Below are 121,896 nucleotides of genomic sequence, written 5' to 3'. Positions count from 1 at the left end.
TTTTGACGTATTTTTATTTAATTAAATGTTTTGTCATATCAATAACAAAAGTATTGTTATCGCAAAAATACCATGAAATATCGTGATATTATTTTAAGGACATATCGCCAACCTCTACCTGTAACAGTGATTTTCAAAACTGTTACAATGTGTAATTGTACAGCTGGAACAATTGTTTTAGAATTAAATTAAACAAATTCTCAAAGTTCTGTTACTTTGGGTTTGTAAGATGTTATGATTTTAAACAATTTGCATGACTAATTTAATTTAAATCAGTTTGCAAAGCTGCTTCAACAGCTAGGCCTATTTATGGTTGTGATATTCCTTTAAAAAACGGGACTTCTCTCTGATACTCAGTCAGCTGAGGGATGGATGGTTAGCTTCTACTGTATGTGACACGTAGACCGAGCTCTCCAGCACCGCTAAACCGGTAAGAGTCTTCTGGAGAGGCTAAATTTAAGCTAGACACGGTCTGGAGGCTAAAAACAGCCATAAAGAAACAGGGAGACAAACAATGCTGTTCATTTGAATGGTGAACGCCGTGCTGTGTTGTATAGTGAGGAGGGCGTGACGTCACCAGCTCCCTGGTTCTGGTCAACAGCTCGGCCGTTGTGAGGAGAGAGAGGGAGACGGCGGAGGAAAACACGGAGAAAGAACGCAGAAAGACGGGGGAAATCGGGGAAAACAGGCAAGCCTGGGGACGGAAAAGTAAGACCAGGCTCTTTCCCTTTCAGTATCCGCCCGTTTTGAGCCGTTCTCGGCGTTTTAGAAGGAGTTTAACTGCGCCCGCCCGGAGCTTCGAATCTAGGGCACGTCAGTAGCGGCGAAGGGACTCGAGGCAAGCCGGGAAAATGGAGCTGGAGGACGGCGTGGTGTACCAGGACGACACGGGCACGGCGGCTATGATGTCCGAGCGGGTGTCGGGCCTGGCCAGCTCCATCTACCGCGAGTTCGAGCGCCTCATCGGCAAGTACGACGAGGACGTGGTGAAGGAGCTGATGCCGTTGGTAGTGGCCGTGCTGGAGAACCTGGACTCGGTGTTCGCGGAGAACCAGGAGCACGAAGTGGAGCTGGAGCTGCTGAAGGAGGACAACGAGCAGCTCATCACGCAGTACGAGCGGGAGAAAGCGCTGAGGAAACACGCGGAGGAGGTGAGCGGAGCAGGCCGGGCTATAGTTAACTATAACAGCCCAGAAGCATCCTCCCTTAGCTACCTAACTACCGAGTACTGAGTACTAAATACTGACTGAGTACTGAGCACTGAGTACTGAATACTGACTGAGCACTGAGTACTGTCTAAATACTAACTGAGTCCTGACTAAATACTGAGTACTAAATACTGACTGAGGACTGAGTATTGAATACTGACTGAGTACTGAGTACTGTCTAAATACTAACTAAGTACTGACTAAACACTGAGTACTAAATACTGACTGAGTACTGAGCACTGGGTACTGAATACTGACTGAGTACTGAGTACTGTCTAAATTCTAACTGAGTACTGACTAAATACTGAGTACTAAATACTGACTGAGTACTGGATGCTAAATACTGACTCAGTACTGAGTACTAAATACTGACTGAGTGCTGAGTACTTGATACTGAGTGATTACTGAGTATTGTGTACTGACTGAGTACTGAGTGAGTACTGAGTACTGACTGAATACTGACTGAGTACTGACTGAGCGCTGAGTACTGACCGAATACTGATTACGGACTGAGTATTGACTGAGTACTGACTAAAGGCTAATTTATACTTCTGCGTCTATGCCGTAGCCTTTGCCGTAGCTTGACGTGCACCTCACTGGAAATGTAACTATGTGTCGTGCATGCAGACAGCTGCAGCTGTGATTGGTCTGCCGATCTTCGAGTCCCCTCCCACACATTCCCGCCTTCATGGTTTCAAAATATAGAGCGACGCAGAACCGATGATCCACTCTCGCTGGATGACATGTAGGCTATGGCTTAGGTTTGACGCAAAAGTATAAATTGAGTTTGAGTAGTGAGTACTGACTAAGTACTGGCTGAGTAATAAGTACTGACTGAGTAATGAGTACTGAATGAGTATTGAGTACTTACTGAGTACTGACTGAGTACTGATGCTACTTGCAGCCTGAGCTCAGCCTCATTGTGTTGTTGCTGCAGCTGCTTACTGCCCCCAGCACCCCCATCACCCCCGCCGCCTCCACCTCCTCCAGACCAGGCCTGCTCTCACAAAGCCCCGGCTCTGTGTGGCTCCCTGAGCTTAATTCAGTGTTTACTGGTGTGCAAAAGAAATTCAGCATATATATGTGTGCGATATGGCTCTACAATAATATCACAATATTTTGCAAAAACATTGATATTTAAAAAAATAATAATTTAAAGAATTTACTATTTTAACAAAAAAATAAGAGACCACATCAATTTCTGAATCAGTTTCTCTGATTTTGCTATTTACAGGTAAATGCATGAATAAAATTAACATTTTTGTTTTATTCTATAAACTACAGACAACATTTCTCCCAAATTCCAAATAAAAATATTGTCATTGAGAGCATTTATTTGCAGAAAATGAGAAATGGCTGAAATAAAAAAAAGATGCAGAGCTTTCAGTCCTCAAATAATGCAAAGAAAACAAGATTATATTCATAAAGTTTTAAAAGTTCAGAAATCAATATTTGGTGGAGTAACCCTGGTTTTTAATCACAGTTTTCACGCATCTTGGGATATTCTCCTCCACCAGTCTTACACACTGCTTTTGAAAAACTTTTTGCCACTCCTGATGCAAAGGTTTTTACTTTGGAAAAAATCAGTATTTTTTTTTTCTGACATGTTCAGCAAGACCAGGCTCGAGAGACAGTTTAGGAATGTCCACATCTGTATAAGTTGTGAGGTGTTATCTTGTGAGTGAGGATGAACACTGGCCGTCAAGCTCATGATGGCAAAGTGGTGTAAATTATGAGAGTTTGAGAGAGGCATGACGGTGGGTGCTAGAAGTATTGTACATTCCAACTCCATTCTGAAGTTGTGGGGCATTTATTGTTCCTCCGCCCTCATGCACTTTATTGTTTTATTTAATGTTGCCAACATTACACATAACACTGACCTGCCACATGTCATGAGACAGGAACTGGTATCGTGTACCAAGACTTTTGCTGTGTCCTATGAAAGCTAAAGAATGTTGCACTGATCTGTGGGATATTTGTGTGGGGTCTCCTGTATTAAATATGGATTTTTATGATTTTTGACAGAGTTGCTTGTCTGTTCGCATGGACAGTTTCAGACAGAAGCCACTGGTCACAATCATTACCACTGTGCTGTGGGTGAACTTTTGTGGTGTATTCCCGAAACACACACAACATTGTGGAACTTCAGAAATGAAAAATTGAATCGTCTTGCACCTATTAAGACTGGCAATTGTTTAACCTCACTCACAAGGTAACACCTCACAACCTGTACAGGTGTGGTCGTTCTTAAGTCACCCCCTCATGGGTCAATTCACACCAGATGTCTCTGAATGACTTTGGTTACACTTCAGCGTCTGAATAATGCAGACGTTTAAAAAAATCAATGGATTCCCCTTTAGGACATGTTTCTACACTTCTGCTCATTCAGATGTTTCACTGTTGAATTGGCCTCTCGTATTTGCTCCCTGTTGTGTTGAGATGCACCATCATTAATGTCTTGTTAGGGCTAGACAGTGCAATAGGCTGGGAATCAACTGGTAAACAGTGATAATGTGGTATCATCAGACAGCTGCTACCTCTTTGGGGTAAACAAACCTTCTGCACCTCATTCTGTCTTCACAGTGCGGAGCTTCAGAGAGTCGGACTCAGTGAGAGACGCTTGATGTCTGAGTGCTTTGCCTTTACTGCCTTTACTGCCTTTCAAGCTTCATGGGGCTACCCATCAAAACCATGCTGCCAAAATTTATATAAAAAATTTATATCACAATCTACACTGCCTGGCCAAAAAAAATGGGACACCAAAAAAAGGGGTCACACACAGTTTCTGCAATGTTACAAGGTTTATTTCAATCCAGGGTTGCATTAATTTTTCACCAAGATCTTGCAGCAGCATTGATGATGGTAGAGTCTGACCACTGCACAAGGTCTTCTCCATCCAGCACATCCCAAAGATTCTCAATGAGGTTAAGGTCTGGACTCTGTGGTGAACAATCCATGTGTGAAAATGATGATCTCATGCTCCCTGAATCACTCTTTCACAATTCCAGCCCCATGAATCCTGACATTGTCATCTTGGAATATGCTCGTGCCATCAGGAAAGAAAAAATCCATTGATGGAATAACCTGGTCTATATTCAGTATATTCAGGTAGTCAGCTGACCTCATTCTTTCAGCACATACTGTTGCTGAACCTCCAGATCATTTGCTTACTTAAATCAAGTTGGCGACTTTTATTTTGGCCAGGGAGAGTATTTCTTAATTTTGTTCCATATTGTGTAATTCCAGTATCCATGTAAACAATATTAAAGCTAGAGAAATGTGTTTAAAAATCACACCACACCATTGAATAATTTTATATCACAATATAAATTGATATTAATTATTGATATTGCTAAGTTTAGTCCTAGACAATATTATCTTTGTCTGGATAATATTAATTCCTATATGCACAATAAATTGGATAAACATTTTGGTCCAGGATTATTATGATAAATAATGTTATCGTTCTTAGATTATATTGTGCCACTGATAAACATATTACCATATATTTATTTACTATATATGATTTGCTAAGTGCGGACCACGCCTGATTGAAGTAGAGAAAGGAGGAAGAAAAGGGGAGGGAACTCGGGGGTTTGTTGTTACATAACATCATTAATGGTAAAGAACAGTGTTCTTTAGAATTGGCTAAAGTCATGAGACACAGTGCTAGTCCCTACAGTCTTCCAGTTTTCGTTTGAATGAAGTCCTCATCTCAAATCAAGAAGAGGCACAAGTTTGGCTTGTGCACCTACAATAAGTATCATCTTCATCCTTTAGTTTGTTATGTGATATGTAAGTTATTGTGCACAGCTAAGTCGGACAGTGGACGGAGTGAAGTCGTGGTTATTCTGTACAGTATGTTCCGGCAGGGGCAGTGACTTGGTTAATGCTGGCAGGGCTTTGCTGTCAGGGGCTCATTAAAGTGCTTTGGTGTTAAACTTGTGTAAGACCACACCGTCCACCGTCTGACAGGGTTAGCTGGGTTAGCAAGAGACACATTGTATGCTGTTCATACCTGTACTTTAAATGCAAAATAATGCCAGTTACCATAAACTGTGAACTGTGGCTGTGAACATGCCAGAGAGGACCAGAGTTGTTTAGGAAAGATTTATGAACAGAAGTTGATGTGCATTGTTCTGTTCTTCTCATGTTTTACAACATAAGCCCCTTGTTTGACAGCCTGAGGCTGCTCAGTAGCTTTATCCATTACTGACACTGAACTGGGATTATGCACAGTATGGCTGTCACTTCCTCACAGTTAAGCCAGAGGTTTTTGCTCAGTCACAGCTGAGTTTGTGCTCGTGCAGGGGTAGCTTTACCCACCCAAGTCCTGACTCTTATGCCAGATTCACACTACACAACTTGTTGAGTTGTCAGTCTTGTGCTGTTTACACTACACAACTGCTTGTGCTGTAATCGCGAGTCCTTCAGTTGTTGTAATCGCGAGACCTCACGCTACACGACTAATCGGCGACACGTGGTCACAAATTACACGATTTCTCATCGTGGGAAATCGGCGACTCATCTGGCTGCTCTCCAGAAACACGTTTTATCACGAGAAAACACCTGAATGAACTAAACACACGCCAGAGGATCTCTATAGAAGAGAATACGCACCTCGTTTTGAGTCCAAAATGAATGAGTGCATATGAAGCAACTGAACAATATCATAGTTTTTATGTCTGATCAGCTTTATACTAAAATATGTACTCCTATGTCTAGGGGTGGGCAATATTATATCGTATACAATATATCACGACGCAGAAATATCGTGATATTAAAAATCCATATCGTGATAATAGAGATGTTCTGTCTTAAAAGTAGTCTATTATTTACTGTGAAGCTTTAAGTGTATTTATTGTATAATTGTTTTAGTTTGCAGTTTATATGCATGCACTAAATATTCTGCAGTATTTTTTGCTTCATTTTATTATTTTATGCTATATTATTTATTTTGCCACATTATGATTATGCTGTTATACTCTTATACTATATTCCTAAAATTAATTAATTATTTTTCTGTTTTCCTATATCGCCAAGTATATCCTTATTGCAAAAATACCCTGAAATATCGGGATATTATTTTAGAGCCATATCAACCACCCCTGCTTGTGTCCTCAACACAGAACTATATTAAATGTTTCAGTACTGCAGACATAATTTTCTATCATTTGGAACTCCAGTTATAAGCCCTTTAAACATAGCCTTTTAGCTTTTAGCTCCATTCACCCCATCAATAGAGGACTCATTCTCTGGTTCCCTATATGACAGGTTTGACAGAAAGTGGTTAGACTCTCCATAAACGGCTTTGGTAAAGCAGGAGATGTATTTTAGACCTGTGGTTCTCTCTTTCTGTGATCCCATTGGCTGTATGTACTCCCAGTCGCAGACTGAGTCAGATATTAAACATGTTGAATATTTGCTGGACGTCTGCGCCTCGTCGGCGATCAGTCGGCAACAGGTCAGCGAGCGTTCAGTAGTTCACACTACGCGACTGAGCAAACGCCAAGTGATCCCCGATTGCCTCTGAGCAGAGTTTTTGTTGGCGATCAACGAAAAACTGTCGTCGACTGAAAAACTGGCCCAAAATCGTATAGTGTGAAACAGGCATAAGATACAGTGTGATGTATTGTGATGTAATGTGGCAGTTACTGTATTTTTACAGATAAGATTAGTGGACCACTGTTAATTAGGATACTTAGGCACTCTCTGTAGCTGAAGTGTGGTTGTGGTGAGTCAGTGTAGGAAAGTTTCTTTAGGGGTTTTGTTCTGACCGGTGTGTCTCTGATGCTGGTGTGGCCTGGCGTTTCCTGTGGGAGCCACATGGCCGAGGTCTGGGTGGGGAGTCTGCTGCTGCTGTGTGATTGACTCGAGTGACTCAGCAGTTTGAGTGTCTTTACTGTGTCAGAGTCCCCAACCTCCCTCAGAACAGCAGAGCACACCACTGCCACATCACCCTGTTGAGGAACAGGCGTTTACCACTGTCCACTGTAAATGGAGCTGAGTTTAGATGTTTAGATGTTAGGGCTGGTCAGCTTCAGATATTTATAGTTGATGATCTAGACCACGTTCAGAGTGAGCTGAATACAGGAAACAGACACTTTAGTAAAAGCACAAAGTAAAGGCAGGAACTGGGCCTGTCATAATAAATACAATAGAGCGGAGTGATTAATTGTTTTTATCGATTAATTCGAATTTAGAGTTAAGGATGATGCGTTTCAATAAAACAAATGCTCTCGTTTTTCTCTGAGTTTTAATTACCACCACCCTGTAGGCTCCCATTGTTCAGAGTGAGCTTAGCCCCTCCTTTCCGCACGCACAGTTAATATATTTTTTTGCATAATCAAGGAAAAAGATCATCTTATTTTTTTTACTTATTTTTTAACACTGGCACTTATTCAAAAGCTTTGTTTTGCAAGTTAAAAGGGCAGCGTTTTATTATTTTATTTTTTTTTGAGGGTGTGTTTATTTATTTAATTTTTAAGTTTGAGGGTGCATTGTGTCAGTACCTAAACTATGTAGGAGAAAGCTTTCTAAAAGTTACTGGATGTTCTCTCTGTTTACAATAGTTTTTTGCTTGTTTACGGTTGCACTTTAACCACAAAGGGTAATTTAAGTGAAAACAAAATAAATAAAATCTCTTTGTCATCTGTAGTTTTAGTAGGGAAAAAATCAATTAAAATCGAAAATCGGATAAAAAAACAATACAATACAGTCACAAAAATACAATATCGACTTGTCGTACAATAATATATAAACTTGTTTTTTCATTAAAATGTCCTTTTGAGGTCTCTAGTATACATGAATGCCATGTGAGCGTTTTTTTGTGTATTTTGTGTAATTTTTTTCCTGCTTTAGATCACTGAATTACTGGACTCTGAAGAAAGACCGGATTTTAGCTCTTGCTCATGAATATTCACAAATGCTAACATATCGCCTCTTAAAGATATAGCCTATCAGAAGCAATATGTTTGCATATTGCCTTCTCGCGGTATTGATAACATTTATTTCAGCTAAACTAGGGCTAACTAAACTCTTACCTCAGACTTTGTGATTCGGTGTTTGCTTAGGCAGTTTCACCAGGCCGAAGCCCCAGAGTCCACTCTATATCATAAAATCCGATGTTAACGTCACCTGCTTTGACCAGTGTTCTGTCGAGTTGTGCTACCCTGTCAAACTGTGCTTCACTAGTGTACATTTAAGGTCTTGGTACAATGCGGAATCAACCGGAGATCCAATTTAAACCTGTAGTTGCTTACACAAGATAGCTATGCTGTAAACAGAGCTAGCTGTAAGCTCTTTAGCTAACGAGACAGTGTCTGCTCTGCTGCAGCCCAGGTTCAACTCTGGCTGTGGGCGGTCCAGAGCCAACGTGGGCGAAGCCATGAACTCATGAGTTGACGTAGACGCATGGCCTTTTTCTGATCGACTCGTTTTTCTGAATATTTCTGAATAATTTACTAGCTACTGCAGACAGTGATGCTTCAGGAACAGTTTCATATGCAGCATCATATACAACTCAGAGTGACCTATTGTATTTTACAATAGAACAAGAACAAGAAAAAGTGGATTTTAGCAGAAGAAGACCTTTAATCATTTGTACTGAGCTTAGTGTTGCCCATTAACATTTTTGTAGCAAGGAAATCCCATAAACATAAATGAGCTGATATGTTGATTTTGTCTAAAAACATTTATTTTATTGACTTATGTTGTTTATCTAGGATATTTTAGTTTATTGCTAAAAAAGATGTATTTTTATTATTATGTTATCATACTGTCATTTAGTCTTTAAATGACAATAATACTGTTCATCGCAATTATTTTTGGGACAGTTTATCATCAGTCAAGAAAACCAGGATAAACTCTTTTTAACCGTTTGGTTTCAAAAGGAACAATAAATGAGCAGGTGTCCCAATACTTTTGTCCATATAGATTATTTGTGGACTTTCCAGCAATTCCCATATCTGTACATCCATGCTCTTCATAGAATGGTGCAGATTTATTATTCGAAATGATCAAAGCAGCGTTCCAGGAACGCCTAAAGCTGCTCTGTAGACATGAGATAGAGCTCTTTGAATCCTTATCAATTTTACATCCATCTACTTCCTGAGGATTCTGGTGTTTGATCTCCACCCAGCATTCTTCATGCCGCTAGCTTCACTAGTCATCTAGCTGCTATGACTGTATAAAGCTTAAACAGTGCAAAAATGGCTCTCAAAGGTAAAGCTAGCATAGGTAGACCTTCTCTGTTCACTATTTGAATCATGATGTGAAGCTCTGCACATCTATCCCCATAGCCCATTTTCCATCTCATTTTTACTTTAAAGGACCATTAAGGGTTATATTTCCTGCAGTAACTCATAACATGATCAGGATGTATCATCAGTTATTAAGAAAACATGTTATTGTCAGGCACAGCCAGCTCTTCTTGAAAGCAGAGCTTTAGCCAGTATTTTCCTATTTGAACTGTGTGGTATCTCGCGGTAATCTATGTGGGATGTAGCATTCAAATCTGCCCTCCATCCTTTCCCAGTCCCATTTCCACACCAGGTGTAGACAGCAGCATGCAAACAGAAATGGGTGAGCTGGCTGTTTTTCAGCTGAACAGGTAATCACTGAGCTTCAGTAAGGTTGCTAATCATAGGTATCGGTAGTTAATTTACCACCATCACTAGTGTAGTAGAGACAGGCAATTTTGGACATTGAAACATATACAGCTCTGGAAAAAATTAAGAGAGCACTTCAGTTTCTAAATCAGTCTTACACACTGCTTTTGGATAACTTTATGCCTCTCCTGGTGCAAAAACTCAAGCAGTTCAGCTTGGTTTAATGGCTTCTTATCATCCAGCTTCCTCTTGATTATATTGCGGATTTTTTTAATTTGGTAAAATCAAAGAAACTCATCATTTTAGATGGTCTCCTATTGTTTTTCCAGAGCTGTATTTTCACTGATCAGCTACAGAGTAAGACTCGTCGTCGCTTGCCACTGTGTTTCAGTTACATAGTTGTATTTGAGCTGTCAAACAACTATCTAGTCAGTCATATTATTCTTCGCTTAGGGGATGAGGAGATTTTTTTCTTTGTGCTGTGGATTGATAGTGTAAATTCATTGGTCTCTTTCTGAGTAAATAATAGCTGTTTGCGGTAGTTTTTCTATTTTACTTGGATAAAAATACTCATACAGTGAGGAACAGCAGCAGGAGCTCCTCAGATAAAGTGCTGTTCTCGTTTCTCTCCTGGCGGGACAGAGCCTTTGACTCCACAGAGCTGAGCTTCCATCACTCTGGTGGGTTGGCTTGTTATGATGAACTGGTATACCGCCAGCACTATATAGAAGGGAATGGAACCACTGTGTAGATGCTTATATACAGTCTCAGGCCTTCCTGCTAGTAGTAGTCTTTGACCTGCATGTGTGAATATGTGCATCCTGTGTAAGTATGAGTGAAAGTGAATGTGAATGGAAAGTGACAGGAACCGTCTGCTTGTTTCAGTTCTGCGTTGGGGGCACTGGTGTAGTTTAGTGGAGGCCGTGTGACGGGGACTAAAAGTGACACAGAAAGCAGCACCCTGCCAGCCTCCACTCTCACTGTGCCTGGCTCTCCGGCAGGGCCTTGTCCTCCAGACTGACTGAGGCTGCTGGGAGAGTTTCCCAGTAGGGAGCCACGCTGGGATTCTGTTACTTCCACGTCACATGATCCTTTGTTGTGAGCGGCGGGGCTGAGAGTTTCCCATATGCTGGAGTCTCTGCCTCTGGGTTTTTCCTATTGATGTTCTTCTGCTAGGAGACTTCCCCCGTCCGTTAGAGCTGGGAAGAGGAGGAAGAGGAGGAGGTTCTTGCCCAGAGTTTGTGCATGAGCTTTTTTTTAGTATATTAAGCTTTAATGTGTTTAATTTCTACTATAGCAATTAAAAAAAAAGTTTGATGCTGTTTAAAAAAATGACAATTCATGTAAAAAACAAACAAACATAGAATTTATGCAAACATAAATCACATATTGGATGTTGAAAGTGAGATATTTTATTATTACAATGTATTTACTACTTGATAGTAGCAACAAAAGGATAGAAAAGTAAGTCAAGCTGTAGAACAAAGTGGTCCTCAGCCAGCATGTGTATATTATGTTCAGTTCCGTCAGCAGCTCACCTGATTTACCAAATTTCCCAATTTACCAAACCTGGTGTTGATACGATGAGAACTATAAATAACTTTATTAAACTCAGATGAGGAGAGATTTGGAGATGTTTTAAGGAAAACAGGGAAAATTTAAGGGACAATTGCTTAATAATCACTTACGTCACAGATAAGAAGCTTTTTCTTTACTTAAAATTCCTACAGGTGCCTAAAACATTTGCACAGTACTGTATATTCACTATACGTATGCATTTTTACTAGTGTCGCTTAATGCACCTTATAAACAGGTGCACCTTATTTATGAAAATAGACCAGAAAATAGACACCTTATAGGCATTATACGACATCTTCACTTTTTTTTGGAAGTGTGGTTGTAATATCAGTGGTTTTGGAGAAACCCCTGGTTCGGAATCCTCGGGAGAGATGATGAAATGCTGTGGAGTGGAGCGAGTAGTTCAGGGCAGCTGGCCAGGATGTCCAGTCTTCCCTCCGTTCCGGACACTCCGAGGCCGTGGGTGGAAGCTGACAGTTGAAGCCAAACAATAAGTCTGTCGGAGTCTCTCTATCTTGGGCCTTCCTCAGACTTCCTCTAGCTTACGGCCTGCTTTTCCTGCTCGCGCTTTGTCTAACGTTAGACTGAATATCAAGAATGAGAAGTGTGTGTGTGTGTGTGTGTGTGTGTTTGTCTGTGTGTGTTAATGTGTGTGTGTGTGTTTATGGCAGCCAGTTGGCTGCTCTACTTCTCAGGATTATTTTAGCAGATGACTCTGCAAAGGAGTTTTGAACAGTTTTGCTATTCAAATTTCCTCAACGCTGAATGTGTAGTACTCAAAAAACACTTAATAAGAAATCATTTCAGAATTTCAAATAAAAAAATAGTTTAATTAATAGTGTCATTATTACTTCACAATTTGCATACATTACAATAGAAACTCAAGGCAAAAACAGGTACCACTTTATGAAAAATAAGGCTTCTTTATAAAGGTTTTATAAATAGTTTAAAAAGGAGTTTTATTAATAAAAAATATTAATTAGGTTATAAACCATTCATAAGCAATTACAACAAATACATAGAAAGTGACCTCTCATGTATCAAATAGTGATTCCACATTTGTTTAAAATGTTAAACCTCAGATGTGACTAGAAGCTTATCTTAATTTGTCTTTTCCATCATTTATCATTAACATTTTTGTTAATAACTGTATTCATTTAACTATAATAAAATTTTAAATGACTAAACTGAAATTTTTTATATCATTTTTTTTAGATATGTTAAAAAAGTCATTGCCACTGTTGTTATTTCTTTTATGTGTTGGAAGTAGAGATGGGCGATATAGGAAAAATCATATATCACGATATGGAATTTTTTATATCACAATAACGATATATATCATGATATACCTCATTTAAGTATGTTTTCAGTTATTCTTTAAAAAATATGACAAAATATTATCATTGCTTACTTTTTTCCAACTTTATTTCAAAGTGACATTAAACCCAACTTTTTACAAATGAGAATTACTGCCTTTTAGTGCAGCAATATATATATATGTATCAAATGAAAACAGATGAGGTAGATGCAGTAGCTAATTTTTTCAAAAGAACAATGCGTCTCCATTGTTTAGCTCTCATGAGTTTAATAACAATAACAATAACGTAAAGCAGCGCTGTGTCGCAAAAGATGACTTTATTTTCACTTATATAAACCGAGTTTATGCAAAGTGACCACGCCAATACATTTCATTGTAGCCTACTTTATATTTTTGCATGAATAATTGATGAAATTACTGTAGAATTACTGTACACTTTTTTATCGTCCCCATGATATTTATCGTCATATCGCACAGCACTAGTTGGAAGTGCTTATTAAAGTTTATTAATGTAATGTTAGTATTTACAACTTAATTTATAGAAATGTATAAACTCTTTTATTAACTATGTACAAACCTTTTATAAAGTAGGCTTATTTTAAAGAGCTACCCAAAAAAAAAAACATTTTAAACAGGGACTAAAGGAGGTCAGAGGGAAATAATGGAATAGATGAGTAGACAAGGGGAAGAAGGAAATAAGGTTAGAAGTAGTTAGTGTGTTAGAGGTGTTAGGAGAGTAAGTGCTCTTTGAAGAGCTCTGTCTTCAGGAGTTAATTAAAGGTAGTGAGGGATGTTCCTGATGCTCCTGATCTGGTAGTGGAAGGTAGTTTGTTTCCACCATTGGGGAACTCTGTATGAGAACAGTCTGGATTGATTTGTGTGAATGTTTGGTGAAGCTAAACGACGTTCACTGGCAGAGTGTCATGGTACACAGAAGTCATGGTTTAGCTGGCGCTGTGGTTTGGCGCTGTGTGGATCTCACAGTTTGGTTCAAGTATAATACAGTGGGAAAAAACAATGAAACATTACAGTAATCCAGGTTTCCTTTCACTTTATTTAAATAGACATAGTTATACACTTATAGTTTGTTCCATATGGTGCCATATAGCACCCTACTTGAGGTGGGTAATACAGCTTGTAGTGTCTTAATTAAGCAATAGAACACGAGAGGGTGTGTGTTATCACGAATAACAACACGGCTGTGATTTGGTCGTAGATCATCACAGCCGTGATGTTATTCGTGATAACACACGACCTCGAGTGTTCTATTGCTTTTATACAACAGTTTATTTTTACAAAATGAATAAAGAAAATACATCAAAGAACTTTAGGAAATTAAGAATGAATATGCTTTAATATGGACTGTGCCTTCCGCCAAAAAGTAGTTCCACAACAACTGTAACAGAACTGAAACTTAACTACAAAACGGTGCATGGTTTATACAGACTAACACCACGAAAGTTAGCTTGAAAGCAAAATTGGGAATAAGGGAAGATGGTAACGTTAGGAGCGTGAAATAACGCTAATACTCTTCTCTCCTGCGCCGTGGAGTCGTCTTCAGGTGAACGTTGCGCATTTTTGAGCATTTCTGCTTGTTTTGCTGGGTGATGTTGGTTAGCATGCCGGCTGGACTGTGGCTAGGTTAGCGAGGCTTGCTTCAGCTCAGCATTAGCTTAGCTTAGCCTAGCCTGGCTGGTTAAATTACCATTCTGGCTGTCAGACGGAATTAGCAGAGCGATTTTCCTTCCCTTTTTTCCACAAAAGACAAGCCAGCGCTGCAGGCGAGCGTGCTGTGGCTGAGCGCTAGCCTGTGCTAAGCTAACGCTGCTGCATGTGGAGGTGATGATTCAAAACTGTCCTGTGTATATACGCCGTTACTCGGCAACGCTTCGGCGGAGTGATACAAGTTTAGTGTGAGAAGGCTGTGATGTTATCACAAATATCAGCACGGCTAGAACACTTCTCAACCAATCAGATTGTGAGGTCGGACCTAACTGTTGTATAATCAAACAGCAAAAGTGTTCAAAATCTCATTGTCCTTGTCCAATCCACCATGATTTCATGAGTTCAAATAAGATGTTCTAACCAGAATTACTTGCTTATTTTCAATCGTTTCAAAGTTTCAATATTGAGAGAAAAAAAATAGAGAAAAAAAACAAGTACATGGGTCAGATACGGGGACAAAATTAAGACTATAGTCACCTCAGCCATACTTCTTAACCACTACAGTTTCCACAATACAATGGCAGTTCCATGCACGCTTGTGAAATTACCGTATATACCCTAATTTCAGTATTCGGGTCTGTATTTTTGCTGTGTATAACACTGTGTTTTTTTTGTTTTCTTTGAGCAGAAGTTTATAGAGTTTGAAGACTCTCAGGAGCAGGAGAAGAAGGACCTACAGAACAACGTGGAGAGAATGAACTCCAATTCACGGCAGCTTGAGCTGAAGATCAAGAACTACGCTGACCAGAGTAAGAGATTACACCGTCTCTCTCTCTCTCTCTCTTTCTCTCATTCATCCTCCTGTCATGTGTTTACTGTAGCATTCACAAGTCTTTCGAACATCACTTCAAAGCGTTTTAAAATAAAAGCTATTTTTATACTTATAACAGTCTTTACAACATGTGTAATGCCCTGCTAAGTGCAGTTCAGCCACTGACCTAGTCTTAGAGTCTCTGTAAAACGCCAAATCCACCGGAGATCCTATGTAAACACACAGAGATGGGTAGTCCAGGTGGCTTTTGCATTGAGCCACCCTTAGTGACACCCAATACACAAGCATTTTTGGACAAGCTACTGTTTAAGATACAGTACAGTCACTCAACTGACCTGAAATGAAAGCATGTAAATTAAGGGGATAGGGTCATATTACAGGATTTTGCACCAATACGACTTGGTTACATAGTGTTACATAGTGTCACATATGTAACATCATGAGGGTTGTCCTGCCCACTTCACCAAAGATACATGGTGCAGTTTAGAGCATTCCAAGCCTTAAGAGGCAATGATTTAAATTCTGCCTATCACAAGTTAATGGAGCATCAGAATGATTTAAAGCTAATATTTTAAAGCTAAAATGCTGCATAGTGTTGCTTTAATACACAAAAAATACAGGATTTTTACAGGATAAGAAAAAGCATTTTTAAATTATAATGTAAGTTAGTGAATAATATTACATTGACAGATTTACATTCTGTCAAATTGAGGTTCAAGGCTTTTGCAGGACAACGACAGTTTTTCTTTAATTATTTAATGCCATTGTAAGGACTATCTAAGCACTGTATTCGTGTGATGTGCGCCGCGTTGCTGTGAGATTTGTGAGCTTAGGCTGATTTTAATTGGATTACTGGATTACTGTTATACCCACCCTCTCCCGACTGCACCATCTTAACATGGATTAAGCTATGAAAAGCACTGTCACTTCTACAGCGCCGCATTTGGGACATGAAGAATCAACAAGCTCTCTACACAGAATGAGTCCCATCAAAGCCCACACCCACTGCTGCTCTCCACTCTGCACTCATATGGAAATCATGCTTCAGAATAAAGCAGTCAGGTGCTTCAGCCCTGCTAAATAGTGAATCATTCACAAGGACTCGCATAGAGCTGCAGACTGAACAATAATATTTCCCACTGTGGTCCATAGTTCAAACTAGGGTTTCTTTAGCCTGTACGTCATAGCTGGATAGAATGAGAGGGTTAGGGCCTGGCATTAACAAATACATAATATACAATATATATATTTTTAGTGGTGTCAATCAATTAAAACATTTAATCAAAATAATCACTACAATATTCTGTGTTTAAGATCAACTGCGATTAATCATACTTGTTCTTCCTAAGATGCTTTAAGTTTGTATAGTGGATATTTAAATGTAAATAAAATAATGAATGTATGAAATGTAAGATACAATTATATTTATATTAGTGGTGTCAATTTTAAGTATCTGTTTGAGGGGAGATGGGGCTCTGGAATAATAAAGAATGCAAAATTAGAAAGAAACAAAGAGAGAGACAGAGAGAGACAGAGAGAGACTGAGAGAGAGAGAAAGAGAGAAAAAAATTGAAAAAAAAAATGAATTTGAGAGAGAGAGACTGAGACAGAGAAACAATCAGAGGGAGATGGAGAGAGAGAGACTGAGAGAGAGACAGACAGACAGACATAAAAAACAGAGGGAAATGGAGAGAGACTGAGAGAGAGAGAGAGAGAGCGAGAGAGAGAGAGAGAGACTGCAAGAGAGAGAGAAACAAACAAAGAGAGACTAAGAGAGAGACTGAGAGACAGAGAGAGAGAGAGACTCAGAGAGAGTGAGAGACAGAGTCAGAGAGAGAGAGGCAGAGAGAGAAACAAACAGAGGGAGATGGAGAGAGAGAGACTGAGAGAGAGACAGACAGACAGAAAGAAACAGGGAAATGGATAGAGACTGAGAGACAGAGAGAGAGAGAGAAACAAACAGAGGGAGATGGAGAGAGATACTGAGAGAGAGAGATACTGAGACAAACAGAAAGAAACACAGCAATGGAGAGAGACTGAGAGACAGAGAGAGACTGAGAGAGAGAGAGACACACACACACACACACACACACACACACACACACAGAGAAACAAACAGAGGTAGATGGAGAGAGACTGAGAGAAAGAGAGAGAGAGAAAGAGACACTGAGAGAGATAGAAACAAACAGAGGTAGACGGAGAGAGACTGAGAGAAAGAGAGAGAGAGACACTGAGAGAGATAGAAACAAACAGAGGTATATGGAGAGAGACTGAGAGAAAGAGAGAGAGAGACACAGAGAGATAGAAACAAACAGAGGTAGACGGAGAGACACTGAGAAAGAGAGAGAGAAAGAGAGACTGAAAGAGAGAGAAACAAACAGAGGGAGACGGAGAGAGACACACTAAAAGAAAGAGAGACAGACATTATGGCGTAAGTTGGGGTCAAACTTGGAGGCGTAATTAACTTGTGTTATAAAAATAACAATGCACTACTGATTTCAAAATAATTGCGTGTTAACGCTTCAACATCGACAGCTTAATTTTTTTGGTTTGCATTTGCGATGCATTTTTGATGCTTCTTAAGCTTCCCTCTAGTTTGACTTACTACAGTTACTGGTGGCACTAATTAATTGAATGGGATAGTGGTGGCTCAGTGATTAGTGCACCCACCGGCCATCGACAATGTGAATGTGGGTTCAATACCTGGGTTTGGCTGGCTGCCTCTGTTGGGCCCTTGAGCAAGGCCTTCAACCCTCACTGCTCCCTGGAAACCAAAGCAATGGCTGCCCACATCTCCAGGCATGTGTTCCACAATATCACTGTGTATGTTTTCTGAGTGTACTTCTGTTTAGTGTACTTGTGTACTAGTGTGTTTACTGCGTGGATGGGTTAAATGACGGAGGCCAAAATCCAACTATGCCCTACACAATTATAGTGTATACGGTTGTCTTGTCTTGTATTAAATAGGATAAACCTACAGTGAAAAATATTGGTTGTTAATTTCTGTGAAACTGACACCAATAAATCCATAATTCATGGTATTTGCTTCTATAGGAGTATTTTATCCTCTTCTGTTACACAGATGCTGTGAAGTATCATACACAATTATCTCGTGATATATTTCGAATATTGCATAATTACAGTATCATGACCTCATCATTATCGTGGGCAATAATATTGTGTGATAATATTGTATCATGAGATTAAAACCTTATGCTATCTGTGAAACATGGTGCTGGTAGTATTATGGATTCGGCTTGTTTTGGGCCAGGAGAGGTGGAAATACAATGGCTTGCAAAAGTATTCATACCCCTTGAACTTTTTTTTCCACATTTTGTCACCTTACCTTACGATTTAAAAAAATAAAGATTTTAAATTATAGACAAACAAAGTATTACATAAGTGTGAAGTGGACTGAAAATAAAACATGATCTTCAAAATGTTTTTAAAATACAAATCTAAAAATTGTGACATGCAAAACTTTTCAGCATTGTATCATGTAAAATCTCAATAAAATACACTAAAGTTTGTGGTTGTAAGGTGACAAAATATGGAGAAGTTCAAGGGGTATGAATACTTTTGAAAGCTACTGTAATTATTCCAGCACATTTTGGGGGTTGAGAGCTAAATTTTTCTCTGGTTGAGAGCTAAATTTTAAGAGAATGTGGGCCATGCAGCACGACAACGACCCTAAGAACACAAGTCGTTTTATAAAACAATGGATAATATAGAGTAAAGTTAACTTTTTAAAATAATTTTGGAAGTCAAAGACCTTATCTTAATCCAAGAGATTAAGATTGTAGATCCAGGCTTGTTGCTCCTGGTAATTGGAGCTGTGATTTATTATATTTATTTGTCCATTTATATGCAGACCACAGGAGTCCACCTCCATACATCATACATCATACATGTATTCCACAACCTCAGGGCAACGTCCTCATGCCTCATAGAGGGCAGAATCCGAGACAGTCTCTACAATTAAAATCACAGAGTCATGGTTCAGCTTAGCTTTTTAGCATGCAAACTGTTATTAATTTCAGGCTGAACAGAAGGGAAGTCTAATGCGTCCCCTGGATTAGAGCTCATCCCTGTCTAATCTCAGAGAGTGCGTTTTTTTTTTCTTGTTTTGTTAAATGTAAATGTATAGAGAGAGGTGGTATCTGAACTGATGCGCTGAGTAAGTCACTAGGGAGGAATTAACATGGCGCTCTGAGAGGAAATCCTCTGGGGGAAATGCTGGACTCGGGCGTGTCATTCAGTCCTGACTGCATTAATGTGCTAATAAAGCATTCATATGGACATGGCAGCTCTCCAGTCTTCTTTGCATGCAAATGGAGGGGTTTGTTTAATTGTGGCCCTGCAGCTTCTGAAGTGTAGCTCCAGTGGTGAGTGTGTTGTAGCTGGAGCAGTGTGAACACAGATGCAGATTCAGATTTAGATTGCTGAGTGTTAAAAAGACTGTTTAAAGGAGAACTCTTTACTGGTGTAAAATGGACTTTTGTTGTAGTAAAACATGATTAAAAAGTACTTACCTTTGTTGAATAGCACACCTCCGTTCTCCCACAGCGTTCCGAGACCCAGTATTTTCTGCACTTTGTCCAAACAGGCTTTAGAATGAGATTTAAAAGTGCACAAAAAGCTTATTAACAGCCACTATTTACATCCCATAGAGCAGGTAAATCTCTGGGTTCCACCCTCTTAAATTTAAGTCACAATAAGTCAACCGTTGAGCATGAATAGTAAAACTTTTTGAGTAATGTTTAATTAATTTGTTGTTGGTTCGTTGCATTCTAATATCGGCAGTAACCAGATATTTCCAGCAACAATCTGCTTAACTATCCTACCTATTCTCCCTCTTATTGTTTGACGGTTGAGTTATTGTGGCTTAAATTTAAGATGGCGGCACCCAGAGATTTACCTGCGATATTGGATGTAAACAGTGACTTTTAAACTTCTTGTGCAGTTTTAAAGTTCTAAATGCCTGTTTTTAAATATCAGGACTCTCCAGATTCTACCAATGAAGTGTGGAGCTACTTTGACCCTGGATAACAGTGTAAAAAGCAATTTATCTGCAGGGGTATGATATGCCCCATCTCACTCACTAAAGCCTGTTTGGGCAAAGTGCACAAATTACTGTATCTCAAAAAGCTGTGGGAGAGCGGTGGGGGGCTATTCAACAAAGATAAGTGCTTTTTATCTTGTTTCACTACACCAAAAGTCCATTTTACATTTTAAAACTGTATTTTGCTTAATGCTGCTCTCTCATTCAAACTGTGTGTTTTGTGGGATTTGTGTAGAGATGAACCAATCAGTGATTTTCAGCATCTCATAAGATTAAATGTACTTTACCTTTTAGAATCAGCCACATTAAATACACTGTAGCTACAAACCTTCAGTGTGGAGATCAAATTGTGAACACAAATTCTCATCCATTCTCTAAAAACTCTAAAAAGGATATGAACATTTGGAACATACTAGCTTTCTGGCTGTTACCGTTGCTGGTTTTTGCTGGTGGTTACATGTGACTAGAGCTACTAACTGTGCTGTATTGCTATGCAGTGAGTTGAAGATCACAAAATGTATTGTTCTTTATATTAAAAACTTTAATTTTATTTATGTGTTTATTAGCAGCATATTTACCCAAATCAAATATTTGGTATTTGCTGATAAAGGCAGTTCAGAATTATATAAAACTGGACTGGGACATCCTAATAATCAAGTAAACAAATGATACAAACAGGCTTATCTAAAAATACTTAATATTTTATATTTTAAAAAATTACTAAATATTAGTAGAAATATGATTGTTTATCTGACTGGCAGGAGACTTCATAATTTGTATACACTGCCTGGGCAAAAAAGTCTCCATCTGGATTTAACTAAGCAAATGATGTGGGTTTGATGCTGCAGTTGGTCTGCAGGTCTAGGTTCAGCAACAGTATGTGCTGAAAGAACGAGATCAGCTGACTACCTGAATATACTGAATATAGACCAGGTTATTCCATCAATGGATTTTTTTCCCCTGATGGCACGAGCATATTCCAAGACAACATTGCCAGAATTCATGGGGCTGGAATTGTAAAAGAGTGAATCAGGGAGCATGAGATCATCATTTTCACACATGGATTGTGCAGCAGTCAGACTCTACCATCATCAATGCTACAAGATTGTGGTGAAAAATTAATGCAACACTGGATTGAAATAAATCTTGTGACATTTCAGAAGCTTATCAAAACAATGGCACAGTAAATGCGTGACGCAATCAAAGCTAAAGGCGATCCATCCAAACATTAGAGTGTGACCTGTTTTTTTTAATGGTGGCCAGGCAGTGTATATAGTGCAAATTAGTTTAAAGCTGAAAGTAGACCTTTTTTTAGTCATGGTATCACAGCAACATATCATTACACAGCAGTGTGTTCTTTACTCTGTGAGGATACACTCTGTATGGGCACAGTGTGTCCTGCAGGACCCTCAGAGAGAGTTCTACAGACCCCCAGTGGCTGAACAGAAGCTCTGCAGAAGCTGGAGTGGAGGCCTCTAAGCCATTTTGGCCTGCTCATTTAGACGGGAACTGGCACGATTAACCTCATTATTCTGACCCAGTTTTATTCCCGACTCCATATCTGTGCTTTCATGTAACATCCTGTGGGTGATATGAGGTCACGCAGAGGCTAAATATAGTAGTGTGCTTTTAGGACCACCTTAATAGCAAGGGAACATTTTATAATCCCACACCAATCTGCTTTCTGCCTGTTTTGTTACCCAATGAACACTGAAATAATTACATGGTTTGAAAATGACATTTTTTTGGTTCTTTATATCGGTCATGTGAGTGATTTATATATTTATGTATATATTTTGCTGCTGGTGCTTCAGAATTTTATGATTTGTCATTGAAACAAGGGACAGGAAAGACAGAGATAAAATAAGAGAGAGAATTGTAGACTAAAAAAATTACATTTACAATTGAAAAAAACATTCACAGCGTAATGTAGAGTAATGTAAGTCCACCACTTACAGGTACTGGCACCATCCACAAACACCTGCAGGCACCTCATGTCTCTGAACACTGTTTAATTCCTGCACCACACAGCATATTGACAGTAATACTTTAATATAAAGCCAATCAAAATACAGAAAGCCACTTTAGATCATGATTAATGATCTAATGCAATTTACAAGACATTTTTTGATAAACAAGTTCTAAGTTAACTCAGCTTATCGTACTCTCCTTAGTACACCTAACTAAACAAAACTGTAATTCTTCAAGTAAAACTTTTATTTGGATATTAATCTACACAGATTTCTCTCCTGAAAACTGTTTATTTGGGTGAGTGAAGTGTGTCTGTTTATTTACAATAAGCTTAGAATTTCAGTATTTTGTCAAAGGGTGAGTGCTAGTCGTGATTAGCAAGCAGTTAACCAGCCACGGTTAGCAGCGCTAGCCAGCCGCAGTTAGCAGCGCTAGCCAGCCGCAGTTAGCAGCGCTAGCCAGCCACGGTTAGCAGCGCTAGCCAGCCACTTTTAGCAGCGCTAGTCAGCCACGGTTAGCAGTGCTAGTCAGCCACGGTTAGCAGCGCTAGCCAGCCACTTTTAGCAGCGCTAGCCAGCCACGGTTATCAGTGCTAGCCAGCCACGGTTAGCAGCGCTAGCCAGCCACGGTTAGCAGTGCCAGCCAGCCACAGTTAGCAACGCTAGCCAGCCACGGTTAGCAGTGCTAGCAAGCCACAGTTAGCAGCACTAGCCAGCCACGGTTAGCAGTGCTAGTCAGCCACGGTTAGCAGCGCTAGCCAGCCACGGTTAGCAGAGCTAGCCAATCAAGGTTAGCAGCACTAGCCAGCTACAGTTAGCAACGCTAGCCAGCTGCGGGTGGCAGGAGTAGCAGTAGTAAATGACACCCGATGTGGTAGACTGAGGAACCCTGAGTGTTCTGGTAACCCATGAAGCTACCGATATACTTACCTTTGAATGGTGAAATTCGCTAGCAATGCGATTAGCGGCTAATGCTACTGCACTGAGCGTCAGCTCTGGAGAAACTTTACTGACACTCCAGTATAATGCTGTAATTCAGCTAGTTACTGCTTCTCACAACCTGACTGGTAGAATTCATACATAAGGAACAACGGATTAGAAGGCGCACTGAATATTTAAAATTAAAGGATTTTAAGTGCACTTTATAGTGTGAAAAATACAGTAATTTATGTGTACTGAGTGTAAAAATTAACTTAAACATGAGTTTTATAGGTTTTATTTAGTAATGATCTGATAAGCAATGCTACGCTATATTTTCAGTGGGAGGTGAGAGTGGGCCTTTAACTGTTGCTGTTAAAATAAATAATTGATGAACCAGTGTATATAGAACATACTCCTGACTGACACTCTACTTTTGTCTCTCTCTGGCTGCGTCCAGAAACCCCAAAAGTGTCTCCTTTTTCCTACCGATCCTCCTCCTCTCCTCCGTGACCCGGAAACTGATTTCGTGACGCCATCTTGCTGCCTGTCCGAATACCGTAGGAGACGAAAGAAGCCGCTTAAAATCCACCTGTAGTAGGCTTCCAACGGAGGTTACATCAGTGTATCCTACTCCGGAAGACTTTTAAGGATTTTCCAATGACATCACTGCATCCACGCCCACAGAGCACGCAAAAATGGGGAAGGCAACGCCCAAATATACGTCATAAACATATTAATTAACTAGGTTCCTTATCTAATTAAACAGCCAGTAAAGCAGTAATATAATTTATAGTTTAGATAAACTGTATGCTCAGTAAAACTATATTTATGACCCTATGTGTATCATGTTATACATATAAAAACATATATTATTTATTATATATATATATATATATATATATATATATATATAATTGTAATTAATTCATTTATTTACTTATTTATTTTAACTTAGGGACTGATGAGGAACTGAATCCCTCATAAGGCTGAGGTCATACAGGGCTGCCAGAGTCACTGGCCAGAGATGCGGCCAAAAATGCGGCTGGGAGTAAACAGGATTTTATTGGAATATCTGAATTTTTAGCTGTGTGTGATAGTAATGTTATGAAACGTGCTGAAAGTGAGCGTTGTGATTGGCTCAGTTCAACGGTAGTCAACATCCTATCTAAAAGGGATCAGCTGTCCCATTTCCCCAATTACAGCTCCTTCCCTCCATTCCTCCTCCTCCTCTCCTCTCCTCGATTCCTCCACCTTCTTCCGGGGTAGGAGAGGAGGAGTAGGAAAGGAGGAGTAGGAGAGGAGGAGTAGCAAAAGTTTCTGGACGCAGCCTCTGTCTCTCTTTCTGTCTCTCTCTCTCCCTCTCTCATTGTCTCCCTCACTCTCTCTCTCTCTCTCTCTCTCTCTCTCTCTCTCTCTCTGTCTCCCTCACTCTCTCAGTAAGCCGCTTGGAGGAGCGGGAAGCAGAACTCAAGAAAGAATACAACTCTCTCCATCAGCGACACACAGAGGTAACTCTATTAACAATAACAGTGGTGTTTATCTGACTGTTAGATTGTTTAGAGTTTTTGTCCATTAATATCTGATCCAGAAGAAATACCTTTTAAACTTAGTAATAAAAGGAATAATAAACTTTTTTCAAAAATCCTCCTCTTGTTGTGAAAGTTGTGGTATCCCCCCCTGCTGGAGAGTGTTTCAAAGCCACCACTATTAACAGAAGTTTTTCTATCAGATTTCTGCCAGAGTCAATTGTTTGTTTTTTACAGACAGTTGTAACCAGGTGCTGCAGGCCACAATCATTTACATGCACAGTGTTGTCCGATACTTGGTACCCATGTAGCACTGTGGTTTGTACTGAGGAGTAATAAATGGCTGCACAACTTCAGAAATGGAATGTTCTATAATCCATCTGCACTCTCTATGAGACCTCACTCTAATTTAAGGTGCCTTGCCATGGGCACACTGACCAGTGTTTTGTCTCACTCACAAGATAGCACCTCACAACTAACACAGGTTTGATTTTTTTTCTTCACCCTCTTTGTGTTGAGGAATCACTAGTAATGGGCTAAGTACAGTATCTGCTGACTGGGTGGGACAATTGGGAGAAAAATGGGAGAACATTTTTCGTAGTTATCTAAAATGAACTTCTTTTTACATTGGCCTTAATTAAAGATTAGGATAGTTTTATGTCTCTCCTGTAAATGAGCTGTTTTCGAGATACATGGTTTTTATTGGACTTTGATGCTCTGCTCTTATTACTATATTTGCTCCAACAAATAATTGCTCAAACCAATTTACACAATTACTAGTTACACATAAGAGAACTACTTTAAATTAGAAAAAAAAATTGTGGGACCTTTAAAACACACAGCTAAAAAATTAGGAGAGCACTTTAGTTTCTTTATCAGTTTCTCAGATTTTGCTATTTATAGGTATATGTTTGAGTAAAATGAACATTGTTGTTTTATTATAAAAACTACAGAGAGCATTAGTCCCAAATTCCAAATAAAAATATTGTCTTGTTACTTAGAGCATTTATTTGCAAAAAATGAGAAATTGCTGAAATAATGCACCTCAAATAATGCAAAGAAAAAAAGTTCATATTCATTAAGTTTTAAGAGTTCAGAAATCAATATTTGGTGGAATAACCCTGGTTTTTAATCACAGTTTTCATGCATATTGGCATGTTCTCCTCCACCAGTCTTACACACTGCTTTTGGATAACTTTATGCCACTCCTGGTGGAAAAAAAATCAAGCAGTTCAGCTTGGTTTGATGGCTTGTGATCATCCATTTTCATTTTGATTATATTATATATTTTCCAGAGCTGTTTTCACTGGCTCTGATTTAAAGTTACTCACAAGCGTCACCTGCTGGACAAATAGATCCAGTGCACATTGTGTATGTGCGCTAATAAGCCACCATGCATATACACAGTCATCAATGCCAGTGAAAATAGTCTGTAAAGATGTATTTTATTTGGTATTAATAGTTATCAGTAATCTATGTTTGTTCTCTGCAGATGATTCATAACTACATGGAGCATGTAGAGCGTATTAAACTGCAGCAGATCAGCGGAGGAGAGGCTTCAGACTCTGGAACTCTCGGTCGAGTCAGGTAGGACACACTGGTGTTTGTGGACACAACTGATGTAGAGCTGATTTAATGCTGATGATAAGCAAGCACACGTGATGAGAGATAGAACAGAAGAAGAATTAGCCCAGAGGAGTGCTGTTGGATGCCACAGTGATGTAATGATGTGTTATGCAGATCAGAAGCACATGCTGCTGGTGTGTATGTGTGTGTGCGAGAGACAGAGCTCTAAGTAGACTGCCTGTGTAGATCTGTTTTGTCGTAGCTGTCAGTAGCAGCTTTATTGTGTGTGTGTGTGTGTGTGTGTGTGATTATGTGATGGGGTAATAGTGGTGACATCAACTTCATTCTTTGTGTTGTTGTGGGACTCTCTGACAGTAAGAAGTTTAAAGAATAATGAGAAATGGCTGAAATAACAAAAAATATGCCGAGTTTTTGGTCTCAGATAATGCAAAGAAAACAAGTTCATATTGATAAAGTTTTAAGAGTTCAGAAATCAATATTTGGTGGAATAAGCCTGGTTTTTAGTCACAGATTTCATGCATCTTGGCATGTTCTCCTCCACCAGTCTTACACACTGCTTTTGGATAACTTTATGCCACTCCTGCTGCAAAACATTCAAGCAGTTCAGCTTGAAGGTTTGATGGCTTGTGTTCATCCATCTTCCTCTTGATTATATGCCAGAGGTTTTTTAATTTGGTAAAATTAAAGAAACTCATCATTTTAAGTGATTTCTTTTTTTTCTTCCAGAACTATAGATGTATTACACACAGAGTGATCTATTTTAAAATGTGTCTAAAATAATTAAAATATGATATAAGACCAATTATGATATAAGACCACTTTTGGCAGTGTGGGCAGTGTGCTGGAAAAAGAAATCCGGAAGTGAAGTGCTGTAAGATTTTGCGGGAAAACACTTCTCAAACTTTGGACTTGATAAAACACAGTGGATCAACACCAGCAGATGACATGTCTCTCCAAACCATCACTGATTGTGGAAACTTCACACTAGACCTCGAGCAGTTTGGACTGTGAATCTCTCCACTCTTCTTCCAGACTCTGATCCCTTGATTTGATGGTTTGGATACATTTCTGAGACTTTTGAGACACTGATTTTTGGGTTTTTAAATCCCTGTAAGCCATCAACAAAAATAGCGATATAATATAGGAATTTCACATTTTGAACTGAATTACTGAAATAAATACATTTTTCAATGATATTCAAATTTTTGGGCAGAAGATGTGATCTCTGCATGTGTCTGTCTGTCTATCTGTCTATCCATCAATCCACCCCAGGAAAGAGCGGCCCCTCTCGCTGGGCATCTTCCCCATGTCCGGTGGTGGTGGAAATAACGCCCTGACTCCAGAAATCTTGGGACGGGCAGAGACTCCAGGAACAGAAGGCTGGAGATTTAATGATCTCAGTCAGCCGCGATCCAACACCAGCCTCAAGGTACCTCACCAGTGTCACACACTGTCTACTGAAGAACTTCTACCAGCTGCAGACAGAAGCTCAGTTCTGAGTGATAGTGATGTTGATTTAGACTGTTTGAGTGATAGTGATGTTGATAGACTGTTCGTCTGAGCAGACGCTTGTGGAGATAGATAGAAATTAAGTGAAATGAACTACCACCAGATCTCATAAACTGGCAGATGGCCTGGGGTGCCAGAGCAATGCATTTGGCATTTGTAATGACTTGGCTTTGAAGATGAAGGAGAATAGGAAGAGAGAGGCTGCTCTCTGATGTTTCAGCAGAGCCAGTGAGAGAATTAACACACACACTCTCTGTTTTTAGATTCACAACACCTCCTCATACCAGCCACAGACACACTTACACACAGTTACAGATACACAGATGAGGATGCTTTTTAGAGCTGATGGGTGTGTGTTTATACTTGTGGTTTGGTTCCCTTGGTCCAGACTGAGCAGAAAATGAAACAAATGAGAAGTTTTTACGTTAGTAGGAATGCACTGAAATGAAAAAAAAAAAAAAATCGTCTGAAAAACTAAAAGAAATGAAACATTAGGCTGATGGCCTAATATCAAACACTGTTACAGTGTATCACAAAAGTGAGTACTCCCCTCACATTTCTGCAGATATTTAAGTATATCTTTTCTTGGGACTACACTGACAAAAAACACTTTGACACAATAAAAAGTAGTCTGTGTGCAAATTTATTCTCCCCTTAAAATAACTTAATATACAGCCATCAATGTTTAAAAACCACCAGCAACAAAAGTGTACAGAGTACACCCCTAAATGTCCAAACTGAGCACAGCTTGTCATTTTCCCTTCAAAATGTCATGTTACTCGTTAGTGTTACTAAGTCTCAGGTGTGCACAAGGAGCAGGTGTGGTCATTTTTGAAGTACAGCTCTCACACTCTCTCATACTGGTCACTGAAAATTCCAACATGGCACCTCACGGCAAAGAACTCTCAGAGGATCTTAAAAGACGAATTGTTGCGCTACATAAAGATGTCCAAGGCTACATTAAAAATTACCAACAACTAGGGCTGGGTGATATGGAAAAAATCTTATCATGATATAGTTTTCCATATGAGCCGATATCGATATGTATCACGATATAAATCAAATCACTTTCTGTTACACTTAAAGGTTTCTTATTACTCATAAGTGACAGAATAAGGGAGTTATGGCTAAGCTCACTAGCAGGCTCAGAGTCTTGTGGACAGACACTAGGATGTTCACAACTTGCCAGGTGGGCACAAGGTGCTCAGACAGCTTTTAAATTAAACATGTTTGGCCCTTAAAACAAGTACAAGGGGACAAATATATAAACTCTACAAAAATTCAGACCCTTTACATTATTTGTCTGTTTAAATTAAATTGCAATAGCACTTGGATTTTTAGTAAAATTATATTTATTCAAGGGATTATTCCCCTCCCTGAATGCAGGCAACTACATAAGGCAAAATACAATAGTATATTACAGTGTTCATTTTGAAAGGTGATTTTGATATAGTTTTAGTCTAAGTCTTTTGACTAAAATGTATAATTGTTTTAGTTACATTTTAGTATATCGGATATTGTTAGTGGTACTTGAGCATGTAGCGCGTGCTGCGCCTGTTCGCAGCGCTACTTAAACGGGAAATAGAAAATAAAGTTTATCGAATCCTATTGTCTGGCTTATCATATTTATCGCGATATATAATTTCCTCGATAATTATCGATATTAATAGCTGTATCGCCCAACACTACCAACATCCTAAAACTGAGCTGCAGCACAGCACAGTTCTGGAAAATAATGGTGGCCACACAAAATATTGAAACTTCAGGAACTTTCACTAAGGGGTGTACTCACTTTTGTTGCTGGTGGTTTAGACGTTAATGGCTGTATCTTGAGTCATTTTGAGGGAAGAATAAATTTAGGCTGTCATATAAGCTGCACAAAGACTACTTTTTTTTATTGTGTCAAAGTGTCATTTCGTCAGTGTTGTCCCACGAAATGATATACTTAAATATCTTCAGAAATGGCAGGGGTGTGCTCACTTTTGTGAAACACTGTATTACCCTAGCCCTGTACAGCTCGTAACTTTCAGCTGGAAAGTTTGGCTGTTGTTTAAAGATGCTGGCAAATAATGAAACTGATACCAACCGTGATAAATTATGCTGAATGCTTTATTTCCTTTCATTCGTGGGAGTAGAGCATCATGCATACAGACTTGTTGCATGGATTCTTGAGAATTATTACCTGAGAAGCTTCAATGGAAGTACTTCAAATTTTAAGGGTTCACACTCACTCCCACTGGCTTTGATATGTGTGTCTAAGCTGAACTGATGCCTGAATAAAAATCCATTTACACCTCCATACAGAAGACCCCAGAAAAGAGGCTGTTGAAAATGGCATGATTAAAAATAATGTACAGTACTGTGCAAGTTATAGGCTGATCCCTCAAGAACCAGCATTCAACAACACACCATAGAACCACATAAATAAGAGATTACTGTACTCACCAACAATCTCTACAAAACAGTTACTATATTCGCTAATACCACTTACAACTTTACTGTACACAACACAAGCCTTATATTCACCATATCCAGAAGCTCCGCCCACTTCTCTACTACAATACAGAGTTGCTATATTCACTAATACCACTTACAACTTTACTACTGTACACAACACAAGCCTTATGTTCACCATGTCCAGAAGCTCCGCCCACTTCTCTACTACAATACAGAGTTACTATATATTCACTAATACCACTTACAACTTACAACAAGAGGTCTCCAAATCCCCAAAACTTACAGACAGTTGCTTTAACTAAGCAAATAAACAGCTTAACAAAGATGTTAAGCTTTTGAGCGTAAACCTTTGCACAGTACTGTATATGTGTTTATCTGCACTGATTTTTGATGTACTCAAAATTGCAAACTGCTGACTTCTATATGGAGGCCTGCTGGAGCTTAGAATGCTGTCATATGCATGTTGACTGGCCTTATAAAACAACATGGCTGCTCTCAAACCGGCAAGCCACCAGCGTCCAACAGCAAACAAGTGAGTGAGCGAGCGAACGGACGAACGGCAACCTGAACCTGCTTCACCTGAATTCTCTTCCCCCGTTCGAGCAGCTGGAGGCGGAGGACCCACCGCAGAAAGGCCAGGGTAAAAGCGGGCAGGAGGCTTGGGAGAATTCGCTGGCAGACGACTGCAAGGTAGTTGGCTGTGTGGCGGCCGGAGCGCAGTCCAATTCACCCTTGTGCACGGATGCTGCGCACAGTACCGCAACATCCACATCCCCATCTTCTGCAGTGATGCAGGCTGAATGCAACCACTGAGCTGAGGCTTGAGGTGTAATTACAGTAGGTAGTTGAATTGGAGATTGAATTGCGGTAATAACAACAACAACAAAAAAACAGCTCCTACACAGTGCTAGTGGTTAGATCAGTAAGTGGTTGCATACAGCTTGTTTGTGGTAGTTTCACTGCATGGTGTTTTAGTTGCACAGTTGCTTCATTCTTCATTTCACATTTTGCTTTGCTTCGTATCATTAACATAGACTAGTATCACAACCATCCCGCTCTATTGTACAAGGCTAGTTGCTGTTATTGCTGTAATTGTAGTTCCGTATAGTAGCTATCTTGCTTTATCTGTGTGCTGTTTTTTTTTGTGGAAAAATAAGCTAAAACCGAATTTTTCGTTTTGTCCAAGTATGTAATAGTGATTTGTTTTGGCTGTTGACGTTTACACTACATAAATGTCTTGGCAAGTGAAAACATCTTCACTCTAATCTACAGGTGCACCTTAAAAAAATACAAATATCATTGAAAAGATCATTTATACCAGTAATTCAGTTCAAAACATGAAACTCATATATTATATAGATGTATTACACACAGAGTAATCTATTTTATGCTTTTATTAGAATATTATATAAGACCAATTGGTACTTTTAGCAGTGTGGGCAGTGTGCCAAGTCCTGCTGGAAAATGAAATCTGCATCTCATCGCATAAAAATTGTCAGCAGAGAGAAGCATGAAGTGCTGTAAAATTTTCGAGCAAAAACACTGCACTTTAGACTTGATATAACAGGTCTAATGTGAAGTTTCCACAATCAGTGATGGTTTGGAGAGACATGTCATCTGCTGGTGTTGATCCACTGTGTTATATCAAGTCCAAAGTCAGCGCAGTGTTTTCCTGGAAATGTATGTAGATGTGGATTTCATTTTCCAGCAGGACTTTTCATAGTGCCTACACTGCCAAAACTGCGGTTAGTGGCTAATGGGAGCTGCTGCTCCCAGCCTTAGTGCTGGAGAAACTTTACCAAAAACTCATCCTTAGACAAAATATTGGAAATCTGAGCTTTCTGTAAATAAACTTAAGTGCTTTTCTCACCCAAATAAACTGTTTTCAGGAGAAAAATCAGTATAGAATAACATTTGCCTTTCGTTCGACTTTGAAAGAATTTTTTAAAGGATTACAGTTTTGTTTACTTTAGAAGGGAAACATGGCGACACCCTTGCTCACTTCGATGTAGGCATCCTAACTAGTGTTGCTTAATGTGCCTCATAATCTGGTGCACCTTATTTATGAAAATAGACCAGAAAATAGATGTTCATTGAAAGTGCACCTTATAATCTGGTGCATCATAGAGTCAGAAAAATAGATGTACATCAATCATAAAATAATAAATAATACAAAGATGAGAAAGAAGTTGGATGATTTCTCTTGCCCAGACATAATTTCTTTGCAGTTTTCCCCAGTAAACATTGTATGTGAGTGATGGTCTACTATTTGTGTTGTTTTGTACTGTTTCTGCCTTTCCTGTGTCAGTGTTAGTGATGTAGCTGAGTTAAAGTGGTGTTTCTTGTTTGTCTGTTGCTTCCCTTTGTGTGTGTGGTCCTATATATCAATATTATATACAGTGTTATTATGTATTATTTTACATTTCACATAATGTTCAGACTCTCATATAGAGTATAACTCCCATTCAGAACATGTTTTAGATCTTACTAGTCTCAGTAGTAGTAGCACAGTTCTGTTGTGTTCTGTTGTGCTTGCTGTGTCAGTTCCCTGGTGTTCGTCTGGTGTCTTGTGTTTCTCAGCCTCAGTTTGGGTTGCTCTGGTGGGCAGCGCCACACTGAGGTGGTCTGTAGTGATGCGCTTCCTCCTGAGGTCGGGTCGAGACCTCAGGTTCTGACTGAACTCCACAGTGAAAGTTTGTGATTGGTTGGTTGTTTCAGGACGAGCTCTCGGGCTCCAGGTCCATCACGCCCATGTCCACCACAGCGTCTGACCTGGCTCTGGACTCTCACAGGGAGGACGGTGACGGCTGCAGCAGGAGCGCTGAGGTGCAGGCCGCTCCGGGTACACGCACCATCTCTGTGGGTGAGTCTAGAAACATTTTCTCATTAGGGTATTATTGCTAATGTTTCAGTTTAGACATCTGTGGTCAGCTCAGACGTCCTCTGAGAAAATCACAGGCTGAATTACCTACAGTTTTTCACTGAACTCTGTGGTTCTCCGGTAATTTTAGTCCCGTCTGGATTCATGTCTCTGAGTTTCGTCACCTCACAATTAATAAAATAGCTATTTGTCCACTGCCACGCACCGTAACTACACTTTGGAAGCGTGTTTCCATGGAGATCCACGTAAACACAACAGCAAGTGGAAATGGAGGAGCTACTGAACCCGATGTCACGTGATCGAAAAAGCCTAAAAATTCACTAGTCCTCCTGTTTTTTTCAATTGCAGACCGAATGCAAGAGTTTTATCACTGAGTAGAAGTGTAAAATATTTTTCACAGACCCTGAGAAACTAATCCCGTCTGGATAGGGCTAATGTTGTAAATCTGTGCATAGAAACTGTGTGGAACATTTTTTTTTTATTTTGTATTTTAATGTTGTACACTACTTAGGATGCCTACATCAAAGTAAACAAGGGTGTCGCCATGTTTTTCTGACGTAATCAGTGTACTGATGCCCACACAGGACAAATGCGAGGTCATTTTACACCACTAGGAGCTGCTGGATCCCATAGGCACAGTGCAGAAACGTCTCCAAATGTTTCCAAAAGGTGGCACTGTGTACCACATGACCAGAATTTAATTATAAGGTGCACTGTATATTTTTGAGAAAATGAAAGGATTTTAAGTGTGCCCTACAGTCTGAAAAGGACAGTATTCTCAGGATTCAAATCCCCTATTTTATGACTTCTGTTTTCTCTGGAGCGATATAAAAAAAGCAGAAAGCATTTCTATTTATAAAATCGAAATAAAAGGAAAAACAAATCTTTTTCTACAATGAAAACATTGGGATATATAGACATATCGCAACCCTGTGTACACATTTAGTGGGCGGGGTTTAAAATCAAGCTAGTCTGTATCATGTAGAGACGTTAAAGCTGTATTTTGTATTTTAATGCTGTGTTTAATCTTGTTTGTGTAGGTTTGGTGGAGAATGAGGATAAGTCGGATGTACAAGCTATTATTGATTCTACTCCAGAGCTCCATCTGGAACTCAGCGGCTACCGAGGGTCCAGGTAAAATTCACACCTCGTTCTGAGCTTATAGTGTAATGAAATGTTGACGGTAATATTACAGGATTTAACATGAATATCAGAGTGTCAGAATAGTAGCAGCCAAAGTGGAACTGTTCTCGAAACTAAACCCCCTGGTGTTTGCGGACTCCACCCTCAGCTCAAATTTGGAAAATACAAAAAAAAATGGGAGGGGTAGTTTGGGAGGGGCACTGGATGATGTATGGGTTTAGAGATAGAGCATGAGGGAGAGCTGATTGGCTGAGCTGCAGCAGCAGCAGTGTTCCTTTTATAGTGACCCAGTGAGACCAGTGGGATGTTTGGACGCCAGCAGGAGGGCGGTGCAGAGAGAAAATGACCACAATAAAAGCATTTTTTTAAAGGTTAAGAAATGTTTAATACATTTAAGCAGGACTGGTATATTTTATTACTTCAAATAAACACATTTTTATTTTTGCTATTAATGGAAAAAATATGATTTGGGTTTTAGGGTCTCTGTAAAAAAGTTAGTTTTGTTTGTAAACATTTTAGTACAAAAAAATATTTTAAGGCACATTACTGCTTTAAGATAGTAAGGTCAGATGCTAATATAATAGACAATGTATTATTTTATAATTTTGGACATAATGTATATTCTGTAATTTCCTCTGTTTTTTATTTATTTTTCAGCACACCGAATAAAGGCATCGAGAACAAGGCTTTTAACAGGAACACAGACTCTCTGTTTGAGGAGTTGTCCTCTGCAGGCAGTGGGCTCATTGGAGATGTGGATGAAGGAGCTGATCTACTGGGTAGGTTTTAGTTATCAGATGTGCACAGATGGTTTTCCTTCTAATTTAAAGCAACATTTTGTAAGAATTTGAGAATCCTGAGCTCCCCCTGCAGTTCTGAATTGTAATGCACTTTTACACCACTGCTGTAAATACATACAGTATCATGCTTTAAGCTCCCAACAATGGACAGCTTCATGCTCCAGTGGTGTAGCTTCAACACGAAGCAAAGAAGCAAACATTAGACATCTAAACATCTCATTGGGTCCTATTTTTCTGTGTATAGGCGAGACATCAATCGTGTACCATGTAGCTTGATTTAGGGCTTGTCAGTGTGTCTTTGCTATTGTAACGATGGGAAAAGTATGCCTTGCGTGGCTTGAAAAGTACAAAAGGCATGTACTAATTCTGTCCATCAGTATTTTTTTGAAACAAGACAAAATACATTCACTGTAATTTTTTAGACTATAAGGCACACTTAAAATCTTAATATTGTCCAAAAAATCGGCAGTGCGCCTTATAATCCGGTGCTCCTTATGTATGAATTCTACCAGTCAGGATTTAAGGAGCAGTATAGCCACTCCACTGAAGTACAGCGTTATAAAGGTGAGTTTTTTTAATGAAGTTTCTCCAGCACTAAGGCTGGGTGCAGAAGCATTAGCATTAGCTGCTAGCTAGCCACAGCGCTAGTTCTTTCGTCGTTCAGAGGTGAGTATATTAGACTGTAGTCTGCGTGTTTGTCGTGTTAAAACAAGCTACGTGGGACAAACCGCTAGCTGATAGCGCCCTGGGTTACTGGAGCACTCAAGGTTCCTCAGTGTAGCTTTTTTGGATTAACGTCCTTGCAATAACATCCTGCTAGCGCTGCGGTTAGCGGCTAATGCTAAGGCTGCTGCACCCAGCCTTAGTGCTGAAGAAGCTTAAACAGGAAACTTACCCTTATACAAAATTATTGGAAATCTCAGCTTACTGTAAACGGAAGCACTTTACTCACCCAAATAAACAGTGTTCAGTAGAGAAATTTGTGTAAATTAACATCCAGCACTTGTTTGAAGAAAAGCACTTTCTTTTTTTTATAAGAATTACAGTTTTGTTTACTTGGGCGCTTCCCCCAGCTTTCCTATTAGAAGGCAAACATGGTGACACCCTTGCTCACTTCGTCACTTCGGTGTAGGCATCCTTACAAGTGTCGTTTAATGCGCCTTATAATCCAGTGCACCTTATAGTCCGAAAAATACGTTAAGCTTTATAATTTATGATGTTGCTTACTATGTTCAATAGCTTTTAACTGATTGAGGTTTGTATTGTGAGATTTTCTGTTTCTCTGATCTAACTGCACCTGCTTTAGCATGGGGACAGTCTCTATAGTTTAAATCCAGGCTCTGTATAGCTAACCATGCTCTCTCTCTCCATGCTGTGTCCTCCTGTTCTCTGGCCTTTGTCCCTTATCCCAGTGGAGTACTCTGGTGTGTATAAATCCTTCCCTTCCTTCAGACTCTCCTACTGTCTGTCTGTCTGTCTGTCCATCTGTTTTCTACCTGTCTGATTCTATCCTCATGGTTCCTTATTCCATACCTGCTACAATTTCCTTTTTTTCTAATATTCTGTTTCTCATTAGAGATTTTTTTTTGTGATTTTATAACATGAGGTTAACGTTTTAAAGAGTTTGAAATGTGCTAGTTGTGCTACACTCTTAAAATTAAAGCAGCTATGAGCAACCATGTTTGTAGCCCTGAAGAACTTTTAATAATTTAAAAGGTTCTTCACACGTACTCATCTCTATAACAAACACATGTTGTTCTTTTTTTAAACTCTAAGGGGTTTTCACACCTGTAGTTGGTTTCTATGATCCGGATCAGTTGATGAGTTTGTTAATTTGGAGCGTTTCTCCCTCTGTTTGATTTGGTTTCACACAGGCATAAAAACTTAAACGCACCAAAATGTGCACTAATAAACCACCCAAGCACATTGTGTCCTCTGATTGGTCAGAGCTGCCTGGCGTGGGAGAAAGAAAGTATATGTATGTGCAGTGTAAAGCTGCTATGCCTTTAAATACAGATTTTTCAATGGGACGTGCAGCTGAATGCTGCACAGACCGCTAGTGTAAACAGCATGGATCAGCAGAGACAGAGTTTGTTCATAGCTGTGGTAATTAGTTATATATGGCTAATATATCAGATTAAACCGTGACTTTTAAAAGGAGTATATTTGATAGCTGGGTCAGTTCTTACCACCAGTGACTGGACCAAATAGTGCCGGTGTGACAATGCCAATGTAAATCCCATATAAAAGTGGTTGGTTCTCCTGTAGAATAGCTAAAAGAACCATTTAAAGCACTTTAATTATTAAGAGTGTAGATTACAGGATGGGTAAGGCCACACTGCTTTTTTGTACGTGTTTTAAAACAGCCTGGTTGACCTGTCTGTGCCATTTTCTCAAAGACTATACTCATCCTTCTGTTCTCTCTGCCTAACATGGACTGCATGCTTGTTTAGACCTGAGTTTGCGTGGTAAGACATTCCATTCCATCTGCATCTGACTGCCTGTCTCACTCTCCCTCCTGTGCCCACACTCCACTAATTGGTTTGGTGCCTTTTTCCTAGTTAATTTAATAGATGTGTGTGTGTGTGTGTTTGTGTGTGTTTGTGTGTGTTCTCACTTTTAATAATGTATTGTTTTACACATCCTAACCCATCATGACTGAAAGCAAAATCGCTCCCATCCTACAAAAGAAAGGAGCTAATATTAGATAATTGGAACTAATGGAAAATTGAATAAGACATATCTTTACCAATTCAGTAAAACACAGTCCAGATTGTTTTGTTTGGGATTTAGATTTTTTTTACTTTTTATCTGCTCAATAATATGTATATACAAAAATATTGGTTTAGGTGTACTGTGGCCTATAAATTAGCCTAGTACAGTGAGCATCAGAAGCCTAACTAGATTCCCCTCTCAAGAGTACATCACTTACCCAGTACAGTGAGTATCAGAACACTTTCTCGGAGTTGCACAGATGAGCTATCAGAGCTTTCTCGGAGTTGCACAGATGATTGTTTTGTTTGAGATTTTGAGTTTTAATTTTTATTTACTCAATAATACACAAGTTATGCTGTATATCTGAAGATATTGGTTTAGGTGTGCTGTGGCCTATAAGTTAGGCCAGTACAGTGAGTATCAGAACACTAACTGGATTTCCCTCTTGAGAGTAACAGTTAAAAAATAGCTTTCTGTTAGTTGAATTCATGAAAAACATGTCTACAGTAATTCAGTTAAACACAGTCCAGATTTTTTTTGTTTGAGATTTAGATGTTACTTTTTATTTGCTCAATAATAATCAAGTAATGCTGGATATCTGAAGATGTTGGTTTAGGTGAGTTGTGGCCTATAAATTAGCCTAGTACAGTGAATAACAAAACACTAACTGGATATACCTCTCAAAAGTAACAGATTTTTTTCTTTATGTTAATTAACTTAATGCAATTTTTAACAAGACATATCTACACCAATTCAGTAAAACACAGCTGAGCTGTGGCCTACAAATTAGCCTAGTACTAAGTATCAGAACAGTAACCAGATACCCCTCTTAAGAGTACATCACTTAGCCCAGTACAGTGAGTATCAGAACACAAAAACAGATACTCTTCTCTAGAGTAACAGATAAAAAAATTGCTTTTTGTAGGTGAACTCCTGAAAAAATATATAAGACATGTTTACAGTAATTCAGTAAAACACAGGCAAGACTTTTTTGTTTGATTTTACTTTTATTTACTCAATAATACACATTATGCTATATCTATATTGGTTTAGGTGTGCTGTGGTCATAAGCACAAAGCTATAAATTAGCCTAGGCCAATATAAACAATATAGCATTACTTTAAGTGTATTATTGCAATTATACCACAGTTCTGATATTTTTCACATCAGTCTGACAGGTTCACAAATAGGTTGTCATTTCAAACTATTGCTTACATGTAAATCTACTCATTATCAGTTGTCAGTATTTGCTGATTTGTTCAGACCATAACATTCCTATTGTGCATGTTGTGGCAATGTTGCACAAGTTACAAGACACTGCAGTTCTTCATTCAACTGCTAAGATGACAGTTTGGACCGCACCCCCATCTGCAGGACCTTATTAAATCAGAGTAGAAATCTGCTGAGTTTAATATGTCTTAATTAAAACTCATACACTCTTGAGGAGGAAATAAGGCAAAGACTTTAAAAAACATTAACTACACTAAATATCAGAAAATGAACTGGATACCCCTCTCAAGAGTGCATCTCTCAGCCCAGTACAGCAAGTATCAGAACACTAACAGAAACCCTCCATCAAGAGCCTATTCTGCACTGTGGCCTAGACTTTGGAATGCAGCTATTATATATGATTAGGATATATCTGTGGTATAATTTAGTTTATGAAATGTCACAGTTGACAGCTGATTATCACATCAATTGCACAGCAAAAGCTCTGTTCTACTAAAGCAACTAGAAACTATTAAACATTTGACCATGTTACATTATTATTTATTTGTTTAAATGTACCTATTTATAGTTGATTTATTTGTCTCTTATTGGTCGTTGCTCTCATTTTTTTTTACAGGTATGGGCCGCGAAGTGGAGAATCTCATTCTGGAGAACACACAGCTTCTGGAGACAAAGTAGGCTTGCTTTCTTATTATTATTATTTTTTTTCTCCCAATTTAGCGAGGACAATTCTATCCCCCATCACTTGTGATGCTACAACACAAGGATGAAGAGTGAAGACTCCGCCTCTTTTCTAACTGCTGCTGATTGCCGAGTAGCATCACAGTGCGCTTGGAGAAAAGTGCAGCGACTTGGTTCCGATACATCAGCTCACAGATGGCTTGTGCTGATTGACATCACCCTAGGAGTGATGAATGGAAACCCAGAGAGAGCAAGGCTAATTGTGCTCTCTCAGGGATCCGGCAGCTGATGGCAAGCTGCATGACTGGGATTCGAACCAGCGATCTCCCGATCATAGTGGCAGCTTTAGAAAGCTAGACATGCTTTCTAAAGAAGCTGGAGCTGCTTTATTGCTTAGAACCATGAATTTAATGATGTAACTTTTGTCACAAATATTTTCTTCTAGCATCTTTCTGAAATGGTCTGAAGCTCACAATGTGTGTGTGTGTGTGTGTGTGTACAGGAACGCGCTGAACGTGGTGAAGAATGACCTGATTGTCCGTGTGGATGAGCTCAGTTCTGAGAAGGAGGTTCTTCAGGGGGAGCTGGACTCAGTCCTGCAGACCAAGGCTAAGCTGGAGGAGAAGAACAAAGAGCTGGAGGAGGAGCTGAAGAAGTGCGTCTCACCTTCACACGCCTCACAGTCACAGTCAGATTCTGTTATACAAACTGTCGCGCTGCCCACTGCCTCACAGCAGCACGCCCAGTGTTCCTGAAACTGCAGTGACTCAGTGTGCAGTAAAATGCTGTGAGGGCTGCATGACATGATTGACTTGACTCAGTCTTTTCTGTGAACCAGGAACGTTCATTCACAGCAGGAACCAAAGAACAGTAGGTTCTTTTGGTGATATAGCTCTCTGTGAGGACCATAATCTGCATGAGTTATCTTTGTCCTCTTCTAGAGACTTCTTCTCTGACCTCACCCAATTACTTGATTCAGCTACAGTTACAAAAAACTGTAACACGGAAGAGGAGGCAGGATGCAAACGCAAGTCACTTTAATTTTCCATAATGAAAATAAACAAAAGAACAAAACACTAGGGACAAACTAAAAAGAATAAGGTGACTTAAACAAACACTATAACAAAGGATAAACTAAAAGACTTAAACAAACAAGCAAAATAAGCAAACAAAGAAACACACTAAAGAAAACAAACCAGAACACAGCTGGTCAAAGGCTCAACAAACACATATAAACACAATCCAAACAGAGTAACAGGACGAGGTCAAACAAAAAGCACGACAGAGAACAAAGGAGAACATGGGGTATTTATACACAGGCACACACAAGGGACAACTCTGAACGGTGGGGTTACAAATGAGACAGGAGGGATTACAGATGACAGGGCGGGGCTAAGGCGGAGACAGGACAATAACAAAACAATAGCACATGGCTGGGAACACATGACAGGAGCACAAGGGACAAAATGAGGGAAAAACACAAGACAGACACGGGCTATAGTGTGACACTAACACTTTCTGCATCGTGAAAAGTTCGATTTCATAATAATTTGATACGATTCAGTTTCACAACTTGGATAATTTTGTCCAATCTTTTGTTAATATTAAAAAAAAGCATTCAATTATTTTTTTTAAATAACAATTTACAAGGTGGAACAATGTGGATAATAAAATAACAATATAATAACAAGTAATAAAACACAACAATGCTTTTTGCACAGAAATTTAAAAACAGATTTTTTAAAATTACCTGTAGTGTGATATATGTAACTGATTAAATATATAGTAATTAATTATAATTAATTATAATAGATTGCCTCAAGGAATTTGAGGACACATTCAGTATCATAAATCGGAGGCCATGTATCGCCAAAATGTCAACTTACTGAATAAGGAAAAACATCCTAACTTTGGCTTTCAGTTAACAGCTGTGCTGAACTTGTCAAGATTTGTTTACTTAAATTTCTTGTCTCCTAATGTGTTTGAGAGCATCAGTTGTAAAGTAGTGAAGAGGTAGTGTTGGTATACAGTGAATATCTCTGTTTAAGGAATGTTCTAATCCATATAATGACAAGAACTACTCAACTAAATAAAGAACAGAAAAGAACTTTAAGAATTGAAGGTCAGTCAATCAGAAAAATTCTAAAAACTTTGAAAACATCTTTAAGAGCAGTCGCAAAGACCCTCAAAAACGTTATGATGATGAAACTGGCACTTATCAGGACCGCCCCAGAAAAGGAAGAACAAGAGTTTCCTCTGTTTTACAGGATAAGTTCACCAGAGTTACACCAGATAAGAGCTCCTAAATACTTCAGGAGAATTTATTTTTGGTTTGTTTAACACTTGTGTGAGTCTGGATGACTGGATGTTCTTTTTGCTGCATTTACAGCCTGTTGTATTTGCTCATAAAGGTACATCACTAATCTGTGCATATAAACATGGTAAAGACTGACTAACATTGGCTCTTCATGTGTTTAACAGAGTTCGAGTTGAAATGGAGGAGGTCAAACAGAAGAGCAAAGATGAAGATGAGGTGAGGGTTAAATGGTTTATATGTTGAATTTGTTTGGATGAGGATTGTATACAGTAGACACCCAAACCTCATATGTACTGTTATATGGTCGTCAGAGTGACGTGCCCACGGCTCAGAGACGGCGCTTCACGCGGGTGGAGATGGCGCGGGTGCTGATGGAGAGGAACCAGTATAAGGAGAGACTGATGGAGCTGCAGGAAGCTGTGCGGTGGACTGAGATGATCCGGTAAACTCCTGCTATAAAAAATATACAGTACATATTTCTTCTGACTATTTAAAAAAACAAACAAATAAAACGTTGAAAACCTTCAAAATGTTTTACAATCTTGTTCTTCCACAGAGCTTCCAGAGAAAACCCTGCTCTCACTGAGAAGAAGAAGTCCAGCATCTGGCAGTTGTAAGTGCTTTATCCCCAGCAACTCTCATGATCATGCCTTAATCAGCAACTTCAAAATGAACTGATATGTTCATGTCATATATGTGTGTGTACATCAGCGTATGTAAGTGTATATACTCAATTCTTTATCACTTTCTCTTCTCTTCTGACTTGTTTGTGGTCTTCAGCATGTAGGTGAAACAACCGTATCTGGACAGTTCCTTTCTTGACCTCAGTTCAGACCTGTAAAAAATGTCTATGCAATGTGTAACCATGCTTCAGATTTAGAACTGTCCTAGTGTATTTCCCTTGGGTTGCTCCTACGTGTGATGCCCCTCAGTTTGCCTTGTTATTGCACTTTACTCAATCTTCCTATACTGGTGGTCAGATTAGATGTGGGAAGACACATCATTTTTTTGGATTCATTTCATCGTTTTTCATATTATATTCATATTTTATAGCTCAATTAAAATTGATTACATTTCTTATGCAAAACACAAAGAATAAACTTTCAGTATGTTGTTGGATAAACAGCAAGTGATTCAGAAAGTGAGATACTAAGGGCCCTATCGTACACCCTATGTAAGGCATGTCGCAATGCTAAATGCTACCTTACACCCCGTCATGTAAGCCCAGTTGCAATTAGCTTTTGTTTCGTCCCTTGTAGCTTGTTTTAACACAGTAAACATGCAGACTACAGTCCAATATACTTGCCACTAAGCGGCAAAAAAGCTAGTGCTACGATTAGCGGCTAATGCTAATGCTAATGCTGCTGCACCCAGCCTTAGTGCTGGAGAAACTTAATTGAAAGTCACAGTTATAATTCTGTACTTAATAACAGACTGGTGTTTCTCTCTGGGATCAATAAAGTGTTTATCTATCTATCTATCTATTAGGGGTGTCGAAATTATGTCATGGTCTCGAGCCTCGAAGTCAAAAAGAGGATCGACGATCCCTCCCGCAAATGGCGCAGCATGCTACGCAAATGGCGCAGCGCAGACAAAGAGCAGCCCTTTCTCCAGAGAATGTGGACATTCTCATCTTCTTAAAGAAAAACTTGAAAATATAAAAATAACAGTTTTGTTTTGTCTAGCCTCAAATATGTTAATAGTTTTGGTACCTTAAGGAGCATCTTTCTCTCAGATAAAGTCAATATATCTTTGTTAAAGAAAAAAAACTTGTCATTCTCAGGGACCGAAAAAGTCTTAGTCTTATTTTTCATGTTTAACTGTTATAGTAGGATAAAGTTCTTAAGTAATTAAATTATTTAAATTTGACTATTAGTGCCTAATGTGGTGTATTACAGATCACGTTGCATCACTTATATCAAGCCCACCTTTTGAAATAAGATATTGTAAATTTGATTAATCAAACCAATGACTGACCATAGACTAAAACTGGCATAGGCCTCTCTGCTGTAAAAAAAAGAAAATCGAGAATCGAATCGAATCGTGACCCTAAAATCGGAAATAAAATCGAATCGAGGATTTAGAGAATCGTGATACCCCTACTATCTATCCATCCATCCATCCATCCATCTATAAGGTACACCGGACAATAAGGTGCACTGCCAATTTACCCTGCATAAGGCGCGCTGCAATGCTCTTTGCTACCTTACACCCCGTCATGTAACCCCAGATGTAAATGCTGGCCAGTAGCGCTAGACTGAGTGTTCCGGTAACCCAGGGTGATATCATCTAGTGGTTCGTCCCATTTAGCTTGTTTTAACACAGTAAACACCCACACTACAGCCCAATGTACTCTCTACTAAGCAGCAAAAGAGCTAATGCTAATGCTGCTGCACCCAGCCTTAGTGCCGGAGAAACTTAATTGAAAATCACTCTTATAACGCTGTACTTCACTGGAGTGGCTTTACTGCTCCTTAATAACTGACTGTTACAATTCATACATGAGGTGCACCGGACTATACAGCACACTGTGGATTTTTGGGGAAATTAAAGGATTTTAAGTGGGACGTATAGTCCTAAAAGATACGGTATTCTAATTCTGATCTATCAACACTTGTTGTTTCTGGGTGTACCGTGTAATAATTTCAAAGCATGCATGTGTGGCTGCATGAGTGCGTCCGTTCTGCTGTGTTCCTCGTCCCTGCATCAGTTCTGTGTGTGTGTGTGTGTTATCCCAGCTTCAGCCGCCTGTTCAGCTCCTCGTCCTCCAGCAGCAGCAGCAGCAGTGCGGTGAAGGCCTCCCCCTCCAACGTGAGGTACAACCCACCCAGCGGCATGAGGAAGAGCAGCACCTTCTCCCAGTTCCCCACCGAGAGATCCAAAGCCTTCGACTTCCTCAAAGAAGAGTAAGAACTGCTGCTGTAGTATTCAGTCAATTAGTCAATCAATCAACCTTTATTTTACTCTGCAATACATTGAGGGCAACCCTCATTTTCAGTGCAGTCGAACATTTAAAAAATGAAAGGGACTAAAAAATCAGGTATTTAATCAGGTGAGCTAAAACAGGGTTCCCGCGGGTCCTTAAAAAGTTTGAAAATAAAATCCAGGTAATTAAGGTTAAAGGTAAATTGTCTTAAATTTATTGTAAATTTGCTGTAGGTATAAATTTTTCAGACGGTGTGTTAAATGCCAGTGGGAAAGCTCATACTAATGTTAGCAGCGAGTTGGCTAATGTTACCGGGGAAAGAACTAAGGGTAGCAGAGAGCTAGCTAGCTAACATACCAATATTAGTGGCAAGTTAGCTATGTTACCAGGGAGAGAACTAAGTTTATCAATGAGCTAAATGAACAGACTAACGTTAGCGGCGAGCTAGCTAACATACAAATGTTACGTTAATAGGGAGTGAACTAAGGTTAGCAGAGAGCTAGCTAACATGCTAACATAATAATGTTACCGGAAATTTAGCTACGTTGCCAGGAAGAGAGATTAGTCGATTAAAAAAAATTTATAACATATGGGAAATGTTAAGTTTTGATTTCCAATATAATAAATTACTTTCTACCAAAGAAATTATGACTACATGTTTTGGTCTTAAATTATATTTATTAAAGTCTTAAAAAGGTCTTAAAAAGCACTAAATTTAACTTTTAAAATGGTGCAAGATCCCTGTAAAATAAGGAACTTAATACACAAAAATTAAATGGCAAGCACATTATAAAAACAAGCAAACAATATAAGATTTAAGTTAATTAAGAAGAAATAAAATAATTCAGAATGAAAGGATAAGTGGACAGGCTAAAATGTAAAGCAATAAAGTAAAAAGATAAAAAACAAAAATAATAAAATATAAACATATAAAAAGGGCTAAAATAAAATTCAGTAGCTAAAAATAACACCAAGAAAAGAAGAAAAAAGTAAATGGAGATAGAAGATGAAATAAATAAAAGGACAAAATAAATATAATAAAAAGGTAAAAGGCCAAAAATACAAGAGAATACAAAATAAAAAAATAAAAAAAATGTTAAAAGGTAAAACGACAAAAAAGATAAATAAAAAGACAAAATAAAAAAAAGGTAAAAGAAAACTGAACTAAAACAGTTACAAGCTGTTGAAGGTGGTTAGAAACAAAAAATTTAAAATAATTAAAACAGCAAGTTCAGTTTTAGTGTTTTTGCTGTAGTGAATTCTAGCACACCGCTGATCTGTAGCTAAAAGCAGAAAATTACTGATGTTTATAGTCATGGATGAGATACAAGAGGGCATATGGAGGGAGAGAGAGTTATAAATATATATAAGCCAGTGTGTTTCTGCTAGTGAGGACCAGCCTACTTTTTGGTACAGTCTGCAGTGGTGAGTAGTGTAAGGGTCACCAGTAATGGAGCAGTATTGCAGATCACATTGCACATTGCAGAGATTTTATTTAACTAATGAAGGCATTCATTCACTTCCCCCACCCCTACAAACACACACACATGTTGTATCCACTGTACTGTAAATGGATACGATATTCTATTGTTCGTTAAGATGTGCGTTACTATACTAGTTCCTGTCCCGTGACTTTTGTCATGTCAGTGATATATCATATGTGAGATTTTGATGGGGTTTGTATCTCGTTCTCAGTGTGGACCCGTGCAGTTCTCCGTCCCGTAGAGAGCAGAAGAAGGCTCAGTACCAGCAGGTTAAAGCTCACGTGCAGAAGGAGGACGGGAGGATGACGGCTCACGGCTGGAGTTTACCCAGCAAGTACAAGGTGAGAAACTCCCACTAACGATTGATTACTATTACATCAGATTATTGAATTTCTGTCATAATCAGTGATAAGTGGGTTTTTTGCTAAGCTAAAAATTAGAGATGTGCCGATTTGATACTCAGTATTTGTATTGATACAATACTGTACAAAATCACTATAACATTATACACCATAATCCAGTATGATATAATAACATACACTTCATATAAATGAAAAAAAAAAATAATAATAAAAAAAATAAAAATAAAAAAATAAATAAAAATTAAAAAACTTAGAACCCAAGCCTACATGTGTTCAGGCCTACATGCCAGTATTCATTGCTTCATAGGCAAGTAAAATATACATTTCACGGTTTGAGTGTGATATTAAGGAGAGAAAAAAGATGCAATATCAGTATTGGAATTGGCCATTAAAAAGTGCCACTATTATTAAAATCTAAAAAAAACATATTTTAGAGACTATATGGATGAGAATCACAGAATTAAAAAAAAAAAGAAGTGGGATTTAGATATAAACACGCAATAGACACGGAAATACACAGAATTTGAGAACAGACAGACAAAGCAATTTAGAAAATCCTTATCTCATGTCTTGTTGCTTTCTCTTTACAGGTAGCAAATGGTGGGCAAACGGAGAGCAAGATGAAGAACTTACCTGTGCCCGTGTATCTAAGACCACTGGAACAGAAAGATGCTTCTATGAAGGTCAGCTCATCTCCGTCTTCATTAGTCTACTATATCTAGAACTGATGAAAGCGTTCAGCTACTGTAAGTTGTACCCCATTGCTGACAGTGATGTGCAAATGTAAAATATAATATGAAATTATAATTAAATAAATTACAGCATCATATAGATTGGGGTGGGCAGTGCCGGGCCTGTAGTGTTTTGTGCTTTTCCTGCTCAAGTACACCTGATTCAACTCCCCTGTTTTTTTTTCTTTTGTTACTTATAACAGTACCTTGAATTCAATACCAATACCCAAACAGTACTACCTCGATACCTTTTTCTAAATTGCAAAAACTAAAAAAACTACAAAAAGCTATAATTATTCTCACGCAAACAACGTATTTATTTAACAGCTGACATGAGTAATTTTATTCTCAAACTGTCACCATGAGAAACTCCATCTTTTTGGACCTTGTTGCAACAAACAAACTAAAATAGGGCGCTCAGAGTTTTATATAAAGCTTTAAAAAGCTGAATTATCTGAACTCTAACTGAATCTACGATTTATCTCTGCAGCTGTGGTGTGCAGCGGGGGTTAATCTCTCAGGTGGTCGGCTGCGTGAAGCAGGATCGGGCGTGTTTCCTGACAGCTCTGTGACCGAGAGCGAAAGTTCAAAACAGAGGAAAGGCTCTCAGAGCAGCCTGGACCAGGTGGAGCAGGACACCAAGGTAAGAGGACTAGATGTGGAGCATATTATTTAACTGGATGAAAGCAAAAACAAGAAACACATTCAGAATCATAATCAAAAATTAAACTTTCAAAGCTTTTTAAAGAAAAAGAAAAAATCTCGCAACCTCCTGGGATACCATGACACCTAATCAACCCCATAGCAAACACCAACCTCTCAAGACCTACTGGTTCTGTAAGCACATGGAGGCACTAGATTATGAGTTATTGTGGTATTGCACATACAGTACTATTATGCTATTATGTGTGGTGTATAAACCTAAACATCAACATGGGGTACCACAGCAACCACCTGAGACACTGAAATATCCCCCTGGTAAATAAGTAATTACATGGCAACTGCCTTAAATACCATAGTAATTATCTTTCCATCTAGCATTAACTTTAGCTAGCAACACTAATAAATAGTAACCACCTAGTTTACCATAGCAACCATCTACCCCCCCCCCAACCTCTCAAGGTCCATTGGTTCTGTAAGCACATGGAAGCACTAGATTATTTATTATTATTGTATTGTATGTACAGTATTATCATACTGATGTTGGGTGTGTCAGGAGCAGGAGCGGGAGCCGCTGCAGGTGGAGATGTCCAGCCGGGTTTGGATCTGCACCAGCACCCACTCCTCCACCAAGGTCATGATCCTGGACGCCACACAGCCCTCCGAGCTGCTGGACAGCTTCTACGTCTGCAACTCACATGTGCTGTGTATCGCCAGTGTTCCAGGTCAGTCACACACACACACATGCACACACACCCATGCACACTGCTGGTCTATGCAAAAGCAAATTTAGAGTGCAGCACTAGTGAAATTATTGACACATGAAGTAAAATCTGGTGTCACAGAGGGCCAGCCATAGAAATTGAGAAACCACCCTTTTTGCACAATGTAGTCAAGTTAAGTCAAGTAGTTCTATTGTGAATACTTCATATCATTGGCGTCCAATTAAAAACAAGTATCTCCAAAACATCGACTTTTAAGGAGAAAGGTAAAACTTTAACTTTGAAAGTGTTTCAGGTCATTTCGAAAAAATCCTATTTGACTATTTGGTTAAATTAAATAGAAAACTAAAAATCAACAAAAATGGAGATACTTGTTTTTCATTGAACAGCGACGGCATGGACATATTGATTGACATAAGACTGTATTGATAGTTGGGGGGGGGGTCATAATGCTGAGTGTGTGTGTGCTGGGGGAATGGGGGTAAAGCAAGGTAACCTAGAAGTGAAGCCCCCTTCGATGTGGAGATTTGCGCAAGTGCAGTAGCTATACCAAGCTGAAAAATAATTTTTTTGTGCATTTTTGAGCTTGACATGATGTCTTTCTTTGCATTTTTTAACAATTTAAAATATGTTGTTAAAATGGTTATTTGACCTGCTGTTTTGCATACATCTTGCATGACCTTGGATAGCTTCTTGTGGTCATGGCAAAGGATAAGTAAATTGCAAACCACTGACTGACCTTAAAGGGCCTCTGATATTAGGTATTAATTGGGTCTATACTATGTTTGCCTCAGGAGTCCTGGAGACGGATTACCCTGCTGGAGAAGAAGTTCCTCAGGACTCGGAGCCGGGGCTTGAAGGCTCTTTGACGGGCAGCGTGGCCAGTAACAGTTCACAGGGCAGCGAAGGAGCGCTAAGCGGCATCTCAGCAGTGGGATGCACAGAGGAGGGGCCGGGTTCTGGCAGCACAGGGACCAATGAGCTTCCGGCAGAGCTCAGCCCTGTCAGGGGTAGAGGTGAGATCCTGTTGAGAGTTTATTGTGTATGTGTGTATATATATATATATATATATATATATATATATATATATATATATATATATATATATTCCCAAATGCATCTGAACACTCCTTTTAGTTAATGCATGTAGCTTATTTTAAATTGCACCCATTGCTGAAACTTGTCTAGTCACTGTAAAGATGTACTGCCAGTTGAATAGGACTGGACTCTCTAAAGCAGACACACTTGAACCTATTGGCACCATGCCAATGCCATGCAAGGGCTAGAGGGGTATAAATCCACCAAAATAAAGCTTTCTCTGGACAGTTACTTCAACAAAAGCAAGATAAATTATTTTTAATGTCCCTGTTTTCAGAAGAAACAGTGAATAAACATGTTTAGCTACCATTAAAAATATAGCAGGTCCGGATCTTAAATGAGACATGTAGCGGCTCAGTGGTTTAATACCTGGTGCTAATTGAGATGTTGAAATATTTTTTAATTGGGCGCCAGTTATTAAATTAATTTAATTAGATTAACCAATTAATTAATTAATTAATTAATTAATTAATCAAATTAATTAATAACACAAGACATCTCAGGGTGTGGTTTCTACAGGTGACAGAAATTTTCATAACCAAGTTATCCAGAAAAACACACTGAAATGACAGGTTTTGTAAAATAAAAGTATTTATTAAATCACACAGATATGAGTAAATAATTCATTAAAAAGTCATAAATGTAGCCATTAGCTATCAAATCATAGTGTAGAATGATAAATGAGAAATAAAAGAACAAACACGTTATAATGCTGATATGAAAGGAATAAAGATTAATATAACTATTAAGTGAGTATTTCTAAATAAGGGTCTAAGGCATTTTAAGTCTACGAAACCAATTCTTATTTCCAACCAAGCATGAGTCATCTATACTAAAGAAGACTAAATTAAAGACCCGATCCAAACCATGACCAACAGACACCATCTGCCGAAAGATTAAACCCAGCTCTGCCTTACTCTGAGTTGTTGAAGTGGGCCTTGGTGACGTCCGCCTGGGTTGGTCGTCTGCTGCTTCACCCCGAAAAAGGATCACGTGAGCCTGTCTGCAGGGTGGTTTGACTTCCTGTGTCAGCACGGAGCCCCATGAGAACCCACAGGGAAATCCCTTCGCTCTCAGGTGGCTTGCTGGTGGCCTCCGGACCGCAGATTTCTGGGTTGGATCTGGCGGATCTCTTTTTCAGCTGTACTTTAGCTAAACTTAGATGGAATAATGCTTGGCTTCGTAGATTGTAAAATAACCTTAGATATTTTAACTAGGATAGCTAATATTAATATACTTGAAGATTAAATGCACTAGTCTAAGAAAACTAACTTAAGATGACTAAACTAACAGTCTATCCTTCCTCCATCTCTGGGCTCCCTAACCTCTCTCCTCTAACTGTTTTCCTCAACTCATCTTCTCCAACTCCTTCTCCCACTCCTTCTCTAACTGCTTCTCCTCCAACTGCTCTGACCTGAACTCCCAAAACTCAACTGGCAACTGAACTAAAACTGTGTCTGCCCAGTTTACTATTAGTCTCTGTGGCCTGTTTGGCCCCTGAGCTATGATTGGCCCTGTGGCCCAAATGTCTGTGTTTTGATTGGTCTAGGAGCAATTTCAAACTTTGGTGGGGATTCACAAAGGGCCATAAACCCCCCCTCCTCACATGGTCAACATGCTTCAGCATTTTTCTAATAGATCAAACCAAAAGAAAACTCAATTAAACAGTGGATCAAAATACCTTTTTCAGCATATCAGTTTGTGAGGATAAATTCAGGAAACAAACAATCTTACAATTGAATCACAATAAATGTAATATATATATATTTTGCCCACAAACAGTTTTGTAATACTCAAGATAATCTTAGGAATACAATGATGGATGGTACTCTGTCAGAAAGAGATCAAGAGTCATGTTATTATTTAAACCCAATTAAATCACTTAAAAGATAATACATGGTTAAACCACTGATAACCAAATAAAGCTAAATTATCAAATGCTAGTTAAACCTTGTTGATTCAGACTTGAATGTGTAGGAGAATTTAATCAGGACACATCCAAACACATATACCATATACCAGACACATATACCATTATCTAGTAAACATTCTATAAAACACCTTTTTTATATAGTCAATATATATGTATTTTAAGCAAAATCTTCTCAGTGAGAAATTCCTCTTCTCTGCTGAGTGTTTAGATAAGCGGCTGGTCCTTGCCTGTCTGAATTTACGACGGTGGGGGAGGTTGGTGAACAGAGAGAGAGACACACTTACAAACGGTCAATGGAATTTCCAAGCTTAGAACATTTCTCTTAATTTCATTAATCTTATTTCTAAGTGATTGTAGAAATAACTAGGCACAAACCCCTAAATTGGTATAATATTTGGTGAATTAACAATTTCCAAGGAATTAATTAAGTTTTGACACTCTCTTAAGTCCCGTAGTCCCGTCCTTGTCCTGGTGATTGTGCTGTTGGCAAAACCACAATTGTGCACAGTTCCAGATGTTTAAACATTAACGGTCCTAAATCCAGATTTACGACTGACAGCGTCTGAAGGAATGTCAAAAAAGAATTTAAAAATGTTTACCCTGACTTGCATTTAGGGTTCTCGAGCGAGGCTGAGTGAAGAAATAGTCAGGAAATGTCATTTTGAAATTTAAGGCTGTTTGAAAAAGATAACTCCAAGGCTTTTAGAGTGTTCTGGGGGTTGAAGTGTCCTTATAGGCCGTAAAGTGGGGGTAGTGTGTGTGTCTGTGTGTAAGCAATGAAGAAATCCTCTGGTTAATCCACTACATCCCCCCCCCATCGATCGATGGGCCACTGGACGTTGGGTCATCGGTCGATGTCAACGTGGATTTCTGTAGACAGAGCATGTTAGGGTACATCTTTCATGCAATTGGTGTCTTGTTGGTCATGCTTTCTTAAGACAATCTACTACAAGGTAGCTGACAGAGTTTTTGGTCTAATGGATATACAATTTCTCTGATGATCAGTTTTTTTTTTTTTTTTGTTGTAGCTATTGGCTTTTGGTTCTGAATAGAATAGTTAATTTAATGTGATAGTGTGGCAACAAGCATATGAAAGGGTCACAAATAGTTTGCTAGCTATTTGTTCCTTTATAACTTTATCAAGACAACCTACCCATAAGGTATGCTTCAATAATTAGCCACTACTTAGTCAACAATTGAGAACAATATAGCGGAGCAAACGTAGTCAGAAGGGAAACAAAATATGTTTTGGGCACCTGAAGAGAAGAGAAAAAAAAAATTGGCACCCCCCCTTCTCCATGTATTTATTATACTGCTATGCTAATGGTTTGAAATGGTGATTCAAACACTAGGTTTAACAAAATATCCAATTTGTTGTGAGTTACGCTACTTGGATAGGTGAGTTCCAGACAGTGAATGTGTGGTACGTTCTCAATTTAACAATTGCGTCAGGTCAGAATATGGTGGACAATGAACACTCAGTGTGTCTAGGTATTTAGCCCCGTATTATGATTTAACCTAGGGCATTATTGGTCCCGACTTGTCCCATGGGGCTTTTGCATAGTTTAATTGGGTTACAGTGAACTTGTTTGAGAATCGGTTTAATAAAACACTGACGATGCGGGATTTGGTTCCAGATGCGAGGCAGTTTGTCTGCCCCTGCATGAGGACCAAACCAATGAGACCTGAGCTCGCGAATTGTTTTGCCAGTGCTGTGCTGGGACCTCACCAGTAGCTTGTCAGCAGTGTAGCACAATGGTTGGTATCCAAGCGTGCTTTTTCCCAGTTTTGGGTGTTTCCGCAGTTCTCCGCTAGAACGGTGAGATATACCAACACCTGAGAAAGTGTGGTTCAGCGAAAAAGTTGTGGCCTGAGCCATTTCAATAGGGTCTGGGGGACGTCCCCTCCACCTGGCAAATGCACCTGCCACAGTGATGCGATGTTTGTTCCTTCGAACAAATTTCATGAGTCTTTCGACCCAATCCATTTGTGGAATTGGCCATATACCACACAGATCTTCTGAAGATTGGGGATGAAAACACACTAGCCTTTTTCCAACAAGTGGCAGATATGTCAATTGTGGGAATGCTTGGTGTGTTTCCCCCATCATTTTGTGGTCCACCCATGGGTGATCGAGGGCCTGGGCCAGGCTCTCCCCCCCCATGGCGCTGAGGCACCACGAATGAAGATGAAGCGTGTGTATCTGGGGCATAAACAAACAGGCCCTTGAGCATCCTGAAAGACGCACAGTAAGTGGCAAGTGGATCAAGTTGAAATGCCAGTGTTCTGAAAAAAGTGTTGCCACATGCACCAATTGTCATGTTAACTTTCCATTTGATCTGAGCATTCCGAAAAGCACATCCATCTGTGTAGATGGTGGGAATGTTTTTACATTCATAAGAATCCAAGGGACTGTGTTTGTCTGGAACCACTGGTGCAGGAACAAGAAGAGAACAATCCTTTTGGTGCACGAACAGAGGATCACAGTTAGTCCGTGGCAAGGAACCTGCAGGTGGTCTGTGAACAGCTGACTTGTCAGCCCATGGAACAAAGATTTCACCGTTGACCGTTGTGTTAAGAGTGAATGACTTTCCAGCTTTTGGGTTGTACTCATCTACAGCCGTAGAGGGAGTCAATGCCCATGAACAGGTGTTTTGTTTTAGAATCATGGTAGGGGATTCTGAGGATGGTGGTTTCAGAACCCTGACAGTGAGCTTCTCATTGATTCCCGTGGAATTTGAAGGTTCAATGAGCTTGTGTGGCTCAATGTTGCTAGCAACATGATAGCATTGAACTCTATCCTGTGCCTTAGGACAGGGCAGGGGTTCGCAAACCTGTGCCCAGATTCTACGATGCTGAAAGTCAATCAATGGTTTGAACCGGTCAAGGAGGTCTTTGCCAAAGAGCAATGGGACGTTCTCCAATGGAGAAATGTGAATTGGATGGGTGAGGCTCATTGGACCGATGGCAACGTGCACCAGGGCTGCAGAATGCAGAGTGATACCAGTGTGCGAATATGGTTGAAGGTGAAGAGCACACTTTTTCAGAGGTATCTCTTTGTTGTTTCGGCGGGCTGTCGCCCTCACCTGGTCAAAAAGTGAATTTGACATTAAAGAAATGTCTGACCCCGTGTCCAAAAGAGCATCATACCCGAACACATCTTCCAGCCAGGTGGCTAGGTAGAATTTTGGTGTTGAACCTTTCTTGGTTAAGAAACCCAAGAATTGTTTAGGTGGTGGATCCTCCAGGCTGAGGGAAGGAGCTTCCTCAGTGTGGTTGTCTTCAGCGTCTGGCTGTACAACCAAGGCTGCATTGGAGTGGATGGATTTCGCACCCCCCCAAGCAGGTTGATCTGGAGCATGGACAATTGGCAAGAATTCAGATTCAGCATTGTCCTGCTTGCGTATTTCGTTACGAAATTGTCTGAGCAGACTGCCGTCTTTAGTGCTCAGGTTAGTTGGATATGTCTCATCCTTGTGCCCTTTAGGTGGACACCAACGTTTGTGGTGCTTTGGGCTCTTTCTCCTGAGCGGAGATTGAAGTTTGCTGGAGCTCTGTGCTCGAGCATGGTGCTGTGAGTGTTTGCCATTCCAACTGCGTTTTATCCTACCTTTCCTTCGATAGGAGGGCTTTTGGTCACTTTGCTTGGCCCAATGTAGGGACGAGCGACGCCAAGAGTGGAACACTCTCTGGTTTTTGTGGTTTAACTGGGTCTTAGGTGGCATTGGAGCCTTGTGTGCCCCTTTTTGCTTGACGTGGGAGGACTGCTCATTAATTATCAGGATGTCATTTGACTCTGATTTTTTATTAATGTTTTGTTGGAACTTAGCAAATCCTCTGAGAGCCAAATCACGAAGCTGCCGGCTTGTTAGCGTACGAGGGCAGGCTGCGACTCCAAAAGAGCGACTGGTGGAGGGATGGAGGTTTCTCACGAACAATGTTTTGAAAACTTCCTCTTCCTCCATTCCAGGCTCATTTCTATAGCCGAAATAAGCTAGCCTGAGGCGGTGATAGTACTGTAGGGGTGTTTCCTGGCGTCTCTGCTTAATTGCAAGAGCTGCAGCAAGGCCGGTTTGAACAAGGTGGTTGGAGAACTCATTCTCCAAAGCCTTGCAAAGAGCAGGATAATCTCTCTTAACCTGGGGTGGTTGGCGCTCAATGAAACGTCCAACTTCCCGACTAGAGGACACCTTAATGAGGTAGATTTTATCATCTACCGTGGCCTTGGGGAAACGGCGTAAGAAGAAGTCAATGTCGCGAAGATACTGGTGGACATCATTAGAACCGTCCGGTTCTGGTTCAAAGCGTGGGATGTTACGCGCAATTTTGTCCAAATCTCTATCAGAGGGTGCTTGAGGTTGCACAGAGGTCCCATGTGGCTGGGAAAGCTGAGTGAACCTTGGTTCTACGGGCGCTTCAGCACCTTTAGGGAAGACTAGAGGGAATGTATTTGTGGATGGTTGTTGCTTAAGGTCCGGAACCCCAGGGGTTCCTGATTTACTAGCTGGATTGATGGGGGAGTCTCCCTCCATCATCAGCTCAAATGTTAACTCTGTTTGGTCTCGAGTTAATTTGACTGCATTGTTAGCATGTGCTAATTCAGTTTGTAGCTCAACCTGTCTTGCAATAGCATGTTTTAGTTTTTCCTGTGACTGAGCTGCAAGTTGGGTAGCTATGTTGGCTTCCTTTTGAAGCAGCTGCACTTCGGTTTTGAGGTCTCTTTGGTTCATTTCAGACTGTACAGTTTTGTTCTCTAGGTCTGCAACTCTATCATTTAAAGTCACAATCTCTGCTTGGAGATTTTGAATGGTTTTGGAGGAAGCAGCAAGTTGATCCTGTGACAACAGCAGTTGTTTCCACAGTATTAGGGAAATCGGATCCACTTGTTGCTTGCCCTCAAGGATTTTAGATACACACTCATTGAGGCTTTTGGCAATTAGTGCATGGAGACCCCCACGGTCCGTTTGTTGGACTGGGACGGTAAGTCCTGGGGGTAAACCAGCTGTAAGCTCTAAAAGAGCTTTTTCAGTGACACACATTTTGATTTACGTAAAGCACGTGGAATCAAACAATTTTGATGACAACAAGTTTATTTTATGTTCGAGTCAATTAGCATTGTGCCTTTTCTAAGAAGAAAATCTGTAAAAGTGGGTGACCTAAGGTTACAATTAGTAGATTAATTTTAAAAGAATAGTTAGATTTGTTGTCAGTGGTGCTAGTGAACAGTTTAATAACTGTGGGCCACTATACACAGTATGTCTAAATATGAGTATAGTTATTAACTATGTACAGGATGGGAGAATTTAACTATGTATTAAGCACAGGTGTGCTGGGTATATGGTTGAGTAACTGATAATTGGATACGTTTTTTTTTTTTTTTTTTTTTTTTTTTTAATGGTTAATTAATTAATTAATTTCAATTAGTTATTAATAATTGATCTTAATCGATCAATAATTAATCTTAATTTATTTGAAGATGGTTGAATTAAATTGAAAATAATTAATTAACAAAAATTTTATTAACTTTACTTAATCAAATTGATTAAAATGACCAGTTAATTATTTTATGTTGTGCTTAGTTACTCAATGGAGATAGCTATTTAGCTTGGTTCAATGTAACATAAAGAGTAATGTTTGAGAGAGCAGACCTGAAACTTAAATTTAAATATTTAATATTAACCGATTAAATGAATGCAGTTATTTGTTTACTTATTTACAAACCATTTAACCCAACCACAATGCAAATTCCCTTTATTAACTTAACAAAAAGTTTGTTTGAAATTGGCACCCTCTGGCGACAGAAACTCTAAATGCACTCTACAGGATGATAGCAATTACACAAATACAACACCAGGTGGCGACACAGCTATATGGCTAAGTGGCTCCCTCTGGTGGTCAAACAAATGAAATGCACCTTTCTGCACTGTATGCAGTTAACCAAATCAAACACCAGATGGCGATGTGGCAGTGTACCCCCCCTAGTGGTGAGGGGTAGTAAAACACCCTTTGAGTTTGAGTGTAAATAGTCAGGCTGTCCACCAGATGGTGGCAGAGGCCGACTGGTGGGAGTGGTCACGCCCACTGATGATGCCACGTTAAGGACCGCCCCTTGGGTCTGGGACCTGGTCAGCAGATTTGACTGACTCAGTCGACTGTGAATAGCAGAGGAGAAGGACACGGCTGTCCGAAAGTTTAACACAGCAGCAACACACTTCACAAGATGAGCAAAGAGGATTTACATCCTGGCGTGGTTAGTTTAATCACGCACACAATAAACTTCCTGCCACTCAGGGTGGTGTTACGTAAAAGTTAGCTACTCTTTTACGCACGTGGAAGTGTCCAGTACTGCAGGATTTTACGGATTTCGCGCAAAAACCGTCAGTTTTAACTGGAGCGCGGAGTCGATGAGCCGGAGATCCGCGACTCAGGGCTGCGCGAAGGCCTTATCAGATCAACACTGGCAAAATATGTCTATTTTACCGGAAACAGTTCGAACTTTATGTAAGTACACACGTATATACACGTATATACACCCGGGTTTAAGGTTGCCCACACACGGCGGCGTGTCAACCAAGCTTATTTTACAAATAAGAGTAATGTTTTCAAGAGCGCTCGCATACCACACACATAACTGTACACGTTATACAGACAAACAGGGGACCGTGCGCGCGACGCGCACACACAGCGGGGGACTGGCCAGTCCTGAATTGTAAACAAAAACACGTGTAGCACATGTGCGTGTGTTTCTAACACGCTGGGTTTATGCAGTTAACTCCAGCTAAGCCAGCTAGCCAGCAGCTAACGCATTTAATAATAACAACAAAATACACTTTATTCTGCAACTTACAGCGCTATTTTCTGGAACTGGTTATGAAATGTGTATATATTCTGGTCTCGCGGCGGAGAGCCAATAAGAATATAATCCTGCCCCACGTTGGCGAGCCAATTATGTAGCGGCTCAGTGGTTTAATACCTGGTGCTAATTGAGATGTTGAAATATTTTTTAATTGGGCGCCAGTTATTAAATTAATTTAATTAGATTAACCAATTAATTAATTAATTAATTAATTAATTAATCAAATTAATTAATAACACAAGACATCTCAGGGTGTGGTTTCTACAGGTGACAGAAATTTTCATAACCAAGTTATCCAGAAAAACACACTGAAATGACAGGTTTTGTAAAATAAAAGTATTTATTAAATCACACAGATATGAGTAAATAATTCATTAAAAAGTCATAAATGTAGCCATTAGCTATCAAATCATAGTGTAGAATGATAAATGAGAAATAAAAGAACAAACACGTTATAATGCTGATATGAAAGGAATAAAGATTAATATAACTATTAAGTGAGTATTTCTAAATAAGGGTCTAAGGCATTTTAAGTCTACGAAACCAATTCTTATTTCCAACCAAGCATGAGTCATCTATACTAAAGAAGACTAAATTAAAGACCCGATCCAAACCATGACCAACAGACACCATCTGCCGAAAGATTAAACCCAGCTCTGCCTTACTCTGAGTTGTTGAAGTGGGCCTTGGTGACGTCCGCCTGGGTTGGTCGTCTGCTGCTTCACCCCGAAAAAGGATCACGTGAGCCTGTCTGCAGGGTGGTTTGACTTCCTGTGTCAGCACGGAGCCCCATGAGAACCCACAGGGAAATCCCTTCGCTCTCAGGTGGCTTGCTGGTGGCCTCCGGACCGCAGATTTCTGGGTTGGATCTGGCGGATCTCTTTTTCAGCTGTACTTTAGCTAAACTTAGATGGAATAATGCTTGGCTTCGTAGATTGTAAAATAACCTTAGATATTTTAACTAGGATAGCTAATATTAATATACTTGAAGATTAAATGCACTAGTCTAAGAAAACTAACTTAAGATGACTAAACTAACAGTCTATCCTTCCTCCATCTCTGGGCTCCCTAACCTCTCTCCTCTAACTGTTTTCCTCAACTCATCTTCTCCAACTCCTTCTCCCACTCCTTCTCTAACTGCTTCTCCTCCAACTGCTCTGACCTGAACTCCCAAAACTCAACTGGCAACTGAACTAAAACTGTGTCTGCCCAGTTTACTATTAGTCTCTGTGGCCTGTTTGGCCCCTGAGCTATGATTGGCCCTGTGGCCCAAATGTCTGTGTTTTGATTGGTCTAGGAGCAATTTCAAACTTTGGTGGGGATTCACAAAGGGCCATAAACCCCCCCTCCTCACATGGTCAACATGCTTCAGCATTTTTCTAATAGATCAAACCAAAAGAAAACTCAATTAAACAGTGGATCAAAATACCTTTTTCAGCATATCAGTTTGTGAGGATAAATTCAGGAAACAAACAATCTTACAATTGAATCACAATAAATGTAATATATATATATTTTGCCCACAAACAGTTTTGTAATACTCAAGATAATCTTAGGAATACAATGATGGATGGTACTCTGTCAGAAAGAGATCAAGAGTCATGTTATTATTTAAACCCAATTAAATCACTTAAAAGATAATACATGGTTAAACCACTGATAACCAAATAAAGCTAAATTATCAAATGCTAGTTAAACCTTGTTGATTCAGACTTGAATGTGTAGGAGAATTTAATCAGGACACATCCAAACACATATACCATATACCAGACACATATACCATTATCTAGTAAACATTCTATAAAACACCTTTTTTATATAGTCAATATATATGTATTTTAAGCAAAATCTTCTCAGTGAGAAATTCCTCTTCTCTGCTGAGTGTTTAGATAAGCGGCTGGTCCTTGCCTGTCTGAATTTACGACGGTGGGGGAGGTTGGTGAACAGAGAGAGAGACACACTTACAAACGGTCAATGGAATTTCCAAGCTTAGAACATTTCTCTTAATTTCATTAATCTTATTTCTAAGTGATTGTAGAAATAACTAGGCACAAACCCCTAAATTGGTATAATATTTGGTGAATTAACAATTTCCAAGGAATTAATTAAGTTTTGACACTCTCTTAAGTCCCGTAGTCCCGTCCTTGTCCTGGTGATTGTGCTGTTGGCAAAACCACAATTGTGCACAGTTCCAGATGTTTAAACATTAACGGTCCTAAATCCAGATTTACGACTGACAGCGTCTGAAGGAATGTCAAAAAAGAATTTAAAAATGTTTACCCTGACTTGCATTTAGGGTTCTCGAGCGAGGCTGAGTGAAGAAATAGTCAGGAAATGTCATTTTGAAATTTAAGGCTGTTTGAAAAAGATAACTCCAAGGCTTTTAGAGTGTTCTGGGGGTTGAAGTGTCCTTATAGGCCGTAAAGTGGGGGTAGTGTGTGTGTCTGTGTGTAAGCAATGAAGAAATCCTCTGGTTAATCCACTACAGACATATTATGCAAAACTCACTATTTGCTTGTTTTTTAAATTTTAACTTGTGTCTCAACCGCCCCTGTAATACTCCAAGCATCCGTTTTCTGTGAATCAGTGGAAAGAGTTTGGATGGCTCCCTTACTGTGACGTCACAATAAATGAAAAATATGAATAGAACCACCCTGGCACCACCCCTCACCCATCAACCCCCACCGGAGGCCCACCATTTAGATCGGTTGAATATCAGCCATTTCGGTCATTTTGGTTGGGAACCTCAGTAGAGACAGTATACAACAGGATTAGCCAGCAGACCTCGTCTGAGGGAGGGATCTGTACCTACTGCAAGTCAGCAGAGCCCTTAAACAGAGCCCTTAAACTGCTCATTCTGAAAGTGACTGAAACTGGCAAGAATAGAGCTGGTGAGATCTCTTTATGTCAGAGTGATTTTGTGCAAAGAACTTCATGAACGTGTTTTGTATAAGCCGTAGACTCAAAAAAGGTGTAATATATCTCCTTTAATTACGTGTTTTCTGATTTGATGCTAAAGCATTATGGTTTTGTGTTTGATGATTTAATAATGTGATTAGTTTTAGAAAGTTGTTGATATACTGTATACATCTGAGCAGTGGTTTAGTAAAGCCTGTGTTTGTGCAGTGGACTTTTCGAGAGAACCCAGCCCCAGTGAAGATGGAGTCCCCACAGCGGAGGAAGCCACCGAGGCCACTGAGGAAGGGGAGGAGGGCGTGGGCACGGATGCCAGTCAGCCTGGCATGTACACAGAGCACGTGTTCACAGATCCATTGGGAGCAGGACCCACTGAAACCACCGCTTCCACAGATAGTAGTACAAGGTGAGATTTTTTTTATGATATTTATTTTTTTTATTAAACAGATTGAGTCAAACTACACCAGCAGTGGCTCAGTGGTTAGATTAGGTACACTGCGTTTAATACAGAGGTCTGCTAAGCTACTGCTATTAGGCTCTTAACTGCTCCCACTATGAACACTATGGGCTGTATCGTACCCCTTGCTCATTGCTATCTTACACCCCATCCACAGTCTATTTTCCTTTAAATAGCAGTGGTGCTTGTGAATATATCTACGCTGATGAATGTGGTGGTCTAGAAGTGTGGTCTGATCTGGTACATTTCTGATGTATTGCTATCTTGGCAATGGAAAACACAAGTACACCACTGACTAAAAACAACCTAGACAGATGTCAACCATCAGACATTCATTGCTATCATGGCAGCACCCCCGCTTGTTACGAGAATTAGTACATGCCTTTTGTGTGTTGTGAGCTAGCAAGGTGTCTTTGTCCCGTCGTTATGATAGCGAAGACACACTGACACGCCCTAAATCATGCTGTGCGGTGCATGGTTCACAGCTCACATATAGATTACTAAAACAGAATGTAATAGAATGTAACACTCACAGTGTTTAATCAAAACTGATAATGTTAACACTGGCAAATTTACTGTGTGGTCAATTTACAAACCGACATGTTTATTATTGGTTGACCTTCATTTACTCCTAAACTACAGACTGCAGAGTGACTCTGGCTGATGACTCTGTGTGTTTCAGGGAGTCAGGTCAGGAGAGAGATGGGATGGCGTCTCCAGGCAGTGAGCAGGACCAGGCTGGGGAAGAGATGCAGAGGATGAGCAGCACTCTGCCCACTATGTGGCTGGGAGCCCAAAATGGCTGGTGAGATACATAAGACAGAAACACACACACATATATATATATAACATTTTTCTTTAAAATGTATTTAATTCCTGGTGTAGATGCACTGAAACAGGCTCAAACCATGCTACTACCCACCACCACCATGTTTCACAGAGGGGAGAAGGTTCTTATGTTGGAATACAGAGTTTTTTTTTTCCTCCTAACATAACTCTTTTTAATTAAACCAAAAAAAAAAAATTTTGTCTCATCCGTCCACAAAACATTCTACCAATAGCCCTCTGGCTATTGCCCTCTAAGAATGGCATTAAGCTATAATATTTCTTGGAAATAAATGTTTTCTAGGAAAGAATGGATGAGCTGTTTCGGCTGCCATTTTCACGTATCTGTTCCAGTCTGCTGTGATGCACTTTAGTAGAGTTGGATGCTGTTTTTACAAGGTCACTTTCTGATGCGTCCTTTGCCTCTTTTTCCATTTTTCCTCCAGCTTGTATGTGCACTCGTCTGTGGCCAGGTGGAGGAAGTGCCTCCATGCAGTGAAGCTGAAGGACTCCATTCTCAATATAGTGTAAGTGGAAACCAGGGTTGGATGAGTCAGTGCAAACGGGAACTATTTATGACAGTGTAATTTATTTGAGTGATTTTCCATTAGTAATATTATACACATTATTATATATACAGTACAGGCCAAAAGTTTGGACACACCCTCTCTTTTTCAATGCGTTTTCTTTATTTTCATGACTATTTACAGTGTAGATTCTCACTGAAGGCATCGTCAAAACTATGAATGAACACATGTGGAGTTTTATGTACTTTAAATAAAAGTGAAATAACTGAAAACATGTTTTTTTATATTCTAGTTTCTTCAAAATAGTCACCCTTTGCTCTGATTACTGCTTTGCACACTCTTGGCATCATTCTCTTAATGAGCTTCAAGAGGTGGTCACCTGAAATTTGAGTTTTCCAACAGTCTTGAAGGAAGGAGTTCCCAGAGGTGTTTAGCACCTTTTTCACTCTGTGCTCCAGCTCATCCCAAACCATCAAGATTGGGTTCAGGTCCGGTGACTGTGGAGGCCAGGTCATTTTGTGTTAAGTACATAAAACTCCACATGTGTTCATTCATAGTTTTGATGCCTTCAGTGAGAATCTACAATGTAAATAGTCATGAAAAAAAAAGAAAACGCATTAAATGAGAAGGTGTGTCCAAACTTTTGGCCTGTACTGTACATATTTTCCAGTATTTTACTTTTATCAAACAGTGTTATAAGTTTTGCTTGTAGATGTCATTTTAGCTAATATAGAGACAACTAATATAAGCCTATAGCCCAAGAAATAGCATTAAAACAGAAATTGTCACTCTTGCTCATATAGAATACACTGGCTTAAAACTGCCTTTCAACTCAAGAATGTTGTCATTATCGAATTTTAAATACTCTTGATTTTTTGCAGTTATTGGATTATTAAGTACATGTAAACAATTTGTCTGTTATATGGTGTATAGTTCATGTAAGTACAATGAACAGTAAGAAAGTTACATTTTCAGTAATTTTCTCCATTTTTATGCCTTGTATCTATTTCCACAGTCATGTTAAAGGGCGAGTTCTGGTGGCGTCAGCTGATGGTACACTAGCAATCTTCCACAGAGGTCAAGGTAAGGCCTTAATTTCACTTAGTGCTGGATGGTGTACCAGTTCATTCAGTATACCGCAAGGGTGAACTAGAACTGGTATGTGTTTCTCTCATACTGCCATACCACTAGAGGCGCTGCAGAGCGCCGTACGGAACAGAACCGTCAAAGAAGAGTCAAACGCTGGTCTAACTCCATCCTGCAGATAAATCAGAGCAGCTCATGCTTCTGTTTCTCACTGTATGAGTGTTTTTTATCCCAGTAAAATAGAGCAGTAACTACAGCCCTTTTAAATATATTAATACTGTAGCTTGAGGGATGATTTAAATGTATTTGTTAATTGGAGAAAGATGGGAATTGTAGCTGATTTAAATACTGTAATGACTCTAATGGCTTTTAGAAACAACATATAGTAAATGTATATTAAACTTGAATCTAACTTGTGCAATAGAGCTTTTGAGAAAAATCTCTTTGAAAACTTAAACATTGAGTATTTTAGGTTTGTTTATTGTGTTTATGGAACTATTTATTAAAATATTTAATTTTGTATAGGAAGCCGTGTTAAATTTGTTAGCGTATCTATTTTTAAGGTCTATTGTTTACATTCTTTAGCTGTTTTTCTGATAATAAAGTCTGATTACTTCATATATTGTGTAATTATGTGGGACAAAGTAAACCCAATACTAATCGAAGCCTTAATTTAAAGCCTTAGTGATGTATATTAAATGTACTCCTAACAGTACAGTAACTCACAAACCTATATTAAAGCCCAGTCATGCCAAAAATAATAATAAAAAATAAAAATAAAAATACAGTGATACAATAACGTGAATCCGTCTATAACAAAACAAGGCTTTATTACAAGGCACGTTAACAGATAGCATAGTCAAATAACAGGCGTTGTTCAAAGCCAGAAAGACAACCAACCAAAACATCAGAGCCGAATCACAAACCAAAAACTAAACCATGAGACAAAAGCAGTGTTCAATAAACCAGGAAATCACAATATAAACAGACAAAAAAGGGTAAGGCAGAAACGTAGTCTGAGAAAACAAGGGTCATACACGGGAAATACACGGGAAAATACCTCGCGAAGATCGAGACAAACAGACAGGTATTTATATCTTAACTAAATTACTAACACCTAAACACAATCTAAAATTCCGGTGACGTAGAACGCCCGTGTGAGCCGCGGTTGGCTGAGTCCGAACACGTGATGTTGTCAGGTGCATGCTGGGAGGTGTAGTTCCGGACCGGGGATTTTCCATAGAAGGGAATGGCAGAGTTAGAGATGGGAACTACAGAGTCTGTGGTAGGCGTGACACCGTCAGAATCTTGAAAAATACAGTGAAAGGCAATTTTGGCCAATCCGCCCAGTACTAATTTCACCATAATTAATCTAAATATTAAATATTAAAGCAAGTCTTAGTAGTTTTTTACCTCTCATCACTGATCATATACTGTTTCTGTCCCACTTTACAGACAGCCAGTGGGATTTAACCAACTACCACCTGCTGGACCTGGGCCGGCCTCACCATTCCATCCGCTGCATGACGGTGGTGCATGATAAAGTGTGGTGCGGCTACAGGAACAAGATCTACGTCATCCAGCCCAAAGCTATGAAGATAGAGGTTTATAGACCAGATCATATTTACTGATTTAACACACTGGTTCAGTCTGAACTTATTTGAACCTGTAAACTGTAACTGTTTTTTGTAGAAATCCTTTGACGCTCACCCGCGGAAGGAGAGTCAGGTGCGTCAGCTGGCCTGGGTGGGAGATGGTATCTGGGTGTCTATTCGTCTGGACTCCACCCTGCGTCTCTTCCACGCCCACACGTTCCAGCACCTCCAAGACGTGGACATTGAGCCCTACGTCAGCAAGATGCTGGGTGAGGAAAAAATTAGCATATCACTGAAGAGTTACTTTATTTCAGTAAATTATTATGTAGATGTATTACACACAGAGTGATCTATTTTAAGCGTTTATTTATTTTATTGTTCATGATTATGGTGTATAGCCAATGAAAACCCAGAGAAAATTTTAATATTATTTAAGACCATGTGTTACTTTTGTCAGTGTGGGTAGTGTGCCAAGTCCTGCTGGAAAATGAAATCCACATCTCCATAAAAGTTGTCAGCAGAGGGAAGCATGAAGTGCTGTAAGATTTTGCAGGAAAACACTGCACTGACTTTAGACTTGATATAACACAGTGGATCAACACCAGCAGATGACATGTCTCTCCAAACCATCACTGATCATCAGTAAATTTTACATTTCGTTTGGAAATTAAGGGAGTAGAGTCTGGAGGAAGAGTGGAGAGACACAGTCCAAACTGCTTGAGGTCTAGTGTGAAGTTTCCACCATCAGTGACAACATTTATGGAGATGCGGGTTTCATTTTCCAGCAGGACTTGGCACGCTGCCCTCACTGCGAGAAGTACTTTACTATCTATCTGTCTCTGAGTACTCTTCTCTGTGTCTGACAGGCACAGGCAGGCTGGGCTTCTCCTTCGTAAGGATCACAGCTCTCATGGTCTCCTGTAACCGGCTGTGGGTTGGAACAGGAAACGGTGTCATCATTTCCATCCCCCTATCAGAGTGTGAGTCCATATATATACATTTTATTTGATGTTTCACTGTTCATTTAAAGAAACATTCAGCTGTATATTAATTATCTTCCCATAGCTGTGGGTCTGCAGCATGGACTCCTCAGGTTGAGGGGTGAGTGGGAAATATGCTGCTGTGAAATGAGCTCACTCTGCTGCTATATGCTAGCTTGCGCTTATTACTGCATCTTGGTCAATGTCAGATTAGTTAGTTTCATGTTCTCTCTCTCTCTCTCTCTCTCTCTCTCTCTCTCTCTCTATCTATCTATTTATGTATCTATCTATCTTTCTATCTATGTTAGATTCAGATTTAAATTTAAAGGCTCTTTACTGGCTTGACAGTAATAAGTACTATACTACCACAGCATTACAGCTATAACAGCACAAATAACAGCAGCAAAGAAATGAGCAACATAATTGAAAATAGTAGCAAATATATGTTATAATATACATATTTTTATATATTTTACAGCCTGAGATTATAATAAATGAGAAATATGAGAATAAATATTACTTGAAATTAGAGATGCACAGATACTATTTTTTCCCAACCGAGTTGCAAAAATAAAAAAACCTGACCAGAAGAAGCCTAGCTAACCTAGCTAGCTAAATTAGCCTAGCCAGCTAGGTTCGCTTTAGCTAACTGCTTTTAAGTTCACCCAAAAGCAGCGTGTAAGACTGGTGGAGGAGAGCATGCCAAGATGCAGGAAAACTGTCATTAAAATATTGATTTCTGAACTCCAGATTATGAACTTGATGAGCTTGTTGTCTTTGCATTATTTGAAGTCTGACTATGTCTTATTTTCTGCAAATAAATCTTTCAAACTACATTATTCTCATTTGGAATATGAGAGAAATCTTAGTAGTAGTTTAGTTTATAGAATAAAACAACAATATTCCTTTTACGATTACATTACTATAAATAGTAACATATACCTAAAAATAGTAACATCAGAGAAACTTATCATTTTAAAGTGGTCTCTTATTTTTCTAATGATATATATATATACATATATATATATATGTATATATATATATATATATATATATATATATATATATATATATATATATATATATATATATATATATATATATGTATATGCACTAGGCACACAGTATCAGAACATTGTTTGTGATTGTAAGTAATTGAGCTTGGTATCAGACAGATACCTGATACCAGTATTGATCTTAATGCATCTTTACTTTAAATAGTGCATATTTATTTATAAACTGTAAATAGTATTAGTGAAACAAAATACGAAGTGTGAAATAACCCATAGTTCACCGTCCAGAACGAGGTGATTGTACTGAGCCTTGTTGGTACGATCTTTACAGTTTACAAATTATCCTTAATCTCTTACACCACTAATAAACAGACTAATTTACAGTAATATATATTACTTGGTGTGTCTCTTTCTCTCTACCTCTCTTTTCTTGGTGTGACTCAGTTTAGATGGAGCTTTAACTTTTTAACACGCAGCTCATCTCAGCAGACGCTTCCAGTCCCAGTGTTCAGTCTGTGCATCTCGCTCTGGTTGCACTTTTACACAATGTCGCACTAATGTAGTTAAATGGGAGAGTTTGCTGACAAAATAAATGACATAATTTTCCACTTACCTCAAATATTATTATATTATCTCAGTTATCAAATATTATATTATCATATTATCTCAGCTGAGATGTGTTTTGCTGATGTGGCATAATGTTATGAAGTTATGTAATAGAAGTCTATATGTCATGAATGTTCATGTTATGCATACTGCATGCCAGAAATCACTGCATACATCATACAGTACAGAATATGCGCCTGGCTTCTTATGAGTACCAGTGACAAGTTACTTTTATTTCAGTAATTCAGTTTAAAATGTCAAACTCATATATTATATAGATGTATTAAACACAGAGTGACCTATTTTAAGTGTTTATGTCTTTTATTGCTGATGATTATGGCTTCCAGCCAATGAAAACCCCCCCAAAAAAATAATTGTCTCAGAAAATTTGAATTTTATATAGAACCTATTGGTATTTTTGGCAGTGTGCCAAGTTCTGCTGGAAAATGAAATCTGCATCTTCATAAAAGTTGTCAATAGAGAGAAGCATGAAGTGCTGTAAGACTTTGGACTTGATATAACACACTGCCCACACTGCCGAAAGTACCAATTGGTCTTATATAATATTCTAACTTTCTGAGACTCTCATTTTTGCTTTTTTCATTGGCTGTAAGACATAATAATTAACAATAAAATAAAAAAAACACTTAAAATAGATCACTCTGTGTGTAATACATCTACATAATATATGAGTTTCATATTTTGAACTGAATTACTGAAATAAAGTAACTTTTTAATGATATTCTAATCTACAGTGTATATGTTGCACAGTCTGAACAGTAGCAGCTGTAGCAGCTGTAGTTAAGGCCTGAGTATTGCATTGCTTTAGGCAACATTATGTTACATAGTGTTAGAAACCTAAAATTGGACATGCAGTAGACATGCAGTATCTTGCTTGATTGGCTACATTTGGGGTAAGGGGAAAGGTGTGCAGATTAGATGTAATAAGCTGGAACATAATGCAGATTTATTAACCTCTGTGTCTTATCTTTCACCTGTAGCTAATAAGAGTGTGGGGGCTATAGCTAGCCGACCGGGCGGGGCGGTACGAGTGTTCGGGGACGAGAGTTCGGACACTGGGACCGCGGGCTCCTATGTGCCCTACTGCTCCATGGCCCACGCCCAGCTCTGCTTCCATGGCCACAAAGATGCTGTGAAGTTCTTCGCTGCAGTATCAGGTAACATATCTATTTACAATGTACATACAGTCAAATGCATTAATATATTTGAATATTTGGACAGTGGAAAATTCAAAATTTGGTGATGTCCAGTCCAGAGTTCCAGCCTTAAACTGACAATAGCATTTACTAGTTTAAAATCATTTTCAGTAGTACTTAGTAAATACTTAATAAGTACTAAGTATTAGTACTAGTTGCAATGTTAAAAAAATGTGTCACTGTCCATCTACTTATGAACATGACTCTACACTCAGTGTTACTACATATGTCATATACAGCTCTGGAAAAATTGGAGACCACTTAAAATTGATCAATTTCTTTGACTTTACCAAATTCAAAATGGAATCTAATCAAGAGGAAGATGGATGATCACAAGCCATCAAACCAAGCCGAACTGCTTGAATTTTTGCACCAGGAGTGCCATGAAGTTATCCAAAAGCAGCGTGTAAAACTGGTGGAGGAGAACATGTCAAGATGCATGAAAACTCAGAAACTGAAGTGGCCTCTTAATTTTTTTTCCAGCGCTGTATATTGTATGGCTGGTCAAGTATTAGTGTTATTATTTTATTTATTTATTTACATATTATTGATTGAATTATTTGTCTGTAAACCTGTTTTAGACATATATCATTCCAAAATCAGTTAATATCTGATCACTGAAACCAAAATTACCTGCCATTGTCTGGTGACCACTGTGCCCCTTTCATTGCATTTCACAGCATTATCTTTATCATTTGTGTGACTTTTGCTTGGTGTGTATTTCTAATTTGTTCTAGTGGTTTATGAATAGTGGGACCTAACGAGTATAATAAAACTAAACTTTGTCTGTCATATGGAGACAGTGGTTTACATTTATAAAATAATACTTGCTATTTGGGATCAGAAGGACCCAATTGGTCTAAAACAAATTTTTGGTTTTCTACAGTAAATGCACTAAATAATCTATTTTTTGAAAACCTAAAACTCGATGAGAATTTTTACCTGCCCTTTGTTTCTGTCTGGACTGGCTGTAGAAACCTTTGAATGGGACTCCTGTCATTGCTGTTTTCAATCAGTTAAGTGTAATATTGTCATGTGATGATTAGATGGTGCAGGCAGTGTCTCCATATGAGGCCAAAGAGTCAGTGTTTTAAAAAATGGAAAAAAAAAGTACTCTCCCTGTTTGAGGATGCAAGGTGTTAAAAGGTATATATAATAGAATAGACAGTGGCTTTCTATATAGACAGGATATATGCCATATAATTGCTGCCATTTTAGCTATTAGCCGTGTGTTATTTTACCTAAACACACCTAATTTCGAGACCACTATGCTCATCAGTATAGATATATTTGTACTAGGACGCTTTTTAACTGGTGCAGGTGCAAGGCGTGAAAATAGATTTTTGGCGGATAGATAGAATAGATAGCAATGAGCAATGAGCAACACAGCTTGCGCAGGATGCAAGATAGGACACTTTATTTCTGTAGTTTCACCATGGTGCCTTGGTGAAACTACAGACTTCACGATTCCTTGCTAAATCAGTGTACATGTGTCTGTTCCATCTACAGGTCAAGCAGCAGCACCTGACAGCATGACCCAAGACTCAGAAGCTCCTTCTTCCAGCAGTCCATCACATGAGCAGCAGTCCAGATTCATGCTGGTCATGAGTGGAGGAGAGGGCTACATTGACTTCAGGATGGGTACGAGCTCTAGAAACGTATATAAACTAGCTGTGTTCACATTACCAGCACCGTCATTTGTATTAATCCCTTGACTGGCCTAAAAAAGTTACCTGTTTGTAACTATGTTTATGGCACTGCAGCAGAGTGTTCTTCTTTTGTAGTCAAAAAAAAATTTGCCACTGTTTACCCCACATGGGAGACTGGAAACATGGTTGAGAATTTTATTGGTAGGAGAGTAATACATGTTGCATGCATATAAAAGAACACAGTTTAATTAATGCTGAGCATTAAAAGCTATTTTAGCTTTAAGTGCTCCCCCTAGTGGATATTCTTAGGTCTGCTAAACATGAGTAAGAGTCGGGTAATCAGGTCAGAAAAATGTACCCAAAAATGTACCGTCCTTTACAGACCATAAGGTGCACCGGATTATAAGACGCACTATCAGTGATTGTCTATTTTCTGGTCGCATTTTAAATAACAATAGTAAGGAACAAGGGTGTCGCCATGTTTCCCTTTTAGCAGGTCTCGCCGCTGGGGGCGCCTAAGTAAAAAAAAAATGTAATTCTTAAAAAAAAAAAAAAACATTTTCTGTTAAAGATAAACAAGCACTGGAATGTTAATCTACACAGATTTCTCTCCTAAAAACTGTTTATTTGGCAGAGTAAAATGCTTCCGTTTATTTACTGTAAGCTTAGATTTCCAGTATTTTAGTGCTGTTAGCAGCAGTGCTAGCTACGGTTAGCAGCAGCACTAGCAGCAGTTAGCAGTGCTTAGAGCTAGTAAATGCTGCCCCACAGTGCTACACTGAGGAACCCTGAGTGTTCTGGTAAGTCAGGGCCATATCAGCTAGCAGTTCATCCCACAAAGCTCGCGCAGGCTACAATTAAATATACTCACTTCTGAACAGTTGAAAGAGCTAACGCTGCAATTGGCGACTAAAGCTAATGCTGCTCTGGCCTCAGTGCTGGAGAAACATTACTAAAACACCTGTATAATGCTGTACTTCAGTGGAGTGGCTTTTACTGCTCCTTACAACCTAACATGCTAAATTCTTACATAAGGTTTACCGGATTATAAGATACAGTGTAAATTTTTGGGAAAATAAAAGGATATTAGGTGTTTCTGTACGAAAAATACAGGTACTGTAAACCTGTGTGATGTTCTGATGTCAGGTGATGAAGACGGAGGCGGAGCGGCCGGAGACGATGAGCCACTGGAGCCCACAATCAAGCTGCAGTCAGCTCCCGCCAAACCCGAGCGCAGCCACATCATCGTCTGGCAGGTTGCTGTCGGCGACGAGTGACCGTCCAATCACTGCCTCAGGTTCAACAGAGAGCTCCGCCCCCTTAAGCAACCCAGCTTGGGCCTCCACTACAGAGTTATTTTAATTTCACTTATTATTATTATTATTATGATTATTACGATTCCTGTTATTATTAGTCTTCGACTTACAGTGAGCCACACTGATGTAGGTGATACTTTTATATTTATACATTTCTTTGAGGTCATCATTTTCTAGGAATCTTTCTAGGAATATCTGTTCACGACGAGGCATGAAGGGAAACTGAGAAGGAGGATTGAAGACAGGAAATGAAGGAAATGTAAAAATGTCAGGGAATATAAAGGGAGCAGATGAATCCGTCCAGGATCTTAAGCGGTCCGTCCAAATAATGTCCTGTACTCTACTGGAGTACTGAAACTCACGGAACAGTGAAGGAACCACATGATTGCTTTTATCATTTTACACCATGACCAAGTATATTATTAGCACACATTATACTGTATAAGGGATTATACTGTAATTCAGGTTGAATTTATATGCTGTGTTGTTTTGTTGATTCGGATTAGGCATTATGGAGGACTAGGCACTGAGCAGGCCACTATCTGGCGCTATGACTGTACTGTGGTAGATTATTCTAGAGCATCAGAAAGCTGTTTTTGCCATCTAGCACCTTTAAAGCATGGTGTAGGTAGAGTCAGTGTGTAGGTGTGTCTCTGTCTTCAGTGTATTGGGAGTGGGGTGTGTATCATTGCCTGCATGGATGGATATCAGAGTCCAGTATCTCATTCCTCAGAGCGTGTTAGCAGCTTTATGCTAGAGCTAGCCCGCTGGCACTTTAAAAATAATAATAACCAACGTTCATTTACCCATTTATACAGAGACCAACACGTGACGATGCTTTTTGTTGCATTTTGTTGTTTTATTCTAAAGGAATTGCCCTGTAACCAAAGGACGGACTGTGAAACTGAAGAAGAAGGAATGCTTAACAGCCTGGATATAGTACACAAAATAATAAGTGATCAATTTTTTTATGGGAGTAATTTTAGAATATTTTAGGGTTCTTTGATGGGGAGGGATTTTATCTAAAGCAGTTTGTGTTGCACCTTACGTTTGTTGTTCGTCTCCAAGTGCTAAGCCAGTGTTTTTTTTTTTGCTTGTTTGTTTGTATGTTTGTTTTTTTATGATGTATAATGAATTAAGCAATTTTGTTTTTATAGGACACGTTTTATGAAATATTTTTTGTTCCTTGACAGCTAGGAAATTTTACCTAAAGCAGTTTTTCTGTTGCACCTTATGTTGTTTGTCTGCAAGCGCAAAGCCACTCGTTTTTGTTTGTTTGATTTTTTTATTTTATTTCCTTTTTTTTTTTCATTTTGAAATATTTGTTGATTCTTCACATTTAGGAATTTTGTCCACAGCAGATAGACATTTTTCGTCTGCAATTTCTTAGCCAGTGTCATTCTTTTTTGTTTGTTTATTTGTTTTTGTTTGTTTTACATGGCATTTTATGATGTACACGAAATAAGCGATCAATTTTTTTTAAATAATTTTTGTTCCTTGAAATTTAGGGCTTTTATCTGAAGTGTATATCTAATTTTGTTTGTGTACAAGTGCTAAACCAGTGTTTTTTTGTTTGTTTGTTTGTTTGTTTTGTTTGTTTGTTTTGTTTGTTTGGTTTTTTTAATATTTTTTGTTCCTTGAAAGTTAGGAATTTTTGTCCACAGCAGTTTTTGACATATTTTGTCTGCAAGCGCTTAGCTGTGTCCTACTTTTTGTTTGTTTTTCGTTTTTTTGTTTTGATTTGTTTTACATGGCTTTGTTTTGTGATGTACACAAAATAAGCGCAATTTTTTAATATATTTTTTGTTCCTTGAAATTTTAGGAATTCATCTAGAATTCTTGCATATAATTTTTGCATTTTTGTTTGATTTTGTCTTGACTTAAGAGTTTACGTGTACAGTCCAGGACATGTGGAAACCCGTCAGTGTGTTCTTAGTTCTGATCTTCATTCCGTTTTGCTGTTTTTGTACAATCTGTGTGTGAGACGCTATTGTCTCATAGTTTTCGTTTTTTGGTGGTGTACGTCAAAAATTAACGTTTTTTTTCTTTGTATTTTAAGAAAGAGAAAAAAAAAAATAACCAGCTTGCGGTCGGCGTCATTTTCTTGTTCTTCTTCCGTCTCAGAAACTTATGAAGGGACCTTCATATCGTTGATATTTGCCATTCCAGTATTTATTTTTCATAATGAACTTTGTGGTTCAGAATGTAACTTTATACATGAGAATTCTATTAGTTTGATATAAATTTGTGTGACGTGTGTCCGACGTGCCGCGGGCCGAAAGGTTCGGCGTGCTGTCGCAGATATTGTGAAGAAATCGCATTAATAATGGTTGCTAGGTGTGACATCATGGACTGAATTAGGGGAAAAAATCGACACATTCATCGTACTAAGCTATGCATGTTTTTTAAAGGACACTGCGGCGTATTTGTTCAGATCCCTGTTTATTAACCACCTTTTTGGGTGGACTGGTGCGCGTGTGAGTGTAAGTGTGTGTGAGTGTGAGTGGCTGATGTACAGTTGTGTACTGTAGCTCCACTGGCTGCAGACATATGTACTTGTATGTATCTCTCTGTGAGTGTGTGAGTGTGTAAGTGTGTGTAAGCGTGTGTATGCTGAGTGCATATGGTTCCTCGACCCCTTAAATCTCACAGGATGTGCTGTGGTCGTCACAGCTTGTCATGACTGTGGTTTTTCCTGTTCAATGTTTGCTAAAACAGCATCATAGCCTTATTTTTAACAATCTATTAAACTCAATTTCATGGGGAATCCATGGCTGCTGGTGGTTCTTTCTGCTTTAAGTGCTTCTTTCTTGCAGGATCTGAGGTTGAAAACGCTGGATAAGGTAAAGGTAAGTTTACCTGTAAGTGCTGACAGTTTTATTAGCCAAGAATGAAAAAAAAATCAGCAAGAAACAGCATTCAGGATCCCGTGAGCTTTTGGAAGCTGATTTGTGCTAGCATCAGCACCGAGCTAGCTGATAAATCAAGCTAATGCTAAGCTAACTTGAGAGGAGAGCAAAAATATCTTTATCTGTGTTTGAGTTCTTTAATTTTCTCATTTTACCTCACAGCTGTCTTTTTTAAATTTAAACTGAATTATTTGTTCGTGGGATTGTATTCAGTAAAAATATGAAAGAGCTAAATACGAATAAAACAGGAGCTTTTTTGTTTTTTGTTTTTTTTTCAGCAGTTTTTCCTGTACACCACCAGGTGGCAGTGTGTGGTCACTCTCAGTGTGCAGAGTCTACAGAGGCTGGAGGGATACCTCTTGTGAACTTACATCACAGACCTAGTGTGCCCACTCATCCACACACACACACACACACACCCCGAACAACCGGATCAGACAGCTGCAGTGTGCAGATGCGTCTGCTGACGTCAGACACCACTGCACACACACACTTCATGTATATACATACACAGAGACAGACAAACGTGGAAGGACACTTTAGGAGATGCTCCACTAAAGGCAGAATATTAAATATTTAAAATTAATACACATTTATACAATGATGACTATTAAACATACAAATAAAAACATTGTCATTTAGAGCATTTATTTGCAGAAAATGAGAAATGGCTGAAATAACAAAAAAATGCAGAGCTTTCGATCTCATAAATCCATATTTGGTGGAATAACCCTGGATTTTAATCACAGTTTTCTTGCATTTTGGCATGTTTTCCTCCACCAGTCGTACACACTGCTTTTGGACAACTTTATGCCACTCCTGGTGCAAAGATTCAAACAGTTGGTTTGATGGCTTATGATCATCCTCTTGATTATATTCCAGAGGTTTTCAATTTGGTAAAATCAAAGAAACTCATCATTTCTAAGAGGTCTCTTATTCATTTCCAGAGCTGTATATAGAGCATTCATTATTATTGTACACAATGTGATTGCATTAAAATTCAGTACAATGCAGTTTTGAGATGAACTGGACAGCAGGTGCTAGCTCACCTCACATAATCTATAATAATAATAATATAATAATGATAATGCTGTAGCTCTAAACCAGCATGTATTGACTGTGCTAATGGACGTGTTTTGGTAAACGGTGTGTGTTGTAACAGCTTGTGATGATGACTGCACACAAGTGTGTGTGTACGTGTGTGATGACAGGATTAGCTGGTGGATTTCTGAAACACGAAGAGAGGGAGAGATACAAGCGAAGCCCAGGCCGCCCACGCTCAGAAAAAGAGAGAGAGAGAGAGAAACTGCCTCGTTCTCTCGCTCAGCCCGCCCTGCATGGCTCAGGAGGCAGCACTTACGTAAGCCAGCCAGCTGCTCTATGTCACTGAGGCCGTTGGGTATCTCTGCATGTGTATGAGTATGAGTGTGTGTGTGTGTTTTTGTGTATTTACTCAAGCCCATAACCACAGTCATCTTTCTCAGGGATGTCTGTTTGTACACGGTCTTAATTACGGGTTTTATCGTGTCATGTAAGTGTAATATGGGGTTTAGTGAAAGCACCGTCATACTGTTATTATGGTAATAAACATTATTTGGAGATGGGCCAAGGTCTGACTTTCAGCGTAAGCCCTATGTGGACGGGATTAGTTTTTGGGGGGACATTTGTGAAAAATATTTCATACTTCTACTCAGTAATAAAACTCTTGCATCCGGACTGCAATTTAAAAAGCAGGAGGACCAGTGATTTTTTTTGGGCTTTTTTTAATCAACAGACATCGCATTCAGAAGCTCCTCCATTTCCACTCACTATTGTGTTTACCTGGATCTCTGTGGCAACGCGTTCCCAAAGTGTGCTTACAGTCTGTCCTGGAGTAATTTCTCTTTTATGGGGGGTCCTCTGTGATTTTATTCACGTCTGAAACGACCATGTATGTGTTTTTCTCAGACACCCTCTAGGAAAATTACAGGCTGAATTATCTACTGTTTTTCGTTAGTCCCATTCGAACGCACATCTCTGAGTTTCGTCACTTCGCATTTAATAAAATCGCTATTTGTCCACTGCTACACACCGTAATTACACTTTGGGCGCACGTAAACATAACAGCGAGTGGAAATAGAGGAGCTTCTGAATGCGATGTCATGTGACAGGCAGACCACAGACTGGATAAGAGTGATATAAGTGTTCAGATCCTCTCAGACAGCTGAGCTTATGACAGAACACTCAGCCTCAGATATCAGCAAGACTTTCATCTGGACCATCTGTGGAACATCAGCATCTACACAAAAGCTGTCGCCTGCTGCGTTCTCAGGTGTGTGTGTGTGTGTGTGTGTGTGTTTAGGGTTGTGTGTGGGTGTTAGACCTTGAGATGTAGGTAAGCCCAGACATCTGTTGCAGATTGTCAACATTTACCGTGGTTGTGCGTCAGGCAACGTCAGAGAGAGAAAAAGAGTCCCCCTCTCTCTCTCTCCTCTTTGTAGTACAGCTCCCTCGCTGTCTCTCTTACTTTCTCTCTCTTTTCCTCTGCATCTCTCTGTCTCTCTTTCTCTCCAGTATAATTCTGTCTTCCTCTTATTATCTCTCTCCCTTTTTCTCTTCCTTTTCCCTCTCTCTCTCTCTTTCTCTCCTACACATACCAGTACAGTTACAACAGAACCTGACTTAATTACAGGATTAATTATTATAAAAAAGGAAAATAAAATATAAAAGAATATAAAATTATCTCTCTCTGTCTCTCTCCCCAGTCTGCTACAGCTCACTCTTCCCAGTGGGCACTGATGGTACTGCATGAGGGCTTTGGGCTTCAGTCTTTCTTAATTAAAATTGTATTTGTGGTATAAAATCATTAAATCAATATATTTGTAAGTATGACAAATTTTGTGATTTTCTTTTAGCAAAATCCCATCAAATCAAATCAGGAATCTGCCAGCTACACCACTCTTTTGATAGGAGCAAACTTTGTTTCTGTGGCCCGCACAGTGGTTTGCAGCAGCTTTTACATGCTATCTAGAGATGTAAATATATATATATATATATATATATATATATATATATATATATATATATATATATATATATATATATATATATATATAAAAGTATTGCAATATTTAAAATATAAAATATAAAAAGTATTTTGCAATACTGAACCAAATTTATTGATTTTTAACTACAAGTTTACATGTAAAGACAGTGTGTGATGGTGTGCAGTCTCTGCTCGCACTGCAGCATTGATAAAGTTTCTTTTTTTCACCCTTGTGGCCAAGTGACGCTGAGAGTCTGACGTTAAGCGAAGTTTAAGGGTTAACTTCACCTAGCACTCAGTGCTGTATCTTTATAACTAAGGCTGTATCTCTGAAAACATTTTGTCTTTTGAGTTTTAAAGCTGTAAAATTGACTTTGGGGGTGAAGTGAGCAGGTAGGCTTTCTCTGCTGCAGTGCTGCTAGCCAATCAAAGGGGATATATTTGCATGTATAAATATTCATAAGCAAGAGCCCAAATCTTGTCTTTCTTCAGAGACCACTAATTCAGTAAACTGAAGCAGGGCTAAACAGAAACACCGGAGCACCTTTTTCACAAAAAACGGCTTACATGGCATTCATTTATATTAGAGACCATAACTAGACATTTTAAAATGAATGAAAAAACGATGGAAGGAAACCTTTAATGGCCTTTAATATGTAAGTAGTTTTGAAACCAGTACTTTTACACTTTTACTTAAAGAGTAAAAAGCTTGAGTTGATACTTCAACTTCTACAAAAGTATTTTAAACTCTAGTTTCTATACTTCTACCTACAGAGTAATGAATATCAATGCTTTTCACACATTCGGTTTCAACCTATACTGTAAAGTCCTAAGGTCTGAACCAAACAAGGTAAGTGTGAAAACATCCATAGATCATTTTACCACAACACAACTTACACGTCACCCACCCTTCACCCACCTGTCACCCACCCATTCTTTTCCCAATGGCTCAGCACTGTACAATAACTCTTATTAATTGAAAGTAGTCCTGTTTGTGCCCTTGTCCTGTCTCTGGTGTGTCACAGCCACAGCTGGAATAAGCAGTTCACAGGCCGAGCTTCATCATCAGGAGGAGGAAAGAGCCCTGTCATCAACAGACAGCAGGGTGGGAGGGCGGAGCTATGGTGCCAGTTAGCCAATGAGCTGCCTCTTATGGAGCTACGCAGTGCAATAACAGCAGGTGCTCAGGAGTATTTTTAGGTGAGAGGTGCTGGTGGGCAGGCCTGGTGGTCCTCCTGTGTGTAAGTTTGTGTGTGTGTGTGTGTGTGTGTGTGTGTGTGTGTGTTTGTGTGTGAGGGTCCTACTTGGCCCTGGACATCTATATTTAACCTGCTCATCGACTCTGGTGTCCCGGCAGTACTGGCTGCTGCTACTGTTGTGGGTTTGGTGGCCCATTTTCGAGTGCCCCCACAGAACCCACTTCCTCTTCCTGTCTGAGTCTCTGCCTCTGTTTTTCTCCTCCTTCCTGTGCTCACTTTTCTATTATGTGGTCTTATTTTGCCCATTTTCAACAATAGCTGATAAGGCATATTCTGCTGAATGGCTGCCATTTCTGTCTGCAGGAAATGACATGTATGAATGTGCACACAAAATAACTTTAAAATACATTTTATTAATAAACATAGTGTTTTGTATATTAACATAAATGAAAAAGTAAGATATGCAATTAAAACTTTAATAAAAACTAGTTAGAACACTGAAATAATTTGTTACCTGTCCCCACTCTAACAATAAAATTTACAATAAAAAATAAATAAATAAAATCCTTTAGAGATGTATTTTTTTGCATTGTTGTGTGACTCCAAATCCCATCTATGCTTTAAAAATATTTTTTTCATAATAAATCCAGAATATTTACTTTAAAATACACACTTTAGTTGTGTCCCTGGGTTTCACTCAGTCCTGTTACCGTAAAACATTACCTTATCTGAAACATTCTGCAACAGGAAGTGACATCAGTTGCTTCTTTTGAAAATCATTGGAAAACCAAAATAAAGTTCCCTCATTAGTTTCTCAGTATATCTGATCTTATTATAACACTATGACTGAGGAGCTCCGTCTTAACACTCTGTCCTGTTACATAAATGAATTCTTAGGTCTTATTTGTTTTTTTTATACAAATTTTGGGAAAATCACTAGAATGTGCTCAGTGTCCTCATGCTATTAGCATAGCCGCCATTTAGCTATTTTTTTTTTATGTTTTTGCTAATTCTAAGCTAAAAACTCATTCCTGTTACTTTTAGTCCTGTTACTCAAAACAACAAATAAAAAATAACAGGAATGAGTGCCAGTAACAGTAAAACTTTGTATAAAATGTTCATAAAGTTCTTTGCACAAAATCATTCTCACATAAAGAGATCTCACCAGCTCTATTCTTACCAGTTTCAGTCCCTTTCAGAAAGAGCCATTTTAAGGGCTCTGTCACTTTTATGCAAATTAGCTGTTGCTTTCTTGCCACGGACAGTAGGTACAGATCCCGCCATCAGATGAAGTCTCCCGCCTGATAATCCTGCTGTGTACTCTCTGAGGTTCTCAACCAGCAGACTGAAATGGCATTTCTTCAGCTGATCTAGTGGGTTACCTATATACGACTTTAATCTCATAAAATTAGAAGTTTATTATCAAAATCAACTGGTTTATTTTGTTTAAGAGTGACCCTAAAACGCAGTATTACTTAAATAATAAAAAGGTCTAAGATAGGTGTTAAAACAAGAAAAACAAAGAGGAAGAGCAGACGAGACTAAACTATTAAAATGACAATAGAAAATAACTAACACTATTAAAAGTAATAAATACAAAAAAAAAACTGTGTTAAGATTAGTCTTTGCCATCACTCTGTCTCTACACCTGTACCACCTCGGACCCCCCGTCCCCCACCCCCCCACCTCATACCATCAGCATAAAGCAGCTCCAGCCACAGCACTGCTCCACACAGCTGACTCTGTTATGGCTGACTTTGTCACAGCTTACTGCATTATACAACAGTTCCTCACACACACACACACACACACACACTTCTCCTCTTCCTCTATTCTGTCAGCCTCTCCTGTGGAGTCGGGGCAGTGCTGTGGAGCTATTCTGGAGGATCTGGCTGTGAGACAGACTGATGGATGACAGAGCAGAAATCAGGATTCACATTAAAACAGCATTTTCTTTATCTCCTATTTAAGTGTGTGTGTGAGAGAGAGAGAGAGAGAGAGAGAGAGAGAGTAAGTTAGAGAGATAGAGAGATGGGAGGCAGATTTGCACATCTAATCATTTTTCCTGGCATGGAGACACGTAGCGTGTTAGCTAAAGGACAGCCCTTCAGCGCTCAGATCTGAGTGATAATGTGCAGTGTCACTGCTTTAGCTGCAGCGCTAACTGCTAAACCGCTAAACTGCGTTATGTAAGACAGACAGACTCAGATTCAGAGCTCATACTATTACACTGTTACTACCGAAAAGAGTCCTAAACATACCTCCTGCATTTGAGTCAGCAATGGCTGGACATTTGTGATGATGATAATGGAAAAAAACTGGCTGTCCGATAGTCACTATACACTATAGCAAATTTCAATATTGGTGTACAGATCTGGTGTTGAGTTTATAAAGCCGTCATTGTGTGATAATAGCATTTTTTCGTTTCTGATGAAAGTCAATCCCAGTTGCTGAGCTCTTATCTGCTATGCTGTGCTGTTAACTTAACTCTTGCTATTCCTTTCCTGGGGCGGTCCTGATGAGAGCCAGTTTCATCATAACGTTTTTGATGGCCTTTGTGACTGCACTTGAGGATGCTTTCAAAATTCATGAACTTTCTTTTTTTTTATAATTTTATTAATTTTTTTTCTCCCCATTTTCATTTCAGTTTACACAGGCTTTAGAACATTAGGACTCCCCCTATCACTAGTGATGCCCCAACACCAGGAGGGTGAAGACTAGCACACACCTCCTCCGATACAAGTGAAGTCATTGCCGAGTAGCATCACAGCGCACTCGGAGGAAAGTGCAGCGACTCGGTTCTGATACATCAGCTCACAGATGCCTTGTGATGCTCAACATCACCCTAGGAGGAATGAGGGAAGAGAGTGCCGTCTACCCACCCAGAGAAAGCAGGGCCCATTGGGCTCTCTCAGGGCTCCGGCAGCTGATGGCAAGCTACATAGACAGGATTCGAACTGGCGCACTCCTGATCATGGTGGCAGCTCTTAACCCCTTGAAACCCTTGAGTTGAGTAGTTCTTGCTTCTCATAATATGGATTAGAACATTACTCAAATAGAGCTATTCACTGTATACCTGTAACTCTACCTCTTCACAACTTTACAACTGATGCTCTCAAACGCACTAACTCTTGACCAGTTCAGCACAGCTGAAAGCCTGAATTCCAGGTGACTCTACTTTATATAAAACTGACTGAGAAAATTCAGCCAAGATGTGCAAAACTCATCTAAAAGTCATCTAAGAAAGAGGTGCCTATTTTTTATTTTGGAAGAATGTAAAATACAGAACATATTCTGGTTTAACCCTTTTTTGTTCACTAGGTTTTTTATTCATAGTTTGGATATGTATTAATCTACGATGCAGAATATTTGAAATTTGAAAAAAAAAAACACTGAATTTAAGGTGTGTCCAAACGTCCTACCTCTAAGCTAAAGGCAAGATTTTGATTGGTTCTCTCTCTGCATTTGAAATCGCTCCTCCAGCTAAAACAGAGACTGAAACTTGTAGATTTTCTTCCTCTATTGAGATCATCCTGTATTCAATCAAAAAAAGGGGTGGGGCATTGCTGCAATACTGTAAAACGTTGGGTCAAATGCTCAGTGGTGGGCTCTGAACGATGGGTAATATGATCAATAGTGACAGATATAATCATATTCATACTGCTCTCCACATCAGAAGACATCCAGCCCTAGCTTTGTTGCCAGGTTGCCATGTTGTTCCTCTAATCCCCATGGGACGAGGCAGCATGCAACCTGTTTGATGCGGAAACGGATTGAATTTGTCTGGAGAGCCGTGTCTCCCTGGGGAGAATTCCTGTCTCGGTTGGCCTGTCCCAGGCATCAGAGATGCCAACATACACACACACTCACACAAACACAAACAATACACACACACACACAGATCCCCCCTCCCTCTGCGCATCACGCTGTGTATTACTGCAGCCTTTGATGTGAACCGTTGTATTTGAACAGATTTCAGTGCTTACTAAACCAACACTGTTTATCAGCCTGTTCCCTGTCCTTCACATCATAATCTCAAACACACACACACACACACAATAAACACAATAAGCAGCGGAGAGAAAACATGACCAAAAATGCCAATGAATTAATTTTACATTAGTGAAGTTTGGACTAAATGTGAACTAAATGCTTCGATAAACTTCTGCACTGTCACAAGATTTATTTTAATGCAGAGTTGCATTCATTTTTCACCAAGATCTTACAGCAGCATTGATGATGGTAGAGTCTGACCACTGCACAAAGCCTTCTCCATCCAGCACATCACAAAGATTCTCAATGAGGTTAAGCTCTGGACTCTGTGGTGAACAATCCATGTGTGAAAATGATGATCTCATGCTCCCTGAATCACTCTTTCAATTCCATCCCCATGAATCCTGACATTATCATCTTGGAATATGCTCGTGCCATCAGGGAAGAAAAAAAATCCATTGATGGAATAACCTGGTCTATATTCAGTATATTCAGGTAGTCAGCTGACCTCATTCTTTCAGCACATACTGTTGCTGAACCTAGACCTGCAGACCAACTGCAGCATCAACCCCACATCATTTACTTACTCAAATCCAGATGGCTAGGCAGTGTATTTCATGTTTTATCTGCTCAACTTCATGTAATGTATTAATATACATCCATTCCTGCATTTCAGAGTGCAACACATTGCAAAAATGTTGGTACATGGACAATGTGGGGTGAGAAATTGGGAATAAAACATGATTTGTTCCAAAAGCAGTATTCACAAAAGGTTCTGGGAAGCCCTTGAGAACCAAAGATGTGCAGTGGATCTCCAGTGTCTAACAAAGGTGTGAAAAATGATTGAAAATGATGTTAAAAAACAATGTTCCTCAAAGAAAGATTGTAAGGGATTCACATATGTATCCCTCTACAGCCCATAATATCATTAAACCCTTTAAAGAATCCCTGTATCTCCAATCTGCATTGTTGATTAATTATTACTTAAGTCATCCAAAAGTTAAACATATGGATTTAATTATTAAAAAACAAAAATTAATTAAACACAAACCAGAATGTTTTATATTTTAGATTCTTCAAAGTAGCACCTCTTGCTTAAATGACTTTCGTTTTGAACATCTTGGCTGAATTTTCTCAGTCAGTTTTATGAGGTAGAGTCACCTGGAATTCAGGCTTTCAGTTAACAGCTGTGCTGAACTCATCAAGAGTTAATTACATGTATTTCTTGTCTCTTAATGTGTTTAAGAATAGCTCTATTTGAGTAATGCTCTAATCCATATTCTGAAAAGCAAGAAATACTCAACTAAGTAAAAAAAAAAGACTTTAAGTAGAAATGAAGTCAGTCAGTCAGTCTGAAAAGAAGAATTTCAAGAACTTTGAACGTATCCTCAAATGCAGTCACTGCAAAGACCTTTAAAAACGTTATGATTATGATGATGATGATGATGATGATGAAACTGGCACTCATCAGGACTGACCCAGGAAAGGAAGAGCAAGAGTTTCCTCTGTTGCACAGGATAAGTTCATCAGAGTTACCACCCTAGTGAAAAAAATGTACTTAATTGTACTTAAAATATATTGAGAAATGTCTAAGTATGCTGTAACAGATTTATGTACTTACCTAAAATATATTAAAAGTACTTTAATATTATGCTTTCATCAAATGTGTGAAAGTAAACTTTGATCATACTTTTAAAAAGTACAATATAGTGTATTTACAAAAAATGACTACTATTACTACTATGAAGTTTTTAGTTTAATGTAATTCAATGTACTTTTAAAATACTTATTTACAAATATACTTTTGTACATTTTTTTAGCAGTGTGATAAAAACACTGTTACAGCAGTTCACTTAAAGTAAAATGTATCATGTACCTTTCTTTTTAGAAAATAAATTAAATTACTACTACAAATAAAATAAAAAAAATAAGTAAATTTGTAACACGCTAAAAAATGTAGTAGAGTATATTAAAATATATTTTTTATACCCAACGGAGTATACTAGAAGTGTGCTACGTACAAAAGACAGAATTAAGAAGCATGTTTGTACTCTAATGTAAATAGATCACATATTTACCATCAATTCTTAATACATTTCTAATATACTCAGTGTATAATAAAGATACAGTTGTAATACTCATTAAATGTATTATAATTGTACTGTAAACATATTTAAATTATGAGGTTACTACATGAAGTACTATGTTTAAATGTTACTTAAGTATATTTAAAATAGTTCCATTTTAGTAGAGTTAAGTACACTTTTGTACTATTATTATACAATTAAAGTATAATAAAAACAAAACAAGTTGTTCCATTTTAGCACTCTTAAAATGCACTGATTAATAATAATGTGGCTACAAGAAGATTATTATTAGTGCACTATAGCATAATAATGCTTAGTATACTTTAATCTACTGTTTTTTTCACAAGGGAAGCCTCTGAAACCAGATTAACAGCTCCCCAGATTAGGTTTTGGTCACTTTTACGTTTCTACATGATTAATACTTGAAGTAAACATGAAATATATTGGGATTATTTATCTTTGCAATTGTAATATTTATTATATTAAGTCCCAAAAGTCAGATGTAGACCCTTGTCAGCAGCTACGAGTGTTAATAGTCCTTCCCCACCCTCTCCTGTGATCCTCTCCTGTGATCCTCTCCTGTGATCCTCTCCTATGATCCTCTCCTGTGAGCCGCGGGGTTTATGAGTGGTTATGATTTGTGGTGTTTGGGATTTAAGTGCGTAAGCAGGTGGAAGTATGACTATATAAGGCCAGGTTTGGATTGTACCTCTCGGCCTGCTGGTGGGAAGATAATACGATTTTATTTCTGTATTTTTTTTTATCCGCTTCGTATTGCGATGATGATGATGTGTTTGTTTATGATTTTATTTTTCAGATGACTAATAGCTCAGAAAATGATGGCTGAGTCACGGCCGCTCCGGGACGCTCATTACTATAATGGGAAATGTGTGGAGGTGAAATGTCTCCAGGCTTTTATTCTCGCCTAAACTCATTAGAATAATTTCGCATTCATCAAAGATTTCAGCTGCGCCATCTCTGCACGACACAACCAAGCTGATGGCTTCGTCAAGTAGCAGATCTTTATGCGAAACAGTGACCCTGTAAAGCCGTGCAGCTGAGCTATAGGGAGCTAAATATTTCATCTTTAAAAAGTATAATAAAATGGGCTTTTTGGCTAAGCGTCCCTTAACACTGAATTATTTTAAACTTTTAGTTTCTAATCACCATCAGAAAGCCTGTGGTTGTTTTAAATTATTTTTTTTAATTAGTTTATCGTTTTCTTATTTTAATTTATTTTATTTTATTCAATTTTTTTGTATTTATTCATTGTTACTTTTTTTTATTCTAATGTTTGTTATTTTGATTCTTATGTTTTTAGTTATTACTCATTTTGTAATTTTATATCATTTGTATCATTTTACTTTACTTTTAGTATTATTATCGTTTTCTTTATTTTATGTTATAAATTATTTACTTTTTATGTGTTAATTTGTTTTTAGACTTTTTTCTTTTTTTTCTTTTTACATATACATATTTTATTCATATATATTAAATGTTGATTTAAAATATTAGTATTTCCTTTTCCTATTTATTAATTTTTATTATTTTATTCAGTCCCTTTTTATACTGTAAATGCTTGGCAACATTGTAAATGAGGGTCATCTTCATTGTACTCCGGAGAGACAATAAAGGATGGATGGATGGATGGATGGATGGATGGATGGATGGATGGATGGATGGATGGATGGATAGATAGATAGATAGATAGATAGATAGATAGATAGATAGATAGATAGATAGATAGATAGATAGATAGATAGATAGATAGATAGATAGGAAATTTACCAATATCTGATATTGCATACCTAAATCTTCAGGATTTTTATTCAGGCATTACATAATGAAGTTTTTTATGTTTATGTTGTAATAGACATTATTAAAAAATATTTAAGTAAATCTGCAACTGTCACTAAATACTGAATAAAAATATAAAATGTACGCTTTCCTGAACTTCATTCTAAAATGAAGCAGTTGAATTTATGGCGTGTCTTAGATATCGTATGCAATTTTTTAATTTTGCTCTGTTCAAAACATGCAATAGATGTACTAATGCCCTTAATTATTACTGGGTGTGTTTTTGGGCTTAACATGAAATAAACCAATCAGTGTGCCACTCGTTATTCCCTTTAAGAGCCAGGTGGGTTCTGAGACTTTGGCACGTTCATATCTTAAGAGTACAGCGCCTTTTCTGTTTATTGAGTTAAAAGTCGGGTTTGTGCTCTAAAGGAGGTCGAAAAGGAATAAAAGGATAGAGGAGGAAAGGAGGGGAAGAAGGAAATGAGGTTAGAAGTAGTTATTTAGTTTGTTAGAGGTTTTAGGAGAGTAAGTGCTCTTTGAAGAGCTCTGTCTTCAGGAGTTTATTAAAGACAGTGAGTTCCTGATGCTCCTGATCTGCTAGTGGAAGGTATTTTTTTTCACCATTGGGAAATGAGGTATGAGAACAGCCTGGTTCTCTCATTGCTTTGTGTGAATTGCATCTAAACTCACATAAAATATATTTTCTTAGCATACACAGTTACACAAGCACACACACACACACACACCTAAAACGCACAACATCCAATGACATTTTCAAGGAGAGACTTGCTCATTATATCAAGATGATATTTTCAAGCTTCCCTTGCGCTTCAGAAGAGGACTTCACTGATTTTAAAGCTGTTGTTTTCGAGATACTGATTAGCTGGCATTTTAACCAGCATCTTTATAACATTTTCTGCCCTTTTTATCTCCATCAGATTATGAATATAATGTGTACAAAAACAAAAAAAAAAACATCCCCAGGGCTTTTTCTCTCTCTTTTTAACACAAATCCTGTTTAAATCTAATATTTTTAAAAGAACAATATGTGCTAAAGAAAACAGCAAGCATGTTAAATGGCTAGTAGAGCTGTGCAATCCAATATCAAGTAAATACATGGCCAGTATTGCCGATACCGAAAAAACAATACCGATACTTTTTACTACTACTATCTACTTTTGTGTAGGGGAGAGAGATGTGTTATAATTTATTAAGTGAATGCATCCTCAATATGGATTTTGGATTTTTATGATTTTTATGATTATTTAATTATTATAATTTAATTATTGTATTATAATTTATTAAGTGAATGCATCCTCAATATGGATTTTGGATTTTTATGATTATTTAATTATTTTGTAGGTTTCCTTTAGTTAATCATGATTTTGATGATAATAAAACACAGGACAAAGTTTTCAGGCAAATAAAAATACTTTTATTAGGTAACTCAGAAATATTTATAGAAAACTTTGTGGTGGTAATCTGCATTTGCATTTAACAAATTAAAGATTTTTTTCCTTTGTAATTATTTTCTTCCTTTGACAGTTAACATAAAAGATTTATTCAGCCATATTCATATTTTAAGTATGAGGCATAACTATATCTTTTTGTATAGTTAGCATATCTATTTTTTAGGTCCAGTGAAATAATTAATTTAGTTTTAGAAAAGGGGACGAGAAAAGGGGAGGAGCTAATTGAGCATGAGTGAAGTGAGAGGAGAGCCGTGTTGTTTGGCCAGTCGGTCACTCTGTAAAAGCCTGGAGTCGAACTGAAGAGAAACTGAAACTTAAGAATCGATCTCATCACACAAGTATCGATAAATACCCAATATCAATGTTAGTATCGATACTATCGATATTTTAAATCGATCCGCCCACCCCTAATGGCAAGTATAGTTTAATAAAAAAAAACACTTGAGAGAGAGCTGTCTTTTTGGTCTAATTTTTGGTGAATGTTAATTGTAATGTTTCCATAACACTAATTTTTCTCTAGCTGTGAGCATTAAACGTTCTAATAATGTTGTGATGTGAACCATTATTTCCTGGAACATTAGTAAATAATGTCAAACTTCTTCTAATTAAAATTCCTGCCATACATTTCCATCATGCTTGTTGCTGCCGAAGAAAAAAACAGTTGAGGTCTATCTACACTAATCTGGATCACGTTACCCATCTTAAATACTCACTGCCTTAATAACCCCAGAGCCACAGAAATTTTTACATTTATTAAAATGTCAAGCACTAAGAGCGGTTGTGGTAAATTAGCCAGCTTAGCACACCCTAAAGCTGTCCTTAAAGTTGTGTATTAAGGAGAAAATAAGCAGCTCAGCAGTCGTCTTGTAGTCCTTCTGGGCTCTAAGCTTTCTCCATGTATCAAACGCATTGCCAGTATTTACTGGCATTTTACGCTTTCTCTGTTTATTAATCTCTTTAGTAAGATGTTAAAGCTGCATCATTGCAGCATTTCCCTGCTGTTGGATAATACACGCTGGTTCTTTAAGGAAGAAATGTGAAGAAATTTGAGCAGAGAGAAAAACAGACGAGTATCAAAAGCAATACTGCACTGTCACAGTTTTAGAGCTCAGATAAACACTGTATATTTCCACACTCAGTTTTGTCCTGTTGGTCTGAAGGACGTTCCACAATAAGCCTCATACACTGTGGTTTATAGGGCAAAATTTAAACTTACCTTCTTGCTGAATCAGCAGTGTTCATAGTGCTGATGCATATTCTCTATTGGGCTTCTAAATGCCACAACACCTTCTGAGGTGCACAGTTTATAATTTAGCAATTTAAGCCCCTGGGAACCTAAACCCGAGTCTTCTTTCTAATTATGTTCATCTGACTCCTCAGGGCCGCCAAAGTTAATGCACAAAGTTTGTCATACAAAGTCTAATAAATGTCTGCTTTATTTCACAAGTATTCTGAAATAATGCATAATGAACCAATTAATCAAAGTAGTAAGTAATAGACTGATTATTAGAAGCCACACTGGACTGATTAATCAACGTTGTATGGGGCTGACTAATCTAAGTCTAATGGAACAATTAATAAAAGTTGTAAAAGGATGATTAATTGAAGCTGTAAGGGACCGACTAATCAAAGTCTTAATGGACCTATTAATCGAAGCTGTAAAAGGCTGATTAATCAAAGCTGTAAGGGACTGACCAATCAAAGTTTTAATGGACAGATTAATCAAAGTTGTAACAGACTGATTAATTGAAGCTGTAAAGGACTGACAATTTAATGTTTTAATAGAGCAATTAATTGAAGTTGTCATATACTGATCAATCAAAGTCTTAATAGACTGAATAATCAAAGTTGTAATGGACTAATTTATCAAAGTTGTAATGGACTAATTAATCAAAGCTGTAACAGACTGATTAATCAAAGCTGTAAGGGACTGACTAATCAATGTCTTAATGGAGCAATTAATCGAAGCTGTAACAGACTGATTAATTGAAGCTGTAACAGACTGATTAATTGAAGCTGTAACAGACTGATTAATTGAAGCTGTAACAGACTGCATAATCGAAGCTGTAATGGACAGATTAATCAGTGCTGTAAGGGACTGACTAATCAATGTCTTAATAAACAGATTAATCAAAGTTCTAACAGATTGATTAATTGAAGCTGTAAGGAACTAATCAAAATATTAATGGACAGATTAATCAAAGTTGTAACAGACTGATTAATTGAAGCTGTAAGGGACTGATTAATCAAAGTATTAATGGACCAACAAATCAAAGTTGCAAGAGATGGATTAATCGAAGCTATAAGGAACTAATCAAAGTATTTCAATGGACAGATTAACCACAGTTGTAACAGGCTGATTAATCAAAGCCACAAGGGGCTAATTAATTAAAGTATTAATGGACAGATTAATTGAAGTTGTTACAGACTGATTAATTTAAGCTGTAAGGGACTGATTAATCAAAGTATTAATGGACCGATAATTAAAGTTGTAACAGATTGATTAATCGAAGCTATAAGGAACTAATTGAAGTATTTTAATGGAAAAATATATCACAGTTGTAACAGGCTGATTAATTGAAGCTATACGGGACTGAATAATCAACAAATTAATGGACAGATTAATTAGGTTTTGATTATTAGACAGATGAATCCATTTTGCCTTTAATTAATCAGTGTGTTCCAACTTCAATTAATTGGTCAATTAAGACTTTGATTGGTCAGTCTCTTACAGCTTCGATTAATTAGTCTGTTACAACTTTGATTAATCAATTCATTAACACTTCAAGTAGTCAGTACCTTATAGCCTCAATTAATTAGTCTGTTACAAGATAATTCATGTCTGAAATGCTCGTCATAAGTCATAACTCAAGTCCTAACCGTTAAAGTCACAATAAGGTAATTAACTGATTCCGGGTAGTTGTATGGTTCCTGTTGTTGTTAGTTGTTGTAGTTAGTGAAATAGCTAAGAAGGATGATATTACAGTGTACATGTATATAAAGAGCATAGTGTCAGATAGCAGATAGCAGTGTATGATGGTATTCAGGGAGCTCGGGGGACAGCACAGGTCCAGCTCGGCCTGTTATAATGCATGCACCTGCGCTCACACAGGCCTAAGGTCAGGAAGGGCACACGCCAAAACTGGCAGCATGTGCAGATCTGCCGCGGCTGCTGTAGCCCCGAATTTATTATTAATTGTGTTATGAAACTTCAACCTGTCACTTTCTGACATTCCAGGATTCCAGAACCAATTATGGGATGTTTTCCAGCATGTCCAGACGATGTGTGTATGACTGTGTGTGCATCGGTTTGTTTTGTATTGTTTACTTTTTCGTTTTTAGTCCTGCCACAGGAGGTTTGAGGGGGGTGGGTGTATGAATATAGTATGTTTAAAGAATGGCGTGGCTAACCATCAGTAGACAACTTTGAAAAAAGCCTCTGAGAATACTTTTTTATAGACTAAAAATAATAGACAACCTCTCACATCTGGGACACAAAATCAGCCCTGGCATTTTTGGTTTAGACCGGCCCCTCATAATTAGCGGAGCACAACCGACTTGTAATTTATGTATGTGGGGTTACATAGAAGCATAATGTGTCATCAACATATTAAACATAAGAAGTATATTGTCTATTGTTAACTCCATCTTTTTTATCTGCTTTGTGTAGTTCAATAATCTTTTTTATCCTTTTTATTGAAATCATCTCTAATAGGTATTTTCTGAATTTCTCCGATATAACAGTTTACTTCTAATTCTTCAGGTTAAATGTGCTTCCTCCTTTAAACAGCTATAACATGTATTTGTATCAGGCAAACAGAATTTTAGTTCAGTGACCAGGGTTAAGAAACTGCTTTAAACTACCAACATTACCCAGTGTTGTACTAAATTCTAGCTATCCTCTACATCCGACTTCTAGCTAACCAGTTAGCTAAATGGATTTTCATTCATTATATCTTACACCACTATCACTCGTCTCAGCTACACTGGTAAAATGTGTTACTGCGTTTAAAGCTGGTTGTGGGTAATTCCGCTCTGTTGGGTCAGTGAGGGCAGTTAGTTCATTAGTTGGATCAGCTGTGTGTAAATATATGCTGTAAACATACAAGTTCACTGGTGTTGCGCCGAAAAGAGTCCCCTCCAGATCTCTGAACTAATTTGAGACTCGCTGTGTGACGTCAGCGGTTTCAGAAAGCTCCGTTTTCCCCGTCCGGGGTCTGAACGTCTGAATGTAGCGGACTACGCATGGAGACGGTGGGGCCGCTTTTGTCCTATATCCTGATTGGTTCAGTCCACTGTCTATATTAAAGAATGGCCAATGGGCTGCCCCATCTAAATTATGGGCCGGCCTTTTCTTAGGAAAAAAAAAGGGAAGAAAAAAAAGTCCAACAGCATCGGCCCCTGAGGACTGTCGGCCCACCGGGCAAATGCCCGGTACGCCAGATTACCAGTCCAGCCCTGGTCACAGGCTAAGATTTTGCAAAGACTGCATCTAGATTCTTTCTGAGGTTATTTTATAATTTTTTATTATTAATATTATAAATGGGAAGACACGTCAAAGAGACACTCTTGCTTACTCGACAGCTCTACCAGTTTCTCCTCCTTTTCTACACTCCAGGAGAACCGTGGTTTCCGAGCCTCACCGGAGTGAAGCTGTTGGGTGTTGACATTGTTCACGTCACTATTTGCCTGAGTCAAGTCTCAAGACTTATGATAATAATAAACACTTTTTTTTTTAAGCTGAACGTCAGGATGAGTAAAAAAAAAAGACTGACTTAAACATTCAATCCTAACCACCTTACACTGACCGATCGAGATGACGTGACCGCAACTCGGCTTGGTCAAGGATCTTTCACCAAGAGGTACACTACCCAAAAGCCAGTGATGGGAATAATGGAGTTGAAATAAATGGCGTTACTAATGCTGTTACCTTTTTTTTAGTGACGAGTAATCTAACTAATTACTCTGACTGTAACTATAACGTTGTTACCATTTCCGATACCCCGTTACTGCACGTTACTTAAGCCACTCAGTTAACTTTTTTTTTTTATCTTCGTGCATACATACAGAAGACGCAAGTGTGTGTGTGTGCGTTGTGTGTGAGTCACAAGGGAGGGGAGGATGTGATAACCGCCTAAGCACTGATTGTTGTCTTTGCTGTCGTGCACTCTATTCATCTGGCTTATGAAACACACTCTGAGCAAAGTGGGTTTATGGGGCAAGTAACACAAAAGAAAAGCAATAATTATTTTTACTGGTAACTAGTTACTTTTATAGTGGAGTTACTCAGTTAGTAACTCAGTTACTTTTTTGGAGAAGTAATTAGTAACTATAACTAATCACTGTTTTCAAAGTAATGTGCCCAACACTGCCAAAAGTAGCCTCTCAAAGACTCTCTGTTTTTTCATGAAGCACTGTGGGCAGTGTGCCAAGTCCTGCTGGAAAATGAAATCTGGCTTCATGTCTCTCTAAACCATCACTGATTGGTGGAAACTTCACACTAGACCTCAAGCAGTTTGGACTGTGTCTCTCCACTCTTCCTCCAGACTCTGCTCCCTTGATTTACAAATGAAATGTAAAATTTACTGATGATCAGTGATGGTTTGGAGAGACCACTGTGATCCACTGTGTTTTATTATCAAGTCTAAAGCCAGTGCAGTTTTGTTTTCCCACAAAATCTTACAGCACTTCATGCTTCTTCCCTCTGCTGACAACTTCTATGGAGATGCAGATTTCATTTTCCAGCAGGACTTTTGTTTGACCAATTTGTCTTGTATAACATTTCAAATGTTCTAAGAGACTGATTTTTGGGCTTTCATTGGCTGTAAGCCATAATTAATCCCAATAAAAGAAATAAACACTTAAAATAGATCACTCTGTGTGCAATACATCTATATAATATGAGTTTCAAATTATGAACTGTATTTGAATGATACTTTTTTAATTTTTTAAATACTTTTTTAAGATGCACTATACTAGATAACTGCATGCAAGTTAGAGTTTGCAGCAAAATATTATTATTCAATTTTGAGTATATAATAGAAGTTAATAGACAGTTTGCACCCGTGTGCTACAGGCTAATAAAAATGCCTACATGTCTTATAAACTTAAAATCGAGAGTCCTGTAACCTCACTATCCATCCTCTTTATTACCCAACTACTGTGTATGTATATTCCCTCAGATTTAGAGGAATGGGATCCCTGCAGAAAACACAAGGTCGTATTGAAGGGCAGCATTTATACGATGCGCACGCCGTCAAACTAATGCCTTCATATCTCACCAGCAAGCCGGCGCTTCAGATGCCTTCCAGACAAGCCTTTGATCGTGGTAGAGCAAAACACAGATGAAACAAATCACCAAACAGTGGTGAAATACAGATCATAACACAGTCTTTCTAAAGTCATATTTGAAAAGTATACTAATGATAATAAATTAAAGATCTTTTCGAAAGCCAAGTGCTCTCGACTTTCACTGCATTTACATTATGTATCCATTTTATACACACTGTAGAGGAGAGGGGGGTTAGATTGTAACATCTTAGACTTGGAGGCAGGATGCAAATGCAAGTCATGTAAAAAAAATCTTGGCTTTATCATAGATTTAGATCTAACATTCAATAAACAATCAAGCATTCAATAAAAATGTAACACTCAATTAATTAGAGTCAATCTCATGACTTTTGGCACAACAATGTAAATCATAACCATTATACACTAGCATCATGTAAGCAACTAAGACCTATACCTTATTAAACCTCTAGTAACACCTTAGCAACCTCTTGGCTACACCTTAGCAACTAACAGCCATACCATATCCACCTCCTAGCAACACCTTAGCAACCACCTGGCAACACCTTAGCAACCACCTGGCAACATCTTAGCAACCACCTGTTAACACATTAACAATAAACACATATATTATAGAAACCACCTGGCTATATTATAGTAACCACTTAAAATAACCATAGTAACACTTTAGCAACCACTTGGCAACCCCTTAGGAACCACCTGGCAATTCATTAACAATAAACATCTATATCATAGCAACCACTTGGCAACAACTTAGCAACTAACACCTATATCTTATCAAACCCCTGGTAACACCTAAAAAAACACTTGTCAACATGTCAGCAATAAACACCTATATAATAGCAATCAATCAAAACACCTTAGCATTTAATATCTAAACCGTACCATAGCAACAGCTTAGCAGCTAACACCTATTAAACCCCTAGCAACACCTTAGCAACGACCTGGCAACACCTTAGCAACCACCTGGCAACACCTTAGCAACCACCTGTTAACACATTAACAATAAACACATATATCATTGCAACCACCTGGCAACACATCAGCAATAAACACCTATATTATAGTAACCACTTAAAATAACCATAGTTACACTTTAGCAACCACTTGGCAACCCCTTAGGAACCGCCTGGCAATTCATTAACAATAAACATCTATATCATAGCAACCACTTGGCAACAACTTAGCAACTAACACCTATATCTTATCAAACCCCTGGTAACACATAAAAAACACTTGTCAACATGTCAGCAATAAACACCTATATAATAGCAATCACTCAAAACACCTTAGCATTTAATATCTAAACCGTACCATAGCAACAGCTTAGCAGCTAACACCTATTAAACCCCTAGTGACACCTTAGCAACCACTTGGCAACACCTTGGCAACCAACATCTGTACAGTAGCATAATCTAAACAGTTAACACCCTAGTAACACTAAACACCTATATTATAGCAACCACTTTAAATACCTTAAAACACCTTAGCAACCACTTGGCAACACCTTAGCAACTAACACCTATATCTTATTAAACCCCTAGTAACACCTAAAAAACACTTGTCAATATGTTAACAATAAACACCTATATAATAGCAATCACTCAAAACACCTTAGCATTTAATATCTAAACCATATCATAGCAACAGCTTAGCAGCTAACACCTATTAAACCCCTAGTGAAACCTTAGCAACCACTTGGCAACCAACATCTATACAGTAGCATAATCTAAGCAGTTAACACCCTAGTAATACTAAACACCTATATTATAGCAACCACTTTAAATACCTTAAAACACCGTAGCAACCACTTGGCAACACCTTAGCAGCTAACACGTATACCTTATCAAACCCCTAATAACACCTTAAAAAACATTTGTCAACATGTTAGCAATAAACACCTATATAATAGCAATCACTCAAAACACCTTAGCATTTAATATCTAAACCGTACCATAGCAACAGCTTAGCAGCTAACACCTATTAAACCCCTAGTGACACCTTAGCAACCACTTGGCAGCACCTAGGCAACTAACATCTATACAGTAGCATAATCTAAGCAGTTAACACCCTAGTAATACTAAACACCTATATTATAGCAACCACTTTAAATACCTTAAAACACCGTAGCAACCACTTGGCAACACCTTAGCAGCTAACAACTATATCTTATCAAACTCCTAGTAACACCTAAAAAACACTTGTCAACATGTTAGCAATAAACACCTATATAATAGCAATCACTCAAAACACCTTAGCATTTAATATCTAAACCGTACCATAGCAACAGCTTATCAGCTAACACCTATCAAACCCCTAGTAACACAAAAAAAAACCACTTGTCAACATGTTAGCAACCAACCACCTGGCTACGTCTTAGCAACTAACACCTATACCTTATCAAACCCCTGGTAACACCTAAAATAAATCTGGCAAAAAGTTAGCAATAAACACCTACATATTAGCAATCACTCAAAACACCTTAGCATTTAATATCTAAACTGTACCATAGCAACAGCTTAGCAGCTAACACCTATTAAACCCCTGTGACACCTTAGCAACCAACATCTATATAGTAGCATAGTCTACAGTTAACACCCTAGTAACTCTAAACACCTATATTATAGCAACCACTTTAAACACCTTAAAACACCTTAGCAACCACTTGGCAACACCTTCGCAACTAACACCTATATCTTATCAAACCCCTAGTAACACCTAAAAAAACACTTGTCAATGTTAGCAATAAACACCTATATAATACACCTTAGGAACCACCTGGCAACACATTAGTAATAAACACGTATATCATAGCAACCACGTAAAACTCCTTAGCAACAAACACGTATAACCAGACCACACACTGTAAAAAAAAATCTATTTATACCAACTAATGCACCAGCCATGTTTACTAAATTACCAAGATACGTATATGTTTCCATTAAAGTGGCCATAGGTATTCATACTGATGATACCCTCTCTTATAATGCGGTACGTCCTCGCTGTACCTGTCAGTGCGGATTAGAGTGTTGGTTCTGTTCTAGATTATAGCTTACCCTACCCAAGCCCTAAACCGTACCATAGCAACAGTTTAGCAGCTAACACCTATTAAACCCATAGTGACACCTTAGTAACCACTTGGCAACACCTTGGCAACCAACATCTATACAGTAGCATAATCTAAGCAGTTAATACCCTAGTAACACTAAACACCTATATTATAGCAACCACTTTAAATACCTTAAAACACCTTAGTAACCAACCACCTGGCTACGTCTTAGCAACTAACACCTATACCTTATCAAACCATAGTAACACTTTAGCAACCACCTGGCAACACCTTAGGAACCACCTGGCAACACATTAGTAATAAACATGTATATCATAGGAACCACTTAAAACACCTTAGCGACAAACACGCATAACCAGACCACACACTGTAAAAAAAATCTATTTATACCAACTAATGCACCAGCCATGCTTACTAAATTATCAAGATACGTATGTGTTTCCATTAAAGTGGCCATAGGTATTCATACTGATGATACCCTCTCTTATAATGCGGTACGTCCTCGCTGTACCTGTCAGTGAGGATTACAGTGTTGGTTCTGTTCTAGATTAAAGCTTACCCTACCCAAGCCCTTTGTCTCAGGCTAAGCTACGTGTTAGCGTAAAATAACAATATAGATGGCTGTGGGTTCACTATTTGACAAACAAAAGGTCATTGTTGGCCTTTTTACGTATGTGTTATAACTGATTATTAATGATTTTTAAGGCATTTACAAACTAATTAGGAACCATCAGTAAACTAATTGTAATTAACCATTTATATACCCTTTATAATGGTAGTCTTATTTTAAAGTGGTACCGCGATATGCTAACCGCACTCACTGATCAGAAGCTGTTGGGCAGCTGTTGTAAAAGCACAACGGCGATACGACTGCATGTGAACTCCGTTTATGACGGATCAAATGCCGAGACTGGCGTGATGTCATCGCTGAACGTCTCTTCAAACAGAGATAAGCTTATCTTCAGTTCTGATGCTCGTGCCCTTCTACATCATAACCTGTGCCCAGCAGTTACCCTGACCTGTCATCAGCCAGCACACCGAGAGCGTGATAACAGCTCGCCTCAGATAAACACTTTCCTGTTTGGAATGAGATTGGCGTGATTTGTAATGATTTGAAACAATGTGATTTATTGTAGAATAATAATATCAACTTAATGAATCTTTGTTATCAAGAACCTTGTATTTACATTCTTCTTAAATCACTTCATAAATCACATTTGCTTTTGAAAACTTGTTTTTAACTCATTTCTTTGTGTGGAGTGCTTTATATAAAGCATGTTGGTCAACGTAAGTTGTTTTAAATGTGTTTTATAAATAGATTTGTCTTACTTTTCCATCACCTATAGCTTGGAGACAACCTAGCAACCACTTGGCAACACATTAGCAATAAACACCTATATCATAATGACCACTTAAAACAACTTATCTATACCAACATCTATAACATAGCAACCATGTAAAACACCTTAGCAAATAACATGTATACCATAGCAACACCTGAGCAACTAGCACCTATACCTTTATCAAACCCCTAGTAGCAATTTAACAACCACCTAGCAAAACTTTAGCAACTGACATCTATACAGTAGCATCATCTTACCAACTAACACTTATACCTTATCAAGCCCCTAGTAACACCTTAGCAACCACTTGCCAACACCTTAGCAATAAACATCTATGTAATTGCAATCACTCAGAAAACCTTAGCAACCAATATCTATACAGTACCATAGCAACACCTTAGCAGCTAACACCTATTACACTCCTAGTGACACTTTAGCATATATACAGCAGCATATTCTAAGCAGTTAACACCTCTTCTTATCAACCCCCTAGTAACACTAAATATATATATATATATACCTATATAATAGCAACCACTGAAAATACCTCAAAATACCTTAGCAACCTACCACCTGGCTACATCTTAGCAACTAACACCTATACCTTATCAAACCATAGTAACACTTTAGCATCCAGCTGGCCATGCCTTAGGAACCACCTGGCAACACATTAGTAATAAACATCTATATCATCTATATAATATCTAAACCGTACCATAGCAACAGCTTAGCAGCTAACACCTATTAAACCCCTAGTGACACCTTAGCAACCACATGTCAACACCTTAGCAACCAACATCTATACAGTAGCATAATCTAAGCAGTTAATACCCTAGTAACACTAAACACCTATATTATAGCAACCACTTTAAATACCTTAAAATACCTTAGCAACCAACCACCTGGCTACGTCTTAGCAACTAACACCTATACCTTATCAAACCATAGTAACACTTTAGCAACCACCTGGCAACACCTTAGGAACCACCTGGCAACACATTAGTAATAAACAGGTATATCATATCAACCGCTTAAAACACCTTATTAACAAACACTTATATGACAATACTTATTACTATTATATTTATTATTATTATTATTATTATTGTTTTTTTTAGTTCATTTATTTATTTGTATTTTTGTTGTATTGTGTATCTTCTTTTGATCTTATTTTTTATCAATTAAACCAAGCTTAATTATAATTATAATTATTTTTTTAATTTTATTTGTATTTTTTATCTATTTTATTTACTGTTATTTTAAAACAATTAAATGTAGTGATTATTTTCTTTGTCGTGTCAATCCCTGTTTTTGGAAATGCTCGGCTACATTTAAATGAGGGAGGCCCTCAATGTACTTTCGAGTCAAAATAAAGGTTAATTGATTGATTGACTCAAGGGCTGGTCTTAATCTTAAGCGTGTTGTAGCCCAGCCAATCAGAACAGAGATGTTCTATGTATACATATTGTAAAATAAGTAATAAACCTATAAAACAGCAGCAGATTTTTTTTCATTTCTGGACCTGGATTTGCCAATTTTGCTTTAATTATTTCAACCATATGAAATTTGTTTCATGTTATTATTGATAGTAATTGTGAACTCGTGAACCCCTTGCTTTAGCAACGATTTTTGTCCATCATTAAAGCTGTTTCCATAGTTCCCACAGCCCTCACCCTAAACCTTAAGATTCTACTTGAACACAGTGCTGGAGACTCGTGTCAACATCTGCTGCCCAGTACAGAGTGTGTGTGTGTGTGTGTGTGTGTGTGTTGGGGGGGGCGGGTGTGTATATGCAGAGCTGATTATATTCAGTCTGAACGTCAAAACGTAATCCAATCTACGCCGCCACGCTAAAATTACCAGAAGAGCTGAGGCAACCTTTTCTCCTATAAATATGAATGATGATTTAGGAACTAGACGCTCGCGGAATCTGTTTCACACTCGATACCATATCCTTGTGCTGTCATTACTGGTATATGTGTAGCCGTGCACATACGCATAGACACACATACACTGGTACACAGATTGCACAATGCTTGGAAATGGTTTTACAGCTCTGGAAAAAATTAAGAGACCAGAATCAGTTTGTGAATCTGATTTTGCTATTTATATTGATATGCTTGAGTAAAATGAACATTGTTGTTTTATTCTATAAACTACAGACAACATTTCTCCCAAATTCTAAAACAAAATATTATCATTTAGAGCATTTATTTGCAGAAAATGAGAAATGGCTGAAATATCAAAAAAGATGCAGAGAAAACAAGTTCATATTCATAAAGTTTTAAGAGTTCAGAAATCAATATTTTATGGAGTAACCCTGGTTTTTAATCACAGTTTTCATGCATCTTGGCATGTTCTCCTCCACCAGTCTTACACACTGCTTTTGGATAACTTTAAGCAACTCCTGGTGCCAAACTTCAAGCAGTTTAGCTTGGTTTGATGGCTTGTGATCATCCATCTTCCTCTTGATTATATTCCAGAGGTTTTCAATTTGGTAAAATCAAAGAAACTCATAATTCTTAAGTGGTCTCTTATTTGTAATTTTTTTTTTAGCTGTAAATATAAGCATGGATGGTGCAACATCGCTTATCTCCTTTAAGAGTGAAGAGCCACCAAAGGTTTAGTGCCTCTGCTGGTTGGTTACAGTATGCAGCATCCAGTAAGCATACTGTATGTGACACCACCACATCCCCATGTTTTAGCTTTAATGGCAAAACAGCCCCGCCCATTTTCATCTCATGTTTCTCTTTAAACTCTATGTTTAAACTCTCTGTGCTAACATTGCCACGTTCATTACTTTTCCTTTATAAATTTGTTTTTGAAACCTTATTTACTATAATATAAGTAGGCGAGGTGATACTTAGAAACCGAGGAAGTGATTGACAGCTTTGCTGGAAGAGCCAGTCTTTATTACATGGAGTAGCTGAGTTGTAGTCGAGCTGTTAGCTTCTCAGTTAGCTAGTAAATCCTGCTATTATTAATCATGTGTTAAGTAATAGATAGCCAGACTTTAGTAAAAGTACAAGATCTCTCGCTATCAAAAAAAAGTGACTTAACTAAAGTGCTGCCACTATTATTGGAAGATGGTTTGGATGTTTTGAATCCTGGTAATGCAGTCTGCCATCAGCTACCGGAGCTCCGAGAGCCCTGGCCTTGCTATCTCTCTCTCTGGGTGGGTAGATGGCGCTTTTTCCCCTCATCACTCGAAAGGGTGATGTCTATCAGCACAAGGCTGCATCTGTGAGCTGATGTATCAGAACCGAGTCGCTGCGCTTTCCTCTGAGCGTTAGCACTGTTGCTGCATCAGCAACAGTTCAAAAAGAGTGGCATCACCTGGAATGAGGGAAAAACAGCTGAGTAGGTAAATAGATAGATAGATAGATAGATAGATAGATAGATAGATAGATAGATAGATAGATAGATAGATAGATAGATAGATAGATAGATAGATAGATAGATAGATAGACTTCTTGTACTTAAGTATTGTGTACATAGTTTATTGTAAAATGTAGTACTGAAAGTAAAAGTACAGTACTGTGTTATGTAGTTATTACAGAAGGCAGTTTACTTCATTACTATACATTACAATACTATACACAAAATGCAGGACAAAGTGAACTAGCTAATTATTTGTTAGCTAGTCAGCAAACTTTATTGTAGTTAGGTGTGATAGACTCATTAGCATTTGTACCCGGTTTTAGACAGCTCTTTTCTTACATTAGTTATCTAATCTGGATTAAATCAAAACAATATTTATTATTCTTTTAACCATCACCAAAGTGCATGATGACTCTCACACCGCAAACTGGACAACAGAAGCTGTCACGTCCTGGTCTTGTCTCATGTCTCTGTGTGTTTTCCCCACGTGACCTGTACTCCTCTGTGTCTCCTGTCTCAGTAGTTTTCCACCACGTGTCTCATTTGTAGCTCCGCCCCTTCCCCAGGTGTTTCCAATTTTAGTGTGTATCCTGTTTGTTAAATAGGTCCCCTGTGCCACTTGTCCTCCGTCGGTCTTTGCACTAACTCCTGTTGTCTGTCTCTCCGCGTTTCTGTGTTACTCTAACCCTAGTTCCGTGTTTTATTCCTAGTTTGTTTTCCCTTGCTCCTTATTCTGTGTCCTTCTGTTTTATTCTAGTTCCCTATTTAGTTCCCTTGTTTCCTCCCTTGCTTTGTATAGTTTATTTATCCTTTGTCTAGTTTAGCTCCTTGGTGTTTTCCTTCTATATATTTATATATATATATATATCCCTGCCCTGTTTAGTTTGGTTTATTTCTCAGTTATCCTTTTTAGATTCTAGTTTCTTGTTTATTCCTTGTTTATGTTCTTAGCTCTGTTTAGTTCTTTGTTCATTGGCCTCCCTGTCACATCTTGGCCTCGTCTCGTGTCTCTATGTCTTCCCCACGTGACCTGTGCTCCCCTGTGTCTCCTGTCTCAGTACTTTTCCATGTGTGTCTCATTTGTAGCTCCGCCCCTTCCCCAGGTGTTTCTAATTTTAGTGTTTCCTGTGACTATAAATAGCCCTCCTCTGCCACCTTGTCCTCTGTCGGTCTTTGCACCTTCCCATGTCGTTTTGTCTCTCAGCGTTTCTCTGTGTTTCATTGCCTCTGTTCCTCACGCCTTAGTCTCTGTGTTTATCTCTTGTTTAATGTTTCTAGTTTCTTGTTTATTTCCGTGTTCCCTAGTTCCTTGTATATACCCCTGCTTTGTGTTTATTAGTTTATTCCCTTGTTTATATTTCCCTGCCCTGTTTGGTTTGTTTATTATTATCGCTCGTTTGTTTTGGTTATTGGTTATTTGTGTTTCTTTGTTTAGTGTTACTCGTTCCTTGTTTCTTTGCTTATTTGTAATTTATTTATTAAATTATTATTTATTTAGTCCTTACCTGCACTTGTGTCCGCCTCCTCGTCTCCCTGCCTGGGTCTCCGTGACACTCCCTGTTTGTTTATATTGTTATTTTCTCTTGTTTTGGTTTATTTCGTGTCTAGTTATTTCTTTGTTATTTATATCCTTTATTTATTTATTAAATTTCCCCTTACCTGCAATTTCCCCTTTGTGCAAACACAAACTCAAACTGAGGCCAAACACAGGGGCGGAGTGACTATTCTTTCAGTGTGGACTAGTCTGAGCTTTGGTGTGTGTGTGTGTGTGTGTGTGTGTGTGTGTGTGTGTTTCTATCACCCATCTGCTCTTTGATCATCCCTCTCTCTCAGTGAGTCTGTCAGGAGACCAGTGAGCTTTTCAGCAGCATCAAAGGAAGTTCCCCAGCAAGCCAGAGGAAATAAGAAGAGAGAAAGAGAGAGAGAGAGAGAGATACGAAAAGAGTCCCTGCATTTCTACATGCATTAAGTGCATGTTCACATCTATAGTGTGTGATTTGATTTGCTGAATCTGAATCAGTTAACAAGTTTTAAACTAGTCTTTTAAACTGGCTTTCACACCTATAATACCAGTCAAATCTTAATTTAGTAATTTTGCATTATTTTAAAATGTTCTTTATTATAGATCGATATTAAACAAACCAGAATATTTTAGATTCTTTAAAGTAGCTCCTCTTCTTTAGATGACTTTATCTTTGCACATCTTGGCTCTATTTTCTCAGTCAGCTTTATGAGGTAGAGTCACCTGGAATTAAGGTTTTCAGTTAACAGCTGTGCTGAACTCTTCAAGAGTTAATTACTTGAATTTCTTGCCTCTTAATGTGTTTGAGAGCATCAGTTGAAAATTTGTGAAGAGGTAGAGTCGCGAAGTTCTACAGTTGTTCATCGGTGTGGGGAGGGGTTGTGGTTGGTGCGCAGTTCTTCTTCAGTTGTTCACCGACGTGTGTTTCAGAACTTTTGAATCGGACAGTTCTTTGCGCCTGACACTGTGGCTGAAACTCCACCCTCTTTCACTAGGTCTGCCTAACAACAGAGCAATCTATATTCTGATTGGCTCAACGAGAGTGTATTATAATATGCAGCCGATGGACTGGCAAGAATGAGAAATACCATGTGTGAGCGTGTGAACTGGCTGAGGTGCGCGTGTCACACGCTCAAAGCGTGAGACTTGAGAACACTGAGTAATAGGCTGTAATGGGATGTAAAACAGAGGTTTTTAATAAGCTTCTTGTGCACTTTTTAAGTTATTAATTCCTCGTTTTAAATGCAGTGATGGGAATTATTAAAGCCGTTACTTTTTTCAGTAACGTGTAGTTAATCTAACTAATTACTCTGACTGCTCAATTAACTTTTTTCTTTAACTTCGTGCATACAGACAAAGGCGCAAGTGTGTGTGTGTGCGTTGTGTGTGTGAGTCACAAGGAAGGGGAGGATGAGAAAACCACCTAAGCAATGATTGTTGTCTTTGCTGTATAACGCAATAGTTAACTAGTTACTTTTATAGTGGAGTAACTCTGTGTTACTTTTTTGGAGGACTAACTAGTATCCATAACTAATTACTTTTTTAAAGTAACGTGCCCAACACTGCTTAAATGTCAGAGCTCTCCGGATTCTAGCAAGGAGGTGTGGAGCTACTTTGAGCTGGATAACAATGTAAAAAGCGATTTATCGGGGCAAATTATGCCCCATGTCACCCAGTCTGAAGGGTGTTTGGAGAAACTGTTTAAATTACTGTATTTCAGAAAGCTGTGGGAGAACAGAGGTGTGCTTTTCATCAAAGTTAAGTACTTTTTATCATGTTTTACTACACCAAAATCCCATTTTACACCAAAGTTCTCCTTTTATTCAATCCCAAACATTTCAAGATTCAAGCACTATTATAAAGTGAAATACAGTAAATAAGTCCAAAAACTGCTGTGTGTGTGTGTGTGTGTGTGTGTGTGTGTGTACGTGAGGTACCCCAAGGCTATAGAGCGGTTTGAATGCAGAGAGTGTGATGGAGAGTGTATAAGGGCACATAAACAACCCTGACATTGATGTGTGATCAAAAACTGTGCTCTCTCTCTCTTTCTCAATCTCTGTCTCTCTCACTGTCAGTCTCTTTCTCTCAATCTTTCCCCTCCTGTCTGTATGCCTCTTATTCTCTCTCTCTTGTTCTCACTGTTAGTCTTGCTGACTCTCTCAATCTGATTCTCTCTCTCTATTTATTTCTACCCCTCTTACTCTCTTTCTCTCTCTCTATTTCTTTCTGTTCCTCTCTATCTTTCACTCATTGTCTCTCTCTCTTTCTCTCTCTCTATTTCTTTCTGTTCCTCTCTATCTTTCACTCACTGTCTCTCTCTCTTTCTCTCTCTGTCTCAGTCTGATTATCTCCCTCTATTTCTTTTTCACCCTCTCTCTCTCTCTCTCTCTCTCTCTCTCTCTCTCTCTCCTCACACTTTTAGTCTGTTTATCTCTCTATATATATTTATTTCTGTCCCTCTCTCTCAGTCTGATTCTCTCTCTCTCTCTCTCTCTCTCTCTCTCTCACTCTCTCTCTCTCTCTCACTCTCTCTCTCTCTCTCTCACTCTCTCTCTCTCTCTCTCTCTCTCTCTCACTCTCTCTCTCTCTCTCTCTCTCTCTCTCACTCTCTCTCTCTCTCTCTCACTCTCTCTCTCTCTCTCTGATATTATGTATTCAGACAGTGAAAGAGGATCTACTGCATAATCCAAAACATTGGCATTTGACGTCACACAAAAAGCTGAACCACATGGCGGACAAGCTCTGAATCTAAACAGTGTGTGGGTGTGTTAAGGATATGTGTGAGTGTGTTTGTGTGTACGTGTGTTCAGCAGCGTGTATTACACTCTCTCCGAGGCTTATTACTGCATCGTTACTCTAAAATCATCATTCCTGCAGCAGGGCTGACAGTCGGCTGCAGCTGCGCATGAGGGAAAGACTTCATAGATTTTCCTGCAGCTTTTCTGCAGCATCAGCACATTTCTGAGCCATTTATCAAAACTCCCATCCCATCGCTTCAGGCCAGAGACCTCTCAGGTGACCCACTGTTCTTCTGTAGTTGTTAAAGCAACAGTGCAGCCGAGACAGTTTCGGATAATGGAAACAGCAGGACCAGAACATCTGTTTTACCTGCACTTTTAGTTATATATGGTTATAAATATGTTATATATTATATAGCTGCATGTGTCTATAAACAAGATCATGTGTTAAAAGGCTGTTACTTCATAGTATTGCTTGGAGGAAGACTGTTTGATAGATAGAGAGAAAAATAAAGAAAAAGACGAATTGGAAGAGGGGGTTAGAGAGTGAGAGTTTGGTCAAGAAATCTGGTCGCAATCTTCCTGTGTGGACAAACATTACCTGATCGTCATCAGATCCCAAACAGAACCTGGATTTGTATCTAAAGATTATATGGTTCCAGTCCATTCCATCCATTGTAGTAAAGGGATGGGAGATAACTTATGAATAGCCTAGAGCAGGGGTGTCCAAACTACGGCCCGCAAGGTATTTTAGAAATAGAATGAAAGTTGGCTTGCTGTTAAGCAGGTTTTTATAATGTGAGATTCAACGTTTGAACGCTAGGTGTCAGAAACGGGCCAAAGAGTCTAAAAGCGGAGAGGGTGCTCATTTCGCAGAAAAACAGGGGGAAAAGAGTCTAAAAGCGGAGAGGATGCGCATTTCTAGCGCAGAAAAATGGGACAAAGAGTCTAAAAGCGGAGAGAGTGCGCATTTCTAGTGCAGAAAAATGGGGCAAAAGAGTCTTAAAGCGGAGAGAGTGCGCATTTCTAGCGCAGAAAAACAGGGAAAAAGAGTCTAAAAGCGGAGAGAGTGCGCATTTCTAGCGCAGAAAAACAGGGAAAAAGAGTCTAAAAGCGGAGAGAGTGCGTATTTCTAGCGCAGAAAAACGGGCCAAAGAATCTAAAAGCGGAGAGGGTGCACATTTCTAGCGCAGATAAACAGGCCAAAGAGTCTAAAAGCAGAGAGGGTGCGCATTTCTAGCGCAGAAAAAGGGCAAAAGAGTCTAAAAGCAGAGAGGGTGCGCATTTCTAGGGCAGAAAAATGGGCCAAAGAGTCTAAAAGCTGCCGTAATTAAGGAGTTTAATATTAAGAGACATCATGTAATTAAATCAATTTGAAAAATCTTAGTTTACACAACACTGTCAAAGATAAAGATAGTAAGTCAAGTAAAATGGTGTGTAAATGAAATAATCAGGAAATTTTTTTTATTTAAAGTGGTATATTTCATTATTTGTTATTACAGAGTCTGTGGCCCGTGACTTCAAATATATTTCTCCTTCTGGCCCCCAACCTAAAAAGTTTGGACACCCCTGGCCTAGATGATGGGTATCAATAAGTGCATCACAGAGGCATATCTATCAGTGATCGATCTTTCACCAAAAGGTGCACTACCCAAAAGTAGCCTCTGAGAGCCTTTTGGTAGGGCAGTAGGGCAAGTTAAATCCCTAGACCACACCTGTAATGATTTGCATATCTGCCTGTGACAGAAACTGCATGCTGAGATTAGCAGAAATCCCCCTTCCCCCCTCCACACACACACACACACACACACACTGTGTCACATGATTATTAGCTGTCAAGTCATGTCCTTCAAGAGCTATAGAGAATTCTTCTGTGCCTCAGAGATCTTAAGAGATTTAAGTGTGTGTGTGTGTGACTGAAAACGTGAGAGGCAGTGTGTTCAGAGAAAAGCATTTTATTATTCAAAAGAAAGACAAATAGAGAGAGAGAGAGAGAGAGAGAGAGAGAGAGAGAGAGAAAAAAAAACGTAAAATATTTTACATTCTAATAGTTGAGCATCTTTTCTAACCTTGTAAACAATGGTGTTTTCAGAGACATTTCTGAAAGGGTTACAATTTCTCCCATAACTCTCATATTTTTGAAAATCAAAAATGATGAGCTTGATCTGAATATAATGTTTTATTTTTGCAAAAAAGGACAGAATTCTTTGGCCAACGAGTGCCTAGTTGTCAGGAATATGCAGGCAGGGAGACGTGGAGGTGGACGTAACAGCAAGTAATGGGGTATTTATTAAACAAATAAGCAAACAAGCAAAGAAACAAAGGAATAAACCAGAAGAAACGAGAGATAAAGTTGCCATAAAAAAACAGGGAGAATAACAAAAGAAACAAACGATGAACTAAAACAAGACAGAATCAGAACAGAAACTAAACAGGGCAAAGAGAATAAACAAAGGAATAAACAAGGAATAAACAGAGATAAACAAGGAGCAATAAACTAGGGCTATAACGAGATAAACGTGAGTAGGCAAACGACTGGGGAAGCTGCAAAGACCGACGAACACAAACTGAAACACTAGGGCTATATATACACAGGAAACACACACGAAACTACGAACACCTGGGGAAACAGGTAACGAGGGGGCAGAGCTACAAATTAGACACACGTGAATGGAAAATTACTGGGGAACAGAAGGGGAGACGAGAAACAGGGAAAGCAGACAGAGAAACATCAGAACAGACAGGAAACAGGGCAAGGACGTGACACTAGTCATAGACCTGCTGCAGTCACACATATTTTTTATGTGTTTATATTACAAAATACATTTGAAAAAAAAGGTATGGTTGTGTTCTTGGATCCTCATTTAAATCAACCTTAAAACAACTGGCTGATTGACTTACAATTAAAAATTCAGAATTGTTACAGTAGTAAAACATGACATAGTACATTTCTAAGGAGCTGCACTGCTCCAATACACCTTTATTTTCTTAGCTTTTGTACAATTATTTACTTTCATGACATCAGTAACATCAATGACAACCTAAGTTGATTCAAAAGTTTGTATGTGATTGAGATTGATTCCTTATAAAGTGGTCATTAGGTACTCTGAAATGCCAAGGTAGGGGAACCGTGGGTCCACCCAATAACCTCACATGCAGCCCCAGTCTGTCCCAGCTGGCTCGCGTTGGACTGATAAGGCAGCCAGCTGGGGCCGGCATAAAAACCCTGCCTCAGCCTTTACATGGAATTTATTAACAGTATCTTAAAGTTAGTGCCTGAAGGGCTGTGTCACACCAATATACACACCACATAATTTATTTTATCAGCTTTTATACAATTATATATTTAAACAACATCAGTAACATAAATGGCTACCACCCAGTCAATACAATCAACATTACATTATACAATTTATACAATGAAGGGAATAAAGGTTAAAAAGCTGAAGGTGGGTTTTGCTGAAAATTCTTTATTAAAGCAAAAAAAATGTAAATGTTTTTATATTAGCTCAAATGTTACTCTATATCCCTCTATAATACTGTCTTTTTTAAGCCATTTCCTGCATCTTTGATACTGCAATAATAATGAGCAGCATCAGCATATTATTAATTCTTGATTTGAGAAAAAAAGTTACCCCTCATAAATGGGGTTAATTATTGGAGAGAGATTTATCTCATCAATTAAAGATCAGACAGTGCTTGAGCATGAGCCAGACCTGCCCATTCATGTTCAACCAAACAGCACATGGACTTTAGCCCAGGGTGGGAACTCTCTCTCTCTCTCTCTCTCTCTCTCTCTCTTATACTCATAATGGCTTATCTCATCTTTAAGAATAAGTTTGTTAAAATCTGATTCAGCCTAGATGTAGTGAAGACATGCTTCTGAGGTTTACTTCTTTCACTTTGCACTAAAGCTACAAGGCTGATGTTGCTAACAAGCTAAAACATCCTAGTTAGTGCACCTAAGATGTATATGGTGGGGCTAAGTTGATGCTAAATGGTTGTATGTGATTGAGAATGGTTGCTAATAAAGTGTTCATTAGGTACTGTGACCATCACGCACAGCCCCGGTTTGTCCCAGCTGGCCTGCGTTGGACTGATTAGGCAGCCAGACTAGCATAAAAACCCTGCCTGAGGCAAGTAAGGCTGAGGCAGAGTAAGGCTGAGGCAGAGTAAGGCTGAGGCAACACTTGCCTAAGAGACACTAAATTTTAATGTGACTAGAGCTGTCGGTATGTTTATTTAAGTTTGTTTTGGGTGTGCTGGAAGGCATTCACTATCGTTCACTTTCTATGTCTGTATCTCTCTGTGTTTTCGGACTACAGGGTCACGGTGGCCACGCCCCTCTTCCCAGCGATGCCATCACAATACGGTACAGTACAGTATATGAGTTTTTATTTCACCAAAGAACTTAAAAACTCAATAAAGAACCCATTATGGTGCAAATAGTGTTTAGTATGTAGAAACTTAACCGACCACAAAACTTTAGGCAGCCTAACATTTAAAACATTTACAGTTTTAAATCTAAAAAAATGCAGAAAAATTATCAATAAAGACAGATGGGTGTTATGCTTTTGTTATGAAATATATATTTTTTAACCATTCTTATTCTTATCACACATGATTGAAACTCATACAAAACAATAAGATTGAAACCTATCACTTAAAATCACTATAATGCCAATGTAATTTTAATGGCTGGACAGGACAGGACAGGACATGTGCAGATGTAGTTTGTTTAACACGGCAATTTCGCCAGACTTCTCTTCATTGATTTCAGTTCTGCCTTCAATACCATTCAGCGTCACCTGATGATCACCAAACTTCACCATCTGTACGTCCCTCCTCCCCTCATTCATTGGATTCACAATTTCCTTAGTGACCGACCACAAGCTGTGAAAATAGGTACTGTTTTATCACCACTCACCACCATAAATACTGGCGCCCCGCAGGGATGCGTCCTAAGCCCTTCCCTCTTTACTCTCTACACCAACGACTGTGTAAGTCCCACACCCATCACAACATACTTTAAATACTCAGATGACACTGCTGTACTCGCACTCCTTAGTGATAATAACTCCATCTCAGCATATCAAGATTCAATCTCTCACTTTACACACTGGTGTAGTGATAACTCTCTTCAGCTTAATATCAGTAAAACTAAAGAATTGGTAATCACCAACCCTAGATCACAAATACACACAACTCACAATCCCATCTGCATCAACAGTGAAACAGTAGAATTGGTTGACTGTTTCAAATACCTTGGACTCACCCTGGATAGTAAACTCAGTTTTGAACAACACACCAACGAGATTCACAAACGCAGCCAACAAAGACTTTCAGCCATTCATAAGCTTAAAGCACTTTTTGTTGCCCCACGTCACTTACTCCTCCTGTACAAGAGTATAGTTCAGCCTATTCTCATTTACTGTCTACCTTGCTTTTTCAACATGTTAACTGCTGCCAATAGGAACAAACTTATACGCATCACTAATACTGCATCCAAGATAATAGGCCTACAAACTCCCAACCTATTAGATCAGAACACTAAACTCACTAGAAATAGAGCACAAATTATTGCACAGGATCCCAGCCACCCTTTAAACCCCCTTTTTTATTCTGCTCCCATCAGGGCGTAGATACAGAACATTGGTATGGAAACGGGCACGCTTTGGGAAAAGCTTTGTGCCCTTTGCGATATCCACCCTAAACGAAAGTGCGCGGCGGTGAATCGTTGAACTTACTCACTTTGTTCGGAGTCTACCTGATTATATATGTGTGTTTTGGACTGTATGTGGGGATGGTGGAGGAGGGGATGGGATGGAACGTTTGTGTTAAGTGTATTTATACATGTATCTGTGTTTCAGAGGCTATGTACTGACAGTGAAAACAAATTTCCCGTTGTGGACAATAAAGACTATCTATCTATCTATCTATCTATCTATCTATCTATCTATCTATCTATCTATCTATCTATCTATCTATCTATCTATCTATCTATCTATCTATCTAACTACTTTTTTTGATATCTAAAGGCAGGGTTACACAGGGTTGTCAAAATGAGCAGGGTCAGTACGGATTAACAACCGCCAGAGAGAAAACACATACCATATCAGTAAACAGTTCTGGGGTTGTACACAGAAGATCAGTAATGAAGCTCAGGCAGAAATCAGAGTTGGTGAATAAACAATCCAAGGTCGAAAACGAGAGACAAACACTGGTTACTGAAATCAATACTCCGGTGATCGACTTTCTGGTGGTGCGTGTGCAGTGTGTTCTGATCGGGTGAGTAAGTGATGTCCGAGTGAAGTGCATTCTGGGTAGTGTAGTACGGAGACTGGAGATCACAGGTAAAGCTGAGTTTGGGAGAGACCGGAGCCCCTTTGGCACCAGACGAGACTAGTTTGTAACTAGTTTGTTAATCAACTAGCCAGACCGTTTAACAAGCTCAACCTATATATAATGTTTTTTTTTTTTGCAAATAACTTATAATATGGGTAACACTTTACTTGGATGGTCCATTTTATGGCCTTGTTGATGCTCAACTGACATTCAACTAACACTTTATTGAATGTCCATTAAATTTAACTTTACCCTATGTTGAATGTAAATGATTCAAAATAGAACCTAACCTTACACCTAACCCCAACCTTAACCCTAATCAACCATAAAATCTAACCCTACACCTAACCCTAACCTTAACCCTTAATCAACCATAAAATCAAACCCTACACCTAACCCTAACCTTAACCCTTAATCAACCATAAAATCAAACCCTACACCTAACCCTAACCTTAACCCTTAATCAACCATAAAATCAAACCCTACACCTAACCCTAACCTTAACCCTTAATCAACCCTAAAATCTAACCCTACACCTAACCCTAACCTTAACCCTTAATCAACCCTAAAATCTAACCCTACGCCTAACCCTTACCCTAACCCTTAATCAACCCTAAAATCTAACCCTACACCTAACCCTAACCCTAACCTTAACCCTTAATCAACCCTAAAATCTAACCCTACGCCTAACCCTAACCTTAACCCTTAATCAACCCTAAAATCTAACCCTACACCTAACCCTAACCTTAACCTAACCTTAAAATCTAACCCTCAACCCAATCCTAAAATATTAAGATAAGTGTTTGGGTTAGAGTTGAATGTAGGGTTATATTCAATAGAGAATCATTTACTTTCACCTTTTAATTCATTTGCATTTAATAGACATGTATTTGAATGTTAGTTGAGCAAAGTGTTACCAAAATATGAATTAAATTTGTGTCCAGTGGCCCATTTGTGGCAGTACCTCTTTAACCCATTGGGGGTCAGTTTGAAAGCCACTTGTGTAGAGTCATAAAAAACTAAAAGAAACTATGAAACTTTGTTTTGAAGTATTTTTCTAGTCTGTTTATCTCAAAGTTCCCCTGCACCTCTCGGTAATACTGTCCTATTTAAGTCATTTCCCGCCTCGGCGATATTGCAATAACGACGAGCAGCGCAAAGCCGTTAATTCTTGATTAGTTTCAAGTGCCACTTCAAACACAATTTACTGTTAATTGACTTTTTGGGTAATGAGAGATAAGGCGACCTTGTTTTTTTCGGACTCGTCACCCTGGAGAGGCGGATGGTAATAGGCTCCTGTAGTGTCTACTTCAGCAGCACCAGAAATGGCACATCCCTGGGAATGGCAGGTATTGAAATACAGTCTCTGGTGAGCTCCAATTTATGGAGCTCCCTCAGGGCTGTGAACTCGTGTCACATAAATAGGGAAAGAAATGAGTGTCGCCTCCGAGGCACAGGCCGACATGCCTGACATATGGAGACAGCAAGAAACCTTCTCTATCTACCTCTCTCTCTCTCTCTTTCTCACTCTATCTTTCTCTCTATTTTTCTCTCTGTGATACTTGACCCAAACGACCCAAGTGAGATTTACTGTCTACAGCACTGTGACATCGCTAACGAGAAAGATCCTTACAGCTGTTCTTAAAGTTACCCATCCTGCATCTCTCATTTATGTCCCACTTAGAGCTCCACTCATGACAGTTGTGTGGGATTCCATACCAGAAAAAGCCAGTGTCCTTTATTACGTGACAGTTCTCCATGCCTTATCCTGTTACTGTTCAATCAAGGCTTTAGTATTGTCTGAGTCAAGCATAAAATATATAGCATGAAGCATGTCTTCGCTACATCTGGGCTGAATCAGATTTTACCAAACTCATTCTTAAAGATAAGCCATTATGAGTATAAAACTCTAGACATTTTCTCTAAAAAGTGGTCATTAGGTACTTTGACATCACGCACAGCCCCGGGTTTTCCCCTAATCAGTCCAACGCAGGCCAGCTGGGACAAACCGGGGCTGTGAGGCATGAAAATTGTGATTAAAATATAAATTTCTGAACTTTATGAATATGAACTTGTTTTTATTTGCATTATTTGCATTATTTGAGGTCGGAAACCTCTGCATCTTTTTTATGTCACCCATTTCTCATTTTCTGCAAATAAATGCTGTAATAAATGACAATATTTTTTTATTTGGAATTTGGGAGAAATGTTGTCTGTAGTTTATAGAATAAAACAACAATGTTCTGAAGTGGTCTCTTAATTTTTTTTCCAGAGATGTATGAGTATAGGGGAAAAATAGTGGAGGAGTTGAGGGTGTAAGGGGTTAATGCATTCTGAGTGGCATGTTGGTTTAATAGTCCTTTCCTCAGCACCTATAAACCTCAGGAGGCTTTTGTGATGTGCATCTTGGCATTTGGATTTGGATGGGCAGGAAAATGCCAGTGATGGTGCACACCAGCTGCCAGCGTGTCAGAGTCCAGTCTAAAAGAGAGAGACGGTCAGGCCGGCTGGGCGGGCGAGTCTTCCTCCTCCTCTCCTGCTCCTCTGCTGGGATAAATAATGCTTGTCATTCTTCAGCATGTTGCCAAGTTGGCTGGAGATGCAAATTTGACGAGATCCTTCCTGAGAGAGAGACGTGGACTGGGGCTGGTATAGTTGGCGTCGGCTAGATGGGCAGAAATCTGTGATTGCGACGGATTACAGTGAAAATACTCAGCTTTAGTCAGAGAGACTGAATTTATCACTGAATTAATAGTCAATGGCTATTTACTAGGAATGGTACAGTATATCAATATCACAAAATACAGCTCTGGAAAATATGAGCCAACTTAAAAATGACGAGTTTCTTTGAAAACCTTGGAAATATAATCAAGAGGAAGATGGATGATCACAAGCCATCAAACCAAACTGAACTGCTTGATTTTCTGCACCAGGAGTGCAGGCATAAAGTTATCCAAAAGCAGTGTGTAAGACTGGAGGAGAACATGCCAAGATGCATGGAAACTGTGATTAAAACCAGGGTTATTCTACCAAATATTTATTTCTGAATTTTAAATAGTTTTCTTTGCATTATTTGAGGTCTAAAAGCTCTGCATCTTTTTTGTTATTTCAAACATTTAACATTTAAAAAACTGCTTGAATTTTTGCACCAGGAGTGGCATAAAGTTTTCCAAAAGCAGTGTGTAAAACTGGTGGAGGAGAACATGACAACATGCATACAAAATGTGTTTAAAAAACAGGGGTTTTAAACACAAATAAATGCAAATAAATGCTGTAAATGACAATATTTTTGCTTGTAATTTGGGAGAAATGTTCCGTAGTTTATAGAATAAAACAACAACGTTTGTTTTACTCAAACATGTACTTACAAATACCTACAAATGGTTTGATAGCCCCTTTTTGAAAGAAAAAAAACTGCTAGTAAATGTATCCAGTGAATGTAAACTTTGTAAGAATGTAAGAATGAAAAAGCCTTCATAGTCTATGGAAAACAATGAAAAAAAAAACATTTCTTCCTTTTGCTCATTTCTGTTGTTCCAAATTTTGATCATATGGACAAAAGTATTGGGACACATGCTTATTCACTGTTTTGCATTGTGTCTTTTGAAACAACAACAAACTAGGGTTTCTCAAATGAGAAAAGAGAGATTAAACTCAGTCATAGCCTACATTTTCCTATCAATACTAAATAATTAAATATCCATTGAAAATACTATGTAGTCCAAGACTAGCCTAAGACTGGTCTCTGTTCAGAAAAAACAACTCATAGTGTTTATTATGTTTTATTACTGAGAAGCAATAAATGAAGAAACTTAATTTCATAATACATTTTGTTGTTTTATCTTCTAAAACACATAAAAAGTGATGTAAGTATGTAGTGATCTAAGTATGTAGGTTTAAGATCTGTTTATTCCGGGTTCACACAGTGAAAGCTGCATCCTTGGACACTCCCTTTGGCAGCAGTCTGTGTCTTCAAGCTCTAATGGTAATTGCCCCAGTTGCGCAAGTAACCTTATATTACCTACCGAAAGTGAGGCGCGCTGCCAAACAACTTAAACGCAGAAATAATTATTGGGAAGTGTCAAAATTGGCAGATCTCCTGCAGCTTTGGAATTAGGGGCAAGGCCTGTTGCTTAATCGCGGCGTAGCTTATCCTGCCCAAAAGTAATGAGATTGCGCAGGAGGGAACCAATGCAGAGTCAACAGCCTCCAAGTTTGTCAAATCATTGCTCAACTGTGCAAATACCAATTTTTCTCTCAGCCTTTCTGTCAGCTCTGTGCTTTAAACCTAATTTATAGAACAGTCAGTCGTGTTCACTGTGGTGCTAGTTACTGTGCCATGACTTTTGTCTGGAAGTGTGGAAATTAGACTGAAAAACACCAGTTTTAAGAGAAAGAAAGAAAGAAAGAAAGAATGAAAAAAATCTATGTGTTTGTCTATGAATGTGCAAGTGACAGAGATAAAGTGAGAGAGAGAGAGCAGAAGATAAAGAGAGATCAATGGAGAGTGAGAAAGAGAGAGAAAGATAGAGATAGAGATAGAATGAGGGAGAGAAAGAGTATAAGAGAGAGACACGTAAAAGAGATAGAACAAGAATGAGCAAGAGAGAACTAGAGATTGTGATAGAATGGGAGAGACAGAGAGAGATAAAAAGAGAGATTGAGAGTAAGAAAGAGAGAGAGAGGAAAATAAGTAAGATTGAGAAAGAGAGATAGAAATAGAATGATAGAGAGAAAGAGAGAAAAAGAATGAGAGAGAGAAAGAGAGAGTGAGACAGATAGAAAGGAAGAGAGAGATAGACATAGAGAGAGTGAGAGTTTGTGTGTATGAGTGTGAGAGAGAGAGATAGGTATAGAATGAGAGAGAGAAAGATAGAGAGAGAATGAGTGAAAGAGAGAGAAAGAGAGAGTGAGACAGATAAAAAGGAAGAGAGAGATAGACATAGCAAGAGTGAGAGTTTGTATGTATGAGTGTGAGAGAGATAGAAATAGAATGAGAGAGAAAGAAAGATAGAGAGAGAGAATGAGTGAAAGAGAGAGAAAGAGAGAGTGAGACAGATAAAAAGGAAGAGAGAGATAGACATAGCAAGAGTGAGAGTTTGTATGTATGAGTGTGAGAGAGATAGAAATAGAATGAGAGAAAGAGAGAGAGAGAATGAGAAAGTGAGACAGATAGAAAAAAAGAGAGAGATAGACATTGAGAGAGTGAAAGTTTGTGTGTATGGGTGTGAGAGAGATAGAAATAGAATGATAGAGAGAGAGAGAGAAAGATAGATCTAAAGAAAGTGAGAGAGATCCAATGTGTTTGTTTATGATTGCATAAGTGAGAGAGAGATAGAAAGAGATAGCGAGTGAGAAACCAAGAGATAAAGAGAGAGAAATGGAGAGTGAGAAAGAGAGAGAGAGAGAGAGAGATAGAGATAGAAATAGAATGAGTGAGAGGGAGAGAGAGAGTAAGAGAGATACACAGAAAAGGAAATGGAAAGAGAGAATTAGCGAGAGAGAACGATAGTGATAGAGAAGGAATGAGAGAGACGGAAAGTGAGAGATGGAGACAGAGAGAGGGAGAGAGAGAGATAGAGATAGAATGAGAGAGAGAGAGAGAGATGTAGATATAGAGAGAAGGTGTAAATGTGAGTGTAAGGGAAGTGTTCTGGTTGGTGTTAATTCAGTAATGAATTCAGGTGGGAAGGCTGAGATGTAGCTGCTCTGTAAGCAGGTAAGTCTTTTCTCAGTCCCAGCTCTCCTCCTCTCCTCCTCTCCTCCTCTTCTCCTCTCCTCCGTGCCATCTCTCTCTCTCTCTCTCTCTCTCTCTCTCTCTCTGTGGCCTGTAGGCTTCCTGTAGCCTCTGTCACTGTAGATTTCCTCATTATAATGCCTGAGCCTCCTCGCTCAGCTAATTAACTCCCCTGGTAAAACAAGCTATTACAACTTTAGCGCAGGTACGGGAGCATTGCATGTATCTGGGTTCGCGGGTCTGTCTCCAGCCTCGACGACCTGAATTCCAAATGGGAGGGGGTTATGCCAGGAGACTCCATCTGCATACACAAATCCAGCAGAGAGCAATAAGAAATGACCTGAAGGGAAAAGTTGGCGAGGAAGATGAATGCGAGGAGCAGCAGAAATTAAATAGTCCCTCTGGTTACTTTTACTCAGGTCTGAATGCTTAATTTTTCTCTTTGTCAGGTTTAAAATGCAAACATTTAAATGATAAATGCGTTACTGTGTGAGTCTGAAGTACTTTACCTCAGTGGATGAAGTATTCATACCGTACCATACACCATACCATACCATACCACACTTTACCACTCTATACTATACCATACCATACCATACCATACCATACCACACCACACCACACCATACAATACCTTACCATACGATACGATACCATACCATACCATACCATACAATACCTTACCATACGATACGATACGATACCATACCATACCATACCATACCACACCACACCACACCACACCACACCATACCATACCATACCACTCCATACTATACCATACCATACAGTACCATACCACACCATACCATACAGTACCATACCACACCATACCATACCATACCATACCATACCATATCTTACCATACCACACCATACCATACAGTACCATACCACACCATACCATACCATACCATACCATACCATACCATACCATACCATATCTTACCATACCACACCATACCATACCATACCATACCACTCTGTACTATATAATACCATACCATACAATACCATACCATACCATATCTTACCATACCACACCATACCATACCATACCATACCACTCTGTACTATATAATACCATACCATACAATACCATACCATACCATATCTTACCATACCACACCATACCATACCATACCATACCATACAATACCATACCATACCATACCATACCATACCATACCTTACCATACCGTACCATACCGTACCTAATACCTTACCATACCATATCTTACAATACCGTACCATACCGTACCATATCTTACCATACCTTACGACACCATACTATACTATACCATATCTTAGCACACCATACCATACCATACCACACCATACCATATCTTATCATACCGTACCATTGCTTTTCCCATAAATGAGCTGCTGGTGTGAAAAATGACAACTGGCACACTGATTGGTTAATTTCCATCACGCTCAAAACACACAGATGACAAATTAAGAGAATAAGTACACATGCCTTTTGAGTGTTTCAAGCTGCACAAGGCGTTTTTTTTTTTTTGTGCCCTCATGACACACTGACACGCCCTAAATTAATCAATGATGCCATGAAACACAAATTATCCATCCACCATCTAGGCCAGCCATCAGCCAGTCACTGTCATGTTTATTTGCAGTGCTGTCAGGAATAGGAAACCCAAAGTTCTGTAGATTGGAATCAACAAATCCAGGTTCTGTTTGGGACCTGAAGAAGGATGGGTTTGAGTATGGAGAGCTTGTGACCTGTGAGCACTTCAATCTTGACTTGGCTGTGGAGGGAGTTGTGTGTGGAGCTTTTACATACAACAGTCAGTCAGCCAGCCCTAGTAGTGACACAAAGGACACTGACAGCTCAGCGATATGTGGCGATATGTGCAGAACATCCTGTATTTCCCACACACAGCTAGGGTTTCCCTATCTACTCTGCGTCCATCTTTCTTCGCTCTGTTCTACAGTGCTTGGGTGTCCTTGTCCAGCCAGGGGGTGGCTGGGTTAGCC

The 121,896-nt window shown here is 38.7% G+C and overlaps 1 protein-coding gene across 5 annotated transcripts; it reads left to right on the top strand.

The window, feature by feature from the left end:
- The first annotated feature begins 358 nt into the window (after positions 1 to 358).
- spag9a (sperm associated antigen 9a) lies at positions 359 to 75,735 on the top strand. 5 transcript variants are annotated; one of them, XM_022667029.2, is made up of 32 exons: positions 359 to 1,151; positions 15,067 to 15,187; positions 24,601 to 24,671; positions 26,182 to 26,276; positions 27,549 to 27,705; positions 30,849 to 30,932; positions 32,961 to 33,105; positions 34,164 to 34,257; positions 34,924 to 35,045; positions 36,479 to 36,490; positions 39,628 to 39,685; positions 40,195 to 40,347; positions 42,174 to 42,225; positions 42,321 to 42,451; positions 42,566 to 42,622; positions 44,748 to 44,915; positions 46,631 to 46,760; positions 47,372 to 47,464; positions 48,003 to 48,155; positions 48,729 to 48,897; positions 49,689 to 49,910; positions 61,908 to 62,103; positions 62,837 to 62,959; positions 63,426 to 63,506; positions 64,522 to 64,589; positions 66,048 to 66,196; positions 66,285 to 66,456; positions 67,054 to 67,167; positions 67,253 to 67,288; positions 69,788 to 69,964; positions 71,513 to 71,644; positions 72,799 to 75,735. In XM_022667029.2, the coding sequence occupies exons 1-32, from the start codon at positions 852 to 854 to the stop codon at positions 72,927 to 72,929; spliced, it is 3,966 nt and encodes a 1,321-aa protein (XP_022522750.2). In that variant the 5' UTR covers positions 359 to 851; the 3' UTR covers positions 72,930 to 75,735. The 5 variants fall into 5 exon arrangements, with proteins under 5 accessions (XP_022522750.2, XP_049323766.1, XP_049323764.1 ...); XM_049467809.1 differs by lacking the exon at positions 30,849 to 30,932; XM_049467807.1 differs by lacking the exon at positions 36,479 to 36,490.
- The last annotated feature ends 46,161 nt before the right edge of the window (positions 75,736 to 121,896 follow it).

This window comes from Astyanax mexicanus, chromosome 19 (assembly GCF_023375975.1).
Source record: "Astyanax mexicanus isolate ESR-SI-001 chromosome 19, AstMex3_surface, whole genome shotgun sequence".
In the NCBI taxonomy this organism is placed as follows: Eukaryota; Metazoa; Chordata; class Actinopteri; order Characiformes; family Acestrorhamphidae; genus Astyanax; species Astyanax mexicanus.
The sequence above is the reverse complement of the archived record's forward strand: the minus strand, read 5'-3'. Positions and strand labels throughout refer to the sequence as shown.

Excerpts from the sequence above, each read along its gene's own strand:
- spag9a (XM_022667029.2), top strand. The coding sequence starts at position 852 with ATGGAGCTGGAGGACGGCGTGGTGTACCAGGACGACACGGGCACGGCG. Across the intron at positions 66,197-66,284 it reads CCAAAGCTATGAAGATAGAG|AAATCCTTTGACGCTCACCC; the intron begins GTTTATAGACCA and ends TGTTTTTTGTAG. Across the intron at positions 69,965-71,512 it reads GTTCTTCGCTGCAGTATCAG|GTCAAGCAGCAGCACCTGAC; the intron begins GTAACATATCTA and ends TTCCATCTACAG.